This window comes from Sander lucioperca, chromosome 12 (genome assembly GCF_008315115.2).
Source record: "Sander lucioperca isolate FBNREF2018 chromosome 12, SLUC_FBN_1.2, whole genome shotgun sequence".
Taxonomy (NCBI): Eukaryota; Metazoa; Chordata; class Actinopteri; order Perciformes; family Percidae; genus Sander; species Sander lucioperca.
In genome coordinates this window covers 38,353,269-38,494,629 of record NC_050184.1, presented here as the reverse complement: position 1 = coordinate 38,494,629, position 141,361 = coordinate 38,353,269, and the positions used below count along the sequence as shown (strand labels likewise).

At 40.6% G+C, this 141,361-nt stretch overlaps 11 protein-coding genes across 21 annotated transcripts in view; 8 read left to right on the top strand and 3 right to left on the bottom strand.

Moving 5' to 3' along the window:
• dtx3 (deltex E3 ubiquitin ligase 3) overlaps positions 1–866 on the top strand; it is a 5,270-nt gene extending 4,404 nt beyond the window's left edge. For all 3 annotated transcript variants that reach the window (XM_031284174.2, XM_031284166.2, XM_031284183.2), the window contains one exon: positions 1–866. This exon is cut by the window's left edge and continues 1,088 nt beyond it. The gene's annotated coding sequence lies outside the window, so the exon portion shown is untranslated.
• Positions 867–4,269: 3,403 nt separating this feature from the next.
• Positions 4,270–9,031, top strand: LOC116039369 (probable E3 ubiquitin-protein ligase DTX3). Its single transcript, XM_031284142.2, has 4 exons — positions 4,270–4,621; positions 6,396–6,613; positions 7,315–7,501; positions 7,708–9,031. Exons 1-3 carry the CDS (start codon positions 4,316–4,318, stop codon positions 7,391–7,393), a joined length of 603 nt encoding a protein of 200 aa, XP_031140002.1. The 5' UTR covers positions 4,270–4,315; the 3' UTR covers positions 7,394–7,501; positions 7,708–9,031.
• Positions 9,032–22,160: 13,129 nt separating this feature from the next.
• rnd1b (Rho family GTPase 1b) lies at positions 22,161–31,115 on the bottom strand. Its single transcript, XM_031284129.2, has 5 exons — positions 30,842–31,115; positions 30,223–30,310; positions 24,160–24,269; positions 23,830–23,964; positions 22,161–23,215 (listed from the first exon to the last, which is right to left on the bottom strand). Exons 1-5 carry the CDS (start codon positions 30,959–30,961, stop codon positions 22,970–22,972), a joined length of 699 nt encoding a protein of 232 aa, XP_031139989.1. The 5' UTR covers positions 30,962–31,115; the 3' UTR covers positions 22,161–22,969.
• Positions 31,116–34,618: 3,503 nt separating this feature from the next.
• Positions 34,619–56,720, bottom strand: cacnb3b (calcium channel, voltage-dependent, beta 3b). Of its 3 annotated transcripts, none has more exons than XM_031284116.2 (14): positions 56,542–56,720; positions 44,396–44,515; positions 43,423–43,545; positions 43,180–43,301; positions 42,895–42,947; positions 42,499–42,518; positions 42,191–42,271; positions 39,547–39,605; positions 39,221–39,321; positions 38,891–39,042; positions 38,162–38,257; positions 37,886–38,056; positions 37,750–37,797; positions 34,619–37,644 (listed from the first exon to the last, which is right to left on the bottom strand). In XM_031284116.2, the coding sequence occupies exons 1-13, from the start codon at positions 56,578–56,580 to the stop codon at positions 37,768–37,770; spliced, it is 1,167 nt and encodes a 388-aa protein (XP_031139976.1). In that variant the 5' UTR covers positions 56,581–56,720; the 3' UTR covers positions 34,619–37,644; positions 37,750–37,767. The 3 variants fall into 3 exon arrangements, with proteins under 3 accessions (XP_031139976.1, XP_031139965.1, XP_035864210.1); XM_031284105.2 differs by lacking the exon at positions 56,542–56,720 and adding an exon at positions 48,448–48,768; XM_036008317.1 differs by lacking the exon at positions 56,542–56,720 and adding an exon at positions 47,295–47,401.
• Positions 56,721–59,731: 3,011 nt separating this feature from the next.
• On the top strand, positions 59,732–91,833 carry LOC116039341 (adenylate cyclase type 6-like). Of its 2 annotated transcripts, none has more exons than XM_036008316.1 (24): positions 59,732–59,991; positions 62,203–62,383; positions 62,514–63,407; positions 79,439–79,588; positions 80,138–80,259; positions 82,057–82,168; positions 82,498–82,625; positions 82,838–82,996; positions 83,113–83,254; positions 83,442–83,570; positions 84,285–84,313; positions 84,568–84,715; positions 84,846–84,943; positions 85,089–85,176; positions 85,321–85,437; positions 85,695–85,844; positions 85,998–86,173; positions 86,501–86,533; positions 86,619–86,648; positions 86,763–86,895; positions 87,801–88,064; positions 88,231–88,435; positions 88,610–88,734; positions 89,815–91,833. In XM_036008316.1, the coding sequence occupies exons 3-24, from the start codon at positions 62,517–62,519 to the stop codon at positions 89,941–89,943; spliced, it is 3,558 nt and encodes a 1,185-aa protein (XP_035864209.1). In that variant the 5' UTR covers positions 59,732–59,991; positions 62,203–62,383; positions 62,514–62,516; the 3' UTR covers positions 89,944–91,833. The 2 variants fall into 2 exon arrangements, with proteins under 2 accessions (XP_035864209.1, XP_031139955.1); XM_031284095.2 differs by having other exon boundaries at positions 62,203–62,399; positions 62,516–63,407.
• Positions 91,834–92,549: 716 nt separating this feature from the next.
• On the top strand, positions 92,550–100,890 carry galnt6 (UDP-N-acetyl-alpha-D-galactosamine:polypeptide N-acetylgalactosaminyltransferase 6 (GalNAc-T6)). Of its 3 annotated transcripts, none has more exons than XM_031284053.2 (11): positions 92,550–92,806; positions 94,088–94,599; positions 95,650–95,822; positions 97,102–97,251; positions 97,935–98,169; positions 98,250–98,367; positions 98,476–98,676; positions 98,887–99,018; positions 99,132–99,233; positions 99,327–99,485; positions 100,057–100,890. In XM_031284053.2, exons 2-11 carry the CDS (start codon positions 94,115–94,117, stop codon positions 100,168–100,170), a joined length of 1,869 nt encoding a protein of 622 aa, XP_031139913.1. In that variant the 5' UTR covers positions 92,550–92,806; positions 94,088–94,114; the 3' UTR covers positions 100,171–100,890. The 3 variants fall into 3 exon arrangements, with proteins under 3 accessions (XP_031139913.1, XP_031139917.1, XP_031139914.1); XM_031284057.2 differs by having other exon boundaries at positions 92,556–92,806; positions 94,095–94,599; XM_031284054.2 differs by lacking the exon at positions 92,550–92,806 and adding an exon at positions 93,445–93,951.
• Positions 100,891–101,309: 419 nt separating this feature from the next.
• Positions 101,310–105,707, top strand: LOC116039333 (glucose-6-phosphate 1-dehydrogenase-like). The gene is made up of 12 exons (XM_031284080.2): positions 101,310–101,499; positions 102,209–102,246; positions 102,385–102,493; positions 102,567–102,784; positions 102,863–103,021; positions 103,175–103,300; positions 103,397–103,490; positions 103,601–103,787; positions 103,910–104,145; positions 105,020–105,096; positions 105,192–105,284; positions 105,406–105,707. The coding sequence occupies exons 1-12, from the start codon at positions 101,383–101,385 to the stop codon at positions 105,494–105,496; spliced, it is 1,545 nt and encodes a 514-aa protein (XP_031139940.1). The 5' UTR covers positions 101,310–101,382; the 3' UTR covers positions 105,497–105,707.
• Positions 105,708–106,174: 467 nt separating this feature from the next.
• zgc:158263 (ceramide kinase family protein) lies at positions 106,175–113,669 on the bottom strand. The gene is made up of 13 exons (XM_031284063.2): positions 113,261–113,669; positions 111,597–111,692; positions 111,192–111,329; positions 110,986–111,114; positions 110,816–110,879; positions 110,555–110,700; positions 110,395–110,469; positions 109,614–109,766; positions 109,407–109,512; positions 108,333–108,424; positions 107,694–107,890; positions 107,293–107,609; positions 106,175–107,109 (listed from the first exon to the last, which is right to left on the bottom strand). Exons 1-13 carry the CDS (start codon positions 113,388–113,390, stop codon positions 106,995–106,997), a joined length of 1,758 nt encoding a protein of 585 aa, XP_031139923.1. The 5' UTR covers positions 113,391–113,669; the 3' UTR covers positions 106,175–106,994.
• A 1,732-nt stretch (positions 113,670–115,401) lies between these two features.
• On the top strand, positions 115,402–118,963 carry naa10 (N-alpha-acetyltransferase 10, NatA catalytic subuni). Of its 3 annotated transcripts, none has more exons than XM_031284049.2 (8): positions 115,402–115,661; positions 115,794–115,892; positions 116,010–116,068; positions 116,199–116,244; positions 116,364–116,479; positions 116,613–116,657; positions 117,706–117,790; positions 118,417–118,963. In XM_031284049.2, the coding sequence occupies exons 1-8, from the start codon at positions 115,641–115,643 to the stop codon at positions 118,597–118,599; spliced, it is 654 nt and encodes a 217-aa protein (XP_031139909.1). In that variant the 5' UTR covers positions 115,402–115,640; the 3' UTR covers positions 118,600–118,963. The 3 variants fall into 3 exon arrangements, with proteins under 3 accessions (XP_031139909.1, XP_031139908.1, XP_031139910.1); XM_031284048.2 differs by having other exon boundaries at positions 118,408–118,963; XM_031284050.2 differs by having other exon boundaries at positions 118,394–118,963.
• Positions 118,964–120,886: 1,923 nt separating this feature from the next.
• On the top strand, positions 120,887–129,710 carry LOC116039197 (rho GTPase-activating protein 4-like). Of its 2 annotated transcripts, none has more exons than XM_031284035.2 (22): positions 120,887–121,087; positions 122,656–122,745; positions 123,038–123,209; positions 123,346–123,508; positions 123,738–123,800; positions 123,886–124,014; positions 124,100–124,228; positions 124,421–124,642; positions 124,771–124,872; positions 125,468–125,641; positions 125,784–125,868; positions 126,095–126,119; positions 126,275–126,374; positions 126,512–126,572; positions 126,966–127,043; positions 127,166–127,294; positions 127,389–127,494; positions 127,965–128,192; positions 128,274–128,329; positions 128,427–128,658; positions 128,755–128,803; positions 129,435–129,710. In XM_031284035.2, the coding sequence occupies exons 2-22, from the start codon at positions 122,679–122,681 to the stop codon at positions 129,609–129,611; spliced, it is 2,547 nt and encodes an 848-aa protein (XP_031139895.1). In that variant the 5' UTR covers positions 120,887–121,087; positions 122,656–122,678; the 3' UTR covers positions 129,612–129,710. The 2 variants fall into 2 exon arrangements, with proteins under 2 accessions (XP_031139895.1, XP_035864477.1); XM_036008584.1 differs by lacking the exon at positions 120,887–121,087 and adding an exon at positions 122,275–122,299.
• A 2,363-nt stretch (positions 129,711–132,073) lies between these two features.
• Positions 132,074–137,361, top strand: ssr4 (signal sequence receptor, delta). Its single transcript, XM_031284047.2, has 6 exons — positions 132,074–132,295; positions 132,532–132,650; positions 132,739–132,813; positions 133,173–133,262; positions 133,373–133,438; positions 136,737–137,361. The coding sequence occupies exons 1-6, from the start codon at positions 132,247–132,249 to the stop codon at positions 136,839–136,841; spliced, it is 504 nt and encodes a 167-aa protein (XP_031139907.1). The 5' UTR covers positions 132,074–132,246; the 3' UTR covers positions 136,842–137,361.
• Positions 137,362–141,361: the final 4,000 nt, after the last annotated feature.

Genomic DNA, 141,361 nt, shown 5'->3' with positions numbered 1-141,361 from the left:
GGCATATAGACCACTTAAACCAAATCAAAGGCACAAAAGCTCTTTAAATATCTATGCCTCTGTCCCTGTCAAACTGGGAGATTTGCCTGCTAATCTTCTCATTTAAAATGAGGTCACTTGTAAATTTGTTTATCTAAATAGATAATCTACGATACACAGTGAAAAAAATAACAAAAGAAAATGTTGCGGGAACAATTGATCTGATTTAGGGTGGGGGTAATGATCTTATTTTGTTGTGCCTTTCTTATATTCACTTTTGATAAAAAAAATCAAGCATGATGTTACTAATGAATGGTAAGCAGTTTAGGCGTATTTCATTGTTACTTGATAGGTAAAGAGCATTATGTTTGTAGTTATACTATCTGGCTTTAAGTACAAAAATACTACACATTTCATGAATATGTATACTAATGCGTATTAAATTATCTTCTCCTTCATAAACATTCATGTAGTCCAAATGCTGAAAAAAAACCCTCTGACTGATGAAGCTGTATGTGTGAAAGTGCTTTGCTAAGTGCAGTAACTTGCTTGGCTAGTGGTACATTTGTCATTAATTTGACAGGTCATATCCATACATCAATTACCCTTTTTTATGTTTTCATCCCCTTTGTATTTTAGTTAAGGGACCAACTGAAATATTTTGGGACACAGGATTGTAGTTCACTAAAGCTACTGTGCAAACATTTCTATGCATTACATGACTGAGGAGGAGCCAGGAGAATAGTTGGAAAGATTACACATATTACAAATTGATTGTTAAGAAAAAGTTGGGTGTTTTGCTTTTCTAATTGTGTTGATTCGTACTTTATTGATATTCAGAATAATGTGCTTTACATTTTAATACTTGAATAAAAAGTTATGTTTGGGTTTGTGTTGGATATTCAATGTGGGCCCTGAATAAACCAAGTGCATCATAAGCAACTGAATATCAAACCGGTGTCCATTTGGAATCAAGCTGGGGTTGTCGCCTCTAATCAAGACTCAACCTGAACTGCTTCCCTGTAGTATCAAAGGTTCTTGATTCAAGATACTTAACTCTGCTAATGCACTCTGTGCCATGCAGTGGATCATGACTGTAGAGTGAACAGAGCTTAAAAAATCAAAACCCTCACACTACTAAATTTAACCTGTTTTTTGTATGATAACTAGCTTTACAAATGGGTATTAATGTGGGCTATATTTGATTAAGTACAGTCGTGAATATTTATAGTTCCACTTTCCAGTGAATCAGGTGTGATTGTAAATCGTTAATAAAGAACTGTTCAGTATGGGGCGTCACAGTGGCCAAGATGCGTATCACCAAACCACAATGGCCTGGTTTCTGGCAGGGGACCTTTGTTGCATGTCATCCCCCCTCTCACACTCTCCACATTTTTTTTTTTTACCTTTATTTATTCAGGGAAGGTTCACTGAGAGGAAGCCTCTTTTTTTGCAGGAATGCCCTGATCACATTCACACAGTTACACATTCATACCTGGAAGCTGCCCAGTACAACCACAGTCTGATCTGTTGGCCACTGAGCAGCTCCACAGGAGCGGTTGGGGTTAAGGGCCTTGCACAAGTGCTGCTTTTTCACTTTCCCCACCCAGATGTTATCCTGTTGGTCTAGGGATTGAACTGACGACCTCCCAATCACCAGCTCGCTTCTCTTACCTTTAGGCCACCGCTGCCCTTGAGTTAAAGGTTAAGACATTTTAGCATTTAGTGTGTTTCTCATGTGATCATAATCCAGCATGTTGACTCTTGTTACATTACTTACATAACATTACATCAGTTAGAATTACTGATGTACACAAAACTTGGGCAGTGGGTCCTATCTATACATTTTAGGTTAACTGTCCAGTGTTACGTAGTCTCACATCGCCAGACCTATCTCTACAGCGCTGTGGAGTGTATTCAGGGATAGGAGAAAAAACGCTTGGGGTTGTTTGCATTACTTCAATCATAATCGTCTTGGGCGGCGCTAAGCTCCGGACGCAGCAAGGGGGTAAGCAAAGCCGGTCTACCTCTAAGCCTTTCCACTCCCTATTCAGCCCCATTGTACCGAATTTGGTTGCAGTTCCACCAGAGTTCCACTGGGGGTGATCGCGGTCCAGTGCAAAATGAATGGGACTCTATGGAGCTGGACGGCTAAATTTGTCTCTTTTGGCTGATTGTTGTTGAGAAATCTCAGATTTGATTGTAGTTTTTGCAAGTTCAACATGGATTATAGGTTGAAAGTTAAATTAACGAGTACTTATGTCCTTTCGATTATTAACAGGTTGAGTCGTTGTTGCCCATAACACGCTAGCATTCTGCTAATGAATGCTGATTGGTCAGTGAAGGACTGATTACGATCGGAGATCCCGCTTGACGGCATCCGAAGCAGAACCAGAATGTCACAGTGAATATTTCGGCGTGGTCTTTAAAACATTAGCAAACCTCTTTCTAGCACGTGTATTGACAGGGAGAGCCTTACCTGTTAGCTGTGTTGTCGATGCCTCGAGAGAAAAAAGGAAGCGACTCAGAGCTTGCCGTAAAGCAGAATCTCTGGCCGTATATGTGTATGACGTCATTGACATTTTAAAAGGCTTTTTAGAACAAAAAAGCCACTTTAAAAAAAATCTAACACCCAGCAGTGTGTATTTTCTTAGCCTCCCCTTTTGAATGCAACATTCAAATTACTAGACAAAATATTATATCCTGAGAAAAGTGGATTTTGAGGGGTATAGCTCTATAGATTCCCATTCATTCTGCACTGGCCTGTGAGTGGAACTGGTTCAGAAGCCGGAAGTAACGAGAGGGTGAAACTTCTTCCCTTATTATAAATTTTTGGGTTAAGCCTTGTCGGTACACGATCCGTTCTGCCTGCACGATCCGTTCTGCACATGTGCAAAATGTTCGCGCATGCGCGGTTGTACGAGGATTTACGACACTGCACGATCTGTTCCACGCTTCCGGTCGACAGCCAAGCTAACGTTAGTTTAGCTAACAGCTAATTCGGCTAACCGCTAGCTGATTGTAGCGGTCTGCCGTTAGCCTCCACAGGCAAGCTAACATTAGTTTAGCTAACGGCTCATTCGGCTAACCGCTAGCTGATTGTAGCGGTCTGCCTTTAGCCTCCACAGGCAAGCTAACGTTAGTTTAGCTGACAGCTAATTCGGCTAACTGCTAGCTGACACAGCATGTAATAACTTTAAAAGACCCTCAAAATAAAACTTGAAAATAAACGTTGACATATATAACAAACACCTAACATATATAACAGCTGTTACGTCAGTTCTACTTTACTTGTGCTCATTTAAAATACAATCACTCAATACTTGTCTTTATTGTTATTACTGTGAAGTCTTAATTTAGCTGTAGCCTGCTTTTCCCATTATGTTTGAGTTAACGTTATTTTAGACTGAATCTAGCTGTCAGCTAGCAGTTAGCCGAATTAGCTGTTAGCTAAACTAACGTTAGCTTCCCGGTGGAGGCTAGCCATAGGCTAGCGTGGAACAGATTGTGCAGGTCGTATCCTCGGTAAAACAATATTATCTTGCGCATGCGCAGAACGGATCATGCAGGCAGGACGGAGCATCTACCGACAAGCCTCTCTCCACAACACGTACCTCCTATGGCGCCATTTTGATGCTAACAAGCCATCACCCGCCGTTAGCATTCCATTGACTGCCATTCATTTTGACACCACTTTGACAGCGGATAACTTTACATCTGAACCGTTTAAAGACTTTATTTGTCCATTGTTTATTTCTAAAGAAACACAACAATGTATAAAAAGCTCCATTACCTTGTATCTCACGTTATGGCTCCGTAGCAGACGTTTTTGTAAAAATAGGCTAACGATTGTGTCATAACCACGCGACTTACTGTCGCATAGTAGAGGAATTACCGTATAGTACAGGAGAAGCTCGCAGGCAGTTTCATCTTACATTAGCTGTTTAAGTTTAATTACTAATGTTAACTAGCATTTTAGTTAGCAATAATTAGCCTGTGCCTATGTTATTTCCTTACATATACCTACGCTCTCCGTCTCTGCCAGTTTGGGAATGATTGAGATTTCTCTTGGCACAGCTACCAGAAGACTTACAACTTTCAGACAGGTTGCTCACGTCACATTTACGTCGTCTCTCTCAGTTGGAGGCTGCGCAGTAACGCTCAGCGCTCACCGGAAAAGTGCTTCTAATGTCCTTCACTGGTCCAGAGCAACGGGATCTGTTGGTCCATTCTTATATACAGTCTATGATCCCGACATGTGAACGCTGGTAGTCGGAAAAACAACGTAATCGCGGGGGCGGTCCCTGATATTCCCAGGTGGCATGAACGCACCATAATGGCAAACACACCAAAGAGTCACTCTGGTGGAGTGCGTAAAAGTCCGGAAGACTGCGCCATTTGCTTGGAAAAAATTCAGGAGAAGAAAACGTTAAAGTGCTTTCACTCTTTTTGCTCTGCATGTATCGACTCGGTTTTTAAGTTTAAGCCCGCTTGTCCGATTTGCAACACATACTACGGAGAGTACACGGGGACCCAGCCGGAGGGCACGATGACGGTGATACGCAGCTGGCAGAGCCTACCTGGCTTTGAGCTCTGTGGATCGATTGTCATACAATACAGTTTCCCAGCAGGGATACAAGGGGTGAGCCTGACACTTGTAACGGAAGCTAGAAGCCACATGCATAACGTTAGGCTACATATCAACAGAGCTAGTTTAACTTTATCTCTCAGCTGTGGTGATATTACATATGTCCGCCAGAGGGCGCTGTTGTGTTTGTTTTGATCACAAGTCGATAACGCTGCATGGAGATGGATGGAGGTAAATGCTATATCAGATCTGCTAGACGTTTCAACGTAGTTAGGTTTAGACATGAGGAGTGGGGATTCGTTAGGGTTAGGGTAAGAATAACAGGGTAAGCCAATCAGAGGCAAAATAAGGCAAAAATAAGGCGCCACCAGGCACGTCTTATGACGTCGATACTTCTAGCGCATTCGATCTAGCATCTACCCTGCAGGGACACATACATCCACAAGCATCTGGATTAGGTATCATAAAATGGCCGCCAATTCAGTTCGTCGTCACAGAAAAACTATTATACACCTGAAGAGATTTCTTCCTCAAGGTCCATCAGTCCGTTGTTTAAAAGCAACATCCACTGTGAAATATTTACGTTTTAACCGTGGCGGAATCCTAAAGAGATATGAGGAAGTGATTTCAGAGGCGCATCCTCCCGTTGTTATAGAAACAGTGTGGGGTTGGAGACATGGATGTAGCCTAAAACCGGGTAGAGGAGGATGCTTAATTTCACCATTATTTGCCCACAACTTGTTTTATACGATTAGGCTATACTTATCAATCTAAGCGACAGCATAATTCTTTGTTATTTGATGATAAATTGTTTGATGGATCTGTTTTATAGGCTATACAAATTCAAATTCTTGCTTTAATTAATGTGTTGAAGGGCAATTCATAGCTTCCATATACTGACAAATATAACAATAACCAGACACCTTTCTGTGGCATAATATTTAAGGTTTTCTCAAAGCCAAAGACACTTGCTAAAGTCTGATAGGCCTATCTCTCTCAACTGGGGCTGCAACTAAGGACTATTTTCATTATCAAGTAATTTGTTGATTATTTTCTTGAATAATATTTCAAATATAAAATTCAAATTCATTATAATTGTTCAGCCTATGAAATGTTAGATAATAGTGAAAAAATGTCCATCTGAGTTTCCCCGAGCCCAAGATGATGTCTTCAAATGTCTTGTCCAATTGTTTTTGTTGTGAAATTGATTAATCGCCTAATTGTTTTAGCTCTACTCTTAACCCCTTTAATGTGTATCAGAAGTTGTATTTCCAGCCCATTTTAGAGCATATTTTTACGTACTCAAACTAGCAAACATCATAACTGTGGAAGGAGTGTGTTTGTGTCTGTTTCATCTTGGATGCACTAAAAGCAACTCACTAACCCTGTATTCAAAGTGTTCTACAGGTCAGGAAGAGGTGTGTGAAGGTGTGTGTGTAGGACAGCAACAGCGAGAGAGAGGGGTTGATATTTTTGGATGTTGTACAATACTAAAGGAATCTTAAAGTTTCTGAAGTGTTTGTTGTATAAGGAATGCTTTCTGGGCCACAGGATAATTTCAGATGCAGTATCAACGTCAGCTACCTTGCCAAGGACTGCCTCCCAGTAGCAGTAGAATTCAGGCTTTTTCTTACCATTTGTGACAGTAGTAACAACTCCAACATTTGTCATTGTTTAGTTCCAGGGAGGTGTTGTAATGAGCTCTACCTCCTAATCTATAATAAATTGACATAAATGCATCAATGTCTTGGTCATGAGAACCTGTATTGCCACAATTCCTAAAGGCAAGATTTAAGCCTTATATATGCTGTTGTTTACCACATTACAGCCTGAACACCCAAACCCTGGGGTGAGGTACAGCAGCACCTGTCGTACTGCCTTCCTGCCAGCCAGCGAGGATGGTGAGAAAGTCCTGAAGCTGCTGAGGAAAGCCTTCGACAGGAGACTCACCTTCACCATCGGACGATCTGTCACCACAGGCCTCAACAACGTCATCACCTGGAACGACATTCACCACAAGACCAACATGGATGGTGGTCCACAATGGTATGCATTATTGCTGTAGAATAATCACTTTTTGTGCCTGTAAATGTACGGAAATGTGTCTTGTTGGCACATGGATAAACATTTCATTTTTATGTGAGGTCCTATGTTTCTCTTACATTACAGCCTAACAGTCCTGTGATGTGATTATGCATTGCCGTAGATTAAACTACCCACTTGTATGTAAAGGAGTTCAAATGTGAACAGGTAAAACAGGGACGGGAACATTTTATTGCACATGAATACTTTTACTTTTGATACTTTATGTACATTTTGCTGATAATACTTATATATTTATAATTAAGGTTTTGAAAACTTCTAATTCTTTCACCACTGCAATCTAATCAGGTATAGTTTTCAATGAATGCCTAACCATACTTATTTTCAGTAATGGGCACTATTAGGAATAAACAAACAGCACAGCTGAGGCTGATGGGAATGTGATTAGTTTAGTATTAGTCATAAACCAAAGTATTGGAGAAAAAATGTTTAACCTGATGAAGGCGCTATATTAAAAGTGAAAGGATCACGGTAGTCCTCTGTGAGATGGGTATATATTATATAAGCTTAGGTGTTGCAAAGACTTTCTCAGAGCTAATTTCATTGGATAAATACAGGTTCAGTAAGCTAAAAGGAAAGTTTGTATCCTTGTTTCAGGAATGTACTTACTACATGTTATGCTTGTTTGTCTTTTTCCATTCCAGTTTTGGATATCCAGATCCAGAATATTTGTTCAGGGTTCAAGATGAGCTTCGTCTTACAGGAGTGACACAGGATGACTGATGGGTGAAGACTATCAAAAGACATCCTCAAATAGATTTAAGTTTTTGTATTGTTGCAAAGACTTTTTTTGCAGTCCTCAAGCAGGGATCGTCATCAGATGTTTTTATTTTATGAAGTTTTGACAAATTCCAATCAACTATGTTGAAATGGCAATAAAAGTTTTGAATTAATAATTATTATATTATTATTATTATTATTATTATTATTATTATTGTTATTATTATATAATTATATATATATATATATTTATTATTATTATTATTATTATTATTATTATTATTATATATATATTATATTATTATTATCAATTAATACATGGAGCGATAATCTTGAGAGATGAAGCTTAATGGTTTTTCAGCTGTCAACTGACTATGCAAAAAATACTTTTTTATCTGTACAGTATGTTATCCAACAAAACAAATATTACAGTACATTAAGTTAGTAAAAGGGGTCTGATAATCAGATTTAAATAATGTTAATATTATAATTTGTAACACTGGATCACAGGTCTGGTGCCTAACTGGAGACATAGGAGACAGAACAGGTGGTAAGAACACTTATCATCTGTGAAATGGATAGGTAAAGTTTCCTAGGGAAATAAGAGATGATGTGACATTGTCATATGTAATGTTTTATGTTTAAAGGACAATGTGATATTCTGTATTTCTCTTGTCAACAAATCCCATGAAAAGACCAAAACTAACAATGAATTTATCCTACTAGCAAATATTGCCTGTGTAGCTAAAGCTGAAAGAAGATGTGGCTTCTTCTTCTGTGCATAGACCACCTTTGTTGTTACCTTTGTAAACTTAATAAAATCATGGGTGACATTTTCCTTCATTATAATGAACATGGACACTGTAGTTTATTTTAAGTTGATCCCACATACACAGTCCTGCTGCAGTTAATATTCACTAAGTCCTCAACAAATGCCCTATTTACGCCTGTTTGTGTGACATTTGCTAAAAACGACAGTATTGACATTGAATGTATTGACAGATGAACTTGCACATTGTTGCTTTTGGTCCTTTCACAGGATATGTTGATATAACCAACATATATAATATCACCAGTCTTATCATACAGCACATTTAATATCATATTAATTTATTGTGTGCCTTTATATGACATCAGCCAATGTATTAGTGCAAGTCAAGTCCAGTCATTTATGAAACTCTTTTAGTCCAAAAACATCTTTGATATTTTTCAGTCCTGCCTGTTGCCTGTCTGGTCCACTAGAGGGTGATGCTCTCCTCTAGGAAGACTTAGGATGGTGTCTGCTTGGTATGCAGCTGTATCATCATAATCACAAACCCACAGTCCTGCAGCACCTCCCAAACCTCATCGGCCGAAGTCAGTGAGAGGAGCAGGACATCTGCTATAGATGATGAGACGTGTTTCTATGGTGCTCGGGGCAGTTTTAGCAGCAGCATACTAACAGAGTATGTTAAACTGATTGATATTGTTAAAGATGAGTTGTGGTAGTTACATGCACAAACAGAAGCAGATTAAATTTTAATAGGATTCAAGGCTCATCTGTTGTTGAATTGAAAATGTAAATGTGTAAATGTAAATGTGTAACAAGTGTCTTAGCCATTACTAGCACAAATAAACCTGAAACATATTACAAACAGAGAAGCTTTCTATTGTTTCAGATCTCTGTTCATGCAGCAAAGCAGGACAAACAAACTCTGTTTTTGCTTTTAGCTGGGCTCTCTGGGGATATGAATAATATCCAGCTGATCTTCTTCTTAGTGTTAACATTAAAGAGTTATGGGATGAGGATGGAAATACCTTTAACCTATATTTCTATATCAGAAAAAGTGCATATGTGACGAGGCGGAGTTACTGTGCTCAGCCTCTTTAGCACTCTGGTGTTTAGTGGCTGGGGGCATTTCCGTGGCCTTGGATGTCAGGGCATCTGCTGCTCTCACAAAGCAGACCAGGACCCATCTGGTCAAACTCCCCCTTCTCTCCTTTTCTTCCATTATTCATCAGTCCAGTCCATCCATTTCTCATCATAATCATTTTCCCTCTCATGGACCTTTTTTTCTCAGTTTTCTAACTGATAAAGGTAAACTAATCAGGTTTGTAATGATTTTTTAATCTGCCAATTATTTTCCTTACCTGCTGTAATGTGTAGAATCACATACTTGATACAACTTCATGAACATTTCATGACATTTTTGCACATTTTGTTGTGATTTATTACTATGTTTTGGACCTTTTAACAGAAGAATGACTTACAGTGACAGACTGGCAAATTGGCTTTCTAAGTAGTGGAGCAGATTTTGACAAAAAAGAAAAGGAAAATGGAGCACTGAACGTACCTAAATGCAACTTCATTTGAACATACGTATATATTTCATTTGAAAGGCTGAAGACGGTTTCCATAAGTAGACATCCCTCCCATCTGACTGTATTTCTTCAGGCGTTATTGTTCAAATGCAAATTATATTGCTTAAACTAAAATAAAATGGCATGGCCTTAGTATTTTGTCTGCACTCTCTCACTAATGTCTCAGAGACTTTGGCTCCAGAATTTACATTGCAATTGAATGCCCCTTTGCCCTTCCGTAACCCTTCCCTGTTATTGTCTATCTGGACATCTGGAAATAAGAGCAAAGAATTAAAGAAAAGTAACCAGATATATAAATATATCTATCAATGATTATGCAGAGCAATAGGGTGGGTGGATTAAACATGCATCAATTTAAATGGCCAGTGACAAGCCTCCACTATAAAAATGGATTGATGGATTAAGAGTGATACATCTCTAGCTGCTTACATTCATTTCCATCAAACATTGCTCTAGTCTGTTGTGGCAGGAAGACTTTAATATTCTCCCTGTAAATAGCACCAAGGCTTTGGTGATTTCACCACCCTCAGGAGGGGCTCCCAGAAAACACCCAGACATGCATACCCATCAGAGGAGAAGTGTGCCGTGTTTCCTGTACTAGAGATGATAAGAAAATCATTACGTGACAATGCAGAGCTGTTGTTCTCACCCCCTCTCCCCACTGTGCTCCTTAATTAGAGTGTCTCTGGCTGTGGGGAGAACCCTGGCACACCGCCTGCCTGCCTGCCTGCGTGCCTCCTCATCTTCTGGTGTTAAAGCCACCCAATCACAGATATACCTGTCTATCTGGGTACAGGGCGTGCTACTCTTTGTTTCCCTTTACTGTAATGAGGATCAACTCCACCAGATGTAGCCTACTTTTGCATACCTATGAAGGTATGCTTTTTTATTATATCTAAACCCAGTTTCTTCTTTTAATGCCAAAGTTAACAGAGATAAAGATTTTCTGTCTTCCCTGAATTATAACTATATATATCCAAATCATGATGGACAATCAGGCTGTGTTTGTCATGTAGGGGAAATGGACAGGAGGAGGCATCTGTCTCCATACACACACTTTTGTGTGACAGAATGTCAGCCCACACTGCTGACATGCTCATTCACTGAGCCTAAGGCTGTTTGCTTAAGAACAGCAAAGTGAAGGTGGGTGTGTGGGTGCTCTTCTGTGGCTTGTGTCTGTGTGCCCTTGACTGCATCTGTGCATACAGTATATACGGATATACACTAGTGAATACTTTTGTGTGTTTATCGAGGCAGTTCCTCGCATTCTGTTCTCTGATTCATAGCCGGGGCTACACTGCTTTTTGTCTGCCTGATTTAGCAGAACAGACCCTCTGCTTTTCTTAGTAATACTGACAGATTTACTGACTTATCTTACAGAACACAACAGCAGAGCTGGCAACTATTGGGGTCTTTGGCTGGGTTGTCAGCGTCACAGATTGAAGGCTCTGCTCAAGCTGTTCTTCATTAGCAACAGCTGAGTTTCTCCCCAATATGAGAATAGCAGCTCCATCATCTGTCCTCTGTGAGAGAGATTACAATGTCTAGTAATTACCTCTCCAAACTTAAATCAGGAACAGTGTTAATATCAGTTGTTTATCAGTGTTATATAAGTGTTTTGTTCAGATCACACACAATACCCAACCACATAATCTCAACTGTGTGAAACTACAATAACAGGCTGTGCAGCAATGTGAAAATATTCAACAACAGCTAAACGAAATCCTCTGCAAACACAGTCTAATATTTTCTTGCATTTCGTGCATTAAGGAATGCCTTTGTTGACTTTCCTGTCTGCATCCTCAGCCTGTGCCATTCCCTCTCAGACTGCCTCATGTAAGAGCAATTAGCTGTGGCTGTCATGGCAACTAGCATGACCTTTCTGTCACTTTATAATCGAGAATTTCAACCAAGGCCTGTCTTTCTTCTGAACAACTGCAACAGCTGCCTGGAGCTTTTTCACATTAGTGGAAAAAGTGATTATTTTTATTACATAGAGCAGACTGAGGCTGGCAGAAATTTGTCTTGGTGAATACACTGGACACATCATGTCTCCACAGGTATTAACAGACTGTTAGTTAAGTGGTATTGTGGATTTCATTACATTTTGATGCAGCCTGGTATATTTCACATAGGTTGTATCAGTGGCACTTGTACTGTATGTGAGCCCCATTGAGACTTTGGAGGCACCAGTTCTTTTTTTTTTTTTAAGGATTATTTTTTGGGCATTTTCAGCGTTTGTTTTTGACAGGACAGATGAAGACATGAAAGGGGAGAGAGAGGGAGAATGACATGCAGCAAAGGGCCGCAGGTTGGAGTCGAACCCGGGACCGCTGCGTCGAGGAGTAAACCTCTATATATGGGCACCCGCTCTCAACTGAGCTATCTGGGTGCCCAGAGGTACCAGTTCCTAAGCTGCTTGAATAGCAATGAGCCCTTGTATCTCTTCATTCATATGCATAGCAGATCTTCAGTTTGACAGACCATACATTCAAGTAAATGGAAAGTACAGTTTGCTATATAAATTTGAAATGAGGAGTCCAAATTCACATCAAACAGAAATGTTTGATGTGAATTTGGATTTCATCCCCATTTATTTAGACTTGAAGACTACAGCAGAAGGACTATTTAATTAGTGTTAAATTATTTTTGTGTTAAACAAATGTGCTTGAACAATTATATTTCTTATACTGCTGTGCCAAGGTGTAGGCTGAAAAGATCTCAAGGTTAAGTGTTTGAAGGCGGGAGAGTTCTTGTTCTTATCATAAAGTGGGCACCTTACTTCACCTGTGGTTTGTTGATGTAGAGACGTCACACTTCCAGAGGGCCGAGCAGGAGTTTTTACAATTAGCAAATGGAGCAGCTGCACCTTATGGCAACAAACAGCTAACTCAGCAGTTTAGCAGATGAATCATAAGAGTAAACAGAAAGCTTAATCATGTCAGATAATTATAGCAGGAGATGGGAGGGAGCAGGAGAAAGCTATGTAAGTAACCCTTCCTGCTACAGTGTGTCCTTGTATGATACATAAATCAGTGTGAGTCATAAGATACATTTTCATTCATTCATTCATAGCCCCCCCAAAAAAGATTGTACACTGTACTGTAGTACAGTAACAGACTGGGAAGAAATAGAAAAGTAGACCAACCAGTGAATATGGCATACCTCTCACAAAACCAAAAGAATAGGGACATTTTGAGAGAAGCTTGACGTTTATCTTTCGGGACAGATTGCCTACTTAATTTCATGATTTGTAAGATTGAAAATATAGTTTTTTTTAAATATCACTAAACAATTGTGAAATGAGTGTATAATGTCATATGATGTTACACATTAGTCAAACACAATCATGTATGAATATTTTGTCTCTGTTTAAGAGCTCTTTGAGCTTTAAAAGCCATCTCAGTAATTAGAGAGATGGAGAAGAGGGAGAAAGTGAGCATTTAAAGATAGCCAGTGTAGCATACTGATTCCTGTCACAAAGGTGCCTCTAAGCCTTTTACTGTCAGTATTAAGGCAGGAAGCATTGCAATTGAAAAAAAAAGCATATTTACTTATCAAAGACGCCCCCCAAGCAGTTGTGAATCAAAAACCTTGGAATATGTGAGTCAAAGAGAAGAGGAAGAAAAAACAGAAGAAAAAGAAGAAACAGCTTTTGGAGGGAGGACACAGACACAGGGCAGATGAAAACCCTCCACCGGAATATCTTTGGAGCTGATGTGTTGCATAGTAACAGACTGCATTCCAGTATCTAGACCATGCATTGATTAAAAACTTCTTCTTTTTTATCTCAAAGTACTTTATTTTTGAAGGGATGATGCATACCCAAACAGAGCCTTGAGTTAAATGTAGAATGTTGAACTAAAACATTTGGTGTGTGACTTCAAACATGAAACCATGCACCATTGCTGTGCCGGACCACGCTGCTTGGTAGTGATGCTGCACTTTGCAGTCTGCTGGTCTGACGAATGTGAACTCTGACCTGTGAATCTTCAGGAGGTCAAAGTTTTATTGTTTTGTGACACATTCTTGAATTTCCATTTGCATATTGTTAGGATAAATAAATGAGAAGCAAAGTGAGTGACTGAGGCTAAGGCATATGGCCCCTTTGTTATACTGTAAGACAAGAAGATGCACACTGCAGTTAGATGGTAAAACAGTACATTTTCTGTGAAAAGGCATCTGCCCAGCTCTACTGTTTCCCTCAAAAAATTAAATGCATGCATCATACGCCTGCCTCTTCCTTTAGTCTATAAAAAAAGTAAGGAAACGTGCTTTTCACAGATAAAACAGCTACCTGTTGTTGTCATGACAACATATTCCTGCAATGAAATTGTTGCAAATCAGCACATTGAATGCCAGTTTAATAATTACACTGATAAAAAACAGTGTCTACATAAGCCTCTCTTTTTCCTCTGTTTGATCTTTGCTGCTACTTGGCTCATTTCAGTTTCCTGTGGATGCTGCCTGACAATGAAGACCTCTTCCCAGTGCAATGCTTATGTAATCTGCATTGGCTCTATGCTTCAGTTCCCCCTTTGAGTATGTACATGCAAGAACATCTCTCTACTGTGTGTATTCTCAGTGCTTTTACAGCTCCCCTGTCACTAAGGATCAATGTCATTGCTCTGCTGTAGTATTTCTCTTAGATACACACCTTCTTCTTTAACACTCCAGTGTTCGTATCTGCAGCAGGACAAACAGAAAGCATTTCTCTCTTCAAAGTACACTTCATTTGATAGTAAAATAGAGATGAGGTTTATACTCAAAGGCATTGAGCTATTGAAGATATCCTTCCATCTCCTCACACACCCTCCCCCTCGGCCTTTGCTCATTCCTTATTTCTTTCCGCCCAACCCCCCCTGGAAAGAGCAGGAGAGTTATTTCTCAGTGGGAGGGCCCTCTGGTCCCGCGTGCATCCTGGACTAAGCAGAACACACACCTCACACTCGCTCAAACCACTAAAGGCAGTTGCTCTCGCCTGTAGCCATGGTTCCCTAAAGATGAGTGGCGAAGACAAAAATGAGCAGAGTGCTGTCTGCAGTAGCCTCGGCCTCCCTTTTGTCTCGCTCCCATCCTTCCCCCCACTGCTAATACTTCTCTCATAGCTGCAGGGACCTTAGGGATAACAGTTGCACACATGCACACACATGCGTGCAAGCTGATCACTGATGAAGACGTGCTCTGTTGGGAGGAATGCACAGGTGCTTTTAATGGCTGCTGATGTTTTCCCTCTGAGCAGGTTCATCCATCAACTTAAGTTGCCAGATTTGGATTCAGTATTTGTTGTAAGATGTAGTGCCTTTGCACATGGCCACTGAGCAAAAACTAAATGATGGTGGTGAAACACAGCAGAGACACAATATGGTGTAATTATGGAGTAATTATCACTACTGTGCACTCAGTCTGCTGCAGCTGACCTAATCTAGCATTTTAATCAGCATGAAGGACAAAGCATCGGACCCTGCACTGGTGCAGCTGAGGGGACGCCGCTTATGGGTGATGAACTGGATGTCTCCATGTTAAATGCAGGATGTGGCCCGTAGCCAAATCTACGGTGTGTTTTTGTGTTTGTGTGTTAAGGGTAGAGCCCAGTGCTCCTCCTCATCCTCTCGTGCTCAGACAATGTCACATTGTGCACGGCAGAGCCGGCAGAGCTGTAAACAAGATTGAGAAAATTTGCTCTATTGGTAAATAGACTCGAGTAAACACAAGCAACGCTCGCACACAAAAATAGCGCATAAGGATTAGAATAAACCGATGATTACTCATCCAGCCCACATCTGCTCAATTTGCCTGACTTGTGCCACAGATATGTTTCTGGCCCATCCCGGATGCATAAGAATGTGTCCTAAAAACAACACAGCAATTTCTCGATTCCTTTTATAAAACAGCATCCTGTTTCAGAGGCACAACTTGTGCTTTCCCACTGTGGCCACAGGGAACATTAAACAATTGCTCACATTTGACTGAGCTCATTGGTAGTGCTGCCAGGGAAACACAAGGTCAAGAGAGAGCTCTAGGGGAGCCTTAGGTTTAACCACAGGAGGGCGTTTAGGGTCAGGGGTCACACAGAGAGGTGGGGGTGGTGTAGGAGCTGCAACATAGTGTTTAGTCCACAGTGATACTGAAGAAACATGGGGGAGATGCGCAGGTGGACGGCTGCTGGTGCTGTGTGTAAAATGCAGCAGCTGATATAGACATTGTGAGGATAAAAGGTGTAATAGGAATGTTGTGATCATGTCCTGTTAAATCCTGTTATATCACCCCCTTTTTGAGAGCAAACTGGCTGAATTGGAAATGGATGGGTTTGGCCCTGCCCTGCACTGCGGCAGAGGCAGAGAATCTGGTGCCTGTGTGTCTCAGAGAGAGAGAGAGATAGAGAGAGAGAGAGAGAGAGAGAGAAAGAGAGAGAGAGAGAGAGAGAGAGAGAGAGAGAGAGAGAGAGAGAGAGAGAGAGAGAGAGAGAGAGAGCACACATTGCAGGACGCAGCACCTCATCACACCTCATCACTACTCAAAGATTAGCACATATCTGCACAGATGGATACATGCATTGTTGCCCGTACCATTCATGAGCACTGCTTTTTATTTTTTCAAGATGACAGTATGGAAGATTTGAATCTGCCTGAACACAAACAGGATACAGAAAGTGACAGGTTAATTCTGGAATGTGCTGTTGTGTTGTTGCAAAGTTATCTGAGGACACGGAACATGTTATTACACAGCAGCACTGAGGGCTGTCCACTCAGTCATGCTTGACTCCACTCTTTGTACATGAACGTCCAGAACCTGCAGAAAAACTGTCCAGTCCAGCTTGAACACTGACTTATTGTACTAAGCTGTCAGGTATGAACCCTTTTTTTTGGTCGCACATACGTTTGAACTAGAATAAAATCACTATAACTACAATGAATAGGAGAATGCCTGTTGGTGCATTGTCCATCATCAATCTAGATTTTAATTGATCAAATTAAATGTCACCAGGGAGATAATGATGATAGCACAACATTTGTGATGTATGTTGATATTCAGATTAGTTAAACGTGTGTGAATCAAAATGAATCCACTGTGTTTTACAGCCCATTAAATTGGCTGTGTGTGGGTAAAATGCCCTCCCTCTCCAGCTTTTGTCCCTGGCAACACAGTAATCCTCGGCCAAAGTGGCCCACTGTTTGTTTAGGAGACAAAGAACTTTCCTAAGGTGGCTGTGTATGGGAAAGTCTTAGCAAAATGGCAGGGTTGATCCTGAAAGCTCAGTGGACTGTGCCATGATGCCACTTTTCCTTAACTGAGCCCTAGAGGTATACAAACCACAGCTGAGTGGGCAATTGAACTCTCTGTGCCTGTCCAGATGTTGGCCTAATTTCCTACGACTAGCAGCGTATGTGGCCCATTTACATGTCCTCACACCCAGTGTGTGACTGCATGTGTACAATGTAAGCCTCTACCTCAGCTGATCTAGCATCAGCCCCACTGACATCCCATGATTCATTTTGTTTTTGTTGTTGTTGTTTTTAGCAAAAAGCAGCAAGAACTCAAGACAGTCCAGTTTAAATGTGCTTAATGTTCCAGTGCACTTTGATGAGAATAGATGGAAAACACATTGAAATCTTGGGTGATATTTTTAGTTTTACAGTTCAGGTGTTCAACACCAACACAACAATGTTCTATATCCTAAGGAAAAGGTTTGGCTTATCACATAATTAGGTGTCATGCCAATGCCAGTGCGCTTCTCCCACAATCATCTGAAAAGAAACCATATAAATACCCAGGTCAATTTAATAATAATGGTCCATTTGATCCAGGACTATTTATATTACCATAAATAAATATATTTTAGTTGAAAATGTTGGCAAAAAATGATGTGCATTAAAGCTGCTGTAATCAATACTTGCACTAAAAACTCACTTTACACTACCTGCTCAGCACCAAACAGCAGACACACGCGTTGGTGACTAGCTGGTGAACAAAGTGGAGCATTTAGCAGCTGAAGAGCCAGATATGTCACTCAGGAGTTGGAGAAAAGCAAAATAGAGATAAAAGGAGAGATATTGGACTTCAGTTCATCAGGTGGACATAAACACAACTCCAGATAAATGATAATGTTGCTCCGCAACTGCTGGATGTTTAAATAAGCAACTGTTTGCTAACAAGTTTGCAATGATCTACTTAAATATGATAATATGTTTTTTTTCTTTTTTCTTCATATTTCTATGTTTTTTCTGAATTTATACATAACATTTTCGGTCAATGCCCTTATAACATGTCTTAAATTGTCCCCTGTACATTCAACATGTTCACCTTTACAGTGCACAACTAACATGGTCACTTCAGTTGCAACGTATTTAGTTACATTTACTGTTCGTCTGTGCTTTATTAACATTCAGTATTGTTCAACCACAACCACCTTGCAGACATCACTCACTGCACAGTGTCATTGGAGCTTATTAGCACTAGTTAGAGTCTGTAGCACTGGAAGAAGAGGCATTATGAGGGCACATGTGCTGGTTGGCCTGTTGGCACCTCTGCCACATTCTGTGGCACCGGGCCAGTTTTAGACACCTCTGCAGCTGGCAGCGACCAGATGTGACGTGTTTGAAGACAGATGAGAGCTGCAGCCATGTGCATCTTCAGAAAGACAGAGAAGCTATGAAGATTTCCAACAACCTGTAAGGATGAATGTGTGCCAAGTGCTTTCTATCTATCTATCTATCTATGAGAATGTGCATACTTTAAAGCTCCATTGTGTAATTCTTTTGAGTTGATTCTTAGCAAAAACCCCTTTGTTCTTTCACAAATATGTGCTCATTCATGTGTAATTACTTCCACCAACTAATCAAAGTATTCTCGTACACGTAGAATCTGCCATTCAGAATACATACAAGCGAGTTGCTCGAATGGCGGCAGCCATGTTGCGCCTCCATGTTTAAAATACATTATTAGCCAAAGAGGGACATACCTCCGCCTTTCGCACTTTTACACTCAGTGGCACCGTGAAGAATGCCAGCCGGGAGATTACTCGTGACTGCCGGCAGATTTGAAAGCCTGCTGAAGATGGAGGAGGATCACACCTATTCTCGAGGACATGTAACGGAGTCGCCAAGGAAGTGAAAAAGAGAATTAAAACGACAACACAACAGGCAACGCAACAAGACCAAAGTTAATATTGGAGTGGCTTTTCCAAGATGGAAAGAGATCATGAAGAGCAAGGATTTTAAAAGGGACGCCAAAGTTGCCTGCTTTCTTCTCGACAGGTATTTCAGTAATTAATTTTTCTTTGCCTAGGCGGTCTCACCGATCCACTGCCACCGGCTCTGTCTTTTGGTTTTTCTTTACCTTATTTCCCTCTTCCTTTAGCTTTCCCTCGCACCTCCGTCACATCAACTGATCTCTGACTCTGCTCACAGAGAAAAATATGTAGCCTACGCTGTAAACATTGCCTTACACTATTAATCTCGTACAACGCACAGAACGGACAAAGTCGTACTGGAAGCTATGTTAAACTTGGCATACAGCCATCGTAAGAGTTAAAACGCGCTCGGAATGGGAGGGGCTATAAAGTAATATTCAGTTGGTTGTCATATACAATTTCACTGCTAGATGGGAGAAATTCTTACACAATGTAGCTTTAAGTTTACTTTTCATGTCCTTCAAAATATTATAATACATAATTTGGTTTTGTTCTAAGTATGTGATTAACTTTGGAAGTGGTTTATATTTAAAACCCTCCTATCTATTGTCCTTCTTATGCTTCTTATGCTGTTAATCATTTGCCAGTTATCTCACTGACTTGTTTTTCTTTTCTCAGTCTGTGATAATAACTCCCTGATAATCAGTGACTATGATCTTAGTTCAGGGTTGAAGTAATCGAAGATGACAGTAATCCCCCATCCATCATGATTTAAATTTGCTCTATCCTTAATGAGACATGCTCTGCATGTGGCAGTGACACGGAGCCTGTTATTAGCGCTGGAAAAGAAAAGCACCTCACTTCCTACAGAGATGATTGAAGTGATACACTACTGGAGACATCTGTTCACTTTCATTTTATGTGATCAGAAAAATGACAGGAGGATTTAAACTACATGGGCATAATTTTCACATTTTTTTGAAACGTGTAAAGCTTTTTGATCAGTCGCATGTGACTGTTTGATTAAGTATAAATCAAAATCAGTATATTATAGTAATGTGTAAAAAACCTGAAGGTAAGAGAACTGGAGGAAAGTCAATGCTATGTTACAGTAATAGGCATCTCAAAAGCCAAAAGCCAAAAGTCAAAAGCCAAAAGCCAAATGCAAAATGCGGTATTTTCCAGCTTTACTCTGAATTTATAAAGCGGGTGTACTTAAATAAATGTATTTGTGTATAAATGTATTTTGAGGTATATATTCAAAATATCATCACAGAGAATGGAGACTTTTTGGTAATGAATTGTTAACGTTTTAATTTTTAAATGACATGAGAACAACAATTCAAGGGTGCCAGACACGGCAAGCTTTATTTAACACAGCAAAACAAACACAAAAAAGTCAATTTTCCAAAATAGATTTTAAACAAATTAAACAAACATGTCAATAAAAAAGGCAAAAATAGCTACCAAATAAATATTCACATCAACAACAATATTTTCATGAGATATCTTTGAAGATGTCTTACAATGATTATAAAACAAGAGACATATGTACAATCATACAACTTTAATAGGACATGCTTAGGAGTTTGACTGCACCATTGTACCACACACTGACTACAACACAAAGGCTGCATATTACTGTAACTGCCATGGTCTGTGAGCCACCCATCTATCCCATCATCAGAAGACCTGGCATCAGCTCCCTAAAAAATATCAATAAATGTTTTTTTCTGTTTTTTTTTAACAAGCCTGGCAATAAATGCATAACTGACGCTGTAATAATGGATGTTGGGATGTCAGCTTGTGAGCCAACCCTCTCTGTCCACACAACCAACCCAAGAGCTGGTCTCTGTTTCATATGCTGAATTGTTGCTAGGCAATGCTTAGGAATTTGGTGTGTGAACATGAACTGGAAGCTTTTGTGCAATTCACCCCTTTAAGTTCCTCCGATGAACGGGGGCAGTCCACAGCTCCATAAAGACGCTACAACCATCTCAGAGAGATATTTCCAAAACAACACCGGGACTCACATCATGCGTTTGAATACCAAAAAAGGAAAAAAAGAAAATACACATCAACCAAATAATCAAATAATGGAAAAATAGCATTCTTTGGACAGGGCCAGCCTGTGCATTTTAATTACTTGTTCTCCTCACAGGATTTCCTTTTTTTCCACACACTAGCCCTTTTTACAAGATGATTGTATAACTTTTGAAGTAGATTTCCAATTTTAAAAGCATATACTGCAAAGTCAACCCACTTACACAGCAGCTTATTTAAGTCCTACTGCCACAATACTTTCTTATTATGATTATGTAAAATTGACACCAAAGTCTAGCATCTCCAAGTCGAAGAGCGTTGTTCCCTCTTGATCATGATCCATTTCATATCAGGACATCGTCATTGGTTATTCTATATACCAGTGGCTACTTACACAAAGGAGGAGGGCCAAACACAGATCAGCAGCCTCTTTGTACAGCAGAGATGGTTTCACTCCATAAAGAGGATGTCCATGGAGCGCTTATAGCATGACAGTAATCACAAAGCTGCATTTTTATTGCCGCACAGGTTACCTTGCATGACAAGCACTTAAATCATTATTGCTTTATGGTTAGAAGCACAGAGATCAATGCTGCACACACACATAACCATTAAGCCAAAGATTTAAGCTCAGAAAGGGTGTCATTTTTGCTTCATAGTCATTGTAACCTACAGTAAGTGCTGCTAATTGGAGGCAGATTATAACAAGAGTGTACAACACAAAAACTAGAGTCACCTTGGAAGAGTAGAGTCAGGTTGGGGGTGCTACATTGGATTGTTGCAAATGAGAGAAATCCACAGGCATATTACAGTAGTCAAAAAATATCAATGACTTCCGGGAAAATGATATGAAAGGCATTTTTCAAAACTGCATACCATTTGAGAATTGTTGAAAAACTGTGAAGAACGAGATGCTACGAATCTTTTCTGAAGAATATTTGAAACAACCAGATTTTTTCCATTAGCAGTCAGCCTGACTTAGGTAGGCATTATCTCTATGCTTTTAAATATGCCACATAACACTTTGACTGGCATCAATAACCAGCCACAGCTTAATAAATAACACTGGACAGCTCGGCATCGAACTGTCATGCTTTTTATATAAAAGCATCTTTTCTCATCCATTAAAATGTGCATGTCCCATCACCAAAATAGTATTTTAAAATAGACTCCAGCTGTGACAGGAGAGACATTGGAAGCCCAAGTACACTTCTCTTTATTTTTTTGCATGTCCACATTTTTGTCGATTTGTACAAACAGAGCCTCTTCAGGCTCCTCCACTGAAACCTGTGGAGCAGCGCTGTCCAGAGCTACACAACCATGCATCAACAATCCATGCAGGTTGAATTAGTCTAGACTGCTGTCTGCACAGCAGCCTGCATTCACAGCTCTTATCCCTGCTCTCATCACCAATGAGACAACGAGAACAGCTCTATATATGTAATAGCTCTTCACTGTGGTTTGTCCCACTACTCCTTTTACTCTCTGTGCTTTCAAAGGCCTAAATAGGGACACCAGCGATAAGCTATTTCACACCTCACACACCTTACTAAGAGGGATGTACAGGATGTTGCTAATTCCTGACGGTTTCATGCTAGAACTGTTTTTGTACTTATACCAATTGAATTGTCTGAGAGGCTTTTACATCACAAGATTAATCGTCACATGTTGCACATTTCCAATTTGGACAAAATCAACATGTGCCTAGAGATAGTAAAATCAGACAGATGTAACACCATTGTAGTTGCATACTGTTTACAGGCGAAAAAACGATAGCTTGATGATCAAACCTTGACTGATGTTGTTTGTTCAAAAGCAAGATAAACAGTAGTGGAAAAAGATGTGTGTGCGCTAAAAGGTTCAGGAGCAAGTGGACAGCGAAGTGTCCACCTCTTCTGAGGGGTGTTTGGTTTCTGGGGGGGTGAGGGAAGGATTCAGCAGGAAGCCCTGATAAAACCATCGTGCCCACCCCCCCTTCCCCGAGACCAAAGAGGCAGGGGCTGGGAGTTGCATGTGAGGACTGTAACCCAAGAGGTCTCCACTCACATGACCGAGCAACTCTTGGCCTTCTCCTTCTTGAAGGTGGAGGAAAGCAAATCAGACTTGCTGGGCAGGTGGAGAAGTCTTTTGGAGAGGCGGCGGGTGGGGCTGGGCTTTGGGAGAGGCTGCAGCTTGTTGATGCAGGCCATCGCTGCCGTGCGGAACACGCTGTGGATGCTTTTCTCCGAGGTAAACGCTGAACACTCCAGGTAGGCCTCTGCACCCAGCTGCTTGGCCATAGCAGAACCCTGCAATACATGTGATGAGTGATGAAGCGTGCTGCTCAAAACGTCCTTTAATACATGTTCATTATTTCCTATTTGCACCAGGGTCACCATGTAGTGTGGAGTTCAGGAGGAAATGCCCCCTGCAAGCTCATAAAATGGCTGTAAAATCAAAAATGAAGGAGCATGCCATCAACTCTAGGTGACAATAGATGACTCATTTTATTCTTGACCCCTTTGTCATAATAAAAAAGACAAAATATGAATTACTTATGATTATAGTTTAACAACTTCCATTGTAATCATAATGTTTTTCAAGCAATAAATATAAGTACTATTACCAAAATTACTCTTGAAAATCCTTGAAAAAAAAAACTTGAAAATGCCAGCTGGAAATAACAGCTTCAGTGGAAGTGTACTGATATGCAAGGTGTGATGTATTTTATATATCAATATTAAAATGTCTGCTGATTATTGTGAAATGTATTTTTTCCATACTGCACAGCCCTGACATAAAATAAAGCAAACAAAAAAAGTTTAGTGTACTATTGAAGTGTTGTTACATACATGTTTTTGCTATTGGTTTTATTCCAGCATTGACTCCTGACAAACTCTATGTGTTACTTCTTTTTTCTCACCTGCTCATAGGTGATAGGAGTCTGTTTCTGATTGGACAGCTCCATCAGCGTGCAGACATCTGTGCGCAGGTCGGTCTTACAGCCAATGAGCAGGATCCGTGTGCTCGGACAGAAGTCCAGGATCTCAGTTTTCCACTGTGGACACAGAAGGACAGTCAGTTCAGTGGATTCATTTGGTCAAAGTGTACAGTAAAGAATAACCTGTAAATATATAGTACGCAGTCCTACAGTATATTTAATGAAAATAGGCTATATTTTAAGGAAATTGCAATGTGAAAATGGGGTACAAAAGAGAACTATGACTGTACAGTGAAGTACTAAAGCGCTTACCTTCTTCAGACTGCTGTCCACAGTGTCAGGACGGCTGATGTCAAAACACAGCAAAACTGCATCTGAGTCACTGTAGCACAGGGGCCTTACATTATCATAGTATGGAGAACCTTAGAGGGCAGAAAACAGAGAATTGTTAATGTGAATAAAAGACAAACAATGAAAACACACGCAGGCATCTCTGATTTTAAGTAGTTTCATGTGCCATTATTGACTTCAGTTAAGCCCCTTTTGTTAATAATGACTAGAAGCACAATGAGTACCGTGCTGAATATTGCTGATTTGTGACATTTCAGAGGAATCTTGCACAGCCACCATTTTGAAATATTGGTCCTCATCTTCATGGTGAAATGGTAATACACTTGTATGTTCCATACTTTGCAGATCTCAAAACTCCTCCATACATGTTTTTGTTTGTGAATGTTTGATGGAAAAGGGCCTTTTGAGATATATATATATATATATATATATATATATATATATTAAACTTTGAGGTCTGAAAATCTGTAGGGCACTGCACATACTTTTCTGTTGTCACATTAAAAGGCGTATTTTAATATCAAAGGTACAAGGGAGTAGGCTAAATTTGCTTTGTAAAATGTTTATGAGTCGATTATTTGAGCCAATTATGAATTTATTTTAAGTGGAGATTGTTTCAGGAATCAATTGCTCTGACAGAGTTGGACAGAGAGACATAACGAGAGAATACAGCTGCAGGGATTATGTGCAATCGGCATCACTTCTCCTGCTGAGCCTCACTTTGCTCTCCCTGAAATGGCTCTTTTCCTTGCTCCTATATCCTCTGCTGGCATTTCAGAGGGAGTGAAGATGACAATCGAGCACTAAATCCTCATTGATCTTCTCTTGCAGTAGATTATGCAAGTGGAACGCTTGGGCTTGGGGCAGGCAGACGCTCCCCCTCATGCTCAGAATCCTTAAGTAAACCACCCACCCCCCCAAAAAAATCCTCTGCTCGGCACGCAATACCTCCAGTCCCTCTGTTACCACAGCAACAGCCTTGGAATCCACCATCTACATCAGGCATTCCTCCCACCTCTCCATAAAGACTTAACTGCCAATCAATCATTTTACACCGCAAACTGCCCACCCACCTACTGCTCTGCTCTGCAAGAGAGTTGGGGACCACAGATATACGTATATCCGAGACACACACACACACACACACACACACACACACACACACACACACACACACACACACACACACACACACACACACACACACACACACACACACACACAATGCAACACCACACCTTATGACAAATACACTCACTATTTAAATTTGGCAGCAGCCAGAGGTCTGTGATCAGATGAAACAGAAGAGGAGCAGCTCAACGGGATTAACATGTTTACTTTAGGCTCCGTGTGAATCCCAAAAGGGATTCAGTGTTCCTCTTATAGCTACAGATAACAAAAACAGTCTGTGTAATCACACATTAGATATTACACAACCTTCCTAATTGATTTACAGCGATGAAAACAATGCATTAGAAGAAAACATATGAAAAAGCACACACAACATGGATGTGTGCATACAGATCAGTTTCATGAATACTTAATGATTTTCCACATTATCAAAGGGTAAAACTGAATTTGCCAGCTGCCGGGCGCTGTGAGTGGAATAATGACAAGCTGCGATGAAATTCCTCAGGGCTCAATGTCCTGAAGAAAGTAAACATCGCAGCAAAGGAACAAAGGCACACGCTTGTATGAAAACTCTGTTTTTATGCCTTTGGGTAGAAAAATGTCTTTGTTTAACTCTTAAGTAGCAAATTAACTGAAATATTCTGATTAAAGTAAAGGATTTACTGTGACTATATTTTTACAAAGAGGACAGACATCGCCACCTTAAGAATGCAAATTTCATTATTGCCCTAACACCTAGAGCTAGAGTAGAAAAGCCACGCTCATCTGTGAGACAACTTTGGGGTTGCTGACTGTGAAAACTGACACATTAAAATCAGAACTTTGCACCACTGGGATGAGTCTGTGCCTATGTGTGTGTGTGTGTGTGTGTGTGTGTGCAGAGGCAGGGCGCTCTGTATATAAATATATATATACACACAAGATATAAATCTTCTCAATCTCTCTCAAAGGGGTACCACATAGCCGAGAACCTGGGTGTGATTCTGCATTAAATGACCACTGATCTAAATGCTTCAATCACTTTTTTTATCTTCACAGAAATCAATTTTATCTTTTATTTTGGACAAAGGCTGCATGATTCAGTAGGCACATTTATCCTATCTTCAAAAGTAATAAAGTAATAATAATAATAAAATTGTAAATATTAGTATTTGAAGCTCCACAGCTTGCTGTTTGGGTTCAGTAGCAGCCTTGGCAGCACTCTCCCGACACTCCAGGACCCAGTTTCTAATCCTGGAAGAAATAGCCGTTTCTATTGTGGCAAGAAAAAGCCAGGACGAAGAGAGGAGGGAAAGCAGGAGTGTAGCCTACTGAGGGAGATCACAAAGAGCCCTCCTATGCCATTAATCCTTCACCCCCTGCAGTCTGATATCAGAGTACCAGTCTCTGTCTCTTTCCCTCTCTTGCCTCCTTCTCTCCATTGCAACAACCCAAAGAATGGCTTGGATAGATCAATACACATGCAGAGCCTAAGCCTAAGCATGCTCCAAATTTTACCTTTCTTTCTTTTTCTCAACAGCATGCCTCAACAACAGATGGAGAGTTTCTGAGGCATGAAACATGGAGAGTGAGGCTGACTAACTGGGAAATGGAAGGAAAAGAAAAGAGCATATCCAAATTCCTGTGGCTGAGCTCAACTCCATCCATCTTGATGGTGCAGTGCCCAGAGCTAAGTGTTGAGGTGGAAATTGGGCCAGGGTAGAAGTAGGCTTCACAGGCCGAGACGAAGGGCCTTGTGTTGGAGTGTACAGGTGGGGGAGGGGAGGATCTGCTTTTTCTGTGTGTGCATGAGTAACACTGTGAATGTATTTTTTTTGCATGTGTGCTAAAACATTTGAGCAACATAGCCTTCTCTTCTCTTTATCATTAGTACACTCCTCTGCTACAGTGAGAATGCAGGGGTCAGACAGATTAATGATCCAGTGATGGGATGACTCACAGATTTGGGGATGAGAGTAGCCCGGCCCCTCCACCCACACTCAGCCGACTGGGAGCTGTGCTGCTGCAGCTGATAACTACGTACTACACAGCCAGGCCAAAAAACACACTACATTGCGTCAGATAGTTGTTCTCTTTCACATGCCAGAGCCAGTCAGAGTCACTGACGGAGACCCCTGCAGGGAGAGAGAGGACGTCTCTTTGTTCCTGAGCATCGCCACATCTAAGCTGTTAACAAGCTTTACTTTGTAACTTGACACTGTCAAAGCTCATCACACTCTGGATTTTGAAGTTGACTGAAACAACAGATGGTTTAAAAAATGTAAAGCCTTGCTATGCACTGAATAAAAAAAGTGTATTTTGCTAGTAATATTTCACAAAGTCAGAGTCTCAGAGGTGAATATTGTTAGTATAGTTCAAATGTTAATGCTAATAACAATCAATTCACCCAGCCTGTAAAATTCATCTGCATGGAATAGTAGTCTAAAATAATGCATTTTTATTATTTTATTCTAAATAAAAACTGAACTGGTGCAGAAACGATGAGTCAATGAAGTGATTTGATGCATCGATTAATCATTTAAGTAATTTATAATGTAAAAATACCAATAAAATTGTTGCAGCCCTAAAACAGACTAAATCCTAAAAATGACTGAAAGCTGAGAGGCCAATAGAAATGACTAATATATATATATATATATATATATATATATATATATATATATATATATATATAAATAATACTATATAATACTGTATGCATCAGTCATTTCTATTCTAGCATTTCATTTTCAATAGACAATAAACATGGTAATGGCTTTATCCATTAACATGATTATTGTCTATTAACAATGCCTGTCTTTTACAATCACACAGATTGTTTCATCAGCTTAAATGGATATTGGGTTCATTACAAATCAATCTCATTAATTAATCATACAATAAATGATTGTATATACAGTATCTTCTGAAACTCAAAGGCTTTATCAGCAAGACCATTCAAGTTGAAATAAATTACCCACTAACACCATAACAAGAAGAGTTACAGCCACTGTACGGTGTTCACCTTCCCCTCTATCTCTCTCCCGCTTGCATGTCCGATCGGACCAGGCTGATTAAAAGCGGTGGATTGATTTTTGTCTGTAAATCCATGGCAGGGCTAGGAGAAGGAGCTGCCTGCCATGTGGAGCTGGTGATGAGGTCAGTCCAATCAATGAGAGGAGTCCGGATAATGAGGAGACCCTCTCAGTGTGGTAGGGCCACAGCGGCACAACTCTGCGCAATTAGAGCAAATTACAGTGAGAAGAAGAAATTGTATGGTATGACCAACAAACAGCCGCTCTGTCTGTCGTCCATCACCAAGAGCCTGAGATACATGAGAGTCATAACAAATGATGGCGAGGAGGGGGTGATATAAGTTACCCTCTCAGTGAAACATAAAGTAGAGTGAAAATCCAGTCTTTAAATCAAACCTAAAGCCTGTTGCAAATAAAAAATAACGAATGAAAGCATCTGTGATGCCTTTTGTAGCCAATTTAATCTGTTCATTTATAACTGTCTCTAAGGCACGTGTACTGTATTACTGGGTATGTCCATTGTTCCTGGTGATGCAAATTAGCCGGAAACTAACAATTTTGGATTGTGCATGGATAACGAGGAAACGACAAAGAAAGGGGTCAACAGAGCGAAAAAAGGGTTGAAACAATGCAAGATGGGCAGGAAAAAAGTGTAAATAGGAACAGAAAAGCTGCATATACAAATGAAAAGATGAAGAAGAAAGTAAAGAAAGAGGGAGGAAAGCATGTTGGATTCATTGGGTCAGTCAGAAGGGATGGCCCAGTGGACCTATTCAGAGTCTTAATCCCCTGAATCATGCTGTTCTAGTGGGTGACCCGCAGCAGCATATGGAGGCGAATGCAGGTCACCAAAGTTTCTGAGCTGCCTCCTGTTTGTCTGCTCCAGAAAATCTTCCTGCTCAACAGGATGCATCATCCCCCGGCACCAGGCCCACTCCTGCTGGCCAGACCAAAGGTCCACAGTCTGGGATTAAAAAGCAGGATTTGGTCGGGGAGGGAATTACACTCACTTTTTTCCTGTTGCTGCCTTTGGATAATGTGGGGTAAAAAAAACAGCGAGAACACAGTACTGCATCGTCTTACACAAGTTGGTCTGTACAGTTGTTGTACACACACATGTAAGAACAAAAACACACAAATGCATGAGCCAATTTGCTCAGCCACTTTGCCCTGTGGATACATCCGGCACGAGTGTGGATGGAGAGGGATGTGGGCTGGAGGGAGAAACCATTGTGCAGTGAGCATGAAGGGAATCAAACAGGTGCTGCATGCCTGTGTTCATATAGTATCCAGGTCAACACACTAAACAGCAGATCCTGGGGGAGATCCACACTGACCCTCTTTTTTATGCTTAGTGTAAATGAACATATGACACACAAAATCAGCAATAACAACAAGTGAAGCGGAATAATCCGTCTCTCTGTCTAGTTTCCAGTGAAACATATTAGGCACAGCAATTTACTTGTAGATCTGTTAATATTTTATCCTGCCATGTGCAAAGAAAACACATCAGGTGACATAAGAGGAAATTTAATCAGTTGCAATTTAGAGATTTGAAAGATAAAGGAGAAGCTGCAGTTCAACAAGTGCACATTTTGGCATCAACGATGGATGAAAACAAAACAAAGAGTATGATATGCCCATAAGCCTTTATGTAATTAAACACCACTTGCATGTTATCTCCTTTATGGACAAGATCATGACATATCTTGCTCCCAAAAGAAGAATATCTCGGAAGAAATTCTAAGACGCAGCTCTTCGAGCTAAGATAGATACTCATTACATTTACAGCGCATTGTCTAATATTCTGCTTCAGTGCTGCAGGGAGAATGGCAGGCCAGGATAGGCCGGACATACAGAAAAAAAGGTGATCAGTTACCTGAAGTGTCCCACAGACTTAGCTCCACTCGCTGCTCCTCCAGCTCCAGACAGGCTGTGTAGTTTTCAAATACCGTGGGCACGTAGGTCTGGGGAGCAATTAGCAACATGGTGCCATTAGTGGGGAGGTGTCAGTCAGGCAGCTACAGGTAATGGAATCTATCTGTCTAATTAGTGCAACTGCGAAACACGCACTGAGGAGTCAATTAAATAATAAGCCTTATAGCCTATAATAAGATGTTATTTCCCCTCAATCTGAATGACTTTCGGATCAATCAATCACATGAATCAATGCAGCTGCAAGATATCCAACACAGGCCAATATGACATGAAATAAATAAATAAATAAATGCGTAGGGAATACATTTCCATTGATCATGCGATAAAAAAGGGTAATGCATCTAAAAGTATTACGGTAATTGCACACTAAATAAACCAAGAGGACGATTTTTTTATGAAATGCGCAAGAAAACTGACTGCAACATGCGTATCGCTTTTTTCTGCCACATTCAATCATTTTAAGATAACTTAACACTCTGATTATCAACAAAAACACAAAAGTTTTATGTGCATACACGTTTAGTTCATTATTCATTAACACGAGCCACATTAGAACATACCTCTGGATAGCAATCCTTCGCCAGGACTTGCAACATCGCCGTTTTTCCGCATTGAACGTCTCCCACAAGAACCAGTTTACATCTCACCACCAGCGGCTGTGTATTTCTCCTTTCCTTCATGATGTTAATGATGGCCCAGTGTTTGTTGCAGAAAATGTAAAAATAAAACAAAACAAGAAGCAGCACAACCCAGAAATCGTCCCAGTGTGCTCAAGCGTCCCGGTGTCTGGTTATTGGAGAATGTTCGCAGTTGATCTGATTGAATTTGCCACTGCGGCTCCTTATACAGGCGAGCAGCAGCCAATAGGAGCTCACCATTCCACAGGCTTTCTAACATCCCTGTGCTGCACTCAGTGATTCTCAGGCAGCAAAGACAAGTTATTTTGTCAAGAATGATAAAACAACGGCGTCATACACATTATTTATTTATTTTTTTTAAGATTTTGTTTAGAATATTGTACAAGCTTACATTGTAAGAGGAGTTTGATAGTTTCCCTGCTAACTAAATCCTTATTATAATCAAGTAATTTCTGTTTTAAACTGCAAACTATTTTAACTTAGTTAGTACACAATTAGTTAGTTTTCAGGGCTTATGAAAGTCAGTCAGCAGCCAGTCACTGCAGACTTCTGTTTTGTCACCTTGATTGATTAGATTGACTTGACTGGCTGGATCAATAGCAAAGCACTGGCTGAGGACAATGGGACTGATAGACCAATCCACAGTGGACTAATTAGTTTACTTTAATCTGAACTACAGAGAGACAAGTCACTTTTATCTAAACAACTCCAATTCTTCTTTTTGAACATTTTTCTCCATCTTCCACAACTGGTCTGACATTCCCTAAATCAGATTTAGCACAGTTTGCGGAAGGTGGCTCTAGAATGTGGCAATTTAGCATTGACTCTTTTAACAATGATCTTTGATTTCTCATAAGTGGTTGACTTCCTCTTAAATCCTTACTGGTTTCCAGTCTCTCTGACAGGCTTGTAAAACAAATAGATATGATTTTAAGAATGTTTCAGTGAATGTTTGCTGATCAAAAGCCAGTGTGACCTGTGTCAGAGTTGTGCACAGTATAATACCACCATGTCGACATGCAGTGGGATGGGGTGAGGCCCCCCGATAGGTGACCAGCTATTGGCTGCTCACAGGGTCGAGTCAGAGGTCTTCCCTCTCACTTGTGCTGGTCAAACCCCTAGAGACACACACAGACCCTGACTTTCACACCCTGAAGGTTATTATTGTATAATGGAAACAGCATCTCATTGTTAGGAAAGGGAGAATTAAAAGATAAGAGTCAATTAGCTGCCTTCCCCTGCGTCTGGCAGCCTACTAGCTAATTTACTTACTGTTGCCAATCAGAGCCCTTGCTGGTTTTGCCCCAGTGGGTCAAAGCAATTTGCCTTTGTTCACAAAAGCCTTTATCATTCCCCCCCCCCCCCATGCTGGAATCTGTCTGTGTTTTACAGCCCAATATGTCTTGTTGTCATCATACAGCTCTGATTTATGGGGATTGTGTCTGCATGCTGAGGAGAAAATGGTTTGCATTGCTGTTAGCGTTTCATTTCCATTAACAACGATATTTGACCGAGTGCACTTTCTCTTTTTATTCATAGTATGAGAAGCACAGTGTAATTTTACACTAATCTTTCAAGTGAATGTTGTAAAATAATAATGCTTAGAATAAATGGTGAACTTTGTTGCAATACCAGTTTGACCAAAACAAATTGGTATCTTTTAGTAAGGCCTTAATCCTTTTCCAGTGTGGGGGCCAAAGTTAGATGGCTTTCCACCTTTGTATTATGCCTGGAGTATAATGTAGAAAAAAGAATAACTGTGACAGAAATACTATTTTATAATATTCCAAAACTTTACAGTGAAAGCTTCACACATAATTACATTATGTGGAGAAATGAGGGCTGATATATGCTGAGATTTCAGATTGTGCAGCCTATACCCTAATGTATTATGAACACTAAGGCTTCATATGTACGGAACTCAGATTTTTGTGCCATGCCACTGATTTGTAGTGAATAAAACTTCAATACAGGAAGAAAGAAACAGTTAAGAATGAAAGTTTAAGGCGATGAACTCTCTTTAACCCTTCTAAAAGAACTGCAATGCGAACATGAAGGATGAAGCATTGACGCCGAACACCTCGAGATATTTGATGATAGTGTTGGTAATTATCATCAACAATGTCAGTGTGACAGCCGTCTATACACAGCAAACAGACAAAAGCTGAGTCACTATCTTTCTCACAAGATTCTGAGATGGTTAGAATGCGAACTCATCAGCAGATGGTGTTGTAACCCAGGATTTCTAGCATGACTTTCACACGTGATATTCTAGACTTAGACATGTAGCAGCAATTTAGAACAACTCATGTTAGATCAACCAAGGAGGGAAGTGATATTATAGGTTACCAATCGATGAAATGTAGTACAGGACAGATGGTTAATGATGATCATGCCCAGATAGAGTAAGAACATAGATCTCTGTAGGAAATAGAGCACACGCTGAATCTGAATGATTGGCACATGGAGGCAGTTATGAGTAACTTGAACAAATTGATGTACAGTGACTCATAAAAAAGCATGTGTGGACTAAAGAGATGTGGGACATGTCACAGGTACCCTGTTCTCCTATGTGTTGGTTTATCACTGACCTCTCCGAATCATATACATTTGCTAGTTGTGCAGAGTCAACACAACATCCCAGCTTAGCGTTGCCGTGGACAAAAGTATGTGAACACTCCAAACATTACACCCATGTTAATGTTAAACATCTCATTCCAAACACATGGGCATTACAGCCTTCATTCTTCTAAGGTCTTCCAAATGATTTTGGAACCTGACTGCAGGGATTTTCTCCATTCAACCACAAGAGCCCGAATGAGGTCGGGCATTGTTGCTAAGCGATAACGCCTGGCTCACAGTCAGCGTTCCAGTTCATCCCAAAGGTGTTGGTGGGGTTGAACTCAGGGATCTGTGCAGTGTTCTTCCACACCAAAATGGGAAGAAAAACATTTGACAGATCTGGCTTTGTGCATGAGGGCACTGTCATGTTGAAACAGGAAAGTGACCTCTATAAAGTGTTGCCATAGAAGCACATTAATGTCAACATTTTTAGTGTATGCTGTATCATTGAGATTTATCTTAATTGGAACTTAAAAGGGCCTAAATCAAACAGTACCACATATACAGCACCAGACCAAAAGTACACACCTTTGTACTGTATAACACCAGATAGCAGGACACACTAAAATGATAATTTCACCCAAATTACAGACATATGGCCTATACATGTAAATTCATATATATATATATATATTATAGTCCTCCAAACAATACGACGATATAGGTTGTTTATTCCTAACCTCTAATACATGTGGCCATTTTTCGTGGGAAGACAGTCTCTTTTTAATACTTGTAGTTCCAATAAAAACTGTTCACAGTGAAGTCTGGGTTAGCAGAAATCTCAGAGACAGATATCTCAAAATCTGGCCAGATATAACCAAAACTAGGTGCATTCCACTCGAGGAAAGTGCACAATACGATTTTGTTCGTTCGGTACAGACCCTTTTTAAAACAGACCCTTTAAATAGCAATTTTAAAGAGACACAAAAGTCATCACTGTATGTTATTTCAGGTTTACATTGGACTGAATCTTCCACAGCATCACACAACCTGAATGTACAGACATGCCACTTCTGCCCTCTGTTGGTAGTGTTATGAGTCACCGAGGAGAAATAAAAATACCACACACAAAAATGTTACTTAAATGTTGTTGTGTTTTATTCACCCCCTCTTTCAAATGTGCTATAGACAAAAGATGCACCCTGTACATATCATCATCAGACAGTTGGATATCATTTATCTTGCCGACTTGTCAGAAACCGCATGAAATGTTGACATCATCATCAGACCAGATAACTTGTTCAGGATTGGAGGTGGGTACAGCGTAACGTTTAGTGCATTTATTGCATTGTAAAGCAGACATATAAATGATAATAGTGCAATTATACCCCATCATAACTGAGGAGATACTGTACCTTGATAGTCTCAGCTAGTGTCTCGTCAATGCTAGACTTTGTATTGCATACAGAATTTAGGCAAGTGAAACGCAATAGGAAATTATAATTGTAAAAAATTGTGCTTTGGAAGTCCAAAGAATAATTCACCTTTCGTAGAAATGTCCTGCAATACAATTTAATATATCTATTTGTTTAATCAAAAGAAGGTAATGTGCTCTCTGTGTTTTATCAAGTAGAAGTTATATATCTCAAACCTGGTCCTTCAGAAATGAATGTGGGTGTCAGTGGAAGCAAACTTTACGGTGGCCCTAAATAACTGTAGTGCATCATTCTAAAAAGAGAGGAAAATACGTATCAATACATGCTTTCTGAGGCATTGAGTATAGAATTGTGTACTGTCACTAAAACCATTCTACCTGTCTGCATTTGTTGTTCTGTGCAATTTCATAATAATAATAATATCTGCATATTGAATATACAGCATGTACAATTAAGCCTTGATACATGTGACTGGTTATGCAGCTCATGTTGATTTACAATGAAGAATGAATGGCTCATGTGAGGATGGTCCTAAAAAGCCCTTCTGATGAAACAGGAATACATATGTCATGCACATACATTTGGTTATTTACATTAGTGGTATGTTAGCTGAATTATATAGTTTTATATGTTAAAAGCAGATGCATTAATGTAAAGAACCTCAGTGAATTATTGAGATGCATTCATTTATACTGTAAGATATGAAATGGAGGCCAATAGATGATTGAATAAACACAAAAGAGACAATTGGTGGCTATGTAACATTTGAATGAAGCTTTTGTTATATTCAGAAAAGACATTTAACTAGTGCTATGACTGGAAGTTGTACATATTCCCATATGGATATAAGAATAACATAACCATACCACCAGAGGTCCCCCTTCATATACTTATAGGCCTGCTGTACATGCTTATTTTAGCTGTTAATGCCAAACGATTATGAGATAATAATTCTGAAGCTCCATTGATGTCTATATAGTCCAGCACTTCTTCAGTTACCACTAAGTGTGAGATGTAAATGACACAAGTGATGTGGTAAAATAAAAAAATGTTCCTGACTGTGTAATTTGTGGTGCTGTGTTTATTTTAGTGCTAATTTCACCAAGAATTACATTCAGCACACATGCTGAGGCAACATTTAACTGTGTTATTAATCAATAAAAATGTTATGTTTTACAGTCCATTGGAAAAGACCAAGTCACGTTGTGTTTGTTCAATCTCTCACAATTTATCATTTTTTTCTCCTATTAAACAAAGAAATAAGAAACTATAAACAGCCAATGTTAATTATCAATTTTTAAAAACATAATTTACAACATCTGGTTATAAGAGTACGGTTTCTCCAATAAAGGAGTCATAAAGCCTGACACTGGAGCAATGCATATGTCCTTTTTGGAGTAACTTACACATGTGTGAAATATCAGTGAATCTCCTGATATCTGGTTATGCTACAAATGATATCTCTGAGTTTGTCAAATTGTGTCAGAAAGAATATTTTTTAATTTATTTCTTTTGGATAAATTGTTTTCTTCATTTTAGTTAGGTTATGGGATTTGCTACCAACCATCTGCAAACAAACCACAGTTATTGTAAATAATCCTTCCTAAGACAATGGACCAGCATTTATACATTCACAGCTGTGACAAAAGATGCATATAGACTGTTCATGTGCAAGTCTGTGCTTGTCATGCATGAGTTTTGCATCACTGTTGCGTACTTATGTGATCAGCTATAGTGAGAGCCAAGATATGAATTATATATAGTAGTATAGATACTTACTGTAAAAAAAAATAATTGGAACTAAAGAATAATTAAAAAAGGCTACTAGATAAACAAGAAGAGAAAATAAGTGATAAAGGAAGAGGAAAGTTTCCCTTGGGTGTCCCAACACAGGTGAGACGATGTTGACTCTGCTAGAAACAATTGTGCCTTTGAGGAAACATTTGGTTAAAGTGGAATGCCAGCTCACAGAGAGCTGTAGAGATGGAGGACATACACACTTGGTTTTCTGTCACTCTCTGCACTCTTTGGCCAGAGGGGGAAGACAGGTTTATCAGAGAGGAAACACTGCGAACCCGACAATGGAAAGCTACTCATGTTTGTATTTCGTGTTATACTGATAGCGTTGCTATGCTACAATTCTGTATGCTAACATACTCTGCCTTCACAGGTGTGTAATTTGTCTACAATGAGAGCTGAATTAGCCTATGTGTGTCTGGGATAGCCACTTCTGGGGGTCTGATCACACATGGGCTGGCTCAGCATTGCCAGGTGGGGGATGTGACTTCCAGTGTGAAAGCAGATAGTTGGGATCAAGGTCAGGGTGGGAGGAAGGGTGTGGGGAGGTGGTGTGCAGTGACTGCACTGCTGTACTGGTTTTTGTTAGCAGTAGGCGTGCAGCTGTAGAAAGCGGCCCTGAGTTGTCACGTGGCGGTGGGAGCAGGGAGCTCTTCCCAAGGGGGCAGCAGTGAGGTGGAGAGGCTCCTCTCTTGATTCGTCCTCCTCTTCTTGCTTCTCTCCCTGGTTTTGTGTTTCCTCGTCCATCAGCTCACCAGCCTTTTTCTCTCCCGAGGGACTCTGCTCTTGTTCTCTTCTTCGCCCCAGGTGTAGCCAGAGAAGGTGGTGGCTGGCTTTGGAGAGATGAGGGCTGCTGCTGCCCCCTGGTGGCGCCCTGGTCCCTGTGCTCTATGCCCTCCTAGTCTGACCCCAGCCGACAGCACAGGCGTCCTGCAGTAGAGCAGTGGGAACATTTCATGAAAAAACAGTACCATAAACGAGTAGCAAAAGACTAAAGCTTGCCAAGGTAAGAAAGAGAAACACATTTCTTCTCACCTATGTCTGTGGTAGTGATCATTCTATCAACTCTTGAGTCTCAGAAAACTAGTGAATAGACATAGGAGGCAGAAAAGTTCTGATAAATAATGCAGCCAAAATGTTAATAAAAGCATCAGTTGTGTGTTTGTCTTACCTGCTGGCTGGAGTCAGCTGAGGGTGGGGTGACCACGCTTTGGTCCAGTAAGGGGTTAACAGGGGCAGAACAGGGGAGATGCGTAGCACGCCAGTAAATGTCCAGGTACTCTGCAAGATGTTCACATGCATCCTCCAGCTGATTCTCATCCAGGATGACATCAAACATCTCCTAATAAGTCAAAGATAGGAACATTATGTTGTAAGATCTTATCTTACAACATAAGATCACTGTATGAATTTGAACTATTTTTCATTTTAAGGCAGAGTGACATACAGGTGGACACTGTGCTAGCTTGTCTCCTGCCATCATTTGGACGTTGAGGTGTTTGCTTTGTGACTTCCCTCGAGATTTAATCAGCCTCTGAAGGACCTGTGAGATGAGCCAGACAACAAAAAAAAGCCAAACCCAAGTGATGAAGGTTATCAAATGCACGGATCTAATTCAATTTCTAATAATTCTCTTCTTTTATTTAGTCATATCAAGCGAGTGCATCATGGCATATCATCTGAAATCTGAACATCTTTCTGTGTGGTCAAAGTGCAACACTACATCATCATTAATCATAAAAAAAACACCTGCCTGGAAATTTAAGCAACATATGTTGCAAATCATTGTAATTAGAACTGCATCAAATGATAATTGTTTAACCATTCATCATTAAATCTATAAAATACAGAAACATGCTCATCACAAGTTCTGAGAGTTCAAGGTGACATCTTCAAATATCTTGTTTTGTCTGACCAAGAGTACAAAACCCAAACACATTCAGATTACAGTGACCGAGCAGCAAATCCTCACATTGGAGAAGCTGGAACCAGCAAATGGTTGACTTTTTTTACTTTTGACTTGAATAAAAAACAAAATAATGATCTGTTGTCAAAATAGTTGCTGATTTTCCGTCAATCAACTAACCAATTATTCCACTGTTTCAGCTCTATTTTTAATAATAATTAACAACTACACCTAGGCAAGAATGTCTTTGTAAAGTTTATGTGGGCCTACTTTTGGCGAGGAGACTTTGACGTATACGACGATGGGAGCCAGAGAGGTTTTAAGGAGCTGTGCTGGGTGATTGATGGTGTCTGCATCCAGGACGACCAGCTGGAGGGACTTGGCCAGCTCAAAGATCCTCTCGATCTCACTCTGGACCTCAGCTGTCAACCAGCCAAAGAAAGACAGTGGAGTTGTATGAGACATGCTTAACAGAGCAACATCACTTACTTATGTTTAGTACAGACTTAACGTTAACGAGAGAGGATGCATCTATTCTAAGCAGGTATTAATCTTTATTTAGAATAAAAAAAGATTAAAGACAACTTTCTCATCACTCACCCAGACTGGAGCGTGTGTTGGATCTCTCCATTATGGCCTTCTTGTTCAGCACCGAGCGCTTCGCCAGTGACAGATCAGCAGTCACCCGTGTAATAGAGATCCTACAGAAGAAGCGTCTTATCACATCACATCCACAACTGTTCCATTTCAAAGGATGAGATGAACTTGTACTCTCTTGCAGCTAAAAATAAATCGTCATCACCATGTGTCCTATCAACCATGAAACGTGATAGGCAGAATCCCACGAACAGCTCTGTAGCTCGGTCACAGTGTTACTGTACACTAAGCTGCAGCTGCAGAAGAGCAACACAGACAGCCGTACCCACCTGCCATCAAATCTGTGCTTTAGGAAGTCAAACAAGGCTTTCTGCATCATGTCTGTTACCTAGGTGACAGATAGGAGGAAGGAGTGGAGAGAAGTTAGGAGAGACTGGTGTTATGAAATATACACCTGTGCACACACACTTAGCCCGACATTATTACTTATATTTCTCACTCACTTTTGATTTTGGTAACACTTTAGTTTAAGCCCTCTTATTTAACATTTATAAGCCCTTTACCAGCCTCCACTTAAAGGTACCTGTTAGACAGAACTTATCTTTGTGAGATTAACATGATTTGTTTTACAAGAAAGACCTGTTATATAGTTAACACACAGTCACATGAGAACATACACAATTAGGCAAAATATAATAGGACAGTAAACATTATAGTAACAGTATCCTTTCATTGTTAAAACAATTACATTCCTCGTGGAGGAAGATGGTATTGCCACCAGCAAAGACAATCAGCACAAATAGAAATGAGCAATATTAAAGTCCACAATGAAGGGGAAAAGTGTATTTGTTCTCACATTAAATCTCAGTTTAAACGTGGATGTACCAGCAGAATTTGTGACATCACAACTAGTCTGGAGCCAGTGGTCCAATATGTAAACTTATAGTACTAGTTGTGAAGTGAAAACATGAAACCTCCAGTGCACATACAGTGACTTGTGTGAGTGACTTTTCAGTGTAGTTAAACTTTAGAAATTAACAATATTAGCATATTTATAGTCCGGATCTTTCAATAGGGTAGTAGATGTAATTTGATTTGATTTTAAAGCAGGAAATTTCTTTTTGTGTGGAAAAACCACATTAGATAAGCAGAGTTTATTTATATATGTCTTCACACATATGTGGAGGGGATCTTTAAGGATGCTATGGAAAGAGATGCTGTGTTTGCATGTGCACTGTGAGGATGAAGTGAAGCAGTCTATTTTCAAACACTCCTGAAAAATGGATGGCCTTTAGAATAGGGGATGAGGCACACAGTGGTGTTGCTCTTCCACGATGTAACAGAGAGATGGAGGAAGAGCAATGAGAGGGGGAAGAAGTGCAGAAGATAGAGAGACAGAGAGAGAGAGAGAGAGAGAGAGAGAGAAAAAGAGAGACAGAGAGAACAATGATGCGCAACTGAAAATAATACCATGCACAAGAAAGACAAATCAGAGAAAAAGAGAACAAGAGGGGAAGAGAGAGGGAGACAGGCTGGTGTTCACCACTGGAGTGTGGTGGAGCAATACCAAAGCACATCACCAGAGCGCTGCATAAATATTTCACACATACACAAAACAAACGGCTTGGCACACGGCCTGCACAGTCACAGAGGAGAGAGCGAGGCAGAGAGAAAATGTAAAGCACAGAGACATTCTGTTTAATCACACGCTTTACATTTAGTGAATTGTAATAATCTGCAGATTCATTCAAAATGTACATATTCTAAGATTAATCAAGTTTAACCTTGATGTGTTTTCGTACATCTCATCCAATATGTGTTACAGAGAGTTCAGTATAGGAGAATATAACAAACCGTAGCTAATATAAAGCGGCATGCATGCAGTTCTGTATCACTCAAAATGGATCTAAGATTCTTGTTGTGTGTGCTATAATTTCATCAGGATGTGACTGCGGTGTTTAGTATCAGTGGTAATGGGATAATGGAGGCGAGATTGTTTCCCTTTAGATCAAACCAGGCAAGCCCATACTGGATCAGAGAATACAATGCAGATTAAACTGGAACAAACAATGGCAGACTGAGCTCAAACACTCAAATATGTCACATATATGGCTGGTATTAACAGTAATCAAAGTGTATAAAAAATTATAAATACAAATCTTAAATTTCAACGCTAACATGCTGATGTTTAGAAGGTGTAATTTCTACCATGTTCACCAACTTAGTTTAGTTTGTTAGCATGCTAAAATATGCTAATTAACACTAATCACAAAGTAAGCTGAGGCTGATGGAATGGCATTAGTTTCGCAGGTACTGTATATGCTCTTAAACCAAAGTATTAGACAAATTGAAATTTTGACCTGATAACGGGGCTCGAGTAAAAGTCAGGGAACATGCATGTGTGTACCAAATTTTATAGAAATCAATTCTTAAGTTGTCGAAACATTTCATTTAAACCCATAAATTAATTTGCGGCGCTATAAGAAAGGTCAGAGGATCACCAAAGTTAGTAGGATTCACCCTCTGAATGCCTGTGTAAAATATCATGGCAATCTATCCAATAGATGTTGAGATATTTCAGTTAGGATCAAAGTGGTTGACTGACTGACAGACTGGCATTGCCATCCCTATGTTATGCTAAAATGCGAGCATAGCTAAAAAGTAATCAATTCAGTGGTATGAAGTGTTCTGCAGTAAGAAAATAAATAGTCATATCTCAGATGTTATAAGCTCCAAATGTTTGGTATTTTTACTTGATAAATGACTTAAAGGCACATCATGTATATATAATTTAAAAAATAATCTAATTTTGGCACACCCCCCAATAGTAAAAGAGACACTGTAACTGACAGCAATAGGCTCCAGTGCTCTAGCTGATCCATCCAGTTAGTAATTACTCTAAAAACAAGACAAGATGTGAATAAGCAGAACCCAACTATACTAGCTGAAAAGCATTACTGATGGTTGTCTTACCTCATAGCCTTTCAGCGAAGGGCCCACCAGCACTACTGGCCGCATAGAAGGGACCACATCATATGGAGGAACATGCTCAGTCTGCACAGGCCACAAGCGCAGACAGGGTTTGGAGGTGGAAAACATACAACATGTTGAAGTGAATTTACTGTAAGAACAGACACATTTAGCTGACATGTAGTAGCCGCTCTGTGTGTCACTAGCAATGTAAAGAGCTATAAAAATGCACTGAAATGCATTAAGTGTAGCAGTATAATTGAGGGTGTTCTTAAATAATTAATAGGGAAGAGGCACAATGAAAAACATACCTGTTTCTGCTTCTGTTTGGCTTTCAGAATAGACAGAAGGAACATTAAACAAGGACAATAAAAGCTAATAAGTGGAAATAAGTAATTTCTTCAGAGTTTAAAGGCTCCGTAAGACAAAAAAAAAAGCATGCCATGCTGGTCTGAAGAAAAGTGCATTTACATTGTGGCTCTTCAAGAAAGTAACTTTTTTTTGTTAGTGTGTAAATTTTGGAGGGCTGATCACAATTGAGTGGTCATCTCACATAATTATTAAACTGTTTCCTAACACACACATTTCTTCTAAAAGAAACCATTTTAGCCCAGGAATGTATCTAAATCTGATGCTGTGAGAGCATGCAGTCCAAGTAGAGGCAGAGCAGACAGACAGAGCAGCAGGACTCCTCCAGTCCCACTTACCTGCAGATGGCGGGGTGGACCTCCAGCCTCCAGATGAAGCGTTCCCTCCTTTCCTGTGGAGCAACATAATGCAAAGCTTCATTATGCGAGAATCCCTTCAGGATGCAATTTTTGAAACTGACTTCCAAAACAGAGCAACACATGAGCAAGAACTAGTTACGTCAACAACAAAAAAGTTTTCAAAGTGTGAGACAGGAAGCTAGTGGAATTAGAGCAACACAGACAGACAGAAAGACAGAGATACAGAGACAAGTAGAGTGAACAGATCTCTCAGAGCTGGGTGACCTTGCTGCTGCTTTCTGCTCTTGTTTTATCCTCATGGCTTCCAGTTTGACTGGGCTCGGGATGAATGTGATGTCTGCCCCTTCTTTCACTAGTCGACCAATCCACCAATCATTGTTGTATTTCTGCACGACAGTGAAACACACCTTTTTGACTCAGGAGTTATGCTGCAAAATGTGTTGACATCATGTTCAAAAGTCTTTATTTGCATACGACGTGCTAATCCTAATGCTGAAGGTCTCTCACCTCTTTTATGTGCAGGAAGTCTTTGGTTTCGAAGTTAATAGCAGCACCTTGGACTGGACAATCTTCATCAAGGGCCCCACAGTAACTCACATTGGTTTTCACTGCAAATGCTACCGGTTTGGACTGTTGACAGACAAAGAAATTAAAAAAATAAAAATAAGATATATGACTACAGTATATTCAGTAACATTGCCTTTACTAACCTAAATCTTTAGTCTGAAGGTTAATTTTGGTTCTATAGATAAGTGAAGCTAAGTCAATTTTATCTGAATAGCCCAATATTACAAATCACAAATTTGCTCTGAAGGGTCTATAGATCTTTATGAATTGAAAGTGCTCATATTATGCTAATTTTTAGGTTCATAATTGTATTGCGAGGTTGTACCAGAATATGTTTATGTGGTTAAACTTTCAAAAAACACCATATTTTTGTTGTACTGCACATTGCTGCAGCTCCTCTTTTCACCCTGTGTGTTGAGCTCTCTGTTTTAGTACAGAGTGAGGCATCACACTTCTGTTACATCTTTGTTGGAAGTCGCACATGCGCAGTAGCTAGGTAAGGACTACTACCCAGTCAGAAGAGTATGAGGGCGTGCCACGCTAGCAGCTAGGCGAGCATTATAACGTGTTACAAAGTAATGAGCGTTCGTCACAGAAGTAAAGGCAGGACTACAATAGAGCTGTTTGGAGCAGTTTGTGAACAGTGTTTTCTCTGGAAGATGGTAAGTCCCTTTGGGGTGGACTTGGACTTTTTCACTTTGTAAACCTATAATACAATATAATATAATAATAAAAAAAGATATATAACACAGTAAAGAAAAGGGAAAAAGCCAAAAAGCATAATATGAGCACTTAAAATTAAATCGGTCTATTGGCAAGCAACCTCTGATGACTCAGCTGTTAACATACTGCTTCTCAGGAACTAAAGATGAATTTAAGGAAAAGCTTTGACCTTTGACCCTTAGGCTCTCACCTTGGCTCTCTCTAGCTGCAGCTGAGCCTGGCGCTCGGCTTCACGCCGAGACGCCTCCTGGTCCTCCTCCAGGGACAGGTCGGAATCCGAGGGTCGACTAGTGTAGGAATCGGCTGAACCCTGAAAGAAAGGAGGAGAGGAGATAAATAACTGTTACAGCCCAGGCAGAGAAGAGATAAATCCACCACAATACCATACCTAACACCATGTAGCAGTTGTTGCTACTTGGTCAGAAATACTAATGATTAAGTAACTGTATAAATAGCTCTGATGCAGCTCCAAACAGATAACCTACATCTCCCTCTGTGTCTGCCATGTCGTTCTCCTTGTTCAACCTGTCTCTGAATCTGCCTATCCTTTCCTGAAAGGCGTGTGATCCAGCCTGCAAGGACCGGTGAGTTCCTGCAGCTTTCCAAAGCAGCCGTCTCAGGGGAACATGTGCATGAGTACTGCAACAACACCAACAACCAGCACAGTGCTTGTAGTCTATTTATCCACTCAGCCAGGCACACCAGATGTTGGTAAACGCCCAGAGTCTTCAACAAGGTATATAATGCAATCTATATATAATCCAGCTGTACACCCTTTTTCTAAAATCCGGATTAGTCTGAATCAACAAAGGATGTGGTAGTAGAGAAATCAATGCTAATTATATGTTTGAAGTTTGTGTTCTGAATTTTTTCATGTATCAATGAATTAACATGCTGTGATTTATGTCAGAATTAAAACACATTTCAAAATGTCTGTCATATGTGAGTGGACATTTGTAATGTACTGGAGGGTATGATTCATAATTAAACTAAATCGGTTTGTGGCAACAACCTGGCATTTAAGAATGATAATCGATTGCAGCCATAATCCAACTGCCTTTCATTCAGTGGACACACTATTGTACAATTTAATACTATTGGAACATTTTTAATTGACATTTAAATTTGGAAAGAACACATTTTCAAAAAAGCAAACACAAACTGAATATTCCAAAATGTAGACACAAATCACAACGCTCACTTAAACATACAAATTCACATACAACATATAATTCAAATAGAATTAATAATTGTAATTAAGTTTGTAATTTAAATGTCAATTACCAAATAACAAGAACATCACATTTCTGAACAACATAAAACAAACAAAAAAGCAGCCTCTTTTTTATGACTTTAAAAGAAAATAATAAAAACTCATTGGACCACAAGTACAGTACAGACAGATACAGAACCTGCCGCCCTCTTTACACTTAATACTCATGTAAACTTCCAGGCTGATAAAACTCTTGCGAAGCTCTCAGTCCATTAGCACCCTGCTCTTCCCCGGTGGCTGCAGTCCCAGTTGGGTGCAGGGCTGGAAGCCTCCTCACATACCAGACAGGAGCATCCACATAATATAAAGATAGCTCAATAACAATATCATCTTTCTTTTACCTTGTTTTTTCTACCTGTCTCCTCCTCCCCTCTTCTCTTCCCCCCTCCCCACCATACACATCCCTTCTTTGCTTTTTCCCATGCGCAAAAAAATGTTTTAGCTGAATCCAGCGCAGAGTTTGTGGATATCATTTAAATATCAAAGGCTGCCAGAGGTGGAGCAGAAGAAACAAAACCTTTACAGTTTAATTACAGTAAAGCAAACGGAGATCTGCAGATGGATGAAGAGGATTTATATTCTGAAGTACAGACCATTACTCTTTAGCACAAAATGTATACATTGTCTTACTGTATACTGATCGCACTTTTATAAGGTTGCACATTGATATTTTGATTTGATGAAGAGGGCCTAGAGTGAAAATGTCTGTAATGACAAATAAGGGAAAACAAAAGTTAAGCATTACAGTTAAAGCATCACACCATTTTGCTTAATACTGCATGGATTCCCAACGAGCTTTGAGAGTGCAAAATGCTCAGATTGTCTTTGCTGTCTGGTTTTCGGCTTTTGAGTTGTGCAAAACCTGCAGAAATGTCAATGTCAGATGCAAAGAATCCAAAATTAAGGATAACATGTTTACATGTTGGAACCAGAATGTTCTCAAAACCATTACAGCCTCCACTACTGACAACAGTGTAGGCATTGGCAGACAAATATTGTACTGTATTTTAGGATGATTACATCACTTGATATGCACATAATATTTTGCCACCAGTAGTAGTGTGTTGCTCCCTGTTCCCCACTACTGACATTACATTCCAGATGTTTAAAGACACTTTTTAAAGATTAACTGTCTCAGCTTTCAATACAAAGAGTGACAGAAAAGTCGTCAATGTAATTAAATCACTGTGAAATGTGTAAAAGATTTCTTTCGATTGTGTGGGAATGTTTTTTTTTTAGGCTTTTCCCTTTATTGTAGTGACAGTGGATAGATGTGAAAGGGGGAGAGAGATGGGGGATGACACGCAGCAAAGGGCCGCAGGTCAGATTTGAACCCGGGGCGCTACAGGACTCAGCCTACGTGGTGCAAACGCTCTTACTGGGTGAGCTAGAGGCCGCCCCAGTTGTGTGGGAAGTTTTAAATTACTATGTGGAACATCACTTCATTGGTAACTCTGACACGTCCCTCAGTGCTTTGCTGTTCAAAGCCATTCCCGGTCAGAGAGATTTCAGACTCTTGGTTGTTTTATATTTCTCTCCATGTGCAGGAATGATGAAGACAGGTGTATAAATTCACCTTTGTGTTAATTGAAGAGGCCAAATGAGGAACCTAGAAGATTTTAAAATGCTTGTCAACTGTCAAGCCAATAGAATAGATACTAAGACTAATGTGGAAAACAGATCCCCCTCATCAGCAACATCAAAAATATCATCGCCACGCTTATTGCAAGCTTTTGAAGGGCTTTATTTTCAATATGAAATTATTATTAAAAGATAGGTTCACATCCTTTCAAATCTGTCTTAAAACAATACTCACATGCCCATATGGACATTGAAACACTTTGTGTTTGCTGTGATCATTCCTCCTGTTCATACTTCAACATGCTTCCAATTTAAGTGATGTGGGACAAAACAGTTCTTGTCCTGTGCAAATAGATATTCCAAAGTCATCTGAAGTTAATATGAGGCTCCAGAAATCAAGAGGGTATTTTCCAATGTCATTTCAGTACAAATGTCCTCTTTGTATTTTCATACATTCTTTCCTTGCTGAGCTGCAGTGAACAGATTCTAACAGGCGATTTAAAGTCCCTTTGTTTAAATACAACAGGCTTAAGAACTCTTTTTTTATATCAGTCTATCCTGTTGCTAAACCAAAATCGGTATGTTGGCAATTAAGATCTGGATCCAAGGACATCATGAAACATGTTTCTTTGTTATGGCTGTTGATGTGTTTTTATCTTTTTACTATATGTGTAATTGTTGTCTAACTCTGTGTATTTTTCTTTTTTTGAGCGCAACTGCTCGGGAACGCAAAATGAAATTCAGTATAAAATGACAATAAAGTTGTATCGTATTGTAGATAGTTAACACAAAGAAGGAATTTCATATAAAAAATACTGTAACTTTGAATATTCTCACTTGACTGTGGATATTGTCCCCCATCACTTTATTAAGTGATCTCTGTATTTGTTGAAATGTCCTGATGGACTAAGAGGCTGTTGCACACCCAAAGTAACATCTAGAAACTGACTTAGCAAACAGAACCACAAGTATGGGCTCACCTACAATACTCAAAGTCAAGAATGACTTCATAGAAAAGATTCTATCTAAATAGTAATCTATGACATTCAACAGATGGGCGTCCCAGTGAGGTACAAGTTCAATGTAAAGCTGTAAAGTAACCTGCAGCGTTAGAGAGAGATAGAAAGAGATAGAAACTGTATGTGTGCAGTACAGTATGTCCAGACAAGATGAGGAGAAGGAGGGAGGGAAGAGAGAAGTGGGGAGATGCTGGCAATGTGAGTGAACAGGAATAGACTTCTGTTGAGACAAAAGTGAGAGGGGATTGGAGAAGAGAAAAAGAAAGAAAGAAGACGTCTCAGAGCAGACAGACAGGGGACTCATGAATGAAGAGACTGAGTTTGCATGCAGAGCGATTAAACAAAAAGGGGAGAGCATCAACAGCGTACCTTGTTACAGATGAGTCCTGTAGCGCTCGAGTCGGAGGCAGACATGATTCTGCTGCAAGCGCTTTCTTCTCCCCCATTGCACAGAAAAGGCGGAACCCTCCTCCTCTCAGCCCGTGGTTACAGTGGGGAGAGAGAGGGAGGCACGCTCAGCCTAAGTGCTTTACAGCTGACGTTGCTGCGCTGCCTCAATAGCCATTTCCTATACAAAATTGATGCCCTGACTGCAGCACTGGTGTGTACATACCCGTGTATACTGGTACAGTACAGTGGGTTTCTTCAGCTTCGTGCCAGCCCACATGTAAGTAAAGGAGCTTTTCTCTGGTTTCATGCACCCTCTCCTCTCCTCTCCTCTCCTCTCCTCTCCTCCTTGTGTCGCTTACGTATATCCCGCTTTAAGAGATCCTTAAAAAAGTGACATAAAATCAACCAGGCTGGTCTGATGTTTACTCTCACACCACAGAGTATAATTAATAATAAATAAACTTCACTGGACACAGATAGAACTTCTATAAATAAGACAGAACAAAGACTGAGCCATTATGTAAGCCATGCTAAGTGATAATAAGAACAACTAAGCAAGGGAATGCTGAGAGGCAACAGTCTGTAATTGTCATTCCTCTCCTTGCTTAACAGGTGACTGCTTCAATAACACAGGGGTGTAAAGTTAGTGGAGGACTGTTAGACAGAACAAGAGGAGGACATGAATGGAGAAATGAAAAGAGAGCGATGAGAGGAAGAGGAGGGCAGGGCTGTGCCCGCCTGCCTGTCTGCCTGCCCTGCACCATCCTCCTGACAGGAAGGTGATGCATGAGCCTACGGAACAGAAATGCAGCGGTGAGTCAGCAAGCAGCCATCTAGAGTCCATCAGATGTCTTAATAAGCCAGCAGAGAGGTCTCTATTGTAGGAGACAAGCATCGTTGTTCCTGGCAAGCCAGGGCTGCATGCCTTCTCTCCAGGTTGCCGCAGGCACTGAGGACCCTACTTTAGCATCCATTATGCTGGCAGCATGCGCTCTCTTACCCTCATTCAATGTTGGCTGCTTAAGGATTAAGTGCACTCCACCAGGGCTTTTAGCCAAACTGTCTTGCTACATTTCTACATGGCTTTTTAAAATTAAAGGGAAGCAAGCATCCAAACACATGCATGCATACATGCACACAGGTTATTGTAGAAATGCATCTGCATGCGGATGCATCTGGAGCTGAGAAGATAGGGTGACTATTTCATCATTAGTGTTGTGAATGAAGCAGTCATCAAGTAACAGCTTTTCAAACAGCAGAGGAGGAATGCAAGGAGTAAGAGGGAGGGAAAACACAAAAAACAAAAAGAAAGCTAGAAACAGAAAGAAGGGACGAAACATACATGAGTAGCAAATTAGATTGATGAAGCAAGAAAGAGAGAACTTAAACACTGAAACATCCTGAAAAGTGATTTTTATAAATGTGAATCATGTCATGTGTCATGTGTGTTAACTGTTAAAGCTCCTTAAATTGAATTGACACGCAGAACGATAAAGACAAGGGGAAAAGGTGAAAGACCGTGAATAAAATAGGAAGGTAGCCAGTACATTAGAACAATATAGGACCAGAGATTAACAGCACAATCTTTTCCTTTTTGTTATTTTTTGCTGTTCGGTCGGTCTAAATATAGCTCTTCTCTCCTCTCCTTCCACTCCTCCCATCACAGACTGGGGTTGGCAGTGGGGAGAGGATAGCAGAGGATTGTCAAAGTTCACTGAGTTTTGATGAATCCCTCAAGAAAGAGCAAAGCAGATTTGAGACTGGCTCAGCTATATTCACTGATGCCAGATAGCCCATCTGAATGTGAACAAAGTGCCTATATGGAGAACAAGAACAGACAGCCACTGAGGCTTGTCTCTGTTCATTCTACAGCATGTATTCAGTATCTGCAGCAATAATATGATATTTTGTTCTTCTCTCTGACAGAGTATTACATCTAGTGTTGTTCAATCCTCCAGGTAATGTGATGCAGGTGACTTCATAATGTTTCTTTTTATGCACTTTCCTTTAAAGTCCACAAAGGCATTCACAATTGAGGCAATAGAGGAATATGGTATCCCATGCAAATTCTCATCAAAGCATGGCTATTTAAAAAAAAAAAAAAAGTGCACAATAGAGTTTTGGTACTGATAATGTTTTTTTTTCAATGCTTTACTTTAAGGGATATACACAGTTCTTTCTTCAAAATCCTTTTTTATTTAACACAACAAAGCAAACTTCTCATATTATGAATGTTAAATTTCTGATTAAAGATCAAAGAAGATAGTTTTTTATACTTGCTGGCACTGATGCAGACACATTTCAGCTGGTACCAAAAAAGTATTGAAGTTTGATAGTAAGCCCTTTATTTGTTTTCTTGCTGGACACCGCAGAGCCACACAGTCAGCCTGACCCAGTACACTCCTGTACTGTAAGCAACTGAGAAGCTCTGCACCAACTGGGGACTGGCTTGCAAAAGGGTCCTTAAGAGAAGCCAGATTACATATTTCCCCAACAATTCTGCAGATTTAAGCACAGATGCTTTGCAGTCACCTGCCCATGTCTCTGACCTTTTGACTTCAGAAGAGACACCTTACTATCTGTGTGCAGTAGGAGCTGATGCAGCACTACAGGCAGAGGTGGATCATCTGGAGCCAGCGAGAAGCTCTCCTCACAGTGCAACCAGAGTAGGGCAGAGTGGATCAATAGGAGAGCCATCCAGATTGATACTCCATCCTGTCCTGAGCAGCTTCACCCTCCTCCTGCTCTAATGTTGCCTCAGGATACTTTCTCCCTGCCTGTAGTGAGCCCTTGGCAGCCTATAAATAAGCACTTCCAAGTCATTTCAACACAAGTCCACACAGTAACAACAGTCTGTACGAATTGGGAACATCTTGTATTAACTGCAAAGAGAAATGCTCCTGCAGTGAGGACAATAATGTGAATCATCAGGGGTGGGTCGACAGTGAAGCTGGCATACAGTGGAGGAAGAGGAGCAGGACGCAGCGAGCCCAGCCAGGAATCTCTATATTTCATCCCAGCTGTCGACTTGGCCTTGCCGGCTACACTGTGCATACTTAGGCTGTCATCCCTCCAGGGATGCCTCAACCTGACTTCACCAAACTGCTTCAAAGTGCAGAGAGGCTGGAACTAACCCACATAAAGCTGTGTACCTACAGTACAGCACAGAATGGCACAGTGCTGCTGCATCCTTCATTAAATCAGATGTGTTTGTTAGACGCTGACCTGATTTAAGTTTCAGTTAGTCTTGGCTATTAGGCTGAGCTAACTGAGGGAATGTCATACTTATCAATATGTAATGATGCCCTACATATTCATGCATTCCAGCTTCACATCTAAAAAAAAAACAGTGTTTTCTTTCAAGTTTGAGTCTTAAACATTTTTTGTGACTACACCGGGATGGTTTATTAAAATAAAAGATGTGTGTGCACAGATTACAGATAACACAGCCAATAATGACAACTGAATAAACTGGAGATGTTTCAAATTGTAGAATAAGGGGATGTCTTGTAAGACCAGCCAAACATACAGATGTCATAATATGAAAAAATGAAAGCATATTTCCTTACATTGTGACTTTGTTCTCGTCTTTGATAAGTAAAAAATAATAAAAAGGCAGTGTTTCTAAACAGGAACAGAAGCTGAACTGGAATCTTTGGCCCTCTCAACATTGCTGGTTCATCAGATTTAATTAAGGCATTGCACACTGATGCGCCAACACACACACATATGCATGCACGCACACACAAACACACACACACACACACACACACACACACACACACACACACACACACACACACAAAGCACTTTGCTCCTCACGGGACAGGCTTTTAGTGCTCTGTCTCATGCAGTATTTAATTGACCCCACACAGGAAGCCTAGCGGTCCCAAATGCACTCCTTCCCCCCACCAACAGAGAAAGCATGAACGCCTGCAAGTATGCCCACAGCTTCCCACCACTGCTCCTCTGTAACACAACTGCACAACATGCCATTTTCTGCTTTAGTGCAACTCAGACTTTCCACAGAAATGTCAGAGCTGAGGGTGAGGAGTTTGGACGTATATCAAATTTGTTCAAAACGCTCCAAATGTAGATGGAAATTCAGCCATCCTTCACTTTGACAGCCGCATACATCAACTCACATTTCTCAAACTTTCACTCAAAATCACAAAAGCACAGTTAAAAGGTTTTCCTGTTTCTACAAAGTAAACCTGTATCTTGTATCCCTATCTAATCTGGTATTATTCATAAAGCATGTATAGGTCTATTGTTAGGTTTACCAATGCAATTTGCAGAAGAGATTAGATGCAGAAGAGAGAGCAGCGTACTTACTCAGTTGGAGGTAGGAGAGCACACTCCCCGTCTCTCTTGCTTGCTCTCCCTGCTAGTCAGTCATGGTGTGCTCTCTCTCTCCTCGGTAACACTGAAGTGTACTGTAGCGTGCTTGTAAGCAGTCTATCCCTCTCTCTTTCTCTACAGCCCCCTCCTCTCTTATTCTCAACCACTCTCTGTACACAACCCTTTGCTACGTCAGTGAGGCTCTCTCTGCTGTGCATATCCTCCTTCCCACCCTCTCTGCTGCTCCCCTCGCTTCCCTTCATCTCTACCTCGCCTGTCCAATGGGATGTATCGCAACCACATGGTAAGTTCATTCAGGACTCTATCACGACAGAACATCACTGTGGCAAACAAGATTACCAGGTGTTGTTATGTTGGATGTATCTCACAGCAACAATCAGGCTGCAATACAATCTCTTCTCACTGTTGTTGTGATGTAAAATCATTCCACACTTTCAGATCCAGAAACTCCACAAAAACTGATAAAGCATCATATTCTCATTTTAGTCACGTCTTGGGATTCTCACATACACAAAATGGACAAAGGTATGTGGACGCCTGAATATTAATATTATATATTAATATAATATTGATCTATTTCCAAAATCACAGGCATTAATATGCTGCCTCCACTCTTCTGGGAAGGCTTTCCACATGATTTTGGAAACTGGCTGCAGGGATTTGCTCCCATTCAGACACCTGCGCATTAGTGAGGTCATACACTGATGGTGTTGGAAGCACTATATTGTCGAAAATATAATTGTGTGTTGTATCACTGAGATTTCCCTTGATTGGAACTAACTATCAAGCCCAGACCAAAGTACACACAAGTAAGTACACAGGGGTTTCCACAACCATGTTGTGTAACTTACAAACACAAAGACAAAATCTCAAAGGGAAAAATCAGCCATTTCTACAGTCCTATCACATTGTTATTTCAGCCACTGTGGATTTCAACATGTCAGAATCCAAAAGTTTAGAGACGGGAGAAAGTCTGGTGGTGGTAAGGGGATATGGGAGCCATGTAAGTTGTCTCTGATCGACATGTGAAGGCATCCCCAGCATAGCTCTCTGTTCACTGAGTGTGTTGTGTAGATCTCATGGCTGGCTGTACTCTGACACCTGTGTATGTGTCGTTGGTACATACAGATGTGGATGTGGGAGTTAAACAACATACAAACCAACCAAATATTTCAAAAGAAGAAGGCTGTATCTGCTCATGTGTTAATTTATGTGCAGAATGTCGAGCATAAGATACAGTGTGAGATCAACAACATGCATCTAAAGACAGACCGGTGTGACAACATAAAACCATGACTGCGGGTAATGTAAAAATCTCCAGCAAAGTTGAGATTCATAATTCATAGGATAGGTTGCAGGAAACAGTGAGGCGGAGGAGGGGAAAAAAGGAGAGGGAGAGCAAGCATTCATTCGAATTCTGCATGAGCAGTAGATGTGAATAAAACATGAATGAATGAAGGTTTGAAAGTTAAACTCCACAGTGCTTTGCGCTGAGCGAGAGACAGGCAGGAAAATGAGAGAGAGCCGCTTCAGAGGCTGCACCCAAGCATTGAGTGCAGATGTCTGTCAGACTGTCCCATAAGAAGTGCCTCTGTGGGCAGAGCTGTGCTGGTGCATTATGGATGAGGGACTATTTTAAGGCACCGGGATGCTGCGTTTTGATTTTTGAGTGGAGGGAGATGACACCTGGCTGCTGCCAAATCCTTTCATGAGGTTTGTATGGTACTTGATGGGTTCAGACATGCAGGTACAGTATGTGTTCCAACACAGACCTGATCCCTGTCTGAAGTGCACATACCAAGAGGAGGGAGGAGGTAAACTGGTGGGATAGACTGGTGAGACGCCAGTGAAGTGAGTGATCGTGTCACCCAGCAGCGCTTCATACAGACAGTGTACTTTATGTACTGATAAAGCACATGCATGCGATATGTTACATAATGTCTGGTGCAGTTGTTGATCAGATCACTGAGCAGTTCATTTACATACAGGAAGCTGCCAACCTAAATATTACAAGCAAGGGCGTCACTTTGTGTTGAAAAGTGGTGGAGACATATATGCTCACATGAAAACACATTCATTCTCAACACATCATTCTCAAGCAAATGTCTCATACCTCACTAAATGTTATGCAACCTAAATATAATGGCACCAATAGCACAAGTCATTTGCAGCTTGTTTTTCAAGAGGAGATGTTTAATTTGAAGTGCAAGACCTGCCTCAACAAGATGCTGGAGAGACTATTAGCACTCCAGCACACCGGATGAATCTAGTGCAGAGAGACTGACTCGACCCCCTGCAGTTTGCCTACCAGACACACACTGAAGCAAATGTTGCAGTCATTTAGCTCCTCTAGAGGACCTTTTCCCAGCTGGGTAAGGCTGGCAGCATGGTCATAATCATGTGCTTTGACTTTTCAAGCACCTTCAACACAGCCCAGACCCTCTGGGTGGGAAACAAGCTCATAGAGATGCAGATGGACGCCCCAAAGGTGTCCTGGATCACAGATTATCTCACAGTAGGCCCACAACCTGCAAGTAGTTTGTGTTCATTTTGAAAATACAATTTCCCTCCATCTACTGTATATCTTCTATAAATCAGACCTCCCAGCTGGGACCTTCAGGAAAGAGTGACCTAAAGAGTGTGATGGTAACCTTTGATTTAATGGCGAGGATGATCAGATTTAAGCAAGCAACTCTCATAGCAAACACAGCACAACCTAAAAAATGAAAAATGTAAGGGTTTATTGCATTATTATTTTATCAAACTTTCCTTCATTAGAATAGAATGATCTGTTCAGCTACATGCTATTACATCATCAATTTCGACACATAACATTGTTACAGAGGACACTTCCACTCTACATTAACCTTTAATATTTAGTATTTCCAAAACTCACAGCCTTTACATTTTCTTTAGAGTGGCATAGCCTTTACATTTTTTTGCAAATATTCCTCTTTTCCTGATGTCATTATGTTGCCAAGTACTGAGAGTATAAGTTACAGTAAGAATTTAATTGTCATAACATAAACCTCCAAGGCATGCATGTATAAGTCGGTCTCACATGTACTGACATTACAGAAGGATAGAATTGTTGATTGATTTGTCTGTACACAGTCATAAGGAGTAGTGGAATATGAATGGTTTTCCTAATTCAAATATAAGTAAAACTGTTTTAGCCACACTCTAACTGCATGTATGCTATGTGACAGAATAATTAGTACAGCCTAAATGCAATTACTGTAGCTTATCCTGGAGCAAAACTGTAATCATTTATCTCATTGCCTATTAAATGATAAGGTGGAACAATCATGGACAGTCCCACAGTGCTGGACGATTGTTTTCATCTGTTGCTCCTGTTGACCAATTATTATTTTATTTTGGTCCAAATGTTTATCCTGAACAAACAAAACCAATCCTCCTGCAACTCATCTGTCCCTAATTTCTGCTGGCAGACTGACAGTGCCAACGCATGCCTCCTATACTCCGGAGTGAAATATTCCCAACTAGGGTCAGCCTGCCTAATTTAATTATCGGTATCCTAACAAGGACCTACTCATACCTTTACTTTGTTAATGTCTGGAGGTAGCCGTAATGAAGGGCTACACGACGCGTGCATCTTGCTTTCAAACCCCTTCTTCTCATTCATTCGTCAACTACCTCGACCACCCCCGAAAAGATCCAAGAAGAAGAGAAAAGCGGAAAACAACCCACCTCGTTAAGCAGAAAGACGCTTGAATTGTTCAGGGACATCCGCAGTTAACCGGGATCTCAGTCACCTCAGCCCAACTTGGGTGAAAAAACCCACAGTTTTCTTCGTTTATTTTTAAAAAATTTTTTTTTTTTACAGTAAAAGGCATCAACTAAAGGCAGAGCACCGCGCCTCGTCCAAACATTTTCACACAAAAACGGTTCGGCTGCTACTCAGAGCTTCATTTGGATGTGAAGCTCCGGCGGAATCTGCTAAACTCTCTTGTTTCTGGATTCACGACATGATCAATGACTGTACATAAAGCCATAGGCACGGACAAACGGTTGGATAGATTGCAGCTTTCTTAATAAATTATGCAAGACCTACACTTTTCACACAGCCAATTCCCCGAGAATTTCTGCGGCGTTTTGTCGGATTTCTATTTTTGAATTTGAATATGTGATATCATCTCTGAGTTTGGCATCAGTTCTCTTAAATTTGTGGCAGACATTTCTATTTGTATTAGATTTTAACTAGATTCACCTTGACATAGCCTAATTAAACTAGATGCAAATGTGGCCCTTGAAGCTCAATGTTCAGGAGGATCTGTTGCTTTGCAATGGAATGACCAATTAATCTGCTGAAATTACATTACACATCGAGAAGATAATTATAGACTAGCCTATATTGTTACATAATTATCGGTCTGCGGTTCCAATGTTTCCTTTTGTTGCCCGTATGAAACGGATTGGGATGCTGTTTTCAGCGGAAGGAGACGTCTTGTGTTTGCTGGATGAAGATGTTCAGGCAGGCAGGGGTGAGATGCGGGTATTCTCGGTTTTCACTGATCCAGCACTTTGGCCCCTTACACAAGACCAATCGACCGCTCCAGTAAGGTATTATACTGCCAATGTCAAAAAGACAACAGGAAGTCATTGCACACACACACACACACACACACACACACACACACACACACACACACACACACAAAGGGGGCTCATAAAGTAGACTGGAGCACCTTTTGGGGTTGGGGTTATTTCACACTGCCCTGGATTTGAAGCAACGTGTTAGTGTTTGTGATAATCTGGGAGAAGCAGAAATAAAATTTGGCAAAATCCAGTGCAAGTAAAATGCAAAGATCCCTCTAGACACATAAAATACTCTCAAAGTTTAATTACAGAGTTAAAAATTATATCTATTCCTTTTCCCTCATTTAAAAATCCAGAATAGGCCTATGCAAATATTGTTCATTTCTACATTTCAAAAGTCTAACTACATGGCCACATGATTTCTCTTATTCACTGTATAAAGTCCATTCTTAGTGTACACCGGAGCCTTCAAGTTTCATGCTGGACCATGGTTGGCTTCCAAACAAGTTGTGCTGTCAAAAAATCATATTGGTAGGCCTATGTGTTAAACTGGGATTCAGGTAGATTTTTCTCCTTCAGCCGATGAATGTGAAAACAGCTTTCTATTGTCAAAGTGCACATACATCATTCTAAGGTAAAACATTTTTGAGTGAATGGGGGACTTACTGTAATAGGCCTTCATGCACAGAGAAGGAAGATGGCGCCGACTGCTGGTCAAACTGACAAAAGTGGCAATGCAATATAACATATATTTATTTATATATTTACACATGGACAAAGCTGTATAAATTAAAGATGGCTTTACAACTCTCAGATTGTGTGTTTATTTTTTATTTTAATGTTTATTTCTATAGGGACAAATATGTAGCACACACCACAGCATTAATAGCTAAGCTAATTTGTAATAACGTCCCTAGATGGGCCTATAAAATACATAAAACTCAACAACGAAAAACTTATGAGATAGTACAAAACACAAACTCAACAATAGGTATGTACATTAAAACGCAAAACTCATAACTCAAAAAGCAAATACAGACAAAACAATACAATACACAGACTACAATAAAGCAACATAAAACAAGAAGCATTAGATCATTCATGACTACATGAATGGACAGGACTACATCATTGTTTATTCTTTGTATTAGAATTAACTCACTATAGGCCTACTAACTATAACTGTAAACAATACTACAACATGCCACAAGTGCAATAAGTATATTTTACGCTGCTGACACTGCTTTCTGCACACACAACACACTTTGCCCACTCGACACTACCCAATTTAATTCCTGCAAGTACAATTTTCGTATTTAATTGTTTTTACTGCAAATTCCTTGTCTCTTTATTTGTGACTATTTTGCTCTCAATGCACTTTATACATGTTATTTATGTTGTCGTATATGGTATGTAGTTTTTAATTTTATTTATTCATGATTCATCATGATGTATATTATGTATTTTAGTTTTAAAAGGTTTTTCAAAGATACTTATCCATGCATCGGTTCTTGTGCTTCTGCTGCTGTGACACTTGGATTTCTCTGCATCATTAGTAAAATTAGGCTAGTGTAGTAGTAGTCTAGCATAGTGCAGTAGGCCTATACTGTAAGCCTACTATAGTTACTATAGCAAAATAAAATACTCAGTGTGTTATGCAGTGCAGTATACTGTAACAACCTACATTAACCTAATGTTTATTGTTCCCTGTGGGATCTTCCAGGGTGTGTAGCTGTTCTAAAGGGTGAAGAGTCAACACATTCTTCTGTGTCAACACCAGTGTTGCCTTAGCCTACTGGTTTACAGATTAAACTGGATCATGTGATTGGCTGCTTACTGGCTGTTTGTGCAGCCATTAAACCTGATAATATTTATTTACTGTCTTTATTGTTTCACTGTTAAAATGGTCTCCTCAAATGAATGTAAACACTGTAGTAGTTTCAGTGTGACTGCTTTGGGGGCAAATTTGCAGTGATCATTCATTTATTGTCTCCACTAGGTGCTGCTATAACGTCGTCTGAATGTGCTGCTTGAGTTTCATATTGTTTTCTGCCACTGACAGTAAAATAGAGTATGTTTCTATTCTGTGTGTTGTGTTATAATTTGGGTGACACTGTAGGTTGATGCAATAGTGAGAAAAAAAGTTTAAGAACAAATGGACGACATTGCAGCAAAGGTGTAAAAATCACAAACACGCAGGAAGAGACACACTCGTCCCACCTCTAGGGAGACTCCTGTGTTCACGAAAGCAGCTTGTGTGAGTGTGTCTATGTGTGTGTGTGTGTGTGTGTGTGTGTGTGTGTGTGTGTGTTTGTGTGTGTGTGAGAGAGAGAGAGAGAGAGAGAGAGAGAGAGAGAGAGAGAGAGAGAGAGAGAGAGAGAGAGAGAGAGAGAGAGTAGTGGAGGTCGAGGCGGTGGGAATGTACTGTACTGTAGCTTTGGCTGGGATGAGCGAAGGTTGTCCGGCCAAATTCGCAGTTTTCCCCGCTTCCAGACGGACAGACCCACATCTGAAGCGTGTGACGGCGGCTGCGTAAAGGCTGAACAAGGAGCTAAACTGGAGCTCCACTGCGGTGTTATCATGTAACGAGGATGTCCAATGGTAAGTACGCTGCCTCTCTTAAGCTTTCCCGCAGCTGTGTTGGGCAACTGCTCTGCACAATGTTAATATGTTGCGGGTCGGCTAAACTGAAACGCAGGATAAGAGGATACAGCAGTCGGAAAAATAATGCCAACAGCTGACTTGTAGCCTACTACAGTGTTTTGCTGTGACGATTGCGACGGCGTTCAGGAGCCTGAACTGTTCTGCGGGACTGTACACACTAAGCATTCATTATGCAGCCACATGCAATTCATTGCATTTTTTTTTACAACGTGAAGCCGCGACTAACAGGCAAATCAGCTGTTTGCATTTTGGCCCACAGCATTCTCATCATTTTCTTCTCGCCCATGCAGTGACCTGTTTGGAGTCTAAACATAATGACGTACACGTTTATGTTGAGGGAGACAGGCCCAGTATGTAGACCCCGTAGCTGTACATTAGTCCTGTAAGCTGGGCTGCAGTGCACATCCCTGCGATCAGGAGATCCACTGCCAAGATTGAAGTTGCCCGATGGAATGTTTTACTCCTGATAAGTTGGGAAAGGCGGTGATGTGTGTCGAGCTGCACTCTCTTCTGTAGCCTACAGACTCCAGGCTGACTTGAGGGTATCCAGTGGTACAGTGTTTCCATGTGTAGTGTGGTTTAAGAGGCTTCATTTGAACATGGAGAGCTGTCGACTTCGCCTGTAGGCTATTGGAGCGTCCTGTTATGTAATGCGCTTCGGCCGACTGCCCGCATCCAAACAGTCTGGGCCTGCACGTGTAATTGCTAAACATGTTTTTTATTTATTTTTTTTACATCAGGCCTGTGTTAGCAATGAGTGACAGGAGGGCTGCTGGTCAATATCATGTGGAGAACAAGCAATATATTGTCAGTCTATAGAAATACTGTAAGTGAAAGCATCATATCTCCTTTATTTGTAATGCATGCAGGACGGCTGACCCCAATCGGCCCATATGTGGTACAGATTATCTTAATATTCAACGGCAGATGCATGCATGTAAAATTGTATTACATAAGAGCCGCATGCTGCTGCCTGACATGTCGTAAATGTATCAAAGGTGAGGTTATTGCTGCAGGAAGCCTGTAAACTCGGAGCAGAAGGTGAACTGGTCATATTTTTGCATTATCCCAGACTGGGTCATATTCTAAATCGATAAAATGAAATATAAAGATTGTAGCGCTAGTATAATAGTTGGGTTATTTATTACTAGATTATATTAGAATTAAAGCTGTCCAAGAAAAGGTTTTCCAAGCACGAACACTTTTCTAATCTTTATTAAAATTATGTATTTTAGACACAATACAGACCCACTGTTTATCTGAACAACCATTTCAATTAAATTTTTTTTTTGTGGTATTGGTTGAGCAACTCATATAACAAGCTGCTGGTGATTGTAAACATGGCCATGAGTGAAGTTCTTGTGCGCTCTTACCACTGTTAGTCTCAGCTCAGTCCGCCTGGCAGAGATTTGCTTATTAAGTTTAGAGGTTAGCAGTGTCCTTGACATGTGCTGCCAGAAACCAGCTATAGTGAGTCATCAAAGCTAATGGGGGAAGCATGGACAATTTAATCTGAACTGGAGAGCTCTTGATCTCTGATGGTGCCCACTCAGTAGGCCTTTGTTGTCAAATAGAGCACACCCATTCTTGCCCACTCAAGATGTCAGGGGCAGATTGCAGTGATAGAACATAGCAAAGTGCTATCCACCAAGAAGAGTTAAGTCTCCTCCAAAAGCCCCCTATGGTAAATCCAGAAATCAGTGGAGAGTTTGTTGAAATTGGACTGTGTTTAACATTATGGTTTGATGGCAAAATTGACTAGTGGCAACCACTGCATGAGGAAATAATTGGAGGAGATTTTGTTGTCACAAGCCAGTGTTTTGTAAACACAACAGCAAATCATTTTCATGGAAATGCTGTCTCAGGCTGGTGGGTGAAGTTGACGAGGGAGAGTGGAACGGACAAGCCATTTGCTAGATATTATTTCTTGTCTCCGCTATTGATTGTCAAACTTTCTGCCAGAGAATCATAGACAAAGACATGCACATGCAAACCTAAATAAACACAGTAACCCCAACAACAGATGTGATGTGACAAATGTGTGATTCCTTGATGTGTATATATCCGTAATGATCTTGACCCTCGGGTGATATTTCCTCAGGCGGCGTTAGCTCAACAACATTATGTGTATTTGTGTGTTTTACCCAGGAAAACAGGTGGTCTATAGAGGCACTTGGTGGTGTATAGGGCTGATACACTGACTGTTTCTACAAAGAGGACAGCTCAAACACAGACACACTTCTGATGCCTCGGGCCAGTCTGAGCTCATGGTGTGTGCTTGCTGGGATAAACTAGTGGCCTGGCCAAAGAGTGCAGTGTTGCTACACACAATAAAGCCCACACAGGTAAGATTATCCTCATCTCTCTATGCCATTATCTCTTAAATTGATTAAACTCAACTTTGTTTTTTGTGAAGTTTTCCTGTGTGTATGTTCTCTTAACGTCAACGTGTTTTGTTTAGGATGTCGTGGGCCAGAGACCTCTTTGTAAGCAGAGTGGATGAGCGAAAGACAGCATGGGGAGAGCGCAATGGCAAAAAGAGGAAGGACAGCTCGTCGCTGTGCAACCCACACTACATGAGCTGCCTGAGGGACCATGAGGACCTGGAGCTCCCTAATGTGGCGCCCCAGCATTACCATTGTGGAGCAGGCACCAGTGGGGGCAACTTTGGCTTGCGCTGTGGCTGGCAGGAGGACCACTATGGGAAGAGGATGGGTGGGGGTGATCTAGGTCTAAAGGCTGTGGACCTGGGCTTTGAAGATGGCGAGCTGAAGGGCAGAAAAGAGGAGGAATTAGGGGAATTAGCAGAGGGTGGCTGCAAGGCGATGACTGCAGCAGACTGCTGGATGCGGGTTATGTGGGTTTTCCAATCTAAGAAATTTCAGTCCGCCAAGCTGGAGCGTCTGTACCAGCGCTACTTCTTCAGGCTCAACCAGAGCTCTTTGACCATGCTCATGGGGGTGCTGGTGGTGGTGTGTGGGGTCATGCTGGCCTTCCACTGCATCAACACGACCCCTCATGTGGCCTACGTCTCAGTACTGTCTGTGGCCATGGCTCTCTTCCTGGCCATGATGGTGGTGTGCAACCGCAACGGCTTCCACCAGGACTACATGTGGATTGTGAGCTACCTAGTGATCGGGGTGCTGATTGTAGTGCAGGTTTTTGGGGTGCTGATGGTGTACCCTCCCAGTGCCTCAGAGGGCATCTGGTGGACGGTCTTCTTCATCTACATTATCTACACGCTGCTGCCAGTCAGAATGAGAGCTGCTGTGGTTAGTGGAGCTGTGCTGTCCACCATACACCTAGTGACTGCCTGGCAGCTCAACCAAGAGTACAAGTTCATTTTCAAACAGGTAAGCAGAAATAACGCAGAGCAATAGATTCGGTCTGAAAAAAATAATGGAGGGAGATATTTGCTTGTGTCTGTTAGGTGTGTACATTTCCTTTTATATTGTGATCGTGATTGTGATATACAGTGATCAACATCTGTCTAGTGATTAGAGCTCACACGATTAATATGCAAATATTTTGGTAACCAATTATCGTTTTCAAGCAAACATTTGCAGGTATGTGAGTTTAAATGTGACTATTGCTTTTTGTATTTCACTTAATTGTAAACTGAATGAATAAGAAAGAAATATAAAAATGTCACCTTGGGCTCTTGGAAATTGTGGTGTGATCTTTCACATATTTCTGACATTTTATAGACAAAATTACAAATCTATTATTCAAGAAAAAAAGACACTTAATCAATGACGAAAATAATCGTGACTTGCAGCCCTGATAGGGATATTGTACATTTTCTGGAAATTCTGTTGATAATGTACAGTATTTACAGATTAAACTAGACAGGCGCTTAGAGAATACAGACCTCCGCCAAGGCATGCCCTATCTTACAATGTTAATGCAGTGTGAATTTTCCCAGTTGGGAACTCATTTTTCCGATTATTCTGACACCACATGAATGCAGCACAAATGCCCTATCTCGCAATGTTAACAAAAGCGAAAAAGGATTTGTGTATCCACCCCGTAATTTGGATCCGTTCCAAAATTTAAGGTTTTTTTTTTGTGGCCCATGAAACACCCTTCTATCAAGTTTAATGAAAATTGGACCAGTAGTTTCTCCGTAATCCTGCTGAAAGACAAACAAACAAATAAACGGACAAACCTAACCAAAAACATAACCTCCTTGGCGGAGGTAATAATACATGAAGATGGCTGTTCTTGTACATTAAACATCGGACAGAGCTTCATTATATTGATCCAGAAAATCCAATATTGCCATTAAGTGTTCCTGCTCATTGATTTGCAACATTGCCAACAATGGTCTCATACAACTAGTAGTGAAATAACTAAGCACCTTTTAGTCATTCTTAACACTTACCACCTAAGGATAGGTTCACATGTTTTCAAGTATGTCTTAATAAAATACTCACAATCAAATATTCAGTAGAATATGCTGTAATAGTTCTTCTTGTCCATACTGGTTGCTTCTTGAAGCAATTTCAATGTAAGTGGTGGAAGATAAAAGCTTTGTGAAAAATATACAAAGTTCAGTCAAAGTTATGCAAATATTCAACAAGAGTTAGACAAATCAATTGGGAATCTTCCAAACTTAGGGTCTTTTTAGTACAAAATTCCCATTACAATTTTACACTAAAGAGACTAATGCTGACTTGTTATGTCCGACTGCTGAAGCCTCTTATCAGTTTTGGCTAAACGCAATGCATTTTTATAAATCGAGGACTGTGGATTTTGTTCAACATCACACTGAAGTCACATCAACATCAACATCAACATCAAACTAATTTACTGTACATTTGGACATGTGAGTATTGTTTTAAGACAGACTTGAAAAACTGTGAATCAATCCAAAAAAAAAAAACATGCTCGTAAACTCTCTTTTTGTACCTTAGTTGCTGCTATACAACCATCTCTGAAAATGACAGTGAACATTTATATTCATGAGAAAACAAGACACATGTCTCAGACCCGTGCTCGGCAGGGCCCACTATTATCACCATACAATTGAGCACAATGTTGTTACTGTATTCACAAGTGGAAACGCCCTACTTTCTCTTCCCATCAATATAGGACAAACATTGTACAGACTCCTCAACCACTTTTCCATGTCAAAGGTGCCGTACTAAAAGTAGATGGTGCTTTAGATCTCTGCAGTTTTTCAAATGAGATTTTTAATGAGCCTATGTTTTGTGCTGTAGGGCAGCTATTGGCAACTCTGTTGGGGTTTGTGGAAGGTCATCTGGGTTGAATGAGCCCGTTTAGCTGCATTGTGGAGGAATATCATGATAATGTAGCATGGTGCCATTCAGGCCGCAATTCCCTAAAACAAGGAGACTATTGTAGTCAAATGAAACAGGGTGGGGTGGGATCCTCGGATTGTGCAATGAATTTGATGGAAAACAGGATGATCACTTAGAAAAAAATAAAAACAGAACTAGACATTTACTGCATAATGGCTTCCACTACTCCCATAACATTGGAAGACTTTCTTCATTAGTTTTGTCTCTTTAATATTTTTGTGATATAAGATCCTCACTAATGTTCTTATAATGTGCAGTGTGTTTGTGGTAATAAGATTTACACTGTATCAGATTATATTATTAAATTGTTCAAAAACTATTCATGAATCTACTAAACCTCCAAAATAGAAGTAACAAATGACCTTTTGTAGGACCACAACTATGTTTACAATTATTTGATTATTCCATGATATGTCAGAAAAGAGTAAAACAAATGTTTCCAAGTGCTTGTTTAAAAAAACTTTAAAAAGTTAAAGTTTAAAAAATATAAAACAAAGAAAAGGCGCAAACCATGATATTTTAGAGACTGGAACCCGAGAATGTTTGGTATTCTTTCTTGACAGAATGATGTCTTCATCGTTTTTTTTGTTTTTTTTGTTGATAATTTTTCTATTGATCTAGTATTAAATAATAAACTAATAATTTTAGCACCAAACCTTTCAAATCTAGTTTTTTGACTGTTGTCCAGTCATGCTCATTGATACAATAGGCCATTTACACAGGAGACATTTTGAAATGTCACAGTAGGAGAAGCACAATTTAAATAATCAAAACCAATGATGGCTGAATTCCATTTAGCTGCTTCAGTTTCAGGGTTCTGGTATTGTGCATACTGGCTTACTGTCACACTGTTATGGCTTACTGGAACACTTAAATAGAATGAAGCCATTGTTAATGTTTTTATTTTATGTTACACCTGTGACCCCCCTTCTATGGCTATGAAAAAGGGTTATTCACCTTTATATTCATGTATCCCACAATTTTCCTGCCATTTAATTGCTACCACAGATCAACCTGTCGGTAAAAGCTGTGTAGTGTAGAGTATGTTTTTTCAGTGGGGAATGTTAGTGTCCCATAATGGCATACATGCTGTTTCAGAGGCCTTTTCACCCTAACAAGAATGAAAGAATCATGTCACAAACTTAAATACATGATTTTCTTTCCTGTTTGAAGTGGTTATGTTTGAAGGCAATGCCACAAAATAACTCCAAAATCACACATGGGTTAAACTCTGCAAATCTCTAGAGAGATGTGATTGGTTTTCTCTACCAACTATCACTATTAAGCAACCAGATGAATATGGAGCCACTCTGAATAAGGCAATATTGACATAACTCCACTGGTCCAGTGAGCTTGTGTGTTAAGTACTTATGCCTCAGATTAGACAGTGTGACTACAGGCACATTGGTCTGTTGCCTCTATGTACTCCAGCCCTGGTTGGTTGCATTGGTCTTCTGATGATGGATTGCTGCCCTGCCTGCAGGCTTGGACCCCCAACACAGTACGTTCCAGTTCTCTAAATAATTATTGATGGGCCATGGGCCTCGCACTGTTCGGCTAGAGGGTTTCTCTCTCTCTCTCTCTCTCTGTCTCTCTCTCTCTCTCTCTCTCTCTCTCTCTCTCTCTCTCTCTCTCTCTCTCTCTCTCTCTCTCTCTCTCTCTGTGTGTCTCTCTCTCTCTCTCTCTCTCTCTCTCTTGGACTCATAGGTTTTTAATAGAGATTGAGGAAAGGATGTCCGGTTTGCTTGGGGTTGTTTAATGCTGTCATCAGCCATATCAAACTCATGTGTACACATAAATCTTTTAAAGAGGAATTTCCAGGCGATTTTCACCCTCAAGAGCAGCACAGTGTATCGTGTAGTCAGCTCTCCGACTCAACAGGTGTCTGGCTTCAAGCTACTAGTTTTGTGAATACAGAAGGACTCCATTCAGTCTGTCACACCCTCTGTATCAGACACGTGAGCTCACACAAACTCTGTGGTTCCTGGTATCACATGGCCAGACTGTGATCTGGGAAAGCTGGTTTGTTCTTCTGGGACCTCATCATCCTCCAGCCGTTTCTGTGTCCCAGACTTGTTTTTTCCTTTATTTGTATTTTCCCTGCGGAGATGTTGATGTAGGTTCAGAGCTGAGAAGATGTGAGACCGATGATGGCAAGGACAAAAGGGGTCTTTGTAAGGGACCTCCACGATGAAGCAGGGGAGGCATGGGGGGGGGGTTACAGTGGTGACAAGGGGACGGCCACAGATGTGTGAAATAATGCCTTGCTGACGCACCCAGCTGTAAAAGAGCTGCCAGTCTCTTCTCTCTTTCCACTTTTCTCCCACTTTTTCTCTGAGTCATAATTCCATTTTCACAAAATCTCCCTCAGATTGAGTGGCCTTTTATTTCTCAACGGGCTGAGATTGAGCTCACGCTACTCATGGGGATTGTTTCCATAGATCTCCATGTTTCCCCGCTCTGCTCTGAAGGGCCTCCTCTGACAACTACAGAGAGATGAAGCTGCGCTCAGGAAGTAGAACGTTTAACTGCTGTTTTCACTTCGAAGTGCCGCCACTATCCTTCAGGAGGGACCTAATTCATTCTCACAGATGGCGTCTGGTTAGAATGAATTTTTTTTACTTAGACAAGAGTGACTAGGGCTGCACTCAAGTCCTGACACTTATTTCCTCAGTGGTAGCTACCACCCTGAATACACACCTCCGGTGGAAAGATATCAAACTTTCATGACTACGTAGCTTGTAGTATTGTGCAAGAATATTTCATTTCTATGATAAACATTTTTCTCAAATTGAATTGGCTGTAGGTTGTTGGAAAGTTATAGTCCAAAACTAATACTTTTCATGAATAGTCATTCTATATGATTAGTTTAATATTTATTCTTAAATCCTCTTCTCATTGCAAAGGAGGATTTCACTCAAAAACCAAAGAAATCTATCTAGTTTAGAGCAACAGGTTATAATCTATACAATTTTACTTTTAAATAACTTCATCTGTCTTCATTTCACTCACATAATTACTTTTTTCCATCAAATTATTGTAAAGTGCAAGACACTTTACTGACTGCTAAGTGAGTCAAGTTGTTGGAAACTCTATATGGATATTAAGTCCCTCCAGTGCAACTTGTCCACAGAAGGGTCATTCATTATTTCCTCGTTTTCACTTCTGCTTACTGGGATTTGGCATGCTTCGTCCCTTTAACTGCATTTGGTTTAAAAAGTCTACTGTGAGTTTCTCTGACAGCTGACGTTAATTCAGCTGTTTTACTTCTAAGTTTTGACAGTTGGTCGACCAGCAGCCTTTTGATTGTTTGCATTGTTCTACTTTTGTTCAGTCACCTGAGTTATGGCTTCATCTAGTGGCGCCAAGCACTCAGACTCTGGCTGTAACTCAGACACGTACGAGCCAGTACACTCACGCACACACATAATATGGTCCAAAACAGATTCATTTGGCCCTCAGAGAGTGCTTCCCTGTGAGACACCACATGTCCCTCGTGTTTTTATTATGTCACTCTCTCTTGTGGGAAGAGAGGTTTTGCTTTGATATATGTATTTCCGTGAGTTAAGTATGAACAGCTGTGTGTCCATACGCCTATATGTCTTAAGGGGGATTATGTGACTTACCGTGTCATTGTTTAGTTCTAAGAATTTATAACCAGCCTGCGTGCAATATGTCATACATGGATTATCAAGGAGCTACACTGAATTTGTTCTTTTGTGTCTAGCAGGATATATTTGGATAACCAAATCCCAAATGAAGTCCTTTGAAGAGTGAGCTATTGACAGGCAGGTCAAGAAGAGAGTGAAGTCTCGAATCTAGTCTGCTTTTGTTATTGTGTGCTGATCTGGCAATAGAGGAAAAACCTGTTCCTCTGGCAGATTGTTATGGGGTCAACAAATGTGGGACTAGTGGAAACATACTGATCCCTCTGCTTAACACTGGTGAAAAAGATACCAATCAATGAAATGTCACATGCATGACTGACCGTGCATAATGCATTTAGGCCAGAACATTGGTGTTACCTTAGAGAAACCTTAAAGCAACCACACAGGCTACCTTAACCTTTATGCAATTATTTATGATGTTTGCTTGGAAAGTTTGACAAGGGCTGTGTCTGATACTCACATGTACTCTCTGAGTGGTATTGAAACTAAAAAATGTGCCGTGTTGGATCTATATCTTTCAAGTATTATCACTCTGGATCTACAAGATATATGTTTTAACTATTAGAGTTCACAGTGGCGTGGCCAGGTTAGCTCACTTGGTGGGCAGGCGCACATATATCGAAGTTTACTCCTCGATGCAGCGGCCGCAGGTTTGACTCCGACCTGCGGCCCTTTGCTGCATGTCATTCCCCCTCTCTCTCCCCTTTCATGTCTTCATCTGTCCTGTGGAAATAAAGGCCTAAAAATGCCCAAAAATTAATCTTTAAAAAAAGTTCACAGTGGCTTATTTTTAGGGCTGGGTATAGTTTTCACTTTATATAGTTTTACCGATACCGGTGCCCATATGATAACTGAGTTTCGGTACTGATACCAAAACAACTTTTAGATGCTTAGTTTAAGGAATAAAAACAAAATCTTTAGTTTGATCTCTTAAGCATCAGCAATAATAAAGAACTAAATACAGCCTAAAAGTAACTGTTTTAGATGAAATAAGATTTTTTTTAAATTGTTTCTTAATTTAGATCACAACATAATGTGATCAAACAATAAATAAAGACGACTAAATATAATGCATTTTATGCCAACATTTAATATTTGACACTCATCAATATGTGACTCTACAGACAGATTTTGGTCAGCACTCAATAAGTATTGAAGTTTGATACACAGCCCTATTTATATTTAATGAATCTGGTGTCCAGTGTACACACGTTATGTACACATACATACACACACACACACACACACAGGCCAGGAGAAGTGAAGTGTGTGATCTGTGTCTGTCTGCGTGAGCTGCATGGATCAGAGCGGCTCACTTGGCTGTTATCAAATGGTGAGAACCCATCATCAGATGCTGTAGGTGCCAAACAATGCTCTGGCTCAAATGATATATCCCCCTTTCACCCACAACCCCACCCCCTTATCAGAGAGGGAGAGAGCTTGTGACTCATCCAGTTATTCTATTACAACCAGAGGCAATGATACAAACCCGGATAACTTCACCACCATGGTTGGGAGCAATTAGGATTAGCGATAAGCGAAATGTTGCTCTTAAAATACAGCCGCGATAATAAGGCAAATAATAGCCAGACTAATAATAGCTGTGCGAGTCGGGGATGAGGAAGTGCAGGCTTCTAATAACAGCTCATGGTTTACTAACAATTTATCTCTCTGCAAAAGTAAATACTGTTAAGGCTGAACTGCCATGGCGGACAGCCAAGAGATAATATATTAGGAATCCATTAGCGGCGTTAAATGTTGATCTGTGTGGCATGCAAGCCCATAGGCTTTTAAGGGCAGTTTTACTCTGGATTCTGTTGCACTTTGTGCCCCCTATCCCAGTGCTCGTGACAGGAAGGTGAATGTCTTTCTGTCAAAGGTCACTGTCACACCAGTAGCCAACTGTCTTGTTATCCCACTATCCCAGTTACAATTACAACGTTAAAACAACCACAGCATATATCGGGCTGGTGTGTGAATGCATTACTGGAGTGAAGCAGTAATTAAAAAACATGTTTACTATCAGTGTACAAACCTGCCACTGAAATACACACCACTGTGAACAACTCATGTCTCTATTGTCAAAGACATTACAGGCCCTATTTAACCTGCTCAGCCTCTTTGACTGTCATCTGATCTGCTTATTAAATGGAAAGAGGAGATCATCCTAATGATTTTGTCCAATCAGTGTAGACAGTTTTCCTGTTGTACAGCTGTACGAGCCTTGGGGTCTTACAGCATGTCTTATTCACATTCTAGTGAATGATGTCAGATACAACACCAAGACCCCGGTCCCATGATGTAATTTCACACACTCATGGTTAACCCAAAGGAAGTTCTACTCAACTTGAGTCTTCACAGGATCATCCCGCTGAATTGTGCAGAAAGCTCAAAAAGCATATTGTTTCACGCTCCCTCTTCACATGGAAAAAATAAAAGCCCTTTCTTTTTAAGGTGGCAGAAAGACGGCACTGTTTCCTTTGTTAAGGATTAAGTGTCACGAGCACCTTCATGTTGTAAAGAAGAGCCATAGCTGCTAGACTCTACATTTCCTTCACCATTCAATATACCTGAATCACATTTCCTCTTTGTTATGGTATGTTTAACCTTTAAGGGCTGAGCAGAGATGATCAGGATATAATAAATAAAAAGGCCTGAACACTAAGTCATTTACAGTAGCAGTTTCAGTTTGTAGTTTTCAAACTATATGTTGAAACTCAACCCCTATGCTTTTATTCCCGTGATGCTCAGGCTTCACAAACATGACACATGTGACTTTTCCTGAAGATGGCCCGGGAGGCGGATGTGTTACATGCATGAGTTTAGTATTAGCTCATCCTTAGCAGCTCATGGAAGTCAAAATTTAAGTTGAAGCAGTTACCAAACTACTCTTGCATTTCTGCTGTTTAAACTATAACCTGTTGTTCTTGTACCCATATTGATCTGTATGCTTTGTAGTAAAAGTCAATATTGTATATGGTTGAAGTTCCCTGAGTTAAACAGGGAAGGACAGTGGTAAAAACAGTGTAGTAAATATTAGCAGATGCTTATATAACTGCACAGTGAAACTAAAGTCTTGTATGTTTTTATTGTAGCTCCAGCATCTGGCCCACACATACTATCTCATTTAATGTTGCTTAATGCTCCCTTGCTTAATTCTGTTACTCAATATTTAAAGACAGAACGGCTAAAAGAAAAAAAAGCATGCTCTAGTTCTCAACAAACAGTACCATGTAGTCACCAGCAGACATTTTCCTATTTTAGGAATTAGCTCCTAATATTCCTGTTACATTGGTCTCTGTCAAAGCGAAATGGTGGCCCTGGGTTCATGTTGTGCATTGTGCTTAAAAGGAGATGGAGGCAATAGGAATTCCTGGATGTTTAGCTCACAGTCACACAGTTCAAGGTCTGGACTCCCTCACACGGTTTAAATCAGTGAGAGCAGAGTGAATGGGGCTGGTGGGCTGGTTGGTTTGTGAAGCTAAATAACCAAATCTTGTGTTCTTGCAGCCACCGTGCTGTAATTGCAACTGTGCCTGTGAGGGTGTGAGTGGGCAGGAAGTGAGGGGTTAGTGAGGACACAGCTGGGAGGAGAGTGTTATGTCCAGCCCTGCCCACTCCTCCCCCTCCCTCCCTCTATCAGTCCAGCCAAACTCTGACCCCTGACCACTGAACAGCTAAGACCACTGACAAACAGACATTGGTGTACTCATCAGCACAGCTTTGTATCTAATAATCGTCTAATACAATGGAGTTTTTTATACTAATATGTGTTAATTAATACATTTTACCCATTGAAACATAATTCAAATGAGGTAATATCGAGTACAATTGACACATGTCCTCATTTTCCACCTATTTAAATCTTTTTCAATATCAACTAATTAATTGATTAGTGAACATAATTGTTATTTGCAGCCCTAAAGTAAAAACAGGCATTGATTGAAGCAGCAGTAATAGGTCACGCAAAGTGCACAATCATTTAATGTAAGATTTTTTTTGTGGCTGTCCCTCCTGTTAACCGAAAACAGAGATGGAAAAAAAATAAGGAAGAGGGACAAATGATAAATGTCCTAAAGCAGGATGCTATATGGTATAATTCATTCAAGTGAAGTGAGCTACAAAAAAGTAATAAGACGGCTAGAATGTGAATTAATGTGACCCTGCTGCTTTGTTTTAGGGAGTGGCTTTGTGCATAAGAAACTTATGTCTGTGTACTGTTTTACCAAAAGTTGTTCCCCTTTATTCGCTTTCATTTGTTTTCTCTGAGAAAATGAGATGGCTGAACTGTTGTGTGTCAATCCTGTGGAGATGGAGATGGAGATGGAGAATTTAAACCTCCAAAATGATGTCCAGCTAAAATCTCAACAGCATTCACAGCATTGCTGGAACCTAGTAGCTCTGAAAATGTCTGCTTTGTTTGGGTCTATACTTACCTTTGTGAAGCAGTTTTTTTCTGACATGAATGTCAGAAAAAAACAGATGAACATTCAAATGACTCCATAAGAGTGAACCTACTGTAAGTGGATACACTGCAGCATGCACCTCTTTTGTTGACTCCATGCAGTGCCAGTCATCTCACTAACTGACTACTGTAAATGCATGTGAACTACAAACGATGAAGGGAAGTGATGTGATACAGTGATATGTGGGTCAGACAGAAAATAAGCACAAGTAAATAAGTAATACATTTTTTTTGTTTTCTATGACATTAGTATGATGTAAATTTAATAGTGTGAGCTTGAGAATGCTTACAGAAAAAAAACATGCACATGCTGCTGAATTTAAGATGTTTAAGAATGATGAAGTTTTGATACACAATGTTAGTGTTGGATAACATTTTGTAAATGTTCACACAAAAGAAGCTTATTCAGCTATGTTGGGTGGAGATCAGCTATGTGAATCAATGTTACTAATAATATAAAACATGAGTAGCTCTTGGCCACTTTCATTTTGTCAAATTAGTTCTCAGAGGAAAAAAGGTTGGAGTACTGCTCTACAGGGACAGATAGTGTCAGAAGAAAAGCGGTAAAATCAGCACTAGCCAACTGTAGAACGTTAGCCAGTCAAGAGTAAATTGAAGGCCGAGATATTAAACTAGAAGGATAAATAAGCATTATAATCTTTTGATTTGAGGAAAAAATTGTTGGTCAAATTAGTGGAGTGGATAGTTTTAGCTGGTGGTTGCAGTTTTTTCCTCATGTTTGGACAACGTTTAAGTATTAATTCAGGGTCTGTTTTTCTGACAGATGTGCGGCCTGGGTCCAGCTCTATTTAGCTTCACGGAATTTGCTTCAGCGTTTCACAAAGATTACTCCGAGGCCTCACTGGTCGCCTGAGACCAATTTTGGTTTAGCCCGAGCCATGACGAAAACAAAGCTCTGATTCCAGATGGCAGGGACCCAAGATGGCAAAGACAGGCACCCCAAATCCTCAGCAACATTTATCTTTATAAGTAATGGTTTCTTTCTTATGTCAGTAATTACACATTATAGTAACCCCTGATTAGATATGGAGTAGTGCAACAAAGTCTCAGAGTATTGTCTATTTTTACCACTCTAGTACCACATGTTATCTTTTCAGGCTATGATCAGCAGTGTGTGACTGGGCTTCATCTCTGTAAGACATTTTAAAAGCTCCAGATGCCTATCAAAGGTCATGTACTGGAGAGTAGCCCCCTGTCAACAGCAGTCAGGGTCCCCAGAGCCAGTGTGTTGACTTATGGGATGTAGCACGCTGGCCTTTTAAAGTTTAAACTTCAGCTTTAGTGGAGCTCAGGGTTGGTGCGATATCAGAACTTATCTTTCACTGCAGGGCAGGCCTTTTCAAATACTCCTGGATGAATCCAAACATTGATTAGGTGGACAATGCCTTTATTCAATAAAGGCATTGTCAGTAAGTCGTATTTGTGGTTATCAGTTCTTAGTTTATTTCCACTCACTGTATTGACATAGGAGTTAATATAAGTGACAAATTCATCAACATGTGGCCACCTCAGCTCTGCTTACAGACAAGACGTCTACAGTTGCCATCGCTGAACCTTCTTAAGAATAAAAAAAAACAATTGTACAGTTACCACAGTGCTGCAGAATGTCATTGAAATATCCCTTTTTGATCAATAGATCACATCCGTTGAAGTATAAGTTTTGTCTCTGAATGAATGTGGTGTGAAAATTTAATTTGTGCACATTCCAGCATGCCTTCTCGTGAGGGAATTGTCCAGGGGGATATTATTAAAGACAGAATGGATTTTCTGTGTGTTTGCCAAGACAAAATCTTTTCCATCCCCTTCCTTCATTCGTTCATTAACATGTTATCCGTCTGCCGTACTTTATAAAACACCTTGCCCACGAGCCGCGCCTTATAAGCCAATGTTTGGACTTCTTTTAACTTCACCGCCAAGAGGTTCCTGCTTAAGTAAATGTCGAGCGAGGCTCGTCTTTGAGAGCCAAAAGTCTGGAGGAAGAATAGTCAGGAGACATCAGGGGAAGATACTTTAAAGTCCAGTTCAGTGGTTATAAAGAGAGTGGCAGTGTGCTAATGAAGAAAAACTTATACTACTCTTTTTACACCACATTACTCTTTGGAGAGGGAAGTGTCAGAGTGGCCGTGGGTCTGTGCTGGATTTCAGGCCTAGGAGATATAAGTGCAGCAACAACACACACACACACACACACACACACACACACACACACACACACACGCATGCATAGCTCACCCAAGATTTATTCAAAAGCCTCTGTTTTTGCCTCTAATCTCCAGACCGTGTAGTGACTAGAGTTGAGCCGGATACTCGGCTGAAACGAGTATCCGGTACAGATAAAGCACTTTTGCCGAGTACGAGTATTATACGAGTAATACGAGTCAATATCTGTGCTCGGATTGAATAAAAATCCTCATTGGGTAGCTGACTGTGTCTGCGTTCTGTGATAGGCTGGTCGTCACAGCGCCCCTCCCCTACACACATACAGATTTATTGTGTTGCTGTGTCCCGCTCTGCTCACTCACACACAGAACACTGAGAAGAGAACAGCTCTCTCTCTCTCTCTCTGTCTCTCCCTCAGTCACTCAGGTTCGCGGGTCTTTTCCGTTAACGTTTAGGGTTTCTTCAGCTTCAGGTTTGTTTTTTACTTCGGTTTGTAGTACTTACTTATTAACCAGTAGAGTTCTGGTAAACGTGGGGTTTGTTCAGACGTGGTGCTTGGTAGAATGCGACTCGCGTTGCGTCTCTGCCTGTCGGAGATTTTTTTTCTTTTTTAAACCGTCAGCTGGCTCTAACCAGTTTTTTTTTACTTCACACACTGAGTGTCTGACACTTTCTTGCTGTATTTCATAAAAAAAATAAAGCCCCGCCCATTTCAAGACAACCCAACCCACTTCCGGGTTAAATCCCGTCCACTTCCGGGTTAGGCCCCGCCCAGTCCGAGTACAGATACAGATACAGATAATTCATATGGTTAACAGATACAGATACAGATACATATAATGCTGTACTCGCTCATCCCTAGTAGTGACTAAGCATAACTTGGCATTAACTCAAGCGTTGTTCATCATGTTTCCCCACACTTTAGTTTCACCTATTCAGAGCTATCAGGGTGTTATATTGCGCTATCATTCAACATGTAGTCAGTCAGTTGTTGTTCAGCTCTAATATGCTCACTCTGAACGCACTGTACCTACTGATATTTTGGGTCTTTTGCGATGTTTCAATAGATGCTCTTGCATTTGCATCGCATTTGCAAATAAATGTGTATTCATGCTATCACTGCACTACTGTGTGTTTTCCTGTTCAACAGATAATACAGAACATCCTGAATGTGGGACCTCCTAAGCTGCGTTCAAGCACACTGTATGTTTGTTGCCAAACTATCAAAATCAATTTGATAGGAATGTCTTTACTTGGATTGAAATCTGAGTGTGCTCACATGGGAAGCTGAATTGGCTGGATGTAAATTGAGTGCATTGCTGAGAAGCATGGTCCTGGGAACTGCAGGTGGCCCTGTATCTCAGACAGGCCCCTTAGCTAACTTAGTTTTCTGGCTCACTCTGTTAAAAGCCATCTGTTTGGGATTAATACCATTAGGGTTTTATCAGGGCCCTTATAGACTGGAGTGTCAGGTCTCCATTGGTGGTCTTTAACATTACGATGCAGGGCTTATCAGAAAGCCCTGGCCTGTCAATGCTTTATGAACACAACAGGCTAATCGCTAATTGAGCGACGGTGCGGCACAAATTCAATTTTGCACTTGGAGAACGATTGCTCAACCAGTCATGTAAAGAACAAGAGTGAATAGTCTTTGTAGGTCCTCACACCTGATCTTCAATAGCCTGATGATGAGGTGTCTTACACCTCTTGGCAGCTTTGATCTGAATCTTTGAAAGTTGACTGACAGTTGGCATCAACCATTCTCTGTCATCCTGCATCAAGGAGTTCAGGGAAAAGTGCTTCTTGTTCTTTCCGGAAACCTGTTTGAAGGAACCTCGCTGTATCTCTATTCCTGAGAAATAAAACATGAGGATACATTTTGGATGCTCTGTTGCTAGTTCTTCAATAATGTTCTTGCTCTCTGCCTGCATCAGCTACATTAGGGGTTGGTATTTACCCAATACATCAGAAGTATGTTTGCTTCTGCACCTGCGAACCATCAGTGTGCTTATTTGTGCTTATTACTGTGCTTCTAATCTAGTCTGGCCATTTGTTTTCAGATGGAATAGGAAGCTACCAACGACTCTCTCTTCAAATAAACTGTGGCATTTGTCTGCCACTGTCCTGTGGTAATGGTGTTGCATTTCAAGCACAGATTGCTAGATTGTCTCTGTGTTGTTGTGACAACAAAGGGCGAGTTCTTGTATATACAGTGCAAACCTCATCTCAAGAACACGGCACAAAGCCTGCCATCACTTTACAAGTTTGTTTTAGTCTACTTTGGTTTTAACCAATGTGTGGATGCTAGTTAGTAGTTTAATACTTCTATTAAGGATTAGGCTGGGTATTGTTAAAAAATGTTCAATACCAATACCGGTACAGATGCCATCAATTTGATACCGGGTCCTGAACGACACTTTTTTCGATACCAATTTTTTATATTCCATTTTAACAAAAAGAAATTACAACATTGCACATTAGGATACACATTTTTTTCTTTTCAGCTTCTGATTATTGTCTCACTGACGCTGATGAGATTTACTCTTTAGGTATTGAAATTTGGTATTGAATGACACGGCATTTTTCGATACTATAGAGGTAATTATATATATAGGTCAGTGCCTAAAAGTATCAAAGTTGGGTACCCAGCCCTAGACATGGAAACATTCATGAAAATATGTAGTGTATGCATGTACATTGATAATTATCTGTCTATAGTTCTCCATCTCTACTCCGTGGTCTTTCTCATAAATACAACTTAAAAACACTCACGCAAACACACTGGTTTGGCGACATACCAGCCATGGCTCAGAAATGCTGGTACTGGTGATGAGATTTTTCATGTCCTACAGTTTAATCTTCATGTTGTTAGTAAGACTGATTGAAATTCAGCCTTCATGTGTGTGCTTTGCCTGCATTTCTTTTTCTCATTATTGATGATATCATCTTCAGAGGAAGCACTCTGTGCTCTGGTCATGGGTCAAGTGACTTTCCCAGGCTGGAGTGTGTTTCTGAGCACAGAGAGGACGAGTGTGTGCACGTGCGTGTGTGCACATGCACGTGTGTTTCTCTGAACAGAGGGAAAGTCCAGAACTCAATGCTCTGTTTCTGATGTTCAGTCTTGGCTGTGGACTAGTGAGAAGAGAAATCACTAACAGACTTACACAGACTCACAACACACATTCAAAAACATACACAGAAAGCGGCTGCAGCGGAGGAATGTTTTTAAGGTTGATGACCCCACGAAGCTGACTGTACACTATATCTAAACTTAATTTACTCAAGCCACAGATAATGCTGTTTTACAGTTTGTTCCTCTGCATTCTTAGTGCCTTATTGTTCAACCTTCATATTTCGCTGCACTAGGTACACACAAGAAAGTTAAATTAATGGCTTCTGTTTCTCACTACTATCTAAAGTTGTTGTCAAATATGACACGTCACATGTCCCCAGTCATGCATCACAGTGAACCCTCTGGGCTTCCTATCTACCATTCAGAGCGTGACGTGAGGAGAATGTCCTCTTACGGAGCAACCACGAGGCCACGCTCATCATCTCTAACGAGATCACATCTAATGGCCCCTCAGACATTTGAGGAATTTTTCTCCTTGCAGTAAATCCTACGACACAGAGTGTTATTGATTTTGTTTATTGACCTCACCCAGGTCAGGCAGAGTTCACTGTATTACTGTGATGTGACATGTGCATGCATTTCACTCTCTGTCGTCTTTGTGTGTGTTTTCCAGATCAGTGCCAACGTGCTGATCTTCCTGTGCACTAACATGATCGGGATCTGTACCCACTACCCTGCTGAGGTTTCCCAGCGACAAGCCTTCCAGGAAACCAGAGGATACATCCAGGCCAGACTGTACTTGCAGAGGGAAAACCAGCAGCAGGTACACATATTATGCACAAGTTCATAAACACACACAAACACATGCATGTTCAAGCAAATAATTGAGGGAGGCAGTCGTGCCCATGTCCTGGAGGAAATCTAAACAAATGCAAAAGAGCAACAAGCGATTTCTCCATTTTCCAGTCTAATTTTTTTTGTCTCTTTTTTTAGGTCAGCAATATGCTCTGAAGTATAACACGTATCTCCACTCCTCTCTATTTGACTAACACGTTCCCACGCAGATGCCAACGAGGCAGAGTGACTCATTGAGCATTCTTAACAGGAGAAACCGATGAAAATGAATGGGCTCCTTCTGTGTCTTTCTTTCTCTAATTTCCCTCTCTCTCTCTCTCTCTCTCTCTCTCTCTCTCTCTCAATTATTGGCATGACTGTAACAAAAACAATATTGCCAAAGAATCATGCAAAATTAATACAAATACAAATTCAACACCAAAGTAACAATAATAACAATATACCAAAGGTAATAATCAAATTAATATGAGACAAAGCTATTCAAGTATCTCTCTCTCTCTCTCTCTCTCTCTCTCAGGAGCGCCTACTTCTGTCAGTGCTGCCAAGACACGTTGCCATGGAGATGAAGGCGGATATCAATGCCAAGAAGGAAAATATGATGTTCCACAAGATCTACATTCAAAAACACGACAATGTTAGGTAAATACAGATAGATACACACATACATACTTTCACACAACTGCACTAACACCCCTCAGGAAAATGTTGGAGAGCTTATCTACTTTGCTATCACAGCTAGCACCAGTGGATTTCACCTCACTCTGCTGACTGATGTGTCAGTTACAGAGTCACTCCAACAGCTATTTCCCTGACAGCATGTATTATGCATGTTGTTGTTTATTGACAGTGACAGCACCGGCTGCAGTAACGATATTGACTTAGGCACACTGCTATGCTTTCTGTAGCAAATTATAGGAGGCAGACCTCAAGTTTGCTGGCACACTGTCTCGGCCCTCACTACTGGATTTCACCTCCCGAGCTGGTTGAAACTCTCCATCCTTTGGCCTACCGTTGAGCCCAGTCGGTGCTGTTGAGGTTGTGGTGGGGATGGTGGGGATGGTGGTAGGGGACAATGAAACGAGGATGCAGCAGCCATCTGCTGTTAAAGGTGACCCAAATAGGTGCAGGTGATGCACTTATTAGAATAATCTGTTGCAAGGCCGATGCTCTACTAAAGTGTAAACTTACAGGAACACTCCATTATCCAAGTTTTAAATTATGCACAAGTAATTTTGTGAAAGCTCCAACACCAGACAACAACTGAGTTATTGTTTTCCGATTATGTTGTTTGCATCACTAATGCCTATATTCGATATATATTATGGTCAGTCCATATACCCTTGAAATGCTCATCAATATTATCTATAAGTTACGTAAACATGTTTATTATGGGTGTGACTATACTAATTTACATGGTCAAAAAATTCGGCCGTCGTTCTTAGTTGGGCCGATGGCGACCAACTGTTGCCCAGTTTGTGCGGTGTGTCCCGCACCGTCGACCTTTGTCGGCCTGTTTTTATTTTAATAATTAGAATATTTTCACTTTACTCCTAGTAATATTTGGCCATGCAGGAAGTTTTGGTTGTATTTGTCTCTTTTGTCTTTTGCTGCCACCCAACACAATGAAGGTGAAGTGAATAATTTGTTTTTGGTGATCACATAAAGTTTTTTACAGCTGCAATAAAATTCTACATCTTTCTCTACAAAACAATCTACCAGTCACTCAGTAGCATCCACTGATCATGCTGTACGCTTTTTGAGACTATTTATACAGTAGAAAGTAGTTCCAGTATAAACTGTTCACTGTGACAGCAGAAACGGATATCTCAAAACTTTGATAAATAGAACAAAAACTGCATGCCAAAAACTACATCCACTGCATGGCTAGATAATACTAGGGGTATGTGAGCAAATATGTTTGTTTGTAATTTGTATGAACTGACTATGATTGCATTATGGCTCACAGCCTTGGTCAGGGTGGGAGATGCAGACAGGCTCTGGACTGCTGTAAATAAGGGCCAATTCTCCCTGAGTGGATGACCTCATGGGACCAACAGCGCCATCTGTCGACTTTAACTCAAATTCAGAATGTCAGTGGTATTGTTTATCCTTGCCTTTCATTACTATCAAAAGTTAGCAATGAAAGGCATGCAGACAGGGGGACAAGGGGTGGTGTTCTCATAGGGACGGGCTGAAGGAGGTGACCTACATTGGCCTAGATGATGAGAGCCAGAGCTGAACAAATGTCTGCCGTTCTCTCGCCCTTACTCACATGGCAGCTGGACAGTGAGGAGGGAGGGAAGCACTAGACCATGCTAACTAACTCTATACTGTATTGATTGATCTCATTCTCTTTCTCCTTTTGTCTTTCTTTTCCTCTCTGTCGGTTTTGGTGACCCTCTCCCTTACTACCTACCAAAATCGCCTCTCCTGCAGCATACTGTTTGCAGACATTGAAGGCTTCACCAGCCTGGCCTCTCAGTGCACGGCCCAGGAGCTGGTCATGACGCTGAACGAACTGTTCGCTCGCTTTGACAAGCTGGCCTGGGTAAGAGCTGACAACCTGCTCCCGCCATTTTCTCAGCAGAACTTTGAGCCACTGTTGCTGAGTGTAGCCTTGACAAAGCCAACATGATGTACTTGTTAAGGAGGGGGGGGGGGGGGGGGTACTTAAGCATTGTGTTAAACATCAATTAGACTATGCTGAGACTGATAAGTCATCTAAATTATGCATAAACAGCTCTATATTTGACATGAGCATGCTGCGTTTTGGCTGTAATTGAATATATATTGTGTGTGTGTGTGTGTGTGTGTGTGTGTGTGTGTGTGTGTGTGTGTGTGTGTGTGTGTGTGTGTGTATGTCTCCTTACTGTACAGGAGAACCACTGCCTGCGTATTAAAATCCTAGGGGACTGTTACTACTGTGTGTCAGGACTGCCTGAGCCCCGAGCTGACCATGCCCACTGCTGTGTGGAGATGGGAGTAGACATGATTGAGGCCATCTCGTGAGTCAAACACACTAATGCACTGAAACACAAAGATCCACACACTCAAAACGACAACATGCACCCTTACAGTCATATAGTAATATTCCAGTGAAGGTTAAGTTAAGATTTCTTGCTTTGTTTATGCTGCACGGGGTATAGAAGGGACACTGTGAGCCTGAAGGTGACACTACATTTTTGACAATAGTGTGTGCATGCGTGTGCATTTGCAGGCTGGTGAGAGAGGTGACAGGCGTTAATGTGAACATGCGAGTGGGCATCCACAGTGGGCGGGTTCACTGTGGGGTGCTGGGCCTGCGCAAGTGGCAGTTTGACGTCTGGTCAAACGACGTGACGCTTGCCAACCAAATGGAGGCCGGGGGGAAGGCTGGGTAAGTCCCCCCTATTCCACCTGCTACTGCACTGACGTGTTCTCTCTCGTTTTGTTTCTTACACACTGTATTTTGTGTGTGTGTGTGTGTGTGTGTGTGTGTGTGTGTGTGTGTAGGCGTATCCACATCACTAAAGCCACACTACAGTATCTGAACGGGGACTACGAGGTGGAGCCAGGATTTGGAGGAGAGAGGAATGCTTACGTGAAGGAGAACAACATTGAAACCTTCTTGGTGCTGGGCTGCAGCCAGAAGAGGGTTAGTTAACACAAACACACACACACACACACACACACACACACACACATCCTTGATTACCTGCTTGACCTCTTCAGAACTTCACACTAGTGCCATATTTCACACAAACAATATAATAGCTTGTCACCTGGCATAGAAGACCTTGTTTGTCAAAGCATTTACTCTGGTGGGGTTTTTTCACTTCCAGAAAGAGGAGAAAGCGATGATGGCTAAGATGCAGCGAGCACGTGCAAATTCTGTGGAGGGATTGATGCCACGCTGGGTGCCTGACAGATCCTTCTCCAGAACTAAGGAGTCCAAAGTTTTCAGGCAGATGGTGAGATACATGCAGGGAGCATTTAGATGCTTTTCTATATCTGATTTCCTGTGTCATCATCTCCACTCTCTAAAGTCAAATTAGGCCTTTCTAATTATGTCCTCAAAGGCCAGAATTCTTTCCAACTTTCTATTACTGTAATATACCTTATGCTATCTTCATTTGTATTTATTTTTTTGTCATGCGTGGCTCGAGATATATCAGTATCTGTCTAAAATTTCCCCCACAAGATGAACTGTAATAACTTTGGTGATCCTGTTAGGTTTATGTAGCATTCCTTTCAACATACAACAACTATTCAATATTCACGGCCACAAAATTATTTCCCAGGGATTCCCAGTGCATCTACTACTGAAGCTAATCTGATCAGGCTGCAGCTGCATATATTTTTCTTTCTCACTCTCTCCCATTTCCTCCCTCTCTTTATTCTACAAGTCTCATTTCCTTGTCTTTCCTACATTTTCCCCCTCTCCTCCTCCTTTTGTCCTCTCCTTCTCAGAGGTTTTGAGCCCTAGGGGCAAAGAGGGTGTAATTTGAAGCCTCTGAGCATTAATTAAAACATCAGTCTGGCTCTCAGGGATTAGCTGTGCAGATGTCTGGGTCTCTGTCTATTTTTCAGTTGTACTGTGGCTACACAACAATCTCCCGTTCTCTTATCTGCACTATATCTGATTTTTGGTCTCATTTTAACTTTCTGTTTTTTGTTTTTCTCAGGGCATCGATGAAGCATCCAGCAAAGACAAGTGAGTGTTTTGGCTCCAGTTTTTGTTATTGGGGTGGCTTTCGTTATTAGCGGTTGACTGGCAGACTGTCACTGTAGCAGTCTAACTTTTGAGCCCGTTGTTGGTTTTATACAGTCAGATCCAACCCAGCACTAATACCATATTAGCTCTGAGTCATCCTGCCTGTCACAGCATAGGCCAACTCCCTCATACACACTCACACACAGTTACAAACACACACCACACAGTGACCTATTGTTCCATCTACCTCATAGCCGCTGCGCTCAGGAGGCGCTGAACCCTGAGGATGAGGTGGATGAGTTTCTTGGACGGGCCATCGACGCACGCAGCATCGACCAGCTGAGGAAGGATCACGTCAAGAAGTTCCTACTCACCTTTCAGACCGTCGAACTCGAGAAAAAGGTTGGTATTTGATTGGAGTTGGTTTGAAATTCACCATAATTCTGTGGTAAATAAACTTTTTTGAATTGATTATTTTCTTCTTTAATTGAGCTACGAGGAAACTTATTTCACATTGATTTTCTATTTTCAGTACTCTAAAAAGGTCGATGATCGTTTTGGGGGATATGTGGCCTGCACACTACTTGTTTTCTGTTGCATCTGTTTCATTCAGATTATCATTTTTCCAAAGTAAGTAGCTCTCTCCAACAAGTTGCCTTTCCCAGTTTCCAAGTTATACTTTATACCTAATTGTGGATAGGAAATGTGGCCTTGATTAGTTTATGAGGAATTAATGAGAGTTATACATCCTAATGAGTTCTCTTCTCTTCCGCAGAACAACACTTATGCTTGGTCTTTACATCAGCATCTTCATCATCCTTATCAACATCCTCTTCATCTGTGCCATATACTCCTGCATCAAAGTGAGAAACAAAGGCCTTCTCCACTTATATGATTTCTCTCGTAGATATCTTTAGATAAGAATCATTACCATATGTCTTCAGCTAGCCTCACTAATGGTATTAACTCTATCCTATCTGATCTTCTCCTTGCTGTCTGTATTCAAGCTCTTCCCAGCTGCATTACAGACTGTAACCAAGAAAATAGTCCAGTCCCGTGCAAACAGCACACTGGTGGGCGTCTTCACCATCCTCCTCCTCTTCATTTCCTCCTTTGCTAACATGGTAGGGACGACAGCTCTTCATTTTGTCATTTTCTGTATCATGGAACAGTTGGGACCGATGTTTCAAGTTGTCCCCCACGATGAAATCAGGGAAGGGGCTTACATATTTGCCTTAGAAATTGACCAGAAATTACAAATATTTCTAGGATATTTTGTTGGCTTTCTGTTTTCAGCATTACATTTATGTTTGTGTCTCTTGCTGTTTCACCTTTATTGGCTGACGGTTAAATGACAGACTGTGTCATCTTTTCTTGCCAGTTTACATGCAGCAGAGAGAAACTGCAGGAATGTGTGGCCAATGAGCTGAACACATCAGTGACTCTCTGCCTGCTGCACAACCTGACCAAGACAGCAGAGGACGGTTTGACTCTGTGTTCCAGCCAGGCCATGCCCTGCCATTTCCCAGAGGTCAGTCCCATAACATTTTAGCATGTGTGTATATTGTCTTTGTGTTCATACAAATGCCTGTGTGCATTTTTCTGTGTGCATGAAAAGTATGTTAGAATATTCACCTAACCTTCCTCCTCCTCCTCTTCCCTCGCTGTCTCCTCTCTGCTGCAGTATTTCAGCTACAGTGTACTGCTGACCCTGCTGGCCTGCTCTGTGTTCCTCCACATCAGCAGCATAGGGAAACTGGCTCTGATGCTGCTCATCCAGCTCACTTTCCTCCTGCTGGTTGAGTGGCCTCAGGTGGCCCTGTTTGACAACGCAGACCTGCTGGTCATTGCCAACACCATGTGAGTCCCCTGCAAGGAACACACACGCATGCACATATGCACGCACGCACGTGCGCGCACACACACACACACACACACACACACACACACACACACACACACACACACACACACACACACACTGTATATATACAAGCACATTCAGTACACTCGCACTTTTCCAATTTTCAACCTGAATAGTTCAGCTCCTGTGTCACAATACTGTGGTTTAGGTTGGACATGGCCTACTTTAACACAATAAGGTTTAGATTGTAAAAGACCTACTTTCTCCTTTACCAGTTGGGCTCTATTCCTATTTTTTGAATATGTTCTAATTTCTTTCCTCAGGCAATTATCACCTATTAATGATTCTCTACAACAGTAAGTTGTTTTCTCTTTATTTTGTACTGCATCATTTCAGTGATTTATATGCATAGTAGACATGACTTTATCTTGTCTTTTATAGGCCTGGTTTCAATGAAACTGCAGAACAGTGGTGAGTAGCTTTCACTTGTTGTATGTTTTAGTATGTGTCAGGTTGCACACATTCCCATGCCCCCATGCAAGATACTAATTTATGACTCTTGTCAACTCTTCTTTTCCCCCTCAGCCTGGAGAGCGTGACCAAGGTATCCTTAAAGGTCATGACCCCTGTAATCCTGACGGTGTTTGTTCTGGCTCTCTACTTGCACGGCCAGCAGGTTGAGTCCACCGCACGCCTTGACTTCCTCTGGAAGCTGCAGGTAAATGAAACTGTGAATAACAGTAACAAAACTGAAGATACTATATGCTCATATTATGCTCATTTTCAGGTTCATAATTGTATTTAGAGGTTGTACCAGAATAGGTTTACATGGTTTAATTTTCAAAAAACACCATATTTTTGTTGTACTGCACATTTCTGCAGCTCCTCTTTTCACCCTGTGTGTTGAGCTCTCTGTTTTAGTACAGAGTGAGGCATCGCACTTCTGTTCCATCTTTGTTGGGAGTCGCACATGCGCAGTAGCTAGGTAAGGACTACTAGCCAGTCAGAAGCAGAGTATGAGGGTGTGCCATGCTAGCAGCTAGGCGAGCATTATAACATGTGTTACAAAGTGACGCACGTTCGTCACGGAAGTAAAGGCTGGACTACAATAGAGCTGTTTGGAGCAGTTTGTGAACAGTGTTTTCTGTTGGAGATGGTAAGTGCCTTTGGGGTGGACTTTGGGCTTTTTCACTTTGTAAACCTATAATGTGCACAAAAAAGATATATAACACAATAAAGGAAAGGGAAAAAGCCAAAAAGCACAATATGAGAACTTTAAACTTACCAAAAGGCCTTTTCACAGCAGACATTTTGACATGTCATAGAAGGAAAAGCACAGGGTTAGTAATAACATTAACAATGGCTCTGTACTATTCAAGTGTCCCACTAAGTCACGACAGTGTGACAGTGAGTCAGCATGCACAATACCAGGACCCTGAAACTGAAGCAGCTAAATGGAATTTAGCCATCATTCATTTTATGGTTTACACCAGTGCTTTTCCTACTATGACATGTCAAATAGCTTCCATGAAAAAGGCCTCTATCAACACCTGTGACTACTTCAGGAGTCCACATATTGTCACATATTGAGACTAAGCAACTACATATCTCCCCCCTCCTCAGGCCACAGAAGAGAAGGAGGAGATGGAGGAGCTGCAGGCGTACAACCGGCGCCTGCTCCACAATATCCTGCCCAAGGACGTAGCCGCCCACTTTCTTGCACGGGAGCGTCGGAATGACGAGTTGTACTACCAGTCATGTGAGTGCGTCGCTGTCATGTTTGCCTCCATCAGCAACTTTTCTGAGTTTTACGTGGAGCTGGAGGCTAACAACGAAGGGGTGGAGTGTCTCAGGCTGCTCAACGAGATCATTGCTGATTTTGACGAGGTGAGAAGAGAGGGAAAATATGAGAGATGAATGCAAATTAAATTAGTGTAGAAAACATTTATTAGATAAGATCTGCAAGTTGTGGCAATTATATATTTGTTTTATGCTGCTTACAATCACCTTTTCCTGGTTGTCTGTGTTGTTCTGTCACTTTAACAATCTCTAGATCATCAGTGAGGAGAAGTTCCGTCAGCTGGAGAAAATCAAGACCATCGGCTCCACCTACATGGCAGCCTCTGGCCTCAACGACTCCACCTATGACAAAGAGGGCCGTTCACACATCCTGGCTCTGGCTGACTACGCCATGAGGCTGAGGGAGCAGATGAAATACATCAACGAGCACTCCTTCAACAACTTCCAGATGAAGATAGGTAAGCCTGCAAGGTAGTAGAGATTGCACTTGACATTATCTGATAAATCTTCTTTGGCATCCTTTTCCCAGTCCAAGGAGAACTACAGTTATCTACTTCCTTAGAAACAGCATTATAATTGAGTTTATATGATGTAAGTAGTATGACTGACAAAGCCAGGCGATTTGTTCTCAGGGTTGAACATGGGGCCAGTGGTAGCAGGGGTGATTGGAGCCAGGAAACCCCAGTATGATATCTGGGGGAACACAGTCAATGTGGCCAGCCGGATGGACAGCACAGGAGTACCAGACTGCATCCAGGTACTGCATCCAAGCTCTTCTACAACTTAAGCATTTTGCAGTTTTAGTTAGTGCTAAGTAATTCGGCCATGGCAGAATACTAATCCAGTTACTGATGGAATTAGTCATTATGCTGTTGTCATTAGTCATTCCAACATTAAAGTGTGTTTATTCATACCAAAATCAAAAAATGGCCACACTGCAGACATATTTCCTCTAACCGAGAGATGTTTAGCACTCCAAGGCATGTACATTTGAAAGTTATATTGTTTGTTGCTTCTGAAAGGGACAAAGTCATCTGCCTATACTCTAAAAGTATCATAGCAGATACAATCCGTGCAAAGTCCTTCAGCTTCAGGATTTAAGTTTAGACATCTGCTCTGCAGAAGTTCCCTTGAGCAAGAATCCTTGTCAGCCCAACATGCTGATCTCTAGCAGAAATGGTGCTCTAATGTCCTTCTGGACAGGGCAAAAAAGGTAAATTGGAATTCCCTGCATTACTACATTCTTAAAGTCTTAAAGAGATGTGAACAGCCATTGCATGTTTGTCAAAGGAGCAGTGTCAGTTAGGTCATATTCATCATTTCATTCATGGATATATAGTTGATGTTAACACTCATTTTGAAATGTGTGAAGAACATCAGCCTGGCTAAGAGATGAGGTGAGATTTTCCTGCCCCAAATCAAATCCATAAATTGGCTGCTACAAAGATTACAGTTAGAACAATGCTGCCATCTGTTGAACAGTATGAGTTACTACAAATTAAAATCCATTCTACAGCCATCGTCAACTAGACTCTTGATTATTTTCATGTTTAATTGATTCTTTGTTAAGTCTATGAAATGTCTGGAACAAAATATCTATCTATCTATCTATTCAATTTAAAGGGGCTTTATTGGCATGGGAAACAAGTTTAAATTGCCAAAGCAAATGTGAAATAAAAACAAAAATGTACATACAATATCTATCTATCTACAGTATATCTAATATTCCTTATCACAGTCACTTTAGGAAGTGAAACTGGGACTGCCGACAGTGTTTCTCTTGGGAAGGGTTGAGTGTCTCACGTCCTGGGTGTCAAATGTCCGTGTCCTCTCTTAGGTGACCACAGACTTATACCACGTGCTGGTCAACAACGGATACCAGCTGGACTGTCGAGGTGTTGTCAAGGTGAAGGGAAAAGGGGAGATGACCACTTACTTCCTCACCAGCGGTCCCGCTGGCAGTTAACGACAGACAGGCCGACCACAGCTTGACTCCCACTGCACTGACAAGACAGAGACTGCAGAGAGACAGAGTGGTCAGCTCGGCGATGAGCACCGAAGCACAGTGCGAACACACTGGGGACAGAAGACAGCCAACAGAGACAAGCTCGGCCTGTCTTGTATGTTGTCACGTACTCAGATGCAAACATGTAGGGCGTTCATGTTTGAAGGCTTTTTCCCAAGCTGCTCGAGAGATCACGAAGCCCATTTGCCTTAGGACGAAAGTGGCTACGCTTGTGTTTATGAGCAATAGTACAAGTATTTCATCTGGAGTCGTTATTTAATTTCGTGCGGATGGATTTTTGTGATGACCTTGTACAAAAAAGAATAAATATACAAAAAAACTAAACTGTTACTTAAAAGAAAATATGCAAGGACAACATGAAGGATGAAAATGACCAAAGAACAAATGTTTGATATGAAACACATACTAATGATTCTATTCAAAAGTACAGTAAGCTTAAGTAATTTATTCATCTTTTGTCAGCAAAGGCCACGGTAACGTCACTGTCACTGATAGGGACGAACACTTTTGTTGTTGTCGACTTATTCATGAAGGAGAACACACACATGCACACAAATGCAGATAGACACTCACAATAACCTTGGCTCGGACGTCTGTGTTTCTTATCAGGGCTTTCTTTGTTTCTTCTAGCCTGTGATTAGCCACAGTCTGGATACAAGGCTGTCTGTGGTTCACTGAAATGTACGATTGATTACTCGCTCCTCCCTGCAATGTATTTTTGGTTCAAGACAAAACAAGAAGTATGAAATGAAGGAAGAACAGTTGCATTAGTATCCCAGTACTGAAGAGAGATTCTGAAACTGTTATGTAACGTTTTTGTGTGTGTGTGTGTGTGTGTGTGTGTGTGTGTGTGTGTGTGTGTGTGTGTGTGTGTGTGTGTGTGTGTGTGTGGGTATGAGCACACATAGCTGAATGCTGATCTTTATCTATAAAAGGGGCATACTGTATCTTTTCACTGTGAGGTTTTTATGATATTGTATGAAAATGCTTTCTTGCCAAACTGGTTGCTGCAAGGCATGTTTTTTTTTATTATTCCTCAGAGTTGTGTGTCCATTCCTGATTTCTCGTGTCAAATGATCATTTGAAGAGAATTACTGTATGTCTACTGCGCCTTTTACTGGACTGTGATTTTGATTGATTTCATTACAACCCAAATAAGTAAAAGCCTACGAGATGTATATTTTGGATTGCGTTACAATGTGTGAACGTAAACTGGTTTCCTGACGGCTTCAGGATTAACTGTATGCAGGAATTCTTCTTCTGCGCACAAGTATTGCCTTGAGATTATGCCGTTCCAAGGTCTGCATACTTCATGGACCAACATTCACAACTTTACACAACAGTATTTGACCCTATCTGGTTGTATTTCGCACATGGAGGCTTGTAACCCCACAAAATAAGTCGTTCAAAACAATTATATGAATGTATGTAATAATGACTATTTTTGTCCACAATGAAACTACTGCTAAAGAAAACCACTCTTTACAGTGCCTTTGGCACTAAGGAAGGAGCTTAATCATTATACTAGAGGTCAAATTGATTGGACATCACATTTGCTGAAAAGTCCAGGTGTATTTTACTTTTAGATTAGCTTTACACCTGGTGTTGATATGATCAATTTTCTGTCTCAGCCAAAAAAGAAATGCTGCCTTCAAAGGCTACAAAAAAGATCCTCACTTTTGCTTATCCCTCTCTCTCCTTAAAATGATAGGTCAACTAAAAACGGTTGCATTTTCCTTTAAGAAGTGGCAGAGTTAGAAATAGTGCAATGATTGATTTGTTTCATTTCTCCTTGGATAAGAAATTAATAAATGGCTGTTTTTGCATTGATTGTGTTTATTTGGTTCAATCTCTTAGATCTCTGCAGTAGAAATTACTTTAGTAAAATTCATTTTACAAAAGAGAACTAGTGCACCACCTACCTTCAATTTGTTCTTATTAAGCAAATGTATTCTTTCTTTCACTAAAAACGACTGCCCCGATATTTCACAACACTTATTTGTTTGGGTTTTAATTTAGCTCTCATGTCAATCAGCAGCCTGCAATCAAGATTTCTCCCTGTGACAGTAACCTGAGAGACGCCTCCTTCTCCTTTTCTGAATAAATCAGTCTACAGTTTCAAGAGGATGATACAGGAGAGAGTATTTAATTGCTTGCACATAAATAATGCATTTCTGTTGAGGTAATGGCAGTGTTCACTCACAGCACTCTATGCTGAACATTAATTAAGCAACATAAATTCCTCCTAATCCCTGATGAAAAAGCACTAATGTTACTATAACAGGCTCATGATACAACGACTTCTAATGTGTCTGTAATAGGCTACACACTAGTATACAAGTTTGTTTTTTACACTGTGATTATTGTGTGTGTATATATATATATATATATATATATATATATATATATATATATATATATATATATATATACAATAATCACAGTTTAAGTGTATTTATGTATTTTGTAGTTTCTTTTTTTTTACTTTTTAGTTTCTTCTTCCGCATTTGGTTGCCTACAGATTTGTGTGACATTTCAATACAGGAACTCGTGCTCTGTTTTCGACGAATGCCGCCTTTGTTGCCTTTAACGTGCTGTACAGAAATAATTCAGTTTAGGACGCACGCGGCCAGCAGGGGACTCACGCCAGCTAATCATTTCAACAAATGGCACCTGTTGGGTTCAAAGGAAAAGCCGGGAGGCCACCCAACTGCTGTATCCTGCTTCGCTCAAAACTCCAGTTCGACAACTGTAAGAAACTGAAAAGAAACAGGTGTGGGCGATAGCTGCTCGTTATATTTAGGTAAGTGACGGCATTTTTTAGATCTAGAAATCATATAATATTCACCTTTCATTAGCATATCGATGTCATTTGTGAGATTGACTGCGAGGTTTCAATCATCTGTCAAATATTTGATTTCTAGAGCCGCTAAAAGAGGTAATACACTGACATATTCTGAATGAAAGGAAACTTCCTCTTTCATTTTCCTGGTAACGTTAAGCTATGCCTTTTGTCAGTAACGTTATCGGCACCTTTTGTTGTGCTTCATCTTACTTTTAGGTGTAATGTTAGAGAAGGCTAGGATATTTGTTCAATATGTAAAATTATGTTTCTGACACTTACCTTCCGGAAAATACTCAAAGTTGATCTGAGGGGGCATAAAGATATTTTGGCACTCAATCCAGATTTACAAGACCACATAATGTAGATTACATTTCTAAAATAGTCTTGTTGATTATTTTCCCTTCCTCCTGCTTTATCGTAACTATGGTGACAAACTGGATCAACTGGTTACCCATTAGAGACAACTGCAGACTGGACTGTGGTTCTGTCCCTTTTCTGGAACACCAAAAGAGTGTCCTCTTGAATCAATTATGAATGAGGCTGGCTTGAGAATACAGCAAATAAATTATGAACAAGTAAGAGTGAGTCTCTAACTGAACAGTGATCACCTACGGACATGCAGATGTCCTACATTGCAGTGATATCCTGTTTCACATCACATAGCAGGAAACAGCCTCTTATTGTGCCAAGGCTGGGTGAAGTTATGGTCCTGTCGTGCTCCACGTAGCAAACTCTACTTCCTGTTGCAGATCATTACTGGTGAGGTGTCTTTGGAGCAGGAGTCTAGGCAAGGCTTTGTGCGTCACTTATCAACAGGTGAGGGAGTTGCAGGTTGAGGCCAACAGTGTGGCAGCCCACCTGCTGCCACGTGGGTCCTGGTGGACTGTGGCCGTAGCAGGTGAATTCAGTTGTTTACTGAGAGGTGTGGCGTGTTTATTCACACTCCCCTCCTCCTTGTTCTCTGCACCCGTCCTGTGGGAGTGGGACTGTTTCTGAGCGAGGTTGGCAACATTACCTGCTGCTATGACACACGCAGAGACGCACACACTGGTCTTGTGCTTATCTTGTTTTTTTTTTGCTGAATGCTTAGTGAGTCAAAGCAGGTAAGGGTTACAGAGGAGTTGGGTTTTGAATAAAGCATTTTTCAGAGCTTGGCTGAAACCCTCGGGTAACATGCACAAACATTTTACCAGCCAGCGTCTAGGGAATTACTTTTGTTTTGTTTTCTGTTTTTAACAGCCTTGAGAGCAACACCCATTCTGAAACATGCGTCTGTTCCTACGCCGGCGTATGTCCCCCCTGAAACTGGTGCTCCTTGGGGGGACTCTCTTCATGGTTGTCCTAGTGGTTCTCCAGAGGGATGTTGGCTCTTCGCCAGCTGGTGACCCCTGGTTTCAGGAGCTGGTGGACAAGAAGGATAAGGTGATTGTCATAGTACGAGAGGCTGTTAACAACATTGGCTTCCAGATCGGAGCTCCGCAGAAACCTTCACCAGCACAGGTGCAGCCCACCCAGGATGCCAAATGCCCTGCTGGATTCTATACTCAGGCTGAGCTCAAACCTCACCTAGAGAGACCGCCTCAGGACCCCAAAAGCCCCGGGGCTGATGGGAAGGCGTTTCAGAAAGACCACATGTCCCCGGAGGAGGGTCAGGAGAAGGACGAGGGTATGAAACGGCACTGTTTCAACCAGTTTGCCAGTGACCGCATCTCACTCAGCCGTAGTCTTGGCGACGACACAAGGCCTCCAGAGTAAGAACATGTCCTTAAAATAAACTGAGATGGTAGACTAATCACTGTTTTACCAACAAGTGTGCTGACATGTACACAGCAAATCAAATAATATCCTGGGTCTCAGCTGGGGTCAAATTATTATAATTTTTTGGCTTTTATTGCCTTTATTTATAGGACAGATTAGGTCAGGAAAGTGGGAGGGGATGGGGGGAGGGTGACACACAGTAAAGGGCCACAGGTTGGAACCGAACCCGTGGCCACTGTGACAAGGACTGAGCCTCTGTACATGGGGCACATGCTCAACCTGGTGAGCTACCCAGGCGCCCCCAGAATTAAATTATTTACATGTATTTTCATATTGCGCTCTCCATTATCCTGGAAAATCACTTAGTCAAATGGCTAATCTGAATGCAAGCACAAAAACTGCTGGGTAATTGAGACTAAGGCTGGCTGCACATGCCTGCGTAGCGTGAGCATGTCAGCTGCATGGCGTGTCCGTTTTTATTTCGGCTCCCATGTTAACAGGTTAGAGCTTGCACACTGCCTGCGTGACATGCACGTCTCAAAACGTGTGCATGCTAGAAATAGGACCGACCAACGAAATATTCTGTAGCATGTGTACAGACAAGGCTAGCAACAGCAGTGCCGCATCAGACATGTTTCTGGTGTGCAAAGACATAGAAAACGGCACGCAGCTGCCACGTAACAGAAACGCCACGCTCACGCCACGCAGCCAGTGTGCAGCCGGCCTAAGGCGTTAACTTATCTGTATTGTCTTAAATACTTCTAAGCACTGTAAATGTCAGACATGACATCTGGACATGTTACAGGCTCGATAGGCCTTGAGCAATTTTTTTGCAGAGCTTTCATTTGGCTTTCTAAATGAGATGTTTGTATAGTCTGCTCGCCAACTATTTAAATACACAATGAGCAAACGATGGTCTGTTATATGTGGCTCTGCAAGACCTTCTGTGACTTTCATTTCATCAGATATGCCTCTCACTCTCGCACACTTGAATCTCTGTCTCTGTTTGCTGTTTGTATTCTGACATGGCTCACCTCACTCAGGTGCGTGGAGAGAAAGTTTCGTCGCTGTCCTCCTCTGCCTACCACCAGTGTTATTATTGTCTTCCACAATGAGGCTTGGTCCACCCTCCTCAGGACGGTCTACAGCGTCCTGCACACATCTCCTGCTCTCCTGCTCAAAGAGATCATCTTGGTAGATGACGCCAGTGTTGCAGGTGCGAAAAATATGAACACAAACTAAGGACCAAACAAACTAGTAGACTCACTGACTTTTACATCACTTTAATAATTGTTATTTCTGCTCTTATTGGAGGAACAAGTTTGAAAGCTTAGCAGTTCTGCTAACATGTTGAGTGCTGGGAAGTTGTAAATGAAATATTTCATAGACAAGCAGTGTAGGTAGAGAACTGTCTGTCAGTGCTACGCGGCAGGAGAGAAACGTAGTATAGTATAGCAGTAATGCTGAAAAGAAAACCTGCCCTCCATTTAGTACTGACATTTTATTTAATTATGTGACAATAAAATAAAATTAAACGTTGTAAACTCAGTATGTTTCATAGAAGCGTTAAAATTATTAATTATGAGTTACCAGCTTCCTGACAAAAAAAAGGTATAGGCAGGGAACAGCTGCAGAGCACAATTGGAAAATCATTAAGTCTCAAGTTACAAGTGATTTATTAATTAAATTGACCTTCAGAGTTTTTTGGGTAGCATTCCAGTCAAATAAGAATGATGTTAGCTTGGGATCTTTAGCAGCTAGCACACACAGTTACAGGCAGTTGGGGTGTCGTAAATGAAAATGACGCTATGTATTTTACTATGGGTATGTCCACAAGACTGACATTTGCATAGGAATGTGTTTTACAATCCAACCTGTTATGCTGCTTTTACGTTACTCAACTTTACTGTTAACTTTTGGAAATGTCATGGATTATTGTACAGCATAATACTGGAAATTGTTATAAGCACTTTTCAACCTTTTTATAAGCCTACTATCACTATATATAAATATATATAATAAGTTATGCACACTGCTTCTATAATATATAATAATATCTAAATAATGTGGTTGGTAGATTTATTTAGACTGAAACTTGTGAAAATGTGCGGCATGCATTGTGGTCATAAATGCTCGTAGAAGGGAAGTGTGACCCAGTGTTACCAGCAACGTTTCCACTTCATTGCTATTTCTTCTGGCAGTGGTCTCTCAGGTATAAATATATTTGTTTCACTTTTTCTTCTCTGGGGCAGCAAGCTGCTTTATTTTTTATTATTATTTCCATTATTGCTAAAAAATAATGGTTTCACTGACAACTTCTGGCCATAACTTTGAAGTCTGTTTCACCTCTGTACAAACTATTGGGTGTGGTTCAAAGTGTGCTCTGTTGCATCTGTCACCACACCCAACAAGGTAAAAGCTTCAACCACTGGAGTTCACCTAAGAGATGAAGACCAGATGAGACAGACACAATAATGTTGTTTTTATTCGCGCAGAGCACCTCAAGAGCCAACTGGAGGAATATGTGCGTCAGCTGAAGATTGTCCGCGTAGTGAGGCAGGTGGAGAGGAAGGGCCTCATCACTGCCAGGCTGCTGGGTGCCAGTATTGCTCAGGGCGAAGTGCTAACCTTTCTTGACGCACACTGTGAGAAAACACACAACAACAACAACAACAACAACAACAATACACAAGCCACAATGGCTGTTTTTAAGCAGCTGTGTGTAGCTTATTGGGGCAATAGCACTGCCAGGGTTAGGGTTAATGTGTTTTCCGTCTTTACTTAAAGTGCATGCACTTACACTACTGTAAGAAAGTGTCTCCATATTTACTATAATTCTCTAAATAGTTTTTTTTATGCAGTGTTATGGGTGGTCGTGATTATTTTGCCTAATATTAAGGACCATCCGTCCATTATTTATCCATGACGGGCCAATTTAAAACTTTCTCGTAGTATTTATCAGTAAAACCTTCAGTAGACATATAACTTATTAAATTGATATATTTTACAGCCACAATTTATTGAAAGCAGAGAGTGCTTAATACAGCATGCTTGAAACAAACATATGTGTTTGGTCAGAAAATGTCCCTGTGATTAGAGTGTCTGTCTGATTTGGAGCACATGCATACACTTGGCACCTGATTAATTTATATCAGAAAGTAGAATTCATTATTGTGATTATTTCATGGTTAATTGTGCAGCACCACATCTGTTTTAAATCATTTTCAGCCTGAATACATCTCCCTCAGTCTTCAGCCGTCAAATAAAATGTACTAAATAATTGTCACTTTGTATATTCTGTAAAGTGATCTCTGTCCTCCCTGTCTAGGTGAGTGTTTCCATGGTTGGCTAGAGCCCCTGTTGGCCCGCATTGTTGAGGAACCCACTGCTGTGGTTAGTCCAGAGATCACCACCATTGACCTCAACACCTTTCAGTTCAACAAGCCTGTGGCCTCAAACCGCGCTTTTAACCGAGGGAACTTTGACTGGAGCCTGTCCTTCGGCTGGGAGGCAATCCCTGAGGATGCGAAGAAGCGGCGCAAGGATGAAACCTACCCTGTAAAGTAAGAAGGATCACATTGGTTTCACTCAGAACATCCTGAATCATTTAAGTGTCTAAAGCTTTTGTATCTGAACATCTCAGAACACCTACGTTTGCTGGAGGTCTCTTTTCAATCTCAAAGAAGTACTTTGAACACATTGGAACGTACGATGACAAGATGGAGATCTGGGGCGGTGAAAATGTGGAGATGTCGTTCAGGGTTAGTCTCTTTATCTGTACTCCCACGGTTTCGCATATTACTCAAAGTCTGCCTGTCAGTATCAAGTTGGAGTCTGAATTTCTACCTGTGTGAAATGTGATTTCACAGGTGTGGCAGTGTGGGGGTCAGCTCGAGATCCTCCCTTGTTCTGTGGTGGGCCATGTCTTCCGCACCAAGAGCCCCCACACCTTCCCCAAGGGCACAGAGGTCATCACTCGCAACCAGGTGCGCCTGGCTGAAGTCTGGATGGATGACTACAAGAAGATCTACTATCGCCGCAACAAGAATGCTGCAGTTATGGCCAGCGAGGTCAGTGTGACCTGCTAATAGGAGTAACAGTTTTTAAATGTTAAACGCATGTGGAAACAATGCAATTTATCACCCTTCTTCCACCACGTTTTTGACTAGTATGTATACCCCGTGCCGCAACAAGTTGATATGATAATGTAGTTATTGAGTGTAGTTGTAGAGTGTAATTGTAAGTGGTTGTTTTGATTCCCTCTCCGATCACTGTTGCAGAATAAGTTTGGGGACATCTCTGATCGTCTGAATCTGAGAGAGAGGCTTCAGTGCAAGAACTTCACCTGGTACTTAAACACAGTCTACCCAGAGGCATTTGTTCCTGACTTAACCCCATTAAAATACGGAGCAGTGAGTTACATTTTTCTTTGTCTGCATCTGCATATCAATGGTATAACACACTGCACATGTTTCTTAACTCCGGCTGTACCTTACTGTTATTTTGTGTCTGTTATTTGCACCAGATTAGAAACTCAGGATCTAAAACCTGTCTGGATGTTGGAGAGAGTAACAATGGAGATAAACCTGTGATCATGTACCAGTGTCACAACATGGGAGGAAACCAGGTACAACTCTGACTCACACAAGTGAAATTAAGATTTGAAGATGATTTGATGTTCTCTGGGACTGGTCTCTGATTGGATTATTGTCTCTTCTAGTACTTTGAATACTCATCTCATAAGGAGCTGCGTCATAATATTGGAAAGCAGCTGTGTCTTCATGCCACACCCCAGCCAGAGCCAGTGACGATCAAGCTATGCCAGCTGAAGGGGAAGGGCACCAGTGTGGCACCACAACAGGAGTGGGTCTTTTCAGAGGTGAGGGGCACTTGAGGGTGGACTTAAAGGAAAGGTTCGACATTTTGGGAAATACGCTTATTTGCTTTCTTGCCAAGAGTTAGATGACAAGATTGATATAACTATCATATATATTTGATATAAGGCTAGAGAGAGCTGTTGCTTAGCTTAGCATAAACACTGGAAACAAGGGAAAACAGGTGAGCTTCCTGACAACTTTCCAGGAAAACTAGCAGAGACTCCAGGAAGTCAGTGCACCCAGCCAAAAAGTGTTCTGGCACATAGCCCACCATAAAGCCACATTTTTTTGGGAGATGCAACAGGTTAATGTATAAGCTTTAGAGGTGCTGGTAGGCGGGCTAGCTATTTCCCCCTGCTTTATGCTAAGCTAAGTTAACCTGGCTGTTGGTTTATATTAACCAGACAGATACAAGAGTGCTATTGATCTTTTTATCTAAATCTGCAAGAAAATGAATGTTGTATTTATTCAGCATAGAATGGTTAAAGGAATAGTTCAAGTTTTATATATTAATATGTTGATATTTATTTAGGCTTCTGTATTGATTCACTTTTTTCTGATGCTCTCCTCCAGGAAAATCTTTTGAAGAATCCTAGTAGTGGGAAATGTTTACAGCTGAAAGGAGACCAGCTTCAGATGGACCAATGTAATGCTGCTGACCTCTACCAGCACTGGACCTTCGGCTGACCTCCCAGTCTGTCCATCAGGTGACCTCTGGCACCTTGTGTTCCGTTCCTCAGACTGAGCCAACAGAGCCAACTCAACATTGATCCAGAAGGGCTTCATGATGTGAAGTTTGTGGCATGTGGCCATACTGAGTGTACAGTTAAAGATAGAGGACAAAGAATAGAAAGTTGCATCTGTTGAAGACGCTCGGGTTGGCCTTAACTTGTTTTAAATTTATTTATAATGGAAACTCAGAGACATTTAAAGGTGGCTGGGGACTGTGGGGCAATGGCTGTGAACTGCAATGAACTTATTTTAGTGAATTTACACTCCAGCTTGAAAAATGACAATTTAGTGACTTTATTTTGCATGACAATGAATGTTAAAATATGACAATATGCACAAGTCTACTAAAGAGCAAGATATGTCTGTTTTTTTTTTAAATAAAACTTTCTTGTGTTCGATAAGTGATCATTTATGTTATAGAAGTATCTAGAAATCATTTCAGGAGGTTTCATAGGGAAATATATTTTTCACTATGAAACTTTCATCTGTCCTAATTAATATGTATGTGTACAGTACTAATCTTAGTATTAGAGAATAGTATTAGTAGTTTATTTACTATTGTAGCCAAGTAATGGTCGGTATTGATTTAGCGGGTGATTTCCTGAAAGAATGATTAATTTAGAAGTTACTGATGCTACAGATAATAAATCATCTGGATTTACAGCCAGATTGACTGCCATGATTCATGACTCATTTTATAATCCTGTGAAAATTGCAATGCCAGAGGTTATGTACTGATAAGGCTCGTTCTGCAACAAAGCAATAAGACTTTTTCAGTCAGAGGCACCTGTTATGTTTGCGCAACATTTGTCCAAGGAGTGGTTTAGGAGCAAGAAACATTCCTGCCAATTGTTTTCAGCCTCTGAATAGACCTGCAATGTGAGTTTAAATGAATAGGCAGGACAAACCGGATCTGATAGACTGTGCAGATTTAACACATGGAGTCGTCTCATACATCCAACCTGCTGGAGAGAGGTTACATGCATCGCAAAGTATGAGGAAGCGGTCACATTAAGGTATTATTTCTTTGCATCAATAGGTGGCAGCATTAACTCACTGAGTTTTTCTGCAATCGATGACGATAGAAGTTTGACCATTCTGTGTGTCATGTAGCCATAGGGAGATGAGAGTGGCCACAGTAGGGACAGACAGACCAGATGGGCCAAGATGAGCTCTGAGCCTTTGACCCGGTCTGAGGTGTTTGGACAGCTCAGGAGGGAGCTCTATGGAGAGGAGCTGACCAGTCCTTCCAACGCACACATATTCATCATCCTGGGAGCCTCTGTGAGTTCAACCTCTGAATTTCCACTATTCTAAATGTATAACTCATACACTTGCAATTTCCCTTTAACACAATTTAACAAAGCTCTCTAGTAATGTTCTGTTTCAGATTTTAATAAGTCTACAAACTGTGTTGTTTGCTGAGGTCAGTTAACCCATCTTGATTTCTATCTCCATTAAAATATTAACAGTGAAAAAGTGACTGGGGCCCAACAGAGTTGACACAAAGCCTCACAGGAGAACAATTCACTGGGGAATATTGCAATGTGGTAATTAGAGAATGAAAGCCAGGGAATGAGCACATGTTGACTGAAATGTGCTGCATCTACTGTTTCCTTTGTCAAGCATTGAAAGAAGGGGATAATTATGGAGCAAAAACTTTTTTGTCAGACTGTTGTTGGCCCCTGTTCTTGGCCTCGAGCCCGACACAAGTTCCAAAATCTAGTTTTTTTTTTTTTCTATCGTCCATGTTGGTTTTCCTTATTTTGTCAAAGCAAGTAATCTATTTAGATTTTAAATGACATCTCAGAGGCCTGCAAAGAGGGTGTGTTCAAAGTTCTCCCATTACTCAACAGATCCACCCACTCCACATCACCACTTTTGTTCATAGTTTACCTACTCTTTGGACTCTTGATTGATTCTTTAAAGCCACAGTGATTATAAATAGAAGCTCATGATCAGATCTCTTTTTTTATTTATACTATTTGCAAAGGGGGATCTCGCTAAAAAGAAGATCTATCCAACTTTATGGTAAGTAAAGAATTGCTGCTTAAACACCAGTTGCACACAGAGTTGCTTTAAAGATGTTTAGTCACTCTGTAGTATGAGGAGTTTGACCCTTGGCCAGTGTTATGCATTGCTGCTTTTTCACTGTTCCTTTTCCTTTAGGTGGTTATTCAGAGATGGCCTGCTCCCTGATGACACCTACTTTGTGGGTTTTGCAAGGACTAAGCTGACCGTGGAGGACATCAAGACAGCATGTCTGCCTCATATGAAGGTAGTACATCTGAGGCTCCTTGTTGATTGTTTGGGGTGTCTTTTCAGGAATCATAGTTCGACATTTCCCTCAGGTCACTGATGAAGAGAGTGAGCATCTCTCGGCCTTCTTCAGTAAGAACTCCTACCTGAGTGGCTGGTATGACGACGACAGCTCTTTCGCTCAACTCACCGCTCATCTGTCATCTCTGCCTGGGGGAGCTGACGCCAACAGACTCTTCTACCTGGCCCTGCCACCCACTGTCTACAGTTTTGTCAGCACAAATATCAGAACCCACTGCATGAGCCGCAAGTCAGTGTCTGTTACACTAAATGATAGTTTACTTGCAATTTGATGACATTATTCTAATCAGCTATGCGTGTAAAACAGAGGCTGGAGCAGGGTAATTGTTGAAAAGCCCTTTGGTCGTGACCTCCAGAGCTCACAGGAGCTGTCAGCCCACCTTTCCTCCCTGTTCACAGAGGACCAGATCTACCGCATAGACCACTACCTGGGAAAAGAGATGGTCCAGAACCTCATGGTGCTCAGGTAACAAGCTCCATACACACGTTCTCTAGCACTTTACCACTGGTGTAAACCTAAACACCAAAGATGAGATTTCTGGATTTTAGGAGTATCCCCCCCCTGTGTTACTGGTATTGAGGGTTTTATTTTAGAAGTGTTTTATTCTCTCACTTCCAGGTTTGGAAATCGCATCTTTGGACCCATATGGAACAGGAACAGTGTGGCCTCTGTGGTCTTCACCTTCAAGGAGCCTTTTGGCACTCAGGGCCGCGGAGGATACTTTGATGACTTTGGCATCATTCGGTGAGAGACAATACATTGAGATGAAAGTGAAAACGTTAAATGTTATTATAACACTAGAGCCTTTACTTACCCTGATTGCACCTCTTTTTTATGTAGAGATGTCATGCAGAACCATCTCCTCCAGATGCTGTGTTTGGTCGCCATGGAGAAACCTGCTTCCACCTGCCCAGATGACGTGAGGGATGAGAAGGTAACACCAATGATTGAATGAAAATAATAATTGAAATCATTTGTGCGAATTCTCTGTCTTAAGTTCCAGAACATCCATGTCATTGCAATCCTGTTATCAATGTGCTGTAGGTGAAAGTGTTGAAGTGTATAGCTCCTGTTACTGGGTCAGATGTGGTGCTCGGCCAGTACGTGGGGGACCCTGAGGGTGAGGGCCCCTCCAAGCTGGGTTACATTGACGACCCCACTGTACCAAAAGGCTCTTGCACGCCAACATTTGCCACCGCAGTGCTCTATGTCCGGAATGAAAGATGGGATGGTGAGGCAAAACATTTTTTATTTATCTTTCCTCACTTGTCTTAGTCTACATTGCATGACATCCCCTCTGATTTTCTCCCTATCACTTTTTTGCACCCTTCATGTCATCATTACATCAACCAGGAGTTCCTTTTATTCTCCGCTGCGGTAAAGCTCTGAATGAACATAAGGCAGAAGTGCGTCTGCAGTTCACTGACGTACCAGGAGACATCTTTGGCGAACGCTGTCAGAGGAACGAGCTGGTGGTCCGGGTACAGCCGGATGAAGCCATTTACCTGAAGATGATGACCAAGAGGCCTGGGGTTTACTTCAGCCCAGAGGAGACTGAGCTGGACCTCACCTACAGGAGGAGATACAAGGTGCTACACTTAACTCCAAGCATCTATTGTGGTCCATCATTTAGGTCCAATGTTCAGTCTTAAAATCAGATTTTGTTCTACTGTCAGTGTGCTAAGTTAACTTGCTAATTCAGAAGTTTTACTTGTTTCCAGAATGTACTTATTTAAATGTAATTATTTGTGTCACTTGATTCATTCTTGAAATATGTTGGTCACGCTTTATTTAAATATTCAAATGTTGATCTTCAACATAATATAATTATAGCACGCCTATTGATTTTATTGTGACATTTGATAGTATTTGATAGATATTCAATGTCTCACAGTGATACTGATGGTGTTTGAAACTAAAAATAGGGTAGAGGTGTAGAGATGCACTAAATAAACTTAAAGAAGCAGTGTGTAGGTGAGGTTGCAGATTGCAACCAACTGAATACCACTCTCTTTCCAACTGTGTAGTAGAACCTATGGTGGCCTTCAGGTAACGTAAAAGTTTTAAAGGTCCTCTCTAGAGCTAGTGTTTGTTTTGTCTGTTCTGGGCTACTGTAGAAACAAACATGGCAGTGCAACATGGAAGAGGACCACTCACTATAAGATAAAATAAGATAAGATAAGATAAGATAGACTTTATTAATCCCACACTGAGGAAATTCCTGTGCTACAGCAGCTAAAAAGAAAAATGTACACACATCAGAATAACACAAATACACATTAATTAGACATAGGAGAAACAATATACATAAACTATAGGAAATGGAAAAATATAATATAATATAATTAATATAATATAATTAATTATTAATATATTTTCCTTGTATCGCTCGTATTAAAAAAGATCACTGAACCTGCAAAAGCAGGTATTACCAGTTTTTCAACTGCTGCCATCTTCTTCTAGAACGTGAAGCTTCCAGATGCTTACGAGAGGCTGATATTGGATGTCTTCTGTGGAAACCAGATGCACTTTGTCCGCAGGTTTGTTGCACCATTTACCGTTGTAGTACATTGTCTAGGTATATTATTTTAATGGGATATTTCTTTGAGCTGAACTGCTCTTCTTTCTGACCCAGTGATGAGTTGCGGGAGGCCTGGAGGATCTTCACTCCCCTCCTTCAACAAATAGAAGGAGAGAAGACACACCCCATCCCTTACACATATGGAAGGTAAAATTATGTGTGTGTGATCTGTTTTATGCGACCAAAATAAAAACATAATGCAGATTTTCTTTTTTAGTGATTTAATTTCTCTTCCTTCCTTCCTGTCTTTTCTTTGCTGCGTCCGCAGTCGTGGTCCAAACGAGGCGGATGACCTCCTAAAGAGGGTGGGATTCCGCTATGAGGGAACATACAAGTGGATGCAGCCCCACACAACATGATGCCTTCTGTCACACGTGTGCACACACACACACGCACACAACACACAGACACACACACACACACACACACACACACACACCAATGTAGGCAAGTTTATAAACAATAAAGTTCACTACAATCTTTCACTGCTCTATGTTGCTTGATTTTGGGTGCATGTGAAACAATACCACTGCTTTAGTCAAACAAGAATAAATGTGGAAATAAAAATAACTGCAGTAGCCTGATTTGAGTGTTCACATGTACATTTTTAAATCGTTCAGTCTTCTGCCTGTACTTTTTTCTTTTTGTTTTAATAGCATTGGCTACCTAACACCTATGGCGTCTATCAGCAGGCCTGTGTTTACAGTCATCACTACACCATGATGACACTGATCGCCACGTAATATTTATACTAGCAGGGCTTGTTGGTCTGATTTGTAAGAACAGGTGACTCGCTTAATTAAAGGAGACAAGTTTAAATGTCCTGCTTTGGGTAAGAATAACTTCCAGGTAGGTGTTTTAAGCTAAATTCAAATCAAGACTTTAAATACTTGTTAACATTTTTAACAGTTAATCTGTTACAATGCATTACAGTGAGTTGGTTTTAACACTAAAACTTCTTTAACCTTTAAAACTTCTATTTACTTTTAAATGTTTTAGATTTCTTTCATCTGCCTGCAGCAAACGGATGCTGTATCTTCACTTATGTCTGTCTCTACAAGGTGCATGCCTTAGCGGGGGGGGGGGGCTTTCATCTACAAACACACACACACGCGCACACACACTCTGTGTAACCAATAACAGACTGTTTGATGATCCTGCCAGTACTTGGAGGGCCGTGGGAAGTGCAGCAAATATGGACATGTGTTTAAACAACTTCTTCTCTGTGACTATTTTATTTGTTCTTTCATGTGTTATTGGATTTGGGGTTTTACTGTACAATTACTGTATGCAATAATACGATCATGGTGCTTCAGTATAGGAAGTTAGGTTGAGACTAAAACTAGTGGAAGATAAAATATTTTATATTACACTAGGAGGATTAGTTCCTACTGCATGATTGGTTATGTACAAGCTGTTGCTGCTCTCTAGTTCCCGAAAGGTACACTGCACTGCTGAGCTGATGACAACAATAATGCATAAAAGGAGGTCAGGTCATTCTTTTTATTATCTTAAGATGTTTTCTGTCTTTTAACTTCTGTTGACATTCCCCATGTTTTTATTTTCTGGAAGCTAAAGTGAAAATAAATCAAATTTGCAGACCAGAAATTGCAGACAAACACTGTATACCGAGAAATATACGTGTTTTAAGTGTTTTAAGTAGTATTCAACAAACACACTCATTTAGGAATATATAGTTTTTTTTCATTATTGCAAAGAGGAAATATGTAATGCATCTGAAATAATAGGAACTCTTTGGCCATGACAGACTGTAGGGCTATCTCAGTAAATTCACAAACTCGCCTTGCCAACATTTCCATTGTCACCTTTCCCTCATCATCCAAAATGTAGGTGAGACTATTTGATTAGGGTGCATCCCATTTGACACTTGTCATTTTCTTTGCCGCAGTTGTGCACGGCTGCTCCTTCCTCAATGCCCCTTGCATACAGACGCACCAGCTGGCCATGAATCCTGAAAGAAGTGAACACAGTTAAAAACGGTGCTATTGAGACATAGTCATATGTGCACTATTTTGTTTTTGTTTTCTGTTAGTATATGACCTAGCTTAGTTAGAGTTACAATTAAATTTGAACCTGACATTGAGTATGATAATGCAGTATGAGAATACACTAAACCTGTGGATGGCAATCTTACCTACAGAGAATCTCGGTGGAAGACAGAATCTCTCCGTCACAGTTCCACACTGACTTAGCAGGAACTTTACTGCAGCACAGACCACACAGGAATGGGGTCGCCATTTTCTGCTCATTTGTCATTTCTTGTCCTGTGTCTCTCTCTGCCAGGTGCTGCTGAGATCCATTCCTGCTTACAGTCTCAATGTAGCCTCTCTCTTCTTCATCTATCCCTCCTCTCAACCCTCCAGTCTCTTTATATGCTTCCTCCTCTTTACCGGAGGGGAGAGAGAACCGGACTGCCTTCACACGATGGACCTCCACAAATGGCAGGTCAAACTAAGAAAAGTGGCAGAGATCTGGTCAAGCAGTGTTTAAACCTGCTAGTCCAGCAGCTTTGTTGTAATGCGAAAGTGCCAATACCTGATCCTGTGTGCTTGTGTGCCTGTAGAGGAACTTGAGGAATCCCAGCGGGTGAGTGTCCCATACCAGGATTAGGTCCCCTGTTCCATCTGCCAGGTGAGCAGAGGGAGAGAGGCCCAGAGGACTCTTAGGACACGAGCTGGACATGCAAGTGAGAGACACACATCTGAACCTGCCCTCCACACTCACCCACTCGCCTGGAAAGGCACAGAAAGAGAGACATGATGCTACATTCAAAGAAACCCCTACTGTAGTGTACATCACTTGTGATTTTTAAAGGACCATACTGATGTTTTTGCATGTTTTACCCCATCATGCACACTTTACTACACTTGTTTGGATTTCTGAGATTTACTTTTCAAACCACTGGTTTGAGTTGCTGTGATTGTTTGGTCACTGAAATACTGGTATGTCTGTTACAAAAGATGTTTATTACTTATTGTTTTTTTTCTTGTGAAGTACTGGATAATGTCACCACTCCAGCCCTCCATAAATGATTTAAATAAAACAATCTTGGAGGGAAGATTCATATTGTGCAACCTGACAAGCCAAAAAGCTGCTTTAAAGTGTATAGTGTATTTTTGCTAAATTGGCTGAAATATATAAATACAGGACTTCAATGTGTGCCTGTGCTATTACCTTCTGAGTCACTACTGAACTGGTTGAAGTGGGAGCTGTACACTGAAGAGTGGGGGAAAAGTCTTTCTGTGGTTCTGGAGCACACACTGCACCTAAACACATAAACACACACAATTATTTTTTACTCTGCTTTTAGGTCTGTGAAATAACAAGCACCTCAACCTTGACACCCATTCATAAGAGCATCATAAAGCATTTGCTGACAGCCAGAAGCAACTGCCTCAGACCAGACAAAGACCAAGACATTGTACACTCTAACAGAAGACAGAGGCTCACCTTTCATTTAGATCAAGTTCCTTTTGCTGTGGTTTCTACCCTCCTTAAGGTGCACCCAACACCTGGGTCCCTGCTGGTAGCAGTGAATTTGAACCACTGGTGCTTTAATAATAATGATGCTACTCCCAAGGACACTTTCTCTCTTTCTCAATAAAAGGGTTTAAGGTGTACAAGGATAAGATCACTTTCATTCGATAGCTTAGATAAGAATGAGGACTCACAGAATGGAGGCTAAGACTAGTAACCAAAAAATTTAACAGGCTTTCATCATTTCTGGAAGTTTATATGTTATTATGGGCTTCTTCCTGCCACCGTGTACCCATGTTTTCATGGTCATTACTTTTGTTATCTAGGATGAGTCACTTATAAGAGTTAAACAACTGGGACTCATGGAGAGATGCTACATAAAAACACCCCTGTGGTGGTGTTGTTTATATAAGGTTTGTTTCACCTAACATAGCTGAATCACAGTCACATAACACTGGAAATGTAATGAACAGTGATCCTAAAGTCACCTCTGTGATACAGGAAAAGTACAGAAAATCACATGCAAACAGTAAATCCTTGGTAATTGACAAATAACATTATGAAAATAGATAACGCTCCCACGCTGTGGTTGTTTGAAAGTTTAAGGTGTTAAAACACCTCCACATCACACATGTTGTAGAGTATAATACAATCTGGTGTGCAAACTGTAATTTTCTTTTCTTACTTTTTTGAAAGTCTGCTTATTATTATTAATTGCACTGTGTATACACCCTTCTTTGTGTAGTTTCTTGTCAGTAGTTGGTGTTTTACCCTGAGAGGCAGCGTGTTCTGTCTCTCGGGCTGGAGAGCAGCGGGTCTGCTGGTAGATACTGAACTATGCCTGCATAGCTTCTGTTGCTCAGGTACACCATGGTGCCTAGACAAAGGGAGGCAATTATTTTAGCTGAAAATGCACTACACTAGATATATATAAAACACTTTAAAAAAAAGTTCTCTAAATGAGTCATCAGTCCAGACCTGAATAGTCGTATCGGAGAGGTCCCATCCACCGATGTTTCTCACTCTCAGCCAGTACATCACCGTAGAAGCCATAGCCCAACAGAGACACTGAGTAGCGCATCAGAGCAGAAGCCTGATGGACTGAACATACATCTAATGGCTGAGAGTCTCCTGCAAAGTATTGTGAGAAATAAAAAGGTAATAAAGGTTCCATATCATGCTCATTTTCAGGTTCATACTTGCATGTTGTGTTTCTACTAGAACATGTTTACATGCTTGAATGTTCAAAAAACATATCTTTTTCTCATTCGGTCTTTCTGAATATACCTGTATTCACCATTTGTCTAAAAGGCTCTGTTTTAAGCCCTCCTCGTGATAAAGCTCAGTCTGCTCTGATTAGTCATCCTTTCCTGGTCTTCCGCATCTGTGCTCTCAGAGTCTCTGCACCATCGTTGCAGCCGGGGAATAACTGTAACGGCACCGTAGTGGCACTTTCTACCTATATATAGTATAGTTGTGACATCACAATCATACAGAAGTCCTAACGACTCTTTTAAAGACAACCTTTTCTGAGTATGGGCTGTGTGCATTTCTCTGTGGATTAAGAGTTTTGATGCTTTCACAGTATTTATATAGCACCTCGACATGCTTTGTAATTAAAGAAGACATGGAAATCTCACTTTTCAAAATATGGGACCTTTAACTATGGAGCTCAGAGTTGACAAAATTGTTTAGGTATTTTAAGATGTTGATTTAAAAAAAAAAAGAGTAAATTATTTGAATGAAAATCTTTCCTCACCAATGATGATGTGCAAAGCTGAAGTAACAGGGTCGATCACTCCCACTGTGGCATAACACACACAGTCTGTGGAACCTACAGTAGATACAAATGAACAGGTTCAGTGTGTTACTGCTCTAACTCCATCGGTTTATAAATACTTACTAATAACTGTCATTACCTGCAGGAATGATGCCAATATGAAGCGGACAAGGCTGTAAAGCGACAGTGGGATCATTCTCAGAAAGGCCTGCCTCTTGTTGTGTCCGCCCAATCAAACCATGAAGTATTTCGCTGAACATGCCATCCCCACCCACACACACCACACTGTTATAAACAAACACAAGAGTTTCTGTTGTGAAAGCACCTACCAGAGAGCTTAACTGTTGTAATGCTCACATATCACAGTGTTTACACTGGTGGCGGTGCTAGTAGCTCTTACCCATCAAAGCCTTTCAGGTCTTTTTTCAGGAGGTGGTCTCTGGCCTGGTTTGCCCGCTCAGTCACTAAACAATAAATGTTATGATTAGACTGCAAATCACTTTCATTAATTATTTCTTAAATTAAGTAGTTCTAAGGTTATCTATGATACACTATTTTGTTGTTTCTTACCTATTACATGAGAGCTGATACCAGCCAGCTCAAACAAAGGGGCAACCAGAGAATGATAGATCTTTCTTCCTTTCTTCTTCCCTCCAAATGGGTTGATAAACACCAAAAGCCTGTTGGGACGCAGCGGACCTGAAAGATAGATTTGAATATTACAGGTTGTTCAGAGCTAGAAAACTCTTGAGGATTTTCTAATTATCAATCTTTACTGTGAGTTTTGAGAGCAGTTCTAAGGTGTTTCGTCCACTGGTCTCTGAGCACCCGACTGGGGCAACTGAACTGGATCCGGCCAAGTCTCCATAGTAAGCCATAAGAACTCCCACTGCTGCTGCGCTTCACGTAGAAAACTGGAGGTAAATGATTGATAAAGAAAACAAAACCATTCTGTTAAACACATGTTGCAATGTGGAGGACTACAGGCACATATTTGACCAAATTGTAAAACTAGTGTGCTGTGCAAATGTATGCAAATCTCTCATGTTCTATCATTTTCTATATTTTTTAACAAACTAAGTGGCAAAAGATGTTTAATGCTTCAGGCTGTGATATAAATTACTTAAGCATTTACTGGGGCCTTGATGTTTGTGATACCTGAGTCTCCCAAAGGAACCCACCTGTGAAGTCTTTGTCTGTGTCCTCGACTGACTTCCGGGGCAGGATCTCCACCCGGCCCTCCTCCACTCCAACCACCTCTGCCACAGGTACTGAAACTTTAATCACAGACAAATACATAGCACTAACTTCAGTGGACTGACGGGGGAGTTATGCTTCTTTTCATGCAATGAATAGAATGTTTTAACTACTGGAAAGACTGTAGGCCTTCCTTAGAGCAGATATTGGATTTTATTTTGCATAGCAGGTGTCAAAGCACAGGTGTAAAGTTAAAAATGACTTGTCATGACACAACCATTTGAAAAGGAACTGTTAAAAACAGAAACAAACAGGGCCTGACAGATTCCATTACTTTTAGTAAAACCCTTGTCGGTGTTACATCAAGAGGGCTGGAAGACACTATCATATATGATAGGCCTACTCTTTCTAAAAGTTCAGACAAGGTAATAAGATAAAGCTGGTTAAAATGATGTTGCGGATGAAGGACATCGGAGTAAGTGGGATTGGTGGTAATAGAGGCTCTAATTGACCACTTTATCAGTAAAATAAGATAACATTTCCAACTCAGCATCACTTTCAACATGGGGCACAAAGAGGGGCTGGATTTACCAGCTAGTCTTGAAATAAAATAGAGGGTTATGTTGATGGGCAAAAACAAGTTCTGAAAACATTGTGCCTAGCATCCCTAACCATACTGTTATAATGTCATAATTGCTCCTTCATAATATTGTAATGTACTTTTTTTCATCTGCGCTCTGCACTTTTCTACATTCCTTTTTACAACTGCAAATGTTGTCATTTATCTATCTGACTATTTTACCATATAAAAGAGTTCTTTGAGCACAGGTGTATTTCCAAGGTGGCAATCTGAATCACTCACAAGGGACTGTTCTCTGCCCAACAAATTGTTGCAGGGCCCGCTCTCTCTATGGGCTCCCACACCCCATGGGCCCAAGTGCAACTGCACTGCTTGCCCTGTCTATATTTACGCCCCTGCACTGTATAGTGTTAAATCTATTATCATTATGTTATTTTTTTTAAAAAGGGACACAAGTGTGTGTCTCAAAGAAGACACACAAATGTCTTTTTTTCTGTGCAGTGACAACATATTCCAGAAAACACTCTCTGTGTGCATACAGACTGAGGCTGGTGTTGAGAAAATATGCCAGGAGGTGTGCAAGTTCTCTGTAATCTGCAGTGTTTTCAGTGAATTGTCTTAGGTTGTTTCAGGTTAGTGCTGCTAAACTTGTTCTTCATGTTTTCTGAAAGCAGCTATGAGCTTAAATAAACCCTCCCTATTGTCCAAAATGACATGTAAGGTGTAACACTTGTTTTGTTTGGGGTGTTTCCTCGGCTATTTGAATGAATACTGCCTTGTTGTCATCACCATGTTATGCCAGTTCAGTGAAGACAGGAAACAAGTTGTGGCTGTGTTACACAGCAACAACTGCACAAGTACTTCCCTGTTTGTTTGTGTGTGTGTGTGTGTGTGTGTGTGTGTGTGTGTGTGTGTGTGTGTGTGTGTGTGTGTGTGTGTGTGTGTGTGTGTGTGTGTGTATTTATTACACATATATTATATTTAGGCCTAGATAACATATTTAAATAGGTAATCATTTTATATTAATTATAAATCGACTGATATTTAGAAGAGCAAAGAGCCACCCACTTGTTTTCTTGTCGCGATTCTTCTTATCTACCTCTGTCCAGTTGAAATGCCAGCCCGATAGGACCGCCCGGTATCTTTTATTCCCGACCCACAAACTCGACTCCAGCCTCAGTTCTGTCTCCATCTCCATGGAAAAGCGCTTTTTAGCCACAGCGTCGTTCTTTCCCGTGTCTCGGAAAACTTTTATGATCACATTTTACAGCCATGACTTTTGCATCTCTGACAAATAGCAGCAGGTTGGCAATCTCATCTCGCCATCAGTCAAGAACACACCAAAGACCTTGGGAAAGTTTTCATCTTCCTCTGAAATAATCTGAAGATATTTCTTTCAAGAGAAATTTATGCCATCATTCCTGTAAAATATTGCCAGCACAGTCTGACACACGGGTGTTAGTTTATAAATATCCGTTTCCTCTACACCCCTTCCCTGTGGTGACACCTGCTCGATTTGCATGTCGCACTGCTGATTGGATGTCAGTAGCCTACTTTACCTGAAATATGAGCATAATGGCCAGTTACTGTGAGTGTTTATGGGATTTGGTAATGTTGTACAGCAGCACAAATAATTCTGTGATTGAAAGAAGGATTGGATAGTAGGTTATATACAGTAGCCTATAATACAGGCCAGTGGGCTGATCAATAGGGTTAAGCAATATGAAATGACAATTTCACTTATAAAAAAGGAAAACGTAAACCTTTTTCAAAATTATTTCTAATGTTTATATTTTTGAGCAGTTTACTTGGCACAGACCTACAACAATGCTGACTCAGTTGTTTCTCAATTTAGCAGTTATAGAGCCAAAATATGTCATATAAAGGTAGCCTATCCTTCAATCAGTAAGTGAAAAAATAAGAACAAGAAAAACAACTAAATAATCTGAGGAGGAAAAAAAGGCAACAAAGATCTACAATACCAAGCTGTCACTCAAAATTCCTGTAGCATATGTTTTACTGATATACCATGATAATAATAAGGGATTGCCAAATTATATTGAATTGAGAGTGTTAATGATTTGCATTAATGACATTTCCAAGCCACATTTTTGGTGAGACAGAATTTTCTTCCAATATGGGATTTTTTTCTGTAATAAGGGAAATGAACAGAAATAAGGTTCACTGCTGGAAAAATATCCTGAATCAATTTTGTGTAGCTTTATTTTGGAAAGTGGAGTCTAGTCTATCATAAAGTGTATTATTATTATTATTATTATTATTATTATTATTACTACTACTACTACTACTACTAGGCTACATATGTATATGACATTTAGATGTAAATTGTTAAAATAAAATTTAGATATATGATATGAAAACCTTTATCAGCACTCCCAGGACAGTATTTGTAGTTTATAGTGCCAACCAACCATGGCCAGATTAACTTACTAGGGGACCCCCTGGGCAAAAACATAATATGGGCCCTTACTGACTTCATCACAGAGATTTTACAGCTCTAACCAGAGTTTTGAGACTTGGTCTTTTAGAATTTTGACCTGATAAAATCTCAGAACAATACAAAAAAATAGGACAGGGACAGACAGACCTTGCATGGCCACACACCTTGAATATCCAATTATTAGGGTCTGATTAAGCTGGAAAATAATATGAAGGATGATTATTGATCAAATGCCATGTCATAATGATCAGCATTTAGAGACCAGAAAGACTTATAAGAATATGAAAACTTGTGAATTGTCATGGACTTTCCCTCAAGGACTTGTGACAAGACTTGGGACTTCTTGTCTCGACTGACTTAAGACTTAACTTGGACTTACCCCAAAGACTTAAATACAACTTTTTCCTAAATCATAACAGATACCTGTTATATCAATGTAGCGATATGTTGCCTTGATAGGGCCTCCAGGGCAAAAATGTGCTTTTTTTGTCCCAATACCAACTCCCGACCTCTTTGCATTGTGTGTAGCCTGAATCCTCAAGTTCCCATCAAGTAGCCTACAAACTACAACCAGATTCAGATAGTAGCCTAGCTTCATGTTAGGCAGGTAATAACCCATTTCATTGATATTGTACTTTCAAAGTTGTCCAAACTAATTGGCAAACAATGGATCTGGGGTTTCGGGGGCCCTGGGGTTCTGTTGCCCCACAGCAGTAACAAATATAAAAGTCACTTGTGTTTTCGTGACTCATGCAAGTGTTACAACTTTTAATGTGAAGTCCCAGCGCATACTCTGACCGGAAATGTCTGGCGTTATTGTGGCATGGTCCTTCCTCCCCTTTCTTCCTTGCTAGCAACTCGACTTAGCTAGCTAGTTAGCGAGACAAGCTCTTTAAAACCTTGTAGTGTAATTATTATGAATTGATTGTTACGTGTATTATATTTTATTTCTGTCTCCACAGTCCAGATAACAAGCAAACTAACAAAATGAACATACGAAACGCAAGGGTAAGTGTGCTGAAATCCTCTCGACAGCCATGCTGTTTCTACTAACTGCTAGCATAGTTAGCTAGCTGTCCAAAATCGCCGATTAAGGGGTTATCATTGTGTCATGCACCTTATTCGGTTTCTTTCTTTCAGCCGGAGGACCTTATGAATATGCAACACTGTAACCTGCTGTGCCTTCCAGAAAATTACCAGATGAAATACTATTTTTATCACGGATTGTCCTGGCCTCAGGTGATTCACTGTACTTATCCTGTTTCTGCTAACACCACTGCTCCTAGCATCTACACCATTAACGTTATATGTGTATGTCTGGCACTCATCGTCTGTTGTTTTTTTAAATCGTTTTAGCTCTCGTACATTGCAGAGGACGAAAATGGCAAAATTGTAGGATATGTGCTGGCAAAGATGTGAGTATCTGACCATATATATATATATATATTTTTTTTTTTTTTTTTTTTTTATCTGACACTAGTTGCACAGAGGAGATGTGTGTATGCATATAATGTGTTCCAAAAAACGTTTGTGACCTTTTCATAGGGAGGAGGACCCAGATGATGTACCCCATGGACACATCACATCTCTGGTGAGTCTGAACGAGAGACACCTCATACATCTCATCCATTATTTATATCACGTCTTATAGTACTGAGATATTTGTCTGGCTTATCTGTGGCAACAAAACCACGTATCTGTGTCTTCCAGGCTGTGAAGCGTTCCCACAGGCGTCTTGGCCTGGCTCAGAAGCTGATGGACCAGGCCAGCCGGGCCATGATAGAAAACTTCAATGCTAAATACGTCTCGCTTCATGTTCGCAAGAGGTACTGTGAACGGTTTGCTGTGGACTAGATATATTGTTGTGTGGTTCCCTGTTTCCAAAATGTGCTCAGGCTTCGACTGTGTGTTAGTGCTCCTATTATCAAGGGACTTACCAATCTTTTCTCCCCACTGCAGCAACCGAGCAGCCCTACACCTGTACTCAAACACACTCAAATTCCAGTAAGTCTATTTCTGTGCCAATATTATTTGTGTTTTTAATTGTAATGTATGTACTCATGTAGTATTGGTTCACAGTTAGCGTGGCCATCGCCGGGTTTTTCAGAACCACTGAGGTTATGAGTAGAGCTGGACCAATAAATCTATCAGCTAATTGCAGATATATTGGTAATGGCATATTGTTATTATTAAACCTTTATTTTCCAGGTAAGTCCCATTGCTATTACAAAATATCTTTCCCTGGCCAAGATAGCAGCAATACATAGTTTCCAACAACATACAGGGACTACAGGTGGAAATTAGCAGCAAGTGCTACAACCTGGTAAAATGCATCTCTCCTGTCTAAGGTTAATGTATATTGTACATTGTCCCTGTTTTAAATAAATAAATGCGGAAAAAAATACATGCAAACATTAAAAACAAATAAGACATGGCACACACTACCAGTATCTAACCAGGGAAGCAATTACAAGCTCTAGCCTCTTAACCCCTCACTAAATGTTTAAATGCTCTAATTGGAATGAGCCCATTGAACTGTAAACTGTTCGCAACTGGTTCCAGGCTATTGGTGGTATAGTTGGTGTATAGTGCTTTTGATAGTGAATGCACACTCAGCCCATGAGCATATTTGATCAAGAATCTTTTATTGACACTTATATGAGCAAGGTGTTTGCTTAGCTCTCCATCATTTTCATAATTTTTTTTTATGTTTACGTGTTAATTTTTCGCTTGTCAGCAACTTAAACTCTGCAATACACTGTGTGCTTTTCCCCCTTATTTATATCTTTAAGGTCATTTAGAAACAATGTTGCCGTTGTAGACCATCTTCAGCTATTTATTTATTTGGCCTAAAACTTTGAATACATTCTGTCTTAAAAACACTGAAATTACAATTTATAAAAAACTTAACATGTAGATTGTAAAATCCTCCCCCCCCAATTCCCATTATAAAAATGCAATGAATATGACCTCTGCGTCCTTAATGCAGCTATGGCCCTCGGTTTTATTTTTTTCTGACTAACTAATGTAATATATTGTTGTTCCTCCACAGGATTAGTGAGGTAGAGCCTAAATACTATGCAGATGGGGAGGATGCCTACGCCATGAAGAGAGACCTGGCCCACATGGCTGATGAGGTGACTTGATTTTCTAAATTTATCCACCTTGGCAACACATCGGTACATCTAGTCTCGCATTGCCAGACCTTCCTCCACAGCGCTGCGGAGGAAGGTCTGGCTAGTCCACACAGTATTCCGGGATGGGAGAAAAACGTGCTCTGGTTTATCGGTATTTCTTAAAACCAATCGCAATCGTCTGGGGCGGCACTAGGTGCCGGACGCAATAGCGATGCCTCTGCAAAATAGCCTCGGGAAGGAACTTGTTTTGGTGGAACGTGCTCGTTCAAAAGGTGTTTTAGTCGTGCAACAGAAAACTCAGATCCAGATAGTCTAGCTAGCTGTCTGGATTTACCCTGCAGAGATCTGAGGAGCAGTTAACCATAGTCCTCATAAATCCACCGGAGTTCAGAATGCCATCACAAAGACAGCGGAAGGTGAGGGACATCAGGCCAAAAATGAGGGACATTCGGCGGATCTTCCGGCGGCATCGGAGCAATCCCCTAAATGAACCGTTGTCGATATAGACTTGCGCTACACTGACACGATTCTCACTCCAGTCACCTCAGGGGACGCGTAACACCACTGAACTCAGACGAGCAGATTGTAACCGTGAATGTGTTGTTTTTGTCTAATATGTCCCACAGCTGAGAAAGCCCGGAGTGCGTGTCTCGGGTCAGGAGGCTCCGTCTGGCCAGAGCCCGTCAGGGTCCGGTGACCAGGAGAGGGAGAACGAAAGAGACAGTGGAGGAGAGAGCAAAGAGCTGAGTGAAGTCAGCGAGGCAACGGAAAGCACAGACGTTAAAGATTCTTCTTCTGATTCACAATGACGCTGCAGTCCTAGACATTTTTAAATTCATCCCTCGCTTCCTTTTATCTCTTTTTGACAATATCTCCGGCTTTGCAAACTGTGACTTTCTGTGCGTCAAAGCCTTTCCCACATTACCATCTTTGTTTTTCATAAATCTTGCTTTTCACTGCAGTGATGAACAAAACGTCTTGGATAATGACGTAAATCTAAATGAAACTAAATTGAATAACTGGTCTCAATGTTTTTATTGGATTGCAGTTGTCATTACCAAAAGTGTTCTGTAAGATTTAGAGAATTTAAAACAACTTGTACTTTTCAAATTGTCTCAATCTGGTCTCTTAATTATTTAACAGAATTACTGCAAATAAATCTTTCAAATAATACTTTTCGTATCACACTTATTTCAGTAAGTGATCATAGAAGCAGCTCAGTTGTTTACTTCTGAGTGTAGTACATGCCATTATAACAGTCAATAATTAATGTCGGTTTATAATGTATATTTTTATAGTTACTACTTATAAGAAGTTCAATGAAATGTCTAAATATACTTAGTCAAAACAACACTTAATTATAAACTCATCAAGACTTTTTCCAATAATACCATCTACACAGCTAGTAAAGAGGTTCATGTTTATTTCACACTGTGTACAGCAGAAGTAGTATTTGTGACAGTTATATGAGGTACATATGATCCAAAGTAAAGGTTCCCTGTGTGTGTGTGTGTGTGTGTGTGTGTGTGTGAGAGAGTGATATTTGACTATTTCCAACTTCAGCAACTCCTGGTGGCGGCACACTGTTACCTCCCAACAGCTCTGAACCTTGGGCTCTGATGAATGGGCTAAAAGCAGCAGACTGCAGCAGTTTTCAGCCAGGTTGTTGCACTTATCTAAAAACAAAAACATGCCATCATGGTAATAATAATAATACAACATATAGGGGATTTAAGATCAGTCAAAGCATTTTACTCTAAAGTCAAGTTGAAAGACTATGCAATAATTGTCTGTTCTCTAAACTAAAACCCTCCCTTGTTTACAGCTCAGCTGAAAGATGCTGTGGAAATTATTTAATGTAAACTGTTGTTTCAAGGTTCTAAATTTGTGAAAGCTTTAAACTGAAAAGTTATGAAACTGTGGTTATTACATTAGGACTAGAAACTTTGGTCCCACTTTATTTTACAGTACACTAATAAGACGTAATAAGCCATTATTTGTATCAAATTAGACCACCTCATTCGCTCACACAGTTATATTAATTGTGGGTTTAATATGACAATATATGCAGTTTCTTATTACAGCATAATTTAGTTGTATGTCAAGTTTTGTTTTAATTTGATACAAAGTAAAGCTTATTACGTCCTAATAATGAACTAATTACAGCATAGTTTAGGTGTATGGTGTCTAATTAGGGTTTACCTGTTCATTTACTGTCTAGTTAAGGCCACATTATTTCTAGTTTGGTCTAATTTGATACAAAGTATGTCGTAGTACGTCATATTAATGTACTGTAAAATAAAGTGAGACCGAAACTTTCTTCAATCAAACTGGCCATCCTATGTAAGTTTAGTCATTGTTTAAAACTGATTACTCATCATCATACTACTGTCTGTTAGAGGAAGGAAACAGGAGTGAGAAGAAGGAGCCAACATGACAGATAACAGCAAACTGCACACTGACCCTTCAGAAAGTTTGGCTGTTTGTCACAAATTACATATAGCTCACATTCACACATTCATGCTGTTTCAAACTTTTTAGCAAGAGGTGAGAAGATAACAACACTGATGCTATTCAAAACTGTTTTCCACAGTGATCAGATAAATAAGTAATGGTTTAATAGTAGCAGCAGTTTCTCATGTGTTGCCCATGTTGCCACCAGTGCATGCATGTGTGAAAGTTATTGAGTCAAATACACTTTTAGCTGTTTGCTGTTTTACTCGACATGAGGTGTTTCCATGGTTACTAGCCATACATTACTCATCATAAAACTGGGGTCATACAGTATGTAAGCAAATTGTGGATTATAGTGGCCGCCAGTCCTATGCTAAGAATATACTCAGAGTATTCAGGAGGTTTCCTTTCCAACTGAACACTGTAGCAGCTGATTTCACTTCTCTGAATAACCAGTGCAGAGGGACTAATCAGTGAAGACAGCTGGTGTTTGATTGGACTGAAATCCTGCTGTGGAGTTCAAGAGGCAACATGAAAGAGAGACTCAAAAAGGTCTTTACTCCTCGTCACACTTGCACACTGATGCCTGAAACTGAATGTGTGAGTGAAATGAGTGTTGAGAAAGAGAGAGCTGTGTGTGTGTGAGAGAGAGTGTGTGAGAGAGTGAGCGAGAGAGCGAGAGAGCGAGAGAGAGAGAGAGAGAGATGAGTTCCACTCCACCCACATCCATCCGTGTCCAATGTGAGGGGGAGGTGAAACAGTTGAGAGCTTACTGTGCTATTAACTGGCATTATTTAGTTGCCTCAGTCTGGAGAAAAAACTAGTCAGGACTGCTCCCACCAGGTAGGACTTTTTTTTTTTAATATTCATTAATCTTACTGACCTGTCTCACCAAGACAAGACAGGTTGCCAGTTTAGGACTAATAAACATGTTTCTGTACTATGAAGTAAGTGCTGTTATGAAGGATCGCTAGATATAGCCCTCAGGACATCAACGTCTCGTGGCTCAGGCAGCATCTATGTGTTTGTACTTGTGAGAACCCAAAGTGAAACACCCAGAATTACTAGTATAGCAACTGAAGAACCAGTTGCGGTGAGCTTAAGACAATTTTTTTTTTTATAAAGTACTGCAGCAGATTGTGACGACAGGAGGTGGTGATTCACTGCTGATCACATAGAGAAAGAATGAAAAGGGCTAATGGAAAATTGTGACATAGGCTGGAAAAATGAGACACTCTCCTTTTTATACAAGGAGTTTTGGGACTTTCAGATTGATTTCAGCAGGACATTTGGTAAATGTCTCAGGTGGAAAGGAGTGGACACTAGTGCACATTTCAGCTGAAGATAATGCTGAGGAGTGATGTTTTGGCTTTTGAAAAAAGGGGAAGTTAAGGGGTAAAAAGAGAAGGTGTGTAAGGGTTATGATCGAGCAAGAAAAAACCCTAGTCTCCTTCCCCTTTCTGATGTGTGCTAAATGTTGTCCTAACAAATGATCTATTGCAGACAACAGCAACTAAGTTGTTCATTCTCAATTCATTGAAGGCCTGTCGGCTGATTATCATGTGTTGAAATGACTGTCATGCACTAGTTTCTGTCATACATGATAAAATGGCAACAAAAATATTTTTCAGATGAGCGACAACTGTCAGTTGTGATGTTTATCCTGTCTAAGGCCTAGTCTCAGTCAGATAAACTTGCCCAATTTCTTAGCCTAAACTGGAATATACTTTATGTAAAGATTATCAGTCAGCCAGTTAGGGTAACTAGAAATAGGCGGAAAGCATCTGGAAAATACAGGATATACTATGACTGCATCAATAACTTGAGTATTATTAGTAAAACCACCTGTAGTCTCGAGAACAAACATCCCCACAGAGCTGTATGCCTTGTGGTTCACCCTATTTTTAGGGCAGCTGAGATGTTTCAAGAGCTATTTTTGCACCTCATGCAATTCTGCAGCGTGACCAGTGCAGCAGGCAGCACACATGCCAACTGTTTTTTTAGTTTTGTAGTAGAGCATTGCAGCGGGTGACCAGTTTGAAGAGATGTGTTACAGTAAGATGAACATGCTCTTTTCACTCTTTCTGTGGCAGGAGGAAGTTAGCATGGTCTGTGGTAGGGAGGGGTAAGGGGATGTTTTGAGTGTGAAAGTTTAGAGAGGCATGCTTTGGTGCAGCAGTGGGTCATAGGCCCCTTTATTTTATTTTATTTTATTTTATTTTATTTTATTTTATTTTATTTATTTATTTTTTTAACCAGACTTTGTCCAGCAGAGAAGATCAGAATAGCTTGCATGCACATTAAGTACACTATGATTCTGCAAGAGAAGTAAAAAAAAAAAAAAAGGAACAGAGCAGCTGGTATTTCATAATACATCGTGAGATAATAAAATATTCACTTCCTTTATCCAGAATTCCACCCAGTAGGAGCAACAATGACTTCCCATGTAAAACTCCGGAAGGAGAGGGTTGGTATGGTGGACTACGACACACAAATCAAAGGTAAAAAAAAAACAATGTATCAGCACCATTCTAACATCTCTCTCTCTCTCTTTCTCTCTCTCTCTCTCTCTCTCTCTCTCTCTCTCTCTCTCTCTCTCTCTCTCTCTCTCTCTCTCTCTCTCTCTCTCTCTCTCTCTATTTTCAACAACGTGCTCTTTCTGTGAAGAAAAAAAGAAGTAAAATCCGTTTTTCACCCACAGGGTTTCAGAATGAGTCCTATTGTCTTGTATGTGTTGTTCTTTGCCTTGTCTGTTATTCATTCTTTCTTGCCCCTTCTTTCTTTCCCTTTCAGAGGTCCGTTGCCAGCTTGTAGACCAATTGAAGGTGTTAGACTTGCAACTTGAGCAGAAGAGCCAGCAGCTGCAGGATCTGACGGACTACCTGCGGCGGCGGGGTGAAATTGAAAGCGAGTATGCCCGCTCCCTGGAAAAACTCGCTGAAAGGTTCACTTCCAGGATCAAGAGGTAAAGGCAATCCTTATCACATAATGAACTGATTTAACTAGCAGTTCATTTGAGAACGCTGTTGCAAAGAATTCCTGGTTGTGTCTTACAAATTGTTTACCCCTGTGTCTTCCTTTCCATCTTTACACATGCTCAGGAAGGAGCCGAGTAGTAATTCGGTGACCCAGGTCTGGCTGGCTCTGCTATCCCAGACCCGCCAAGAAAGTAGGGACCACAATGGACTGAGTGAGTGCAGCAGCACCTTCCTCATCCAGCCCCTCACACACTGCCTGGAGTACACACAGCGCCTTGCCAAGAAGGTACTGATATGAGCACTGGCACCCACCAAACACAAACAGTATTTCATTAGGCATTTTGGACAAGTCTGTACAGGGCAATTTACCTGACTGCTTTGCTACCACTTTCCTTTTCTAACTCTGACCCCTGTATTTCTCTTGAACACTTGACATTAAAAAACATTCAGTGGCTCATTGTGTTCCATCCATTGTTGTGCCATTTCACTTTGTGGTATTTTGTTATTGCACCCAGAGTAAAGACATCTGCACTCAGCTACAAGATGGACTACTCAAGGTTACCACAGAGCTACAGACTGTAAGCGAGAAAATCGACCACCCAAAACATTTTCCGTTTCCTAAACAAACAAAAGGAATGCATTGGGGTTTGTGTCTGTGTACAGGCATGGCGGACATACTACCAGTACCACTCAGACTATGTGTGTGCAGAGGGCAAGCTAAAGGAGGCAGAGAAACAAGAGGAAAAGCAGAAGCAGAGTAATGCTAAGAAGCTGGAGAAGTTGATAGAAAAAGTAAATACCCTTTATGTAGTATCATGTGCATACACATCGATATGTCTTATTTCCCCACTTGTTGATAATTGTTTATGTGCTATAGAGACAAGGTAAGGTCAAGGAGATCTACCTGAAGTGCAGCAAGGCCCGAAACGAGTACCTCCTAAACTTGGCTGCAGCCAATGCCTCCATGAATAAGTACTACCTCCAAGACATCTCTACTCTCATAGATGTAAGTGTATCATCGGTGTTTTTTTTTAAATGTTGGCCTTTACTACCATGCCCATCATCAAACATTAAAAACATTGTAACATGGTGTGATATTATACCAGATATCATTTAAAATGTTTAAGGATGTAATCTTCATCTCAAAGCACCCAAATTATATACTTGATATTGAGTGAAATTTGATTGTCTCCTTTAGTGTGCAGATGTAGGGTATCACCTCTCTTTGGGCCGGGTGCTACAAACTTACCTGTCCAGTCGGTGGCGGGCCCAGCAGAATCTAAGCACAGGGCTGCAGCAGCTCCAAGGCACCGTGTCGGGACTGGACCAGAGCCAGGACAGAGACACCCTCCTGCAGGACCACTATAACACCTTCTGTATGCCCCTTCGCTTCCCTTATCAGCCCCATGATGAAGACCAGGTCTGTCTGTGTCTTTGTTTGTCTTTTGTGTATTATTATTCAGCTGTTTGGCATCAACTCTGTGTGTGTGTGTGTGTGTGTGTGTGTGTGTGTGTGTGTGTGTGTGTGTGTGTGTGTGTGTGTGTCAGGTTTCCGAGGTCAGTGCAGAGGGTGAGATGAGATGCGAGCTGGAGACCAGATTCAAACAGATACAAACCAGACTGAAAGCAGTCACCCAGGAAACAGAGGAGGTAGAGTACATTACACAACCACCACAACACATCCACCAGTGTTATCAACTCAGCCAAGTCCAGGGCAGAGTTCTTCCCCGGCTGTGAATTTATTTTATTTTTTCCTTGCTTTCTTAACCTTTATTTTATTGAAGTAGATGGAAAGTGTGAAAAGTAAAGATGTGAAGTCAATCTGTTAAACATATGAGGAAAGAACAACCAAAACTATCCACCTTAATTTGTGTCTTTTAAAAGGTTCTATAGAAATGAATCAAAATATGGCCAGCATGCTTTCAGGTCAGCAAATGGCCAGAATGTGCCCAATTTTTCAAGTCTGAGTCAGTCACTAAACCTCTAGTCTGGCTCATTAGATGTACATTGCTAAGATAAAGCCTGATATGCGCTGGACCATGTCAAGATTGACCCATCATATTTGATTTTTGTATGTATTATTCATATGCTCAAATTGACATTTTAGCCTCTCCGGCAGGCACTTGAATGCAACATAACTGCAATCACAGTCGGTTCCCCTCAGACCCTCATATTTTGCAGTACAGAGTGCAGTATTGCTAAAGCATAATATTCAGTTGTTATTTCTCTTGCCGCTGTTACACAGGCTAGAAAGAGCATGTCGGCAGCCCAGTCTTCCCTGCTGGAGAGTGTCGGTGATGATGATCTGGAGCCCAGCAGTGGTTTGTCTCAGGAGGGCAGCAGTGAAAACCTGACAGTGAAGCCCAGTGTGGCCCGTCGCAGGGCCAACATGCAGGAAATAGAAAACCTCTATTTCACTGTGAGTACGTTTTTGAAGTAATAAACCAGAATAGCACAGTGTTTAGGGAGGTTTTAATGATCTGCAGCTGGTGGATATGCAGACGTGTTGAGAACCACATTGAATGATAATGACTTTTAATTACATCTGATTTGTTTTACAGAGAGTAAAAGAGCACCTTGTAGCCAGCTCCCTGGTATCTAAACTGCAAGTCAAACATGACCAGCTGAAAGTGGCTGTGGAAAAAGGTATCACTTCTGCATTTCACACAGAACAACGCCAAAAGACAAACTGCTGACCCAAGTGTCAGTTGGAATATAGTTGGTGCACTATGGGGGTATTCGTTTTCACTAAATTGCTGTTACTTTATTAACCTGCATGCAAAGTATAACATTTTCATTTATTCTGATGTATTCGTCATTTCTTCTTACTGGTTTATTTATTTTTTTCTTCTTGTGCCTTTTCCCCTCCTAGCAGAAGCATCAAATGGACAGCCTGGGTACAGTTATAAATGTTTTAAGAGCCCTTTTAGAGTGATTGTGTTCTTGGTTTAATTGTGAACAATGTTGTATACTTTAGACACTTTGTACATATTATACAATTGTAATAAAATAAAGCTTCCTGTGTCTCACATTATGTTATCTGTCTCTGCAGACACAATGGAAAGTCGATGCGTGTCAGGAAGAATCACTCAAGTGCCAATTTGATGCACAACCACAAACTTTTCAGTGGAGACATGCTGTCTTTCATACAGGTAACTACTATCATGATTACACTATCTCACCATTTCTTGATACATTTAAACTGTTTTTCCTTTTCAAGCACATTTGTTATCAGTGATGTATTAGACTTGAAGTTTATGAAATTCATCACTACATTTTTTTCATTCAGGCATCAGGACAACAGATTCCAATTGTTGTGGAAAGTTGCATTTGCTTTATCAACCTCAATGGTGAGTATTCAAGACTGAAGTAACGGTAAAACAGCAGCTCTAATGCAAAAATATATTTAAGACAAAAAATATATAGTAAGACTGTAGAATTTGGAAATTCCCAGCTTTAGCACCCACAGTGATCATATCAGAAAGCCACTGAGTAGCAGACTGCAATGTCATCCCCTCCCGCCACAGATCTGACTGGTTAACACTGATATGAATGGGCTGAAACCACCACACAGACTGTACTTTTTTTACCGTGATTGTTACATTTTTCTACAAACAAAAACTTAATTTTAAAGATGCTTTAATGGCATAAACATTTACACATAATGACTTTAAATATATTTTTGCAATGGATCTAAAAGCTACTTTAGAGCACTGAATTGTGATAATCTGGCTGTCCATCAGGTCTCCACCATGAAGGGATATTTAGAGTGCCGGGCTCTCAGATGGAGGTCAACAACCTGAGGGATGCATTTGAGCGAGGTAGGCCTGTGTGTTTGTGTGCGTGTGTTAGCATGACCCGTATGTCTCCTTTTTATGGAGTAGCTCCTCTCACTGTGGAGCAATAATAATGTGGGGCAGTGTGCTGTGGGCTTCTCCTGCAGGAGAGGACCCCCTGGCTGAGCGGAGCTATAACCTGGACTCTGTTGCTGGAGTGCTGAAGCTCTACTTCAGATGTCTGGAGAAACCTCTCTTCCCCATTGACAGCACCAGCCAACTCTTGGAGTATGCCCGTGAGTGTATGGGTGCATGTGTTGAAATGTCAAATGAGTGTGGCTGACTGCATACGGAAGGAGCTTATCTTTCTTTCATCACCTTTTTTGTCAGAAATAAAGAACGAGGCAGAGAGAGCAGCTCAGTTCAAAATGGTCATATCTTCCTACCCTGAGCCCGCCATCATCGTCATGAGATACCTCTTTGCATTCCTTCACCAGTGAGTATTGCAAAAAAACAAAAGCAAACCAAACTAAATGAAGACTGATTGAAAATAGTTCCAATCAATGTGGTACCAAAACATTTTAAGGGAAAGTTTATGTAGGAGATGGATTGAGGTAGGTTCTGATATTATGTTTGTAACTGGATAAATGTAAGAGGACGGCTAAATCATCTGCATCAGGAAATAGTAGCTAGTTTAGCTTCCACTATGTGCCTCTCAACTTTAAAATTTCAACCTTCGGGTGCTCAGATAGCTCAGTTGGTAGAGCGGGCGCCCATATATAGAGATTTACTCCTCAACGCAGCAGGCCCGGGTTCGACTCCGACCTGTGCCCCTTTGCTGCATGTCATTCTCACCTCTCTCTCCCCTTTCATGGCTTCAGCTGTCCTGTCAATTAAAGACCTAAAATGCCCAAAAAATAATCTTTAAAAAAATAATAATTTTGTGTCTCTGCTCCCTGCCTCTAGTGTGTCTCAGTACAGCGATGAGAACATGATGCAGCCTTACAACTTGGCTGTGTGTTTTGGCCCCAGCCTGGTAAGAGGGGCTCACGATGATGATGTTGTCACCCTGCAGCCTCAGATCAACGCCCTGGTGAACAGCATCATCCTCCAGCACGAAAGCATCTTCCCCAGCCAGAGCGAAGTACAAGGGCCGGTGTATGAGAAATGCATGACGCTGGAACAGGATGACGGGTAAGAGAAAAGACGTTCATACCCATATCATGGATACTATGTACGGTAGAATGTTTGTCTGAGGGTATTTCTTCTTCGCAGTGAGCCTATCATTGACGAAGGAGATGTAGAAGCAGAGTACACCCACAGCAAAGATGGTATGTGTTATGTGCCTATCTTAGTTTATCACTTTTCTAAAGCTGTGGTGGTGTCTTTGACACATTCATTTATTCAATTCAATGTGGTATTCTGCAGAGATGGAAACAGGATCCTCAGCTGACAACCGCACCAAATCGTCTGCAGCACCAACACACAGAAAAGCAGAACGTCCTAGAGCCAACAGCAGCGGCTCAATTGACCAAAGTAGGTTGATGGCTGGACAATTTGGGGGCAGCATCGCTTCAAGTGGAAAGTTAATGCTCCAGATTCCCCTTGGGCCACAGTGCAGGCCACAGCGGGGCCACTCTCCTGGCTATGTGCGCAGAGAGTGAGTATCACTGGATGCTGCAGCGTTAGAACTGAATTTTATGTTTGAGTGAGAAATTAATATTTAATGTTTTCCAATTTCTTTTTCTGCATACAGATTGCAGGAACACTCATCTTCTGAGGATATTGTCGTTAAACTAGACAAGGTATGTCTTGTTTCTCAATTTAAATGACTGAACCCACTATGTGACAAGGCACCCTTTTATTAAGGGTTTGTAAGTTATGAATAACGGCTTTAATAAGAGTTCATAAATAATTTACCACTGCTTTATATTAATAAAGATGATGATTGATGATTTGTCTTAGTAAGTCATCTGCAACTAATAAGTGTTAAGTCTTGAAGGGTTTTTACAACAATCAGTCAACAATCAAGTCTGCAGTTGTAAATGTCATTTTACAAGTTCCTTATAAATGGATTTTTTGCCAGATGTTCTGCAGCACTTTTCCAGAGGGTAAGTGGTTGAACCATCCTTTGGACAGGTTTTCCTGATGAACTAAAAAGACAAATCACCAGCCAAATTTTTTTTTTCACAACCTAGCAAATCAAAAGTAGTTTATTAAAGCATTAGTAAATCATTTTTTTAATTTAGTGATTGCTTATAATTTACAAACCCTTTTTTTTATAAAAATGTCTTTCTGAAGCAGTATCAAATTACTTATAATTTAATGACAATACGTTATGACTTGACTGTAGAAACTCATGTACTCAGAAGGGAAAGCAAAGAACAGAGTTTTGTCTTTTTCCTCTCTACTCACCATTGTTTATTCATCTCACAGGAGGTCTGTCGCCAGATGGACTCGGTCTTCATGGAACTTCTCTCGCGGCAAGCACTGCAGGATCCCTCCTCCACTGCCTCCTCTCCCTCTGCCCAAGCTCCCCAAAAGAAAGGGAAGCGGGACGGACGCAGGGGGAGAGGAGCAGGGCTCTTTAGAGCAGCAGCTCCACTGGACTGAGAGGCACCTGTAGATTACATGAAAAGAGAGATACACATATTAAAATGGAGGTGGAGGGTAATGCCATCTGACACTAGCTTTCAGCACATCCTATTTCTAGAAAACCGCGATCACTGACCCATAATCACTTCTCTGAGGTCAATGTGATTGGTTTGGGCTTCTTTCCATAGGATGGCTCCCCACTCCTTTTTTATTCATGTTTTGTACAGCAGAACCCTGCTGTGACTGCAGACCTGCAGTACAATTTGGAAACTGTGGATTACTTGAAATGCACAGATGTGTTTGTGTGCAGCTAAATGTGGTTATGCAACTTATATCTACATCTGTGTAGGTGTTGATATTCAACCGTTTCCTTTTCAAGGCAAATTTGCTCACTGATTTCTTTCTTTTTTTTTTTTTTTTTTTTTTTTTTTAAGTCAGCAAATGCACATGTATGTATATAAAAGTACACATATATTGTTCATCAAATGTTTACCAAAATTAGGTAGTCACATAGTTGATAAAACTGTGAATACTGTAGCTGTAAGGAATTTGTATACATTTAATTATTTGTAACTTCTTTCACACTTTATAATTTTGTCTGTATATCTGGGAAGCCAAATAAGTATTTTTTTTCTATTCTGACTTTTTTTTTTTGGTCATAAATATGAGTACTGGGAAATGTGAGATGTATAATTTTAATAGGTATTGGTTATTATAAGGTTTTAAAAGTTGAAATAGAATAATTTACTAATAAAAATATTTCTTGATTATGAGTTCTGTTTTTATGAATAATGAAAAAAATGAGCTTGGGGGCTTTTTAGAAATGGCTTTATTATGGTAACCGGTTAAAAACATTACTCAAACCATAGATCATAACAACAGAAAGCAAATAGGACTATGAACAACAGACAATTTGACTTACATAGCAGGAAAAACACAAGTGTATCTATGACATCTAATTAATGACAGCTCTATTTAATTTAAGTGTATCAGTAACCCTTCAAAATGACTCCAAATGCACAATACCAGGGCCTTACTTGGAACTGAAGCATCTAACTCAAATGCAGCCATTATTATATTATTGAAAGCACATGTGCTTCTGCTACTATGATGACACAGTGTCCCCTGTGAAAGAGGTTGATCATCTTGGTTGACAGTTTTGACAGCTTTCTGTTTTCTTATGGACATATTTTCTATTTTGATTAGAGAAAGTGACTCATCAAAGTGACAATCACTCCACATTTACATATAGGGAAACCTTCCAGAATAAATAAATTAAGTTGTACAAATATTTGTGATAGCAAAATTATTGGAGAGATAATTAAATAAACCCACATGTTTGAATGCTTTTGTACTGCTTGAGAGATACCAACTGGTTGGATATATTATAGGTATAATTTTAACTATGGCTTTGTTAAAGTCACATTTGTATGTGTGGGATTTTCTTGTAGTATGTTGGTAGTATCATATAGCACCAATTAGACTTTTAAATAATAACTGGATAAATGTAAGAGGAAGGCTTACAATGTACCTGTTTGGAACGGGCCGATTGCTTGTCCTCCTCACAAAATATCACAATTAAAATATGATGCATTATTATTCATTAAACTATCCAGCATTATATTAGAGTTGAAAGCTTCACCTTGAAAAGACATTAAGTAAATGTAAGTAGATTGTGCTGATATAATGCTAATGTCTTTTCACTTGAAGTAAACATTTGAATGCAGGACTTGTACTGTGTGGTATTAATAGTTTGAAAAACATTTTGACTGCCAGTACCAACATTCCCAGTTAGAGAAAGGGGGAAAAGTACAGTAGGCTATATTATTATGTAGATGTATTATTACTGACGCGTAAAATCATAATAAGCATTTTAAGCAAATCAAAGGAAGCATCACAAGGAAACAGTGCTGCTTTTGTCTGCACCTCCAAAAACAACAGTGATGTTTGCCACCAGCAGGTTGTGCTGCTACCACATCAGGTGATACTTACTTTCATTCCCTGGTTTTTATACCCAGATAAAACATGATCCCAGTGCTGTTAACCCCCCCCCCTCCTTTTTTTTTTCCTTGGTCTCGTTTTGTTATGTTTGTGTGGTGGTGTATGTAGCCTAGGCCTATGCCTATATGCATATTTAAAAACATTTATAATAATAATAATAATATGCATTTGATGGTGTATGTATAGGCCTATATGTATGATAAAAAAATAATAATAATGAGCATTTTACACCACTCTACCTAAAAATTGCCCTTAAGTACAGTAGTCTTCTTGGTTATTCCACCACTGGTTAAATATCAGGCCAAAACAATGTGCCACACATCATTTACATAATATATCAAAAGAAAATATATTTAGGTAAATCAGGTGTGTTACAACTAATATATATTTTTAAATAAAAATAATTGAAATACAAAGGACATGTATATTATGATAAATCAAATTGCTTTGACTCGGATGACGTGTCGACAGAGTAATTTTCCTAGAATGCTTTGCGGCGCAACAGTCCACGTCACTGCAGCGCAGCCGCAGAGGTGTAGCAGCAGTAAGCTGAGGTGGACTTCCTTTCAGTTAGCTAGCTAGTGTGAAAGGACCAGTGCAGTTTAGTAGCTAGACCTCAGAAACAACACGAGACAACCCCTCGGATACCAAAATGATTCGGATAGCTGCTTTCCTCGCTCTGCTGGTGGTCGCCTGCTCGGGTAAGTCAGCGTGGGACTGGTGGGAGAGATATACCGGGGTTAGGTTAATTAGCCTGTAATGCTAACCAACCTTAGCTAATAGCTAGTTCATCAAATCACTAACATTTGTCTTCTAATTTAACGTTAGGTGGAATATGAGTCTATGAGAAATGTTAACTCTTAATACTGTGCTGATGATTCACTGGTGTCTGGGATGTTTAGCTAGCTAACCTCAACTCTGCTCTCTGTGGTGACAGGAGAGACCTGCACAGACCCAGCAATCACCCCGTCGGCCTACACCACCTCTGACGCCGTCATCTCCTCCGAGTCCGTCTTCATCGTTGAACTCAGCCTGGCCTGTGCCAACGGAGCACAGGTAACAGTCCACCTCCTAGCACTTCAGACAGACAGTATTGATGTTACCGAGCGATTGACTCACTGATGCTCATTTCTGTTCTCTCCAGAGTGTGACTCTGTATGCTGATGTCAATGGAAGACAGTTCCCTGTGACTAGAGGCCAGGATGTTGGCAAGTACCAGGTATGGTAATGGCCTCATGTTCATATGTACTGATTAAGGCATTTGCTGTCACTATATCTGATTTGGTAGTGTTTTATGGTAAATACTAGATCACACATGATAATGACATTGATCATATAGCCACAATGAGTAGAGCATTTAGTGCTGGCTTATTGCGAATCACAGTTCTCCTGTTCTTATTCTGGACCACCCTGAACCCCCTACCCTTTAATACAAAACACATTTAACGTGCAGAGCGTGTCCTTCCTATTTGATTATCTGATAGTCTCAAGGGTCATTGTCACTCTTCAGATGAACAATCTCTTAAAACCTAGAGCTTATTGAATAATCATTTGCCAACATGTGATTTATTCCCTCAGGTGTCCTGGAGTCTTCCTCACAAACAGGCCAGCTCTGGAACATATCAGGTCAAATTCTTTGATGAGGAGTCCTACAGTGCCCTGCGTAAGGTTAGTGTTTGATGCATCGTTTTAATAAGTTCCACTGTATTTGCAATGTTCTGTCTTTTAAAAGACACTTGTTTATTTTGAATTATATGGGTCCATCTTCTTTGTTCCAGGCCCAGAGAAACAATGAAGATGTAAATGCCATTCAGCCTCTCTTCTCTGTCAACATTGACCACAGGGTGAGTCTTTTACAGCCAACAACTTTACTTTTTTTGGTCCAGTCTAATGGCTCTCATCAGTAGTCTGGTAGAATTAGAGAATTAATAGATTCTAATACCCAGGTGAGATCTGAAATAAGGCTTCATTCAACAAAGTCTTTTAAGTATTTATTCTTTGCGCAAAGAAGGTTCAGTTCATCATGAGAGTCTGAGAGAATGAACAGAGTCTTGGAGAATCACTTTCTTATGAACCCTCTAACAAGCTGACAGAAAGAGGGAGGGGTTAAAATGAACAGCCCTTCTGACTATCAGTCCATCTGACCTCTGACCTCCAAATCTGGGACTGAAATGGGAGGTAGAGAAAAGCCTAGAGTCTCTGCACTTCAGATAAACAGAAGAATAAAGTTAGGCTATAAAGTTAGGTCCATACATCAAATACGGGTAAAAAGTTCACACAGCTAAAAGCTAAAAAACAAGTCAATAGTAAGATATTTTAAAAGACAAATATGTGATTTTCCATTACAGTAGGCAGCTCTAAAACCCCACTATACGCTACCTACCCAGTACCAAACAGACAAAGTTAGTCACTAGCTGATTAACATAGTGGTGCATTTAGCAGATATAATTGAGACCAAAAACAAAACTAAAAGTCTCAATATGTCAGTGCTGTGTTTACAGCTTTTTTTCTGCTGCCTCCAATAGGCCAAAATTAGTTATTGCAGGTTTTAATTAGTGTATTATTCCTCAAAGAGACTTAAAAGTCTAGTGTATAGACGGGTGTATAGACCTTTAACTATCTACGGTCCGGACTCGAGTACTACAGCCCTGACAGGTAGATATCACTTAGCTGAACAACTGAACAAGCTGCAACTTTTCTGATTGATACAATGGGAGCCTCATGCATATGACCCCAATCTGCCCTTCTTATGGCTTGAAGCCATAACCTCCGCTGGTTTTTGCCAAAACCATGCTTCCCCCTAGGTATGTTAAACATCAGGCACCCATCACTGGCTCTGTTTGTACAATTTACCACGCAACAACTCCTTGACATTTTGACTTAAGCTATGCTGCTACTACTACTAGCTACACAAAACACGTCTTCTTTCTGCCCCCGGGTTGCGTGCGCAAGCAGTGATGACGTTGCCGAGAAATCCATGTATAGGGTTTTGGGGCAATCTCTTGGCAGAAATGGAATATAATATTAATAACTATGTTTTCATTAGTGTATAATCACCTGAACTTGTGTTTGTTACCTTTAGAATGAGCCGTTTATATCTACATACTAAGCGGGTCCTCTTCCACGGAGTCTGCCATGTTGCACCGCCATGTTTCTACAGTAGCCGGCGTCTCGATTTGTTGTCTGTCGTCATTTTGACTCCCAGAATACAGTGGAGTAAGTGTGTCGACCAATCAGAGGCTGTCTTGATGATAGTGATATTGATATTTTTATTTACGTGTCATGCCACTAAGTGGTCCATCCCACACAGAATTACATGACACCAATACAACAGTAATTAATTCCACAGCTTCCAGTCCAATGTCCACACACACACATTCTCCACTTTGCACAAAACAAAGAACAAATAAAACATACCACAGCAGCCACAACACAACAGTGCAACCTATAAATTGTCCAACTAGAGCCAAACACCTCATACACAAAACAAAACCACAGACACAAAAAATAAATAAAAATAAAAATAGTAAGGAATGTCACGTCCAGACAGAAAATCATCGATACAAAGCAGTCTTCCTTTTAGCCCGTGCTTGTTCTAAAAAGTCTGCAAATAAAACCGTTTTATGTTCGAACAACCAAACTACCAGATCTATATCTATATCCTGCCTCATCTCTTTTACTTCAACTTTGTTAAATAATTGCAATCTTAAATCATAATAATATGGACAATACAAAGCAAAATGAACTTAATTTTCAATTTCATTGAGATCACACAAATAACCTCACTGGTGCCCGACCAACGTCCTGTTTCAATATGGAGAGGGAGTATACCAGACTATAGATCTCCAAATGCACTAGCAATGATGGTCTATGCTGATGTAACCCAGCACCTTTGCTGATGTAAATCCTCCTTTCCTGTCAGATCTATAGCCTAATATTATATACGGTAGCACCTGAAATGTGTTACTTCGCTGCTACATATACTAAGCGTGGAACGAACAAGCCAAAATAATGATATAACAGCGTAAATGTAATAAATAATGTGTATATTCTTGCGAAATCCAATAGTATTGTAAGGCGTGCACTCAGGATGCATTGAGCATGGATAAACCGTTTTTTTTTTTTTTTTTGTGCGTGCGTGCGTGCGAGCTGCAGGTCATTCAGGCAGCCCTGGATGTGTAAATGAGTGTAATTTGGCCTCCTGATTTCTCATAGCAGACAGGAAATACATTTGAGATGACATAACTAACTTTTTGGATAAAAGCCTATGGACTTTTCTGGTAAAAAAAAAAAATCTAAATAGTTTTTATTTGTGTTAGTTACAGTGTTTATTTTTGTTTCACCTAATTGCAAAGGCTTGGGTGAACAAATTTCAAAACTTGTCTTGTTTATTATTGTTCTGCGTGGTTTCAATTAGGCATGGGCCAGTATGAGATTCTGACGGTATGATAATCTTCAGCAAAAAAATTTTTTATTTTGAGTCACACTGCACACTGGCAGAGAGAGGGTTTTCTAAACTGCACTTTCTGTCCTTGAAGACTCATAAAAACAGCTCTTACCACAGGAACGGTATGACGGAAAATGTTAGTGGTTTTAAAACCGTGACTTTTTAAAACCACGGTATACCTTGAAACCGGTAACCGGTCCATGCCTAGTTTCAATACATTTCTGTTAGATTTAATTTTTGTTTAGTTTTTTCTTTGGTCTTTACAGTAACATAACAATTTATACATTCATGTGACATCCGTGCAACATACATATACTGATAGCCCAGGCTGTCCTGAACTTTTTTTTGATAACTTGATTGTGCATTACAGGGTTGAGGTTATACAAGCATTATTACACAAGGAAACCAGGCGACCCAAATATTGGTAAACATGGCTTAGTCGTAATTAATTATATTATTCAAAAAAAGGTAGGATGGCTCCATTAAGAATAACGTCATAGTTGACTCTGATTAGTCATTGTGTACTTTGTTATATGAGGCCCAATCTGAGCAATCAGCCATGTTACTTTCAGCATTTCTAGAACCAGGGAAAACTGGAATGTATAATTGGTCATTGTTTGTTTACTTCTCTTCCTGTAAACCTGTGGTGAGTTTTTTTTTTTTCCTTTCTGTTTTTTATTTAAATCTCTCTACAGGGTGCTTGGAACGGCCCATGGGTGTCTACTGAGGTGGTGGCTGCCCTCATGGGTATCCTGGTCTACTACATGGCCTTCAGTGCTAAGGGCACCATCCAAGCATAAACGATTCACAATCACTGGATCTTTAAAGACTGTATTCTGGTGGATCTCGACAAACAATCCATCATCCAGTGTTGTGGCAAGCCAAGAGGATTTTGCCACTTGATCTACTTTGGGATGAGGAGCAAGAGCAGCAGTCTTTGTATTTGTTTTCATCAGTCTTATCAATTTTTCAGATGAATTTTGTCACAAGTTTGTTTTGTCAATAAGGATGGAATTTTGTAATTTTTTGATAAAACCAAACAATAAACCTGAACCACATAAATTAACAAAACAAATATAGGTCATGTATTCAGTCCTGCTTAAAAGATGTTGCTACATCCAGATTAGATTGTTCTTTGTCCTTCTGTGTGAATGCACTGGCCAGATAGGGACTTGTACAGATGTGCCGAACATCAACAGAGAGTGGTCAAGACCTCAGTGCATATAGTATGTCAACAGTGTGACCTGCACTGGCTGGCCTGAACAGGTCTAGTGTATGTCTCTTCCAGTAAATGTAATAAATGGCTTGTTTTTCTTCCAGTGTAATGTGTTGCATCATGTGACAGTCCAGTGACAGACTGCCTCTTCTATATATTCCTTTTTCTCAAAGACAGACTGGGAGATTCATAGTCTCTTGTTCCATAGCACATAACATATGTCAACTCTGAAGTTTTTGTTGTTGTGGTAAATTGGTGGAGTCTGGATAAGTCAACAATCCCTGACCTCCTCTAGATCTAACTAGACTTAACTCCAAGCACTTTTAGCTTTCACAGACTAATTGCTTGAGGGATGAAATATGTTATACAAATATTAAGAGCTACAGTTTCTGTCCTTGACTCCAAAAAGAAAGTTTCTAAGAATTTCCATATAAGATTTATATCTACTGTACTGAATTATAACTACTATAGAATATTTGATTCATATGAGAATTGTTTTTATCTTATTTTCTCTAACACCAAGTACTCATTTAATAGGATTCATAGTAGTTAACAAAACATGAAGAAAAACCCTGTTGTAAACATGTACAGCTATACCATGTTTGCTGTTAGTGTACATTGAGAGAAAACAACAGGCCATCAGCTGCCGGAGTGCTGCTGGGTTCGAACACGTACCTCGCCATGACTTTCTAGAATTGCCAGTAGGACAGTCGTGCCTTTCGTCTGCGGACAAAAATAGTCCACTGACGAAAAGCACGACTGTCCTACTGGCAATTCTAGAAAGACATGGCGAGGTACGTGTTCGAACCCAGCAGCACTCCGGCAGCTGATGGCCTGTTGTTTTCTCTCAATGTACACTAACAGCAAACATGGTATAGCTGTTAATGTTCATCAGGGAAGAGGCACTGGAGCCACTTGTATAGTGCAGTGCTATCAGTTGAACACACTGTGGCAGCTCTGTGCTGCTTTTCAAAGCCTGTTTTGGATCCAGAGTAAGGCTATTAACTCATGGACAGATTACATGTGATTTTACTGGTTCATTTTCAGCTGTTGCTAATGTAATGCAATACTTTGCATAATGCACTTTGAGCCCCTGTTCTGTTTTTTTCATCAACTTCACTGTTTGTCAAATTAAACTCTCGTGCTTATGTGATCTATTTTGTTAGAGACATTTAAACTTAGCATGTCTATTTCTGTAGTTGGCCTGCATCCGAGTTTGCACACACTGTACAGCACATGGAGTGCTGCTTTTTCATCTACAAGAGCAGCACAACTGTAACTTCTCACCGACTCCCATTAGGCCAATGTAAACTTTGTATACGAGTATGAACGTGATCCTCACACATAAAACCTGCACTGTGTACAGAGTACACAATAAGTTTCTCATGTCTGCTTTTCTGTAGCTTTTTCAGCACAACGCACTTATGGTGTAAGCACATCTCAGCTTTTGTCTCCTGTCACCTTGGCAAGGATACAATAGAGACATCACAATGTTGGTAATTCAGAGAAGACACGTGCTGGAGTGAATCCAGGCGCTCGTTCATGGAGTCACCTATTAGGCTGTGGGAAGTGGGGGACGGCTGGATGGATGGAGGGATATAAATGGAATGAACAAACAAACAATGCTGACACAAGACTCTTCCATCTCTTTGTTCTGTGATGAAGTTTAAGGCAAGATGATTATAGATGTAGAATGAAATATTTTGAGATTGTTGATGTTTCAGAATGAATGCACTCACAGGAAGTCACAATTTATTCTTTCAATGACAAATTGTTTATCTGTAAATTTTCTTTTCTGTTTCAGACACTAATTGATAAGGTCACGTAAACAAACAAATCTGATTCACATTTTTCATCATTATCATAACAAAAACCTTTTTACAGAGAAACAGGAGTTGCTGTAGAGGAATCTGGGAATGTGTGTGAGTGCTGTGGGGCAAAGAAAAGCTGCTTTGACAGAGGTGTGCAAAACACCAGCTCCAGAGAGGCCGACACTGATGGGCTTAGTGAGATTCAGCAATGTGGAAACTGGCGTTGCACAAAAACATTTCCCACCCGAAGTCACATTTCTGTCTCTGCCGTGTTTCTACTGCTCTACTGGTTCTACAGAACAAGGTCAACAAACTGAGGGCTAACTCAATGATCAGAAAACAGATGCTGGCCTCCCCCTGCAATAACAGTTATTGTTATATTATATTGTTATATATATTGTTATTTCATGGACGTGTATGTACAGTAAGGTATGTTACATGTATAGCTGCTTTAACCACAACAGTCAGACTGTGTTTGGAGTGAATAAACTTATTGTCAGTTCCAGGCTTTTGTGCTTTCTTCTGTTATCTCCCTCTTCCTGTCCTGTTTGGGCATCCTCTAATCCGCTTCATGCAGTTGCCAGTCAAGACCAAGCCATATATGGGGAAATGCCCTTTACACTCTCACTCTCACTCTCACTCTCACTCACTCTCACTCACTCTCACTCTCTCTCTCTCTCTCTCTCTCTCTCTCTCTCTCTCTCTCTCTCTCTCTCTCTCTCTCTCTCTCTCTCTCTCTCTCTCTCTCTCAATGTCATTTCCTCCATCATATTAGACATCCCTGCCACATTTCACACTAAAAGGTCAACCACAGTAATAGAGCTTCCTTTTTTTACATGGACTTCTCTTAGCTGGCCGGTTGCCATGAAATACTGTAGGTTAAATAGGAGCAGACACATCACAGCAAACCGTTTATTTACGCATAAATCCTGTGAAAGCATGTTGAATGAGCTCCCATAAAATGGATTTTATCAGACACTGTCCACATGCCTGTTTTTACTATGAAGAAAAAAAAAAAACTATAGGGCCTTTGTTGAGGTGTAAACACAACCATGCTTTAAGTAATGAAAACAAGGTGGGCGAAAGTGATAAAAGCTAACCTTGATCCCCCTGGCTCTCAGGGGAATAACCTAAGGTAAATACATACTTAATCTTCTCTAAAATATGAGGCAAGAGTTTCTGTAGAAACTGTCTGCCACCAGTAAAAACAAAAGTGTAGCTATATTTGGCAAAAATCACCATGAAAACAGTTGCAGTCAGACTGTTGTAGTAAAGAAAGTCATATCTGGATGCAGAAACCTTTTATGTGAGAAAGATTTCTCCCAAAATAAACTCCCAGCTGCTTTGACAGACAGAAAATATATATTTTTTTAAATCATCCATTTGAAAGAGATAAAAGTGAAACAAAGACAATAATTTTGTGTTCTGAAAAAGAATGGTACATTGCCTGGCTTGTGTTTCTTTAGCTTCATCTATTTATTAAGTAAGATGCTCCAGTGCTCTCTGCTAACAAAGACAATGGAGTTGGTTGTGTAAGTTGGTCTAGGCCAGATATGCCTCCTGGTGTCTTGGAATGAGCTAAGTAGTGGTCTTGGTGGTCATCAGGTCTGTGGAGAGGTCTTGAGTTAAGCAATGCAGACATATTGCTCAGTGTAGTAAAGCTTCTGGCTCCAGGTCTGATTTATTCAGACTTCAGAGCCACTGGATGCACTCCTTGGCTGACCCTAAATTGATTCGGAGAGGGACGTTTGCCTAGTTTTCTGCCCGTGCGACTGTCACACAGAGGAGTAATTTATATCCTGATCGCAGCCACATGCCTGGCAGGAAGCTGTGCCCCACTGTAATGAAAAAGTGACCTTGAGTTTAGACATCAACCTTGCTTCAGCTCGGAAGCCATAAGGACATTCAGCATGAACACACCCTCACTAACGCACACACCACAGGATTACAAAAACACAGTGACCTACCCTATGGACCATCTATCATTATGCTCTGACAAGGGGGGGGGGGGGGGTTATGGAGGTTGGGGTGATAATAGCTATTGTCAGAGCTTTCATCCTCCGGAAACAAGACAGAGTCACCGGGAAATTCTCTGCAATGATGAGTCTAATTTAAGTGGGGTTTGTGCCATTTATTGGAGAACATTCATTATTTAGGCAAGCTGTTGCTGTAATGCTCACTAATGGCTGTACAGACAGTATAATGAACAACGAAAGTGTCTTTGGCCTCTCCCATCAATCTGACAGGCTGGATGGATCTGAAATCTGGTCTTTCAGCAGAGAAGAATCATCCT

Excerpts from the sequence above, each read along its gene's own strand:
- cacnb3b (XM_036008317.1), bottom strand. The coding sequence starts at position 47,351 with ATGAACAGGAGGAATGATCACAGCAAACACAAAGTGTTTCAATGTCCA. Across the intron at positions 42,272-42,498 it reads CCAAACAGAAGCAGAAACAG|ACTGAGCATGTTCCTCCATA; the intron begins GTATGTTTTTCA and ends TGGCCTGTGCAG. Across the intron at positions 37,798-37,885 it reads CAGCTGACTCCAGCCAGCAG|TTTTCTGAGACTCAAGAGTT; the intron begins GTAAGACAAACA and ends TCTATTCACTAG.
- naa10 (XM_031284048.2), top strand. The coding sequence starts at position 115,641 with ATGAACATACGAAACGCAAGG. Across the intron at positions 116,069-116,198 it reads GGATATGTGCTGGCAAAGAT|GGAGGAGGACCCAGATGATG; the intron begins GTGAGTATCTGA and ends ACCTTTTCATAG. Across the intron at positions 116,480-116,612 it reads TCGCTTCATGTTCGCAAGAG|CAACCGAGCAGCCCTACACC; the intron begins GTACTGTGAACG and ends TCCCCACTGCAG.
- LOC116039197 (XM_036008584.1), top strand. Across the intron at positions 124,015-124,099 it reads TGGAGAAGTTGATAGAAAAA|AGACAAGGTAAGGTCAAGGA; the intron begins GTAAATACCCTT and ends TATGTGCTATAG. Across the intron at positions 124,643-124,770 it reads AGCCCCATGATGAAGACCAG|GTTTCCGAGGTCAGTGCAGA; the intron begins GTCTGTCTGTGT and ends TGTGTGTGTCAG.
- LOC116039369 (XM_031284142.2), top strand. The coding sequence starts at position 4,316 with ATGGCAAACACACCAAAGAGTCACTCTGGTGGAGTGCGTAAAAGTCCG. Across the intron at positions 4,622-6,395 it reads TCCCAGCAGGGATACAAGGG|CCTGAACACCCAAACCCTGG; the intron begins GTGAGCCTGACA and ends ACCACATTACAG. Across the intron at positions 6,614-7,314 it reads ATGGATGGTGGTCCACAATG|TTTTGGATATCCAGATCCAG; the intron begins GTATGCATTATT and ends TTTCCATTCCAG.
- zgc:158263 (XM_031284063.2), bottom strand. The coding sequence starts at position 113,390 with ATGGAGATGGAGACAGAACTGAGGCTGGAGTCGAGTTTGTGGGTCGGG. Across the intron at positions 110,880-110,985 it reads TATCAGCTCTCATGTAATAG|TGACTGAGCGGGCAAACCAG; the intron begins GTAAGAAACAAC and ends TTTATTGTTTAG. Across the intron at positions 107,891-108,332 it reads GTTCAGTAGTGACTCAGAAG|GCGAGTGGGTGAGTGTGGAG; the intron begins GTAATAGCACAG and ends GTGCCTTTCCAG.
- rnd1b (XM_031284129.2), bottom strand. The coding sequence starts at position 30,961 with ATGAAGGAAAGGAGAAATACACAGCCGCTGGTGGTGAGATGTAAACTG. Across the intron at positions 30,311-30,841 it reads CGAAGGATTGCTATCCAGAG|ACCTACGTGCCCACGGTATT; the intron begins GTATGTTCTAAT and ends ATTGCTCCCCAG. Across the intron at positions 23,216-23,829 it reads CTCCTATCACCTATGAGCAG|GGTTCTGCTATGGCCAAGCA; the intron begins GTGAGAAAAAAG and ends CATGTATTGCAG.
- LOC116039333 (XM_031284080.2), top strand. The coding sequence starts at position 101,383 with ATGAGCTCTGAGCCTTTGACCCGGTCTGAGGTGTTTGGACAGCTCAGG. Across the intron at positions 103,491-103,600 it reads ATGACGTGAGGGATGAGAAG|GTGAAAGTGTTGAAGTGTAT; the intron begins GTAACACCAATG and ends AATGTGCTGTAG. Across the intron at positions 105,285-105,405 it reads ATCCCTTACACATATGGAAG|TCGTGGTCCAAACGAGGCGG; the intron begins GTAAAATTATGT and ends CTGCGTCCGCAG.
- galnt6 (XM_031284053.2), top strand. The coding sequence starts at position 94,115 with ATGCGTCTGTTCCTACGCCGGCGTATGTCCCCCCTGAAACTGGTGCTC. Across the intron at positions 98,170-98,249 it reads GATGAAACCTACCCTGTAAA|AACACCTACGTTTGCTGGAG; the intron begins GTAAGAAGGATC and ends TGAACATCTCAG. Across the intron at positions 98,368-98,475 it reads ATGTGGAGATGTCGTTCAGG|GTGTGGCAGTGTGGGGGTCA; the intron begins GTTAGTCTCTTT and ends GTGATTTCACAG.
- ssr4 (XM_031284047.2), top strand. The coding sequence starts at position 132,247 with ATGATTCGGATAGCTGCTTTCCTCGCTCTGCTGGTGGTCGCCTGCTCG. Across the intron at positions 132,296-132,531 it reads GCTGGTGGTCGCCTGCTCGG|GAGAGACCTGCACAGACCCA; the intron begins GTAAGTCAGCGT and ends CTGTGGTGACAG. Across the intron at positions 132,651-132,738 it reads CCTGTGCCAACGGAGCACAG|AGTGTGACTCTGTATGCTGA; the intron begins GTAACAGTCCAC and ends TGTTCTCTCCAG.
- LOC116039341 (XM_036008316.1), top strand. The coding sequence starts at position 62,517 with ATGTCGTGGGCCAGAGACCTCTTTGTAAGCAGAGTGGATGAGCGAAAG. Across the intron at positions 82,626-82,837 it reads GACATGATTGAGGCCATCTC|GCTGGTGAGAGAGGTGACAG; the intron begins GTGAGTCAAACA and ends GTGCATTTGCAG. Across the intron at positions 85,177-85,320 it reads CCATATACTCCTGCATCAAA|CTCTTCCCAGCTGCATTACA; the intron begins GTGAGAAACAAA and ends TCTGTATTCAAG.